Raw genomic sequence first — 144,179 nt, forward strand, 5'->3', positions numbered from 1 at the left:
GGGGGAGGGATTGCACTGGGAGTTTTACCTGATGTAAATGACGAGTTGATGGGTGCTGACGAGTTGCTGGGTGCTGATGAGTTGATGGGTGCAGCACACCAACATGGCACAAGTACACATATGTAACAAACCTGCACGTTATGCACATGTACCCTAGAACTTAAAGTATAATAATAATAAAATAAAATAAAACTTTTATTTTTCCTGCAAAAATAACAATAAAAACGGAAATTTGACTATCAGCTATTTGTTCTCCCATAAAAGGCTGTCATTGCATATATCTCTAAAGCTAAACTGGAATTTTAAATTTTGTTTGCCTCCCTCTTTAACTATAACCCTTTATATTCAGAGGAGCCAAGAGTGTAGCATCTATGTCTCTGAAATACACAGACACACACACACACACACACACACACACACACACACACACTGCTTCCAGACAGCAGGTGATTAAAAGATATTTACTACATGCATTTTTCTTTAAGTGGTTTACTTGGATGATTGTATAAATCAGTTAACAATTTGAAGTTTTCATAGTAACTTATGTTGATACTACTCTCCTAGACAGGCCTTTACTAATGGATTAAGATGTGGAATGCTGTTAAATGCATAATAGTCTTAATTTTTAAAAATATTTTTAATGCTATAATAACTATTTACAACAAATGCCTGGATTGGCCTACATAATAAACTGTGAGTTAATTATACATAAAATAGATTGACCAGATTTGAACACTGAAGTTCTAAAATTTAAAAAATAGGCTGTGAATTTTATAACTACTATAGTATAATACGAGTATTTCAAACATGTTTTGGTGGTCATATTTTTTTAAATAGGAATCTACATAGCACACAGGGAAAAAAAAGGTAGTAAGAAAACCAATGATTTGCATAATCTACTTTTGCCTGAATAGTCCATCCTCTGCCAACTAAACGTATTCAATTTTTCTGTATCTTGGAACCAATCATTAAAATGATGATAATATTTACTAGGCACTTACATGCCAGGTACTATGTTAGTTCACTGAATCCTTAAAACAACATTATGAAGTAGACATTACTAAAGCCATTTTACAAATGAGAAACCTGAGGCCTAGGAAAAGGTTAAATAATTTGCCCAGGGTCACGGAGGTAGTGATTCAAATCTAGCTGCTCTGGCTTTACAGCTGAGATTCAAATCTAGCTGCTCTAGCTTTATAGTCTATGCCCTTAGCTCCTGTACCATTGCTTCAAAAATATGTATGGAGCATGCACAATGTGTCAGGTACCCTGCTGGATGCTGAGGAAAACATAGCTGAATATTTTCTGACCTCAGTGTAGCCTAGTAGGAGAGACAGACAGCAAAAAATAAGACAAATGACTAAAATAATTACAGATTTGTGTGTATGGCTACAGCACAGGCATACAGTTCCTAGGCTTGGGGTGGCACTGAGTCAGATGGTTCTTCCTGACATCACTGTGTCATCTAATTCCTGCAACAGCATCTCTTTGATGTTCTTTGTCCTACACTGTCTCAGTTCTCAAGGACGTTAAAGTACCAGAATACAGGAAAGCATTTGATTTGTGTTATTGACAAATCTATCAGCTGAATTGTTCCTCTAACCCATAACAGAAGCTACAGGGAGTTATGTCAGAAGGGATGATTCCAGTTCCATTACAGAAATTTGCTGCCTCCCTCAGGAGTCAAACTACTACCCCTCAAAATGGGTCTCAGGCCCACCTGGCATGTAAGGCCATGTGTGTTTGGTACAGATGGCTTTCAGTTGATATAGACTAACTGATCATTATCTTATTTATGACTCATTTTATGGTTTTATGGAGGCATCATTTTGGAATAAGGTCCAATTGCATCTTCTGGCAAGAGTTACGCCTCTGAGGACATTGTCAATCAGATTCATAGCTCCATTTAAGTGCAGGGCTGTTTCCACCATTGAAGTATGTACATGATTATTTAAATGATACACAGGATTGCCTTTAATTGCTTGACTTGAACAAGTTCCTTGCACAGTCATGTACCGCATAATGACATTTCAGTCAATGATGGACTGCATGTATGACAGTGACCCCATAAGATCATAATGGAGCTGAAAAATTCCTACTGCCTAGTGATATTGTAGCTATAGTAACATCATAGTGCAACACATTACTCAAGTGTTTGTGGTGATACTGATGCAAACAAACCTATTGTGCTATCAGTCTTATAAAAGTATAATACATGCAATCATGTACAGTTCATAATTCTTGATAATAAATGAGTATGTTACTGGGTTGTATATTTACTATGCTATACTTTTTATTGTTATTTTAGTGTTTACTCCCTCTACTTATTACAAAAAAAAAGAAGTTAACTGTAAAGCAGCCCCAGGCAGGTCATTTAGGAGGTATTTCAGAAGGAGGCATGTTATCATGGGAGAGGACAGCTCCGTGTGTGTAATTGCCTCTGAAGACCTTCCAGTGAGACAAGATGTGGAGGTGGAAGATAGTAATATTGATGATCCTGACCCTGTGTAGGCCTAGACTAATGTGTGTGTTTATGTTTCAGTTTTTTTTTTAAAGCTTTAAAATTTAAAAAAATTTAAATAGAAAAATGTTTATGGAATAAAAATATAAAGAAATAAAACTTTTCGTACAGCCTGTATAATATATTTGCATTTTAAGCCAACTATTACAGAGTCAAAAGCTTAAAAAAACTTTATAAATTAAAAAAAAAACACAGTAAGCTAAGGCTACATTATTGAAGAATTTTTAAATAAACAGTGTAGCCTAAGTATACAGTATTTACAAAACCGATAGTAGTGTCCAGTAATGTCCTAGGCCTTCACATTCACTCACCACTCACTGACTCACCCAGAGCAACTTCAAGTCCTGCAAATTCCATTCATGGTAAGTGCCCTAAATAGGTATGCCAATTTTCTCTTTTATACTATATTTTTACTGCACCTTTTTCTATGATTAGATATGTTTATATACACACATATTTACTATTATGTTACAATTGCCTACAGCATTCAGTACAGTACATGCTGCATAGATGTATAGGCTAGGAGCAACAGACTATACCATATAGTCTGGGTGTGTAGTAGTCTGTACCATTTAGGTTTGTGTAAGTGCACTCTCTGATGTTTGCACAATGATGAACTTGCCTAACGATGCACTTCTCAGAATGTATCCTGTCATTAAACAAGGCACAGGTACTCACTGGCTGTCTCCCCACACATGCTTTCCACCAGGAATCTTAAAAATCCCCATACCAGCAAAGAAACAAATCCAAATGGTCTCCACATGTGCTCTAGGCCTTAATGCCTCTGTAATACTTCAGGAAGCAAGTCAAAGCACTTATACAAAACCTGTGTCTTCTGAATGTTGTTCCACTTGAGAAATGTGTTGGTTTTCCAGGGCTGCCATCAGAAAGTACCATAGAATGGGTGACTTAAATAACAGAAATGCATTTTCTCACAATTCTGGAGATGAGGGCTAAGATCAAGGTGTCAGCAAGGCTGGTTTCTCCTGAGGCCTCTTGGCTTGCAGATGGTTGTCATCTCCTGTGTCTTCACATGTCTCTCCTCTTTGTCCTAATCTTTATTTACAGGGACGCCAGTCATAGGGCCCACCCTATAAAATAGGCCTACCTATTTTAACTTAATTACTTCATCAAAGGCCCTATCTTCGAACACGGTCACATTCTGAGTTTCTGGAGGTTACGACTTCAACAGATGAATTCTGGAGGGACACAAGCCAGCCTGTATCAGGAGAGTTCATCAGATGGGAGAGCATTCCCTGATCAACATGTCATTCAGTTGTAGAGTGTAGGGGTTCATGGTAACTCCTCAATTCCTGAACAGTTTCCAAGGCTGGCCTAGGGCAACATCCAGGTCTGCTCTTTAACGCTTTACACAGGGCAGCTTCCTCCAGCAAGTGTTTGCTAGAGAGGTGTGCACGCTGGAAAGGAAGTGAGGTTGTAAAAATAATACCGAATCATATAGAGAAAGTGACTCAATGTGCTTGCAGTTCTTTTGAGGAAGTCCTTGAACAGTATCAGTTTGTTAATGCTTTTAACAGTTAGTAACTCCTCCTACCTACTTCCTAATCTTTTTTTTTTCTTTTCTTTTCCTAAACAAACAAAAATCAAGCCTCAGGCTCAATAGCCTTTGGCAAGCAACAGTAACTAGCCTTAACTAAATACTTTTTAAAATTGTTATCTGATTGTTTGCATTGAATTAATGAGGTTGCCTTGCATATCTTTGTGGTAAGTGATACTGTTTCTTAAAATTAAAATAATATGATTTTATTTAACAAATATTTATATTTTAAGAAGTGAATCATTTCCAAGAAAAATATTAATGATAGCACAGGTGGTAGGCAGATATGGAAAAATCATGAAGGTAGTCTACAAGGGATCTAAAGTCTTGGAAATGCCGCTGGACCATAAAAGCAGAAATACTGGTTTTAGTGACTCTCGAGTCGTCCACTAAGGGACACTCCTTAGAGCAATGGAACTTCCAGCTGCACCCTGAGCCACCATTCTTGGTATGGCAGTTAACATTTGTTTCCTGGGCCTGGCTGGTTTAAAGGCAATCTCAACTTCTGGCAACAATGACTGGGTTAAAAATTGGGCCTGAGCAAGTCAGCTGTGGCATTCCCCTAGCCACAGGACTAGTTCAGAAATGAGCATGAGGGCCAATGTGAGCCAGTGAGACTCCAGCTGCTTGGAAAGAAATGTTCTTGCTTTCAGGAGAAAACTCCTAGAAGAGACATCCCCTCTTTCTCTGGCAGTCTGGCATGCTGTTGCAATGCCCAGGACTGTTACAGCCTGGCTTCAGGGAGGGAAGCTGACCTGAGAATGAAACACCTTAGAGAAGATAGCACAAATGAAAACTCTGCACTAATCCTAAAACTCTTCATACTTCTAAAATATCAAAGACATACATTTTCTTATTCTATAAGCCAGTTGGGGTAAAGTTTTCCATGTCTGGCAGCTGAAGCACTCTAATACTGATACAGCATATAGAATATTGAAGAATTCTTCAAAATATATATGTATCATTTAACTTACCACACCATGGTTTTTGTGTGAATTGAGTTTCGCTTCATAGGTTGGAATGAATAAGAAAAAAGCAGTGGCTTTAGTCTCTCTAACTATTGATTGAAGTTAATTACCTAAAATAGCATCTTAAATATTAATTCTAAAAGTTTCTATTAAATACAGCATCATAACATGGTTAGGTTATAAGAGGTGAGGGCTTTTAGCAATCACAAAATGTCAATGATTTTCAGCAAATCTCAATAATAGGATTTATGCTTAAACTATGTTTTACCTGTATAATCCTTGGGATCTTATCTTAAAATATCAATGCTGATAAGCAATGATTAAAATAAATTTTTTGTGAATAATTTATGTATCACATCATCAAGCTGAAGAATTACGTTAAAGAGAGAGTTCAATAACTGTAGTAACACTGGAAAAATAATCCTTATGTTTTTTAAAATGGTGTCTTTTCAGATCGCTCATTCAGTCCTTTAAATTTATTGAAATATTTTAAAACAGCACATTAACACTACAAAATTTAAGGTGAGTTCTTTTTTCCCTCTTTAGTAAAATTATGTTATATTCTGTTTTGTAATTTGTATGTCTAGGAAGTCAGTACCTTTAGGGTATGGGGAGGAGAGGAGGTGATGAAAAACAGATGCAAGATAATCACATGATGATTTTCTAGGAGAAATGTAACTGCGTTGAAAGTATATGTTTTTGAAGATTAGTTAGGTGCCAAAATAATTGTGGCACACCTGTATTACATTTTGATAGAAAAATCATCTGCCCTTCAAACATGCTTATTTGGGGGTTTCCAATTTCTCTTCATTAAATTCAGCAGTATTTATTTTGCAGACTACAGATCCACAGGCATATTGCCATCCACCTTCCATTATTTACTTACATTTAATTTGCTAGATTCATACATTTCTACATATTATAATAGCATATGGCCACAGTGGAAATAAAGTATTCAAGCTGGCTGAATATTGATCGTCGAGATTTAAATTGATTTCCATTTTGCTGACATAAGAAAGTAGGAAAAAAGATTGCTACACCAAAAAAGAAAGCTCTTAAATTAAGGAAAAATGCATTAAATTGACTCTATTATTTTTGGGTGTGGAGCTCATGTTTGAGATTTTAGGAGGGAGGGCAGTATCTGAACTACCAACTAATTAGACAACTAATATGAGATGATTTGTAGGTTCTACTTCTAAAAATCTAAAACAGTTGAATCCAAGAAGACTTTGTTTAGGGGAAGAGGGCTTGTTAACAAAATATCTTAATGAGTGAAGTTTTGATTGAAATAAATGCCGTAGATGGATATATTATTAACTTTGAATAAAGTCATGGTCGACCTATTTGAGGGGGGTGGGGAGATGAAGAATGTACTGAATAATTTTTCTCTCATTACTGGATATCAAGTTAAAGCGTGTTTGATTTAAATAGATTTGAAGTTAATGAATAAGAAAAACTGCTAGGAAGTTCCATCTCTTTATATCAAAATGATAACATGAGGGACCCATACTCAGGAAAACCAGGTTGGGCAAGGAGAAAAGGTAAATTGATCTAGGCAGAAACACTTTAGGGGAAAGAACAAGAAAGGAAACATGACCACACGTGTAAGATGAGTGCTCCCTAAGCTCTACTCTTAGAAGTGGTAAGTTGACTGTTTGCATGGGATGACAATTGGATCTATTGAGCTGCATTTGTTATACCATTTAATGCTTTTTAAGTGTAAGCAAACTCAAGCCCTGGAATGTCTGCTCAGTTTTCCTAAAACTTAGAAGATTAATTTAATTAAAAAGAAAAAGAAAAAAGAAAAAGAAATCACTAGCAAACGCTACTGAAAATAGATATGTGATAAATTTATTCAATTCCCCTGTGTACATTCAAAGGTAAATTTTTCAAGATAGATAACAATGTGGATTGGGGTATTTGAAATTTGAAGAAACTCCTGGGAATCTTATGGTGCCTGATGGTTCTACTTTGGTCCAGTTAGGAAATAGGAGAAAGTCCTTGAAAACCTCTGATTTCCACATAAAAAAAAATTGAAGTTTAGAAGTTTGACAAATGAGAAAGCTACTAGTCAAATACAATAAAATATTATAACATTTTATTGTGAAGAAATGAATATTCCAAGGAAGTGTTTAATATTTTGATTCATTTACTTTACAAAAGAGGATATTACTTGAATATATCATGTCAGATTAGATTTAACAGTCAGTCCATCTACTGACTAAAATCTATTATGTATCATGTTGAGTGCTTATTGTACACCAAGCACTATTCTAGGCCCTGGGGATAGAGAGGTGAACAGGTGAACAAACAAGATACCTATCTCAAGTAACTTAATAGATTGTACTTCATTGGCACTTGTGCTAGCAATATAATGACACTAATTTAAACAAGGATTTAGCATGCACTATATCAAAACTCTTAAAATTCACAACAAAGAAATAATAACAAACACATAAATTTTTTTAGATGGAGTCTCGCTCTGTCACCCCAGGCTGTAGTGCAGTGGTGCGATCTGGGTTCACTGCAACCTCTGTCCCCAGGTTCAAGCGATTCTCCTGCCTCAGCCTCCCGAGCAGCTGGGACTATAGTCACCGGCCACCAGGCCCAGCTAATTTTTGTATTTTTAGCAGAGGTTTCACCATGTTGGCCAGAATGGTCTCAAACTCCTGACCTTGTGATCTGCTTGCCTTGGCCTCTCAAAGTGCTGGGATTACAGGCATGAGCCACCACGCCCGGCTAATAAAATATCTTTTTAACTTCACCCTGCTGAATAGACATCATTTTTGTGTGTTCATATTCCTTGATAGAGATAACAGAACCCAGTTTGTTAATAAATGCTTCCTGGATGGTGAACAAAACTATAATAGTCTATATCTTGATCCTTTGTAAATGTTATATAAATAAGAAGTAGTCGAAGTGGCTGACAAATACATATGTTTTCAAAAAACATTCAGAAAATACCACTCATTGTATCAGTGGGTATTGGTTTAAGTTCTTCAGATGTCTAGATTTTTAATCCCCCTCCCCTCCCACTCCCTTCCCTCTCTCCCTCTCCCTCTCCCCTCCCTTCCCCTCCCTTGCCCTCTCTTCATGCCTTCCTTCTCTCTTTCTTTCTCTTGTCCCCCTCTCACTCCCTAATGAAATATTCTCTGGTTGTCAGGCTTCTAGTGGTACTGCCAATGAAAATACTAATATAACATATAAACTTAATATTATATCCCTCCCTTTTCTTTCTTTTGTTCAATTTTTCTTCTTTCTCCTCTTAACACTTATAGATTAGACATATTTTCCAATGTTAACCTGCTTACTCTTATCCCTTACATCCCTCCAAAATTATCTGTTTACAGTCAGCTTAATATTTTAGCCTTTTCCCAAAGCATTACTGTAAATCTTTCTCTTCTCCTCCTGTGCAATAAATAATTTCCTTTCATGTTATCAAAAAGCTTCTGAAATCAAATAAATGCATCATAATGTTTTTCTTAATGTATCAAAGAATGGCTGGCAATTTTCTCAAATGCAATTTGAGTAAGACAATCTCTCACAGCCACATTTTTCTTTATCTGCACTTAATTATGTATTCATTATTTTCTTCTATACATATAAGAATTATATCTCTATTACTCTATCACTGGTGTAAAGATCTAACATTGTTATAAATTTAGCTTCATTTATTTATTAAATAGGAATTTATTGAGTCTTTACTATAAATTTATTCAAGACACTTCTAGGCACTAGGAATATGGTAATAAAAAAGACACATTTTATAAGTTACTATAATTTACATTTATCAACTTTTGGAAGATTATTATTTTTCTGGTTAATGTTAAGCCTGTAAATGTTGACGTTACAGATTCTTAGCCAGAAACTTTTTTTTAAAGAAATCACTATTTTGTATCTCTGATTTCACTAATCTGGGATATTAATCAATTTTATAATTAGCAAAAGTACTTTACATTTATAACCATTTATAGAGTACACTAACATTCTGTTTTCACACTCAGCAATTATAAGGGTACCTCTCAGTTAAACATTCAACCAAATGTATCTGGAGTAACTAGAATATCCAAGTGAAACTTCCTAATAATTTCATTCACTATATTGATGTTAACAATGATTTTAACATGTAATTGGAATAATAACTTTAATCTTCTTCTACCACATGGAGCATAATGTGGAAGTAGCATGTTACTTTCTCTTAAACATTAGGAAATGTTTCCCTTTCACTATTCCAAACAGCTTTCAATGTGAGTATGGCTCAAGAATGTAGGTAATGAGCTTCTCAAAGGTTCCCCAAGTTACTTCTTAAGTGCAGAAGAGGGTTAAAATAGACATGGTTTCTGTAGGTTACAGGCTGAAGATATAATCCAAAACAAATTTCTTTGAGGTATATTTTATATTTAAAAATTATGCAAGGCCATGTGTGATGGCCCATGTCTGTAATCCCAACACTTTGGGAAGCCAAGGCGGGTGGATTGCTTGAGCCCAGGAGTTTGAGACCAGCCTGGGTAAGATGGCTAAACACCGTCTCTACAAAAAATTAAAAAGTTAGCTGGTCATGGTAGTGCATGCCTGTAGTCCCAGCTACTCAGGAGGCTGAGGTGGGAGAATCATCTGAGCTCTGGAGAGTGAGGCTGCAGTGAGCCATGATCATGCCACTGAACTCTAGCCTGGCTGACAGAGTAAGACCCTATCTCCAAAAATAACAATAAATAAATCATGCAAATGTTTATTGTATCTACATTGTTTCTATTTTTTATTATAAATACAATGTTTTAATTTCTTACCATTGATGAACATTGTTGCTCTACAACGTGATATACTGTTTCTACTCCAGTTTCCTGGCACAGCTCCATGTTCTCAGGGTACTTTGAGAATAACTTGGGTAGCTTAACATAAGCACTCAGAAGACCTGAGCTCTTGATTGTTATCAAATTGCTCAGGTTATCAAACTTCAGATTTTCTCATCTGTTAAAACATGGTAAAACTCCTGCTTTTCCCTCCACAGTGTTGCTTAGGAGATCAAAAGTGGCAATATGTATGATTGGTTTATTCAACAATCTGAACTAGGGTCAAGTACAAATATGAAATAGTTCATTTTTTCTCCAAATACTGCTGTCAGCTATGTTCCACTGAGTCTTTTTCCCATCCCTTATTCACAACTTTGTCAGATCCCATAAGCTTTCTGATCACTTCCAGCTATTAAAATGTCAGTTCGTTCCATTTTGACCTAATTTAAAATTTAATCTCATATCTATTTGAAGTCTCATCTCCTCCTACCCCTTCAATTTCAGCAAAGTTGCTGTCTGAGAGACTTGGATTGGGGGGGGAGTGGAATCAATTTTTTTCACTCCTTTTTTTGGGAGCCTTTTCCTGGGGATCAGAGACAGACTACAGATATCCTTACCTTAGTGATGTGGCTGTGTTCCTCACTTGTCTCTTGCTCCTTTTCTGTTCAGGATCCATCAGTCGCTGATGCTAAGTGGATCCCAGCTAAATGTAGAGTCTCTCCTGGGACACAGGTGTTATTTCTTGGGTTGATGTTGCAGAGTGGTGGAGTGGGGGGTCCCAGTGCCATATATGGGTTGATGTTGCAGAGTGGTGGAGTGGGGGGTCCCAGTGCCAAATATGGGTTGATGTTGCAGAGTGGTGGAGTGGGGGGTCCCAGTGCCATATATCCTGTTCTGGGAGACCTGCATAACGCAATGACTTCTGACACCTGCTCAACTCTTCTGAAACCAAATCAGTTCTTATTTTGGATTCTATACCAGGTAACGTTATGCTGCTTCAATCTTCTCACTGGGTGGCCTGTCAACTTGGACACGAAAATAACTGAAAGTGACCTGCCATTATATTCTTTTCACCCACATGGATCTCACACATTTTTGCCACAACAAATTTGGACACAGGCTGCTAATCAATTAATCATCTCTCTCTCTCTCTCTCTCTCTCACACACACACACACACACACACATACACACACACACACAGTCTTTCTCTCTTTTCTTTCTACTCAAGCATTCATGGTGAACTGCTGATCAGCAGGTTTACCCATCTCTGTGAGAGGTTCCCTTTACCTACCCTCTTCTACCTGGCTTGGGGGTGAGAAAGGGAAGTGCTCCCACCTTCTAAATAGAAAGGGCCTCAGGCTTATCACTCAATACTCCTCTGCCCATCATCTAGGAATATAAAGTTAGGTGGTGCTAAACTGATGGCTGAAGGTAGCAAAGTCAGTGTCATCTCCTCTTACCGAGACTGGGAGTGGTATCTGTGCCTCAGTTTCCTCAGGTGTTCTTTAGAGAAGGGGGAAACAACACCTCTGTGTCACCTTTTGGGTCATAGGTGGTAACACTAAGGCAATAAATAAAAGTCACCATTCAACTTCCTGTTAACTGTTACACTTGCTAGATGCTTAGAAACGTACACATTTATGCAAATAGAAAGCATTATGTTGGCAGCAGAAACACATACCATAATTCAGAGAGAACAGTTTTGTGGCTGATGCAATAGTCAAGGGATAGAGCTTTGTTATACCCCTAGTGAAATGGGTGACTCAGCTTACTAGCTGCTGGCTGCGGAAGCTTCTTGTGCAGTTGCTTAATGTATGATGGAGGCTTTTCTCGTCTCTGAACCCAGGTTGTATGTTTAGAAACTTCCTCTGAATTCAGGCCGGGCGCGGTGGCTCAAGCCTGTAATCCCAGCACTTTGGGAGGCCGAGACGGGCGGATCACGAGGTCAGGAGATCGAGACCATCCTGGCGAACACGGTGAAACCCCGTCTCTACTAAAAATACAAAAAAAACTAGCCAGGCGAGGTGGCGGGCGCCTGTAGTCCCAGCTACTCGGGAGGCTGAGGCAGGAGAATGGCGTAAACCTGGGAGACGGAGCTTGCAGTGAGCTGAGATCCGCCACTGCACTCCAGTCCGGGCGACAGAGCGAGACTCCGCCTCAAAAAAAAAAAAAAAAAAAAAAAAAGAAACTTCCTCTGAATTCAAAGGGGAGGAGGGTTACTATTGACTGTTGTTATAATTTATTTGTTTATCTATTTTGTTCCTTGAAACACAGAGAAGTAGGGGATAGTCTTATAACCTTCAGGTGTACTTGTAGTGTTAGCATTAAATAGAACCCTTCTGCCAGAGATAGCTTGTAGTACAGAAGATTCTGTGTTGCCATTTACTGAGATCAGACTTTTATGGGCCAAAACACTGACCCAGAGCCTGGGGAATTTCTTCACCAGACAGCTGAGTAGGCCGGCACCAGCTCTTCCTCTGCCATTGGCTCCGGTGTGTCAAAAGAAAGATTTTTGGATGAAAAAAAATCCACACACATCAGACATTACACAATAAGTGAACCAAAGTCCCACAATGTCACGTAGTGTTTCTCAATGTCACAGTGTTACAGAGAGGTGTTCCAGCATCTACCATCTGTTCCAATCTCTACTCCTAAAATGAAACCTGCTCACAAGTCAGCTGTCTCTAGAATGTGGTCATTTTGCCAATGGTATAGTTTTTTCAAAGCAAACCTGAGCAGCATTTTTTGTTGGCCTGAAACCCTTTGCTACAGTTTCAGAATGTCCCTACCTCTGCCTTTCCTCCATGGAGTAGGGGCATTCTCCCACCCTCCACTCTATACCCTGCCTCAGGGAGAGCCACTGTGACACACATCACAACAGAGTGGCTCAACGCTCATCTCAGCCTAAAGCTATCCCATGAAGCTTAGAACACAAAGGAGAGTGTGCAAGAAATGTTGCTTTTCTTTATACTCAAATTCAACCCCAATCTCCTTCTGCCAATCGACAGGAAATTCAATCTCAGTAATCACTGGGGCTTCCCTCTCTACATACATAGTGTTGGGCAAAGGCGCTGGAGTTCTCACACAGAGCAAATATTGGGGGAGGCCTTGCTGGCTCTTGCCTTACTTGTCACTGATAAGCTGACTAATATCCAAGCCAACCTGCTGAGTCTGTCAAATTAGGGGCATAAGAATCTATGCCAAGGATGATAAACCAGGACCTAAGGTCTCACTTTCCTAGGGTTCCCACGGGGCCACTTTCTGTGTCTGTCCCCTCCCCAAGACTCTGCCAAGGAGTGGAATGTTGGTCTCCACTACACTTTCATTCATCCTGTTTCTTCCTAGCTGTAGGCTATCTCTTTTATTTACTGCTCTCTTTTCTCTGCCCCTGACACCTATCACAACCATCTCAGTGAATTTGGCTGAAGGTAACAAACCTGTGGCTGGCAGAAGTCTTCGGTTTGGCTCATGCAGTGTTTTTTGTTTTGTTTTGTTTTGTTTTGTTTTTGAGACAGAGCCTTGCTCTATCACCCAGGCTGAAATGCACTGATGCAATCTTGGCTCACTGCAACCTTGCCTCCCAGATTCAAGCAATTCTCATGCCTCAGCTTCCTAAGTAGCTAGGACTGGGCAGGTGTGTGCCACCATGCCCAGCTAATTTTTGTATTTTTCATAGAGATGGGGTTTGGCCATGTTGGCCAGGCTGGTCTTGAACTCCTGGCCTCAAGTGATCTGCTTGCCTTGGCTTCATAAAGTGCTGGGGTTATAGGTGTGAGCCACTGCACCTGGCCTGCTTTTTGTTTTTAAACTAAATTTCATTACTGGCATTTCACATAAAAATCTATAATTCTATCTCCTTATGAAACTTACAGTCTGTCTTATTGCATGGCAATGATCAGCTGGAGCAGAGCAGGGCTGCTTCTTGAGACAGCTGTGTGCCATACTTCTGCCCTCACCCCGCTTCACTACTTGACCACACCTGACCGGCAGGATGGTTTGACTTTGGCATGCTCTATTGTGGTCTTTCACAGAAGTCAGGGAGATATTATGCATTGCAGACCTGTATCAAAATATCTCACATAACCCATAAATATGTATACCTACTATGTGCCCACAAAAATTAAAAGAAGCCAGGGAGAGAGGAGCTGTTTTGGGGATATCACCAATAGAACATAAATATAGGCGAAGGTGAGGGAATATAAAGGGTCTGGTTAACTTTGTAGAACCAAAGAAAGGGAACAAATATCAGAATAATCCCACAACAAATTATCTCTCCATACTAACAATAAAACTAGCTACCACATTTGGAGATTTCATAGTGGCCTAGGTCCCTCACAGAAGCAATCCCATTTAATTCTGACAAAAACCATGTGAGGAAAGGACTAATACCCTGTTTTACAGATGGAAAAACTGAGGTTCAGAGATAAGTGAGTTGGCCAAGTCACAAAGCTAATAAGTCATGGAACTTGAAATTCAGAGACATATGGCTCTTTGATACTGGGTTATCCTGCCTCTCTTATGATAGATGATAGAGGCCCTACTTCCAGGGATCAAAGATGCCCAAATTAATTGCCAAGTTTAATTACAGTAAATCCTGAATTGAAAGGTTCTGTCTTCTTGACACTAAGCGATGAGGACGAGTTATCACTTTTACTCCCATTCCCTCTTTCTAATGGAGCAATTTTAGAAGCACCTCTTGAAGCTGGGTCTGTCACCAAGCTTTTACAAACTGCAGTTATTCAATAGATGTGCTAATTTTATTAGTCTTTGGGAGCTTGCCTAAAATTTTACACAGTGTGTGTGTATTTGTGTGTATACAGTGGAAGAGGCTGAGGAAGAGAACTATAGCTCATAACTCCTCCTGTGGTGGTCCACAGAAGTGGTTGAAGAGAAAAAATATAGATAACTACTACAAAGTAAAACATTTTTCCAAAAGGTGACATAGCTACAGCAAAGAAAGGCTTAAAATATGTCAAAATGCTTTGTTTTGTTCTTTTGTTGATAGAAAGTTATGGAACTAGAAAGCCACCTAATATGATTAGTTATTAGGTTGACAAACTAATGAATTCAGAATCAAGCCTTTAGTCAAACCTGTCAGTTTCACCCAGGTGCGGTGGCTCATGCCTGTAATCCCAACGCTTTGGGAGGCCAAAGCAGGAGAATCACCTGAGGTCAGGAGTTTGAGACCGGCCTGGACAACACGGTGAAACCACATCTCTACTAAAAATACAAAAATGAGATGGATGTGGTGGTGTGCACCTGTAATCCCAGTTACTCAGGATGCTGAGGCAGGAGAATCACTTGAACCCGGGAGGCGAAGGTTGCAGTGAGCTGTGAGCCAAGATCGTACCACTGCACTCCAGCCTGGGTGACAGAGCAAGACTCCATCTCAAAAAATAAATAAATAAAATAAAATAAACTGTCAGTTTAAATTTATAAGCTTATAGTGTAATAAATCTCATATTGTCTTATAGATAAAAATTACATGTTACTAGCATTTACTTTCATATTTTGAAGCAGTAATTGGTACTTTATAAACTTATAACTAGATTTTCCCTCATAAATCTACGCTTAAATGTGATGATTTATACTAGAACCTAAGTCACTACTGTTTAATATCACATATGAAAGGAAATTAGATTATAGAACAACAGATATAGATGATGATAGGATTATAATTCCATTTCTAGATGGGGAATTTCGTATCATTGATTTTGTACATTCTGTTAAAGAAAGCACCAGGCCAACTAAATTGGTGACTTTTCAGTAGCTGTGCTGAAGTGATTTTAGGAGTAATAATGTTGTTCACGAGGAAAATCCAAATAAAGGGAATCATGTGAAATCTACTACATGAAAAAGTTCGTTTCTTTAATGTTAATAATTGTCAGATTTTTTATGACCTAAAACTATTCTATGGCATACAGTAATGGTTTATAATCTAGGTTTGAAGCTCTGCTGAATATCCTAAAGCAAAACAACAATGTATGCTGATGGACAGTTCCTGGCTCTTTTCACAGCTACTACTTAAAGGTCTGAGATTGTTCACATAAAAAATAACAACTAGGTGGCATTTACTACATTTAAATCCTGTTCTAAAGAACCATGCATACTGTCATTTTATAGCTGAAACTGAGGCTCAAAGAGGTAAAGTGATTTGCTTAAGGTCACCTGGCATGCAAATAGCAGAGGTAGGTCCCAAACGCTGATCTTCTGGGGTATTCTTTCCATCAGAGGTACTTGGGCCTCTCTTTGTCTATAAGGCTGAGTACTGTCTTACACCACTGATAACATTATATTTGCTTGTTGTTAATTTGTTTCCTAATCTTTAAGTGTTGTTAATGTGTACGTATTTATTAGACCTCTCAACAGAGGATATGTTAAGCCACATCACTGGTATTATACAACAAAATTTAGACTGTGGTAAACTGCAGACATGACCAGTTTCTTCAATAAAGAATTTCAAGAAGGCCGGGGGAGGTGGCTCACGCCTGTAATCCCAGCACTTTGGGAGGCCGAGGTGGGCGGATCACAAGGTCAGGAGATCGAGACCATCCTGGCTAACACGGTGAAACCCCGTCTCTACTAAAAATAGAAAAATTAGCCGGGCGAGGTGGCGGACGCCTGTAGTCCCAGCTACTTGGGATGCTGAGGCAGGAGAATGGCGTGAACCCGGGAGGGGGAGCTTGCAAAGAGTGGAGATCGCGCCACTGGACTCCAGCCTGGGTAACAGAGCCACACTCCATCTCAAAAAAAAAAAAAAAAAAAGAATTTCAAGAAAAAAAAAGTAGGATTGGGTACCTGCGTTAGTCTGTTTTCATACTACTATAAAGAAGCCCAAGACTGAGTAATTTCAAAAGGAAAGAGGTTTAATTGACTCAGAGTTCAGCATGGCTGAGGAGGCCTCAGGAAACTTCCAGTCATGGCAGAAGACAAAGGGGAAGCAAGGCACCTTCCTCACAAGGCAGCAGGAAGAAGAGGGAGTGAGTAAAGGGAGAAGAGCACTGAATAAAACCATCAGATCAGCTGAGAACTCACTCACTCTCAGGAGAACAGCAGGGGGGAAACCACCCCATGATTCAATTACCTCCACCTGGTTCCTTCCTTGACGCATGGGGGTTGTGGGGATTACAATTTAAGATGAGGTTTGGGTCAGGGCACAAAGCCTAACCATATACATTAAAAAAGACCGGAGACACACCAATCATCGTATTTTGGAATTTGTTTGGATCCTGATTTGAAAAAAACAACGGCAAAAAAATTGTTAGACAATCAGAGAAATTTGAACAGTGTATATTTAATGGGATTAATACATTTTTGTTAATTATTAGGTGTAATAATGGGATTGTGGTTAAATATTTAATATTTTAAGATTCTTTAAAAAGTGTTTATCTTTTTTTTTTTTTTCCAGACTGAGTCTCTCTCTGTTGCCCAGGCTGGAGTGCCGGGGCATGATCTTGGCTCACTGCAACCTCTGCCTCCTGATTTCAAGAGATTTTTGTGCCTCAGTTTTCTGTTTCCTCAGTCTCCCAAGTAGCTGGGATTTCTGGCTTGCGCTAGCTACCATGCCTGGCTACTTTTTGTAGTTTTAGTAGAGACGGAGTTCTGCCATGTTGGCCAGGTTGGTCTCGAACTGCTGATGCAAGTGATCCGCCCACCTCGGCCTCCCAAAGTGCTGGGATTGCAGGCGTGAGCCACCACCACGTCTGGCCAAAAAGTCTTCATCTTTTAGAAGTACGTATCCAAAAAAATGAATTGATGTGATGTTGGGGATTTCCTTAAAAATAATATAACAGGTGAAGATGATTGATCTTAAGTTGGTAATTGTCGAAGCTGGGGTCTGGGTACCTGGGGGTTTATTAAATCATTCTGCTTTCTTTAAAGTATGTTTGACATCTTCCACAAAAATCATGCATTGTTCAATGATGAATGCAAAGTAGATCATTACTTTGATTTTACATTGAATAGTGCTTCATTTTAAGAATGCCTGTGACAGGACCTGAAAGGGCCTTAGAAGTAATTAGTCCAATCTCCACGTATTTCTCCTTTTCTTTTGGGCAGAAAGCAAAGAAGAAAGAAGAAGAGGAAGAAGAAAACAATAGTGATGTTGTATTATTTGCTCTCAAAATAACTTCTAAATTTACAAAACAAGAAAGCAATAGAAGAAAATAGCGAGATACATTTGCTCTGAAAACAACTTCTACATTTACAAAACAAGAAAGTAATAGAAGCCGGACTTATGTCCACTACCTAGTGCTATCTCTGCAGCTTTATTTTTCTATCTATTATGATTTACTTTTGTTTTCTGAAGCAGAATTTTCCCCAAACTTAATAGTGTCCACGATCGCTCCAACCAATTTGGTTATTTAGGTTTCAAGCTAGATAACCTCCAAAAGAATTTTGCCTTTGACTTGAATACATGCTTCATGCAATTTCAGTAGTATTTAGGAGGCCGTTCCCTTTACAAGTCGTGAACCATTTCTTAAGTCTGAATTTGGGAGACGTTAAGTGGAAAGGGTCAGCAGACAGCATCTCAATGCCTCGGTTTTGACTTTGCTAATAACTTTGTGATGGGGGGGCGGGGGGTGGAAGAACCTATACCTTTATATTTCATTGCCCACGTGACAATGTTTTTGTTTTAGGGGGAATTTCTAAGGGTCAGGAAATTCTCCGGGAGTTTACGTCAGCTCCAACAAGTACTGTGATTACCGTATTGACGCTACTTGTTTTCAAAGGTCGGAAATTTGAGGTGCCGCGTGAGCCCGATTTAGGGACTTTAGAGTTTAGATTTAAGTTATTATTTTTCTGTGATTTAATTTTTTAAGCAGTGTTGACACTGGGTACCTCAGCTAAGCTAGGTTTTTTTTTTTTTTTTTTTTTTTTTTTTTTTTTTTGAGGCGGAGTCTGGCTCTGTCACCCAGGCTGGAGTGCAGTGGCCGGATCTCCACTCACTGCAAGCTCCGCCTCCCGGGTTCACGCCATTCTCCTGCCTCAGCCTCCCGAGTAGCCGGACTACAGGCGCCAGCCACCTCACCCGGCTAGTTTTTTGTATTTTTTAGTAGAGACGGGGTTTCACGATGTTAGCCAGGATGGTCTCGATCTCCTGACCTCGTGATCCGCCCGTCTCGGCCTCCCAAAGTGCTGGGATTACAGGCTTGAGCCACCGCGCCCGGCCAAGCTAGGTTTTTTTGTTTTTTTAATTCCCACTAACACAACTCTCAGGTCGTGGCTGAGGTACAAAGCACGTAATACGCTCCTTAAAGCTACGCAGTTTCAGGAAGCGTTTACAGCAGTAGTGCGCCTGCGCAGCTGGTCCCACACCAAGTCGTCCGCCTCTCCCCGTCCGGCTAGCAGAGGGCGCTGTGAGGTAATGAAGGCGTCCCCCTTAGGGCTCTGGAACAGAGCGTAAAAGGGCGGGAGGCGAAGCTCGCTGACGGGCGTTCTAGCCTTGACTGCTCTGTCTCTATCACCCTTTGTCCTCCAACCTCCCCTGGGCACTGGGCCTGCGGGCCTGGTTGCTAGGCGGAAGCTGGGCGCGGCGGCTGCCGCTGCGGCCGCCGGGGCGTTTGAAAAGCGGCTACGCAGGCGGCAAAAGGTCCTCGGGCGGCGGGCTCGTCTCTGCCTGCAGACTGGCAGGGCTGCAGAGCGGCTTTTCCTTGAGTCGGGGCAGAGTTAGGGTCTGGGCTGGCGGCTCGGGGCCGAGGAGCCGGGCGCGCTGCAGCAGACGGCGGTGGGACCTGGCTGCGGAGCGGGGTCCGGGCATCAGGGACCGGGACCCGGGGCGGGAAGTGGGGGTCCCGAGTTACCCGCGACTCACCTGGACCTCACTTCCCCCCAGGCAACTTCGCCCCCAGACCGCCCACCGCAACCATGGTCTCCAAATCCGACCAGCTGCTCATCGTCGTGTCCATCCTAGAAGGTGAGCGGCCTGAGGCTTGCTTTTGCAACTGCTGCCTCCCGAGTTTTAAAAGATTAGTGTGGGACCGAGGCCTTGTTAACCTTAAGAACCCTGTCATCTGTGCTTTTATGGTCCCCACAGACTTGTTCAAAGTTGTGCGTAGTGAAGTCTGTTAGGCAATTGATTTAAAAATCTCTCCAGGGATATGAGCGCTATTAGGAGTAAGTGATATTTAGCGTGACTAGCCATAGCCCCAGAGAATCTAGAGAAAACGATTTTCATCCAAAGCAGCACGTCGATGGCTTTTATATATGAGCTGAACGTGGTCCTGAGAAGCGCATTCTGATCAGCGGTTCCCAATAATAGCACTTGTAAGAGCTTTGACTTGAATACAGGTTTCCTGCAATTCCAGAGTGTTACGGAGGCAATTCCCTTTACACGTCTTGGTGGAGGACTCAGGGGACTACAGTTCTTAAGAGGGTGTATTATACATTTCTTAAAAAGTGTGTTTTAGATGAATGACATTTGTTTATTGGGGACTCATTGAGTGTCAGACACTGTGCTGGGAATGTCGTAATAGTCCTGATTCTAAAAAGCTAAGGATGTAGCTTGGAGAGTGTGCCAGCAAATAATTCATCGGAATATGAAAGACCCTGATGAATGACCACCTCTGTCTGAGGAAACTGGGGAAGATTCACCAGAGGAGGTGGCATTTTTTTGGGTCCTACAGATGATTAGGAATTTGTCAGGTGAAAAAGGGAAGGACAGTCCAGGCAAAGGAAAGAGCAGAGAGCACTTCAAGTATGGAAAAGCGAGACACGTTTGCTTCGTTACATTCATTCAGTAAAGGTTGCTTACATTCCGTGTAGTTGGAGAACAGATTTGCAAGAAAGTAGAGAGCAGAGGAGATAACAGGTGAATTGAGGACACTTGACGAATAATATGTTAAGAAGGAGTCATCTTGAGCCAGAGCAGAGGACTGGCTGCATTCTTTCCCCCATGGGAGAGTATTTTATAAAGGCCTGGCGCTGTGTGAGGGATGAGAGCAAAGGAAACATTGTAATCCTAATCTTTGAATTTTGGGACAAGAGACTGACCAGAAGCCATAAAGATTTGGAGCACTATGAGCGGTTAGATTACTTATTGTTTAAAAACGCAGGACTGAAATAACCTTAAAATTTGGTTAACAACACTTTTTAGACTTAAAACTGACCATGCTATGAGAAAACAAATATCTACTTTCCCTCCAAGGATGTAGAGGTCTGTCCATGTGGGGAGATCACAGGACACAATATGTTGGGGTATAATATAATATTTAAAATATGTGATATGGATTGTAAATATAGGTTTGAGGGTAGGGTGGGTGGGATGGCTGAAGTTCTTTAAGTAATAAGTGAGCTTTAGATATGTGACAGTTGAATTCTATGGACAACCCAGGCCGATCTGACAACCCGGGACATACGTGCAATTCATTTGGGGAAGCTAGTTTTAGAGCAGCAGAAAATGACGTCCTGAGAGAGGCCTGTTAGTGCTAATTGGGAGAGCTGTGCGATGTGTGTTAGTATTCCTGATACAAAGTTTCAAGTGAGAGCCTCAGGCTTAAACTAAAAACGTTAGCAGTCAAGGTCTTTCTGACCAGCTTGATTCCCAACCGAGTAGCTTGTGCCAGGGTGAGCATGGTGGGTGGAACATTGAAAAGATCAGCAAGATGACCAGGGTGAATATTTAGAAATGTCATGGTAAGAAATGAGCTTGTACAACTAGAGCAAATAGGCCTTGAAAGCCAGTTTAGAATTAATGTTCTAAGAAATAGATTGGCAGCATGTATTCCTAAATAGAATGCTTTTCTCGGGTTCAGTTTGGTAGCAGTGTGCAAGGAAGAGAACCTGGAGTCAAGGATGTCAGTTAGGTTGTTACCACACACATACCCGAAACTAGCGTGTGGTCCTTCCTCCAAACTATTCTTCTCTTTTGTTTGTACTGGATTTCCATTCATCATAACCATGCTGTTGCCTCAAGCCAAGAACCTAGGAGTCATCCTCAGCCTGGATTCACTCTCCATTTGTAACTTCCAAATGGTCACCAAGTAAAATTGATTTTATTTCTTAATAATAATAGATTCTACATGTAAGTTTTTGAATGAATGAGTTTCCATTTTGAGTGCCTTGGTAAGGGGCGCTCATCATCCACCTAACTTATTGTAATAATCTTTTCAATAGTCTGATTCTTGAATGTTTTCTTCCTTTCCAGAAACATCTAGACTTCCTCCATTACTCACTGAGGATAATCTTTCTGAAATGCAAATCTGATTTTCTTAAAGTCCTTCAGTGTCGTAAAGGGTTATGTCTGTATTTCTCAGAATGGCATACATGGCCCTTTGTGGTAGACCTCTTGCCTACCTTTTCAGTCTCATTTCCCCTCATGTATTCCCAGTTCTTTGGCTTGGTGGAGGACTCGGGACTATAGCCCTTAAGAGTTACTTGCAATTTCTTGACTACACTTTTAGAAATGCCCTTTATTCAAAAGAAAATGGTTAAGCTTTTACCATGAACAAAATTTGGGCTATGTATTAGATTCCAAGGATGAAGAAGATGGTTTCTATTCTCTCTGTATCGTTGTCCGCTGCGAGGCAGGCACCTGTTTGTTCCACTTCATATCCTCTGTTCTCAAGCTTGTTGGAAGCTGTTGGTTCTAATAATATGGAAAATATAGGTTCTTTGACATATATGACATTTCATTTGGGGAAGCTGGGTATCTTTTGGAGCAGCAGAAATGAGGTCCTGAGGGGGCCTCTGTTAGTGCTAGTTGGGAGAGCTGTGTGATGTGTGTTAATACTCCTAATACAGAGTTTCAGTGAGAGCCTCAGGCTTAAACTCACAAGGTTAGCAGTCAAGATCTTTTTAACAGCTTAATTCCTACACTTCCCCCACAAGTAGCTTGCGCCAGGGTGAGTAGCAGCAGGGATTTCTAATCAGTGGATAAAATTCCCCTCACTAGGATCCACCTTACCAGATTTATAAACAGGAGGACTAGTTGACTCAGGGCAAGATTCTTAGTGTTTCTTTGTTGATGTTCTTTAGCTTCCTGTTTTCAATTTTTTTGGTTGTTTCTCTTAACTAGACCCTCAGGTTTTTTAGAGCAAGTACTCTATTTTACTCATTTTGCACTCCACCATCTGATATAATACCTGACTCTGAATGTCTTCAGTAAACACTGATGAAATGGGGTTTAGCAGTACAAATGAAAAGTGATGTGTATTGCTTGATAGTATACAGTGTTGTCCTTGAGAATAGAATGAAGGAATCCATGTGGCTGTTTTTCTTTAGCTAACTTGGAAAGTATTCTTTTTTTTTTGAGATGGAGTATTGCTCTGTTGCCCAGGCTGTAGTGCAGTGACACGATCTCGGCTCACTGTGATCTCTGCCGCCAGGGTTCAAGCTATTCTCCTGCCTCAGCCTCCAGAGTAGCTGGGACTACAGGTGCTTGCCACCACGCCCGGCTAATTTTTTGCATTTTTAGTAGAGACAGGATTTCACCAGGAAAGTATTCTTAACTGAGTTAATGGAAAAATTAAGATGCAAACAAGTTTGTTTTTAGTAATTTATCTCCCAGCTCTTCAGATGACTGTTCTCTATTAAGGACTGCTATAGTAATATCTAAAATTCATGTAATCACATTAAGTCTTTAATTCCAGATGTTGTTGAGATCATTCCTACTCAAAGTGTGAACCAAGGACAGCAGCATTCACATCACCTTAGATCTTGTTAGAAATGTGGAATCTTAGGCCCACCCTAAATCTACTGAGTCAGAATCTGCATTTTAACAGGGTCCCTAAGTGATTCATGTGCACACTAATGTTTGAGAAGCACATATTTGTAAATTATAGCTTTCCATTTGATTCATGTTTCTTATGAATTATGAAGGTGGGTGTATATGTCAGCCTGCATTAGTGAGGTAGCTTATGGAATGCATGTCAACCACACTTAACAGATACTAGTTTTAAAAAACACATGCTAGGCTGGGCGTGGTGGCTCATGCCTGTAATCCCAGCACTTTGGGAGGCTGAGGCGGGTAGATCACCTGAAGTCAGGAGGTCCAACGTGGCAAAACCCTGTCTCTACTAAAAATACAAAAATTAGCTGGGTTTGGTGGCGTGCGCCTGTAATCCCAGCTACTCGGGAGGCTGATGTAGGAGAAGAACCTGGGAGGCAGAGGTTGCAGTGAGCTGAGATTGCACCACTGCACTCCAGCCTGGGCAACAGAGTAAGACTCCATCTCAAAAAAAAAAACCACCAAACAAGAAAACACATGCTAAATGATCCTGTTTGATTTTTGTACACTTTTGATTAATCTGTATATTCTGTTTCTCCAGGTCGCCATTTCCCCAAACGTCCAAAGCATATGCTTGTAGTGGAAGCAAAGTTTGATGGAGAACAGTTGGCTACTGATCCTGTGAACCACACTGACCAGCCAGAATTTGCTACTGAGTTAGCCTGGGAAATTGACAGGAAGGCACTTCATCAGCATAGGTGATTATCATTTTCATTTTAAAGTAGCTTCTTTATTGGTTTCTTGTTTTTCAGGCTGTTATAAATAAATGCGGGTTGAGTATTTAATACTTGCGACCAGAAGTGTTTCAGATTTTTGGAATATCTGCATAATCAAATACCTCAGGGATGAGACCCAAGTCTAAACATGAAATTTATTTGTGTTTTACATTATACACATAGTCAAAGGTAGTTTTACATAATGTTTTAAGTAAATTTTTCATAAAATGAAGTATGTGTTAAATGCTTGTGTGTGGAATTTTCCATTTGTGGCATTACGTCAGCACTCAAAGTTTTAGAATTTGGAGCATTTCAAATCAGGAATGTTCAACCTATAAATTTTGTATCTCATGTTACAGTAATAATTACAGTTATTGAGTGTTTTTTTAATGTGACAGGAAATTTTTAAAGTGCTTTGCAACAAAAACAGTTAAACATCAGAAGAACACTATGAAGCTGGTATTTTTATTTTCCCTGTATTATAGGTGAGGAAACTGAGGCCTGATAGTAACTTGCTTTGAGTCTGTTAGCTTAGTAGTGGTAGAGCCCAGCCAATCCAGCTCCAAAGCCTGAACTTTTACACTACACTTACACTGAGCTGTTTGGGGTTTTTTTTCCTAATGTATGAGACAGTAGATATTCTAGAAATACCTTGATGATACCTACTCAGTGCTAAATAGGGTTGGAATTCATTAATTCTGTTAATTGTTGCATATTTACCTGGCTTGCCGAGGATATATAGAGGGTATCCAGTGAAAAGCTATGAAAGTAATTCTGTCAAGGTTTCTTTCTAATTAATTTATGTTTGATTTTAAACAAAACCACTTTATTAGTATATAAAATAGACTTAAAGTTATAGTATATATTTTTTGTGAACTCTGTGACTGGAAGCAGGCAACGACAAGAAAAGCAATACTCTTATTTATTAAAGGATTAAAAATATATTTTCTTCTGGGAAACATGTTATCACTTTAATACTTGCTTGTTCTCAGTACTAAATTAAATCAAAATAGAAAGTTAAAGGAAAGCAAGGAAAACTCAATTTACCTCTATTGCTAGAGTAGTCCATGGATTTATTTGAAGAATTATTGCATCTTTAGAGAATATCAACGTTGGATTTCCTTTTAGTGGTGTCTGTAATGGAGTCCTGCTATGAGCTGTTAGGACTTGCATTTTGTTAGTGCCAGGTTAGTACCACTCTGATTGTTGTAGGCTGAGAAAATACAGATAAATTGAATTTATAAGTGATGAGTTTGTGCTAAGCGCAGTTCTATAATAATTCCACTAGATAAAAGCAGTGGCAAAATCTATTCAGCTTAATGCACGAGCCAGTTTAGGGGTTCCCAACTAAAACAGAGCCCATGCTAAGCGAGCCAATATCATTCTTTCAGAATATTGTCTTGTGTTAAATTATTAATTTAAATTTTAATTTATTTTATATTCCTATTTGTTTTTTTAGCTACAAAGAGCTATAAGCATGTATTTCTAATTTTATATATGTTACAGTATAAGAAAAATAAAATAGGTCCTGAAAATTCATGGTAATTTTTTACTTTCAGAAAGTTTTACACGTTACAGAAGCTTGAGAAACATTGACCTACATGATGGCTCCCAGGTTCATGTGATTCCCCTGCCTCAGACTCCTGAGTAGCTGGGATTACAGGCACGTGGCACTACACCCAGCTAACTTTTTTTTTTTTTTGTATTTTAGTAGAGATGGGGTTTCACCATGTTTGTCGGGATGGTCTCGATTTCCTGACCTTGCGATCTGCCTGCCTTGGCCTCCCAAAGTGCTGGGATTACAGGTGTGAGCCATTGCACGTGGCCTAGTTCTTGCCTGTTGAAGAGTTTTTTAGACAATATAAAATAGATACAGTTTTATCCATCAAAATTATAAGTATCTTGATAATAGGTAATATTTTCAAGGCTAACAGAAAGTTTATTAAGCAAAAACCATTTTATTTATCACATGTTTTGTTATAGGCTACAACGTACTCCTATCAAACTCCAATGTTTTGCCTTGGATCCTATAACTTCAGCCAAGGAAACCATAGGTTACATCGTTCTCGATTTAAGAACCGCTCAAGAAACAAAGCAGGTATTGCCCTTTTGATGTTTTGCTAATGATTACGTTAGACAGTTGATTATTTTCAGTAGATAACAGATTGATGAAAAGGTCATGAAATACTAGACCTGATCAATCATAGGCTTGAGCCAATATGGCAGTTCTTTTTTTTTTTGAGATGGAGTCTCTGTCACCCAGGCTGGAGTGCAGTAGCACAATCTTGGCTCACAGCAACCTCCACTTCCCAAGTTCAAGTAATTCTCCCTGCCTCAGCCTCCTGAGTAGCTGGGATTACAGGCAGTCATCACCAGGCCCGGCTAATTTTTGTCTTTTTAGTGATGGAGTTTTGCCATGTTGGCCAGGCTGGTTTCAAACTCCTCACCTCAGGTGATCTGCCTGTCTCAGCCTCCCAAAGTGCTGGGATTGCAGGCGTGAACCACTGCACCCAGTCAGTATGGCAGTTCTTATGTTTTAGTTTATGAATTAGATTTAGAAAATCTCAACATTTTAATCATTTCCTTGGCCAAGAACTGTCTTTCTCAAAAAACGTCTCTGAACTCACTTGTATCCAAGTTGCTATTTTCAGAAACTTAACATGCCTAGCCCCTGAGCTTTCCTTTTGAAGGTGGTTCATCCTCTTCCAATGTTTCCTGCTTCAGTGAATTGTCGACACTCCCCTTTCAGTTATACAAGTTAGAAATACAGAAGTCTTCCTTGACATTTTTCCTTTTCCTTCCCCTATAACCACCTATTCCAGTTTTTTCCCTCCTGATCTCTCTGCTATTCTGCTTTTCGCTGCTGCCTCTCCAAATTCAGCTGCTATTGTTAATTGCCTTGGCTATTATAATAGCCTCCCTGCTTCCTGCTCTTGCATTCCTTACATAGCAGTCAGAGCAAGTGAACTTACTGAAACACACTTGATGTTATCCAACCAGTACCCCTCTCTCTGCCCAACTACTCCCAAGAAAAGGAACTCAGAATCGTCCTGATTCCTGTGATAATAGTGACTTTTATTATTTAACATGGTGCTGTTTAGGGCTTTTTTTTTTTTTTTTTTTGAGATGGAGTCTTCCCAGGCTGGAGTGTAGTGGCGCGATCTCAGCTCACTGCAAGCTCTGAGTCCTGGGTTCACGCCATACTTCCGCCTTAGCCTCCTGAGTTGCTGGGACTACAGGTGCCTGCCACCACGCCCGGCTAATTTTTATTTTTTTAATTTTTTTTTATTTTTAGTAGAGATGGGGTTTCACCATGTTAGCCAGGATGGTTTCGAACTCCTGACCTCATTATCTGCCTGCCTGGGCCTCCCAAAGTGCTGGGATTCCAGGCGTGAGCCACCGCGCCCAGCCGCTGCTTAGGGCTTTGAGTCTCTTCTGCCCTTTTCGTATGTGACTGCCTTTAGAAACCTCCCTTGCAATGTTTCTGCTTGTCTTGGGTCATAATTTTCTTAAGGGGGAAAAAAAGTTAAAAAATTAAAATAATATCTTCTCTTTTATTTAAAACTCCTTTCTTGATTTGAATCTTAAATTGGTATTCTGTGAAGAAAAATTTATCTCTTACTAACGTTTTTGCTGCTGATAGCAATGATATTTGCATATGATCAGTCAGCCTAGCCCAAGGTTGGAATAATTTAAAAGAAACTACAATTTTAAAATGCTTTAAAAGAGGACTTGTTTTCCTCCCATCCTTGGTACTCATTACCTCTCTGCCCCTAAATCCTATCCTGAAAAGGTTTTTCCTTCTTTAGTTTTAGACCCTGGGCCTTGACGGGGCTCTTGATGTTTCTCTTAACCACCTTCTCTCATGTAATGTGTAAGTGTCTAGAAGACACTTCTGCAGTCAGTTTAGTTGCAGAGAAGGTAAATCCTCTTAGGAGGGTATCTGAGGGATGAGGTCATGCCTCTAAATACTCTTGGCATTCCTTGTCCCCTTGCCCTTTAGGACAGTTTGTCAACGTATTTGTAATCAAAGTTAGGGAGAAATGGCTCAGTTATTTAAACCAAATGTTGTATTGCTTATTCTCTCCTGTTTGTCAGCATAAATATTAGAAATTGGATGGTACAATATTTGAAGTTCAAAATAAATTGATTCTCTGTAAATAAATATAAACAGAAAAAAATCCAGATTTATTTTTCTGAGTTATGTAACAGAAAAAGTCATCAATTCTCTGAGTAGCTGGAAATCTTTCTTTCAGGCTTATATTCAAAATTATAACATATTTGTCATAAGAAATACATCAACTGTATTATGCGTTTTTATCTTTAAAAAATAGGTTGTTGATTTTTATTTAAACCTATGGCCTATTTAATTCTGTTTTACTTATCAAACATGACTGGAATATAAAATAGCAGTATAGGCACCATTTATTAATGTCTTTATATAACAAAGACAATATAAGCATCATCTACTATATCTTTTTTTTTTTTTTTTTTTTTTTGAGACGGAGTCTCGCTCGGTCAGCCAAGCTGGAGTGCACTGGCCAGATCTCAGCTCACTGCAAGCTCCGCCTCCCGGGTTCATGCCATTCTCCTGCCTCAGCCTCCGGAGTAGCTGGGACTACAGGCGCCCGCCACCTCGCCCGGCTAGTTTTTTGTATTTTTTAGTAGAGACGGGGTTTCACCGTGTTCGCCAGGATGGTCTCGATCTCCTGACCTTGTGATCCGCCCGCCTCGGCCTCCCAAAGTGCTGGGATTACAGGCTTGAGCCACCGCGCCCGGCCTACTATATCTTTATATAACAAATTATCAGAGTAAAAAATGCTGTTTCCAAGTATTGAGATGGTGTTCCCACTGACCAGTGATTCCTGCACTAATAATATATGTAGGCATGATATTTTTCAGGTGGTCTTGAGTACTAGAATTTCTGAGGTTGGTCTAGTGGGGATATTCAAATAATTTAGGATGCTTTATTCTGTAAGAAGGGTTTTGTTTCAATATCAGTCAAGTACCTGGTTCATAATCCACCACTCTTCCATCAGGCCTTGACTTTAGTATTTTGTTAATGCTTTTTATTAACACTAATAAGATTTTCTTTTTTCTTTTTCTTATTTATTTTTTTTGCGACAGGGTCTCTCTCCTGTTGCTCAGTCTGGAGTGCAGTGGTGCGATCATGGCTCATTGCAGCTTCAATTTATCACGCTCAAGCAATCCTCCCATCTCAGCCTCCCAGGTGTGCACTACCATGCCTGGCTAATTTTTCGTATTTTTAGTAGAGACAGACGGGATTTCACCATGTTGCCCAGGCTGGTCTTGAACTCCTGGACTCAAGTGATGTACCCACCTCGGCCTTCCAAAGTGTTGGGATTACAGGCATGAGCCATCCATCCAAGATTTTCCTTTGCTTATTGATATAAGCAGAACGAAGCAGGTCTATGGCAGAAAGAAAAGGTATACTTTTAAAATGTGAGAAGATAGAGGTTAAGGAATTAGAAAACTGGTAGTTTTTTGTGTTGCTTAAAGGATGGAGTGAGATTGGGGATATAAGGTGAAAGGTAGAAAGAAATATATTATGCTTTCTTCCTTTTAATATTTTACCTCTTGAAGCATAGAAGACAAGCAAAGAAAACAATTTAAACTTATACATAGTTTTTCCAGAGGAAAATTCAGTTGATGGCTTCCTAAGGAGGATTAATTTGTTTTGAGAAAAATGTGAAAAAACATTGTTTATAGAGGATAAAGTACTGAAAAGCTATAAGAAATTTATTTAGAACCATATAGCATTTCCCAATATTTTTTTTCCCTTATTAACTAGTAGGTGTTTTGTTATTTTGTTATTCTCTAGGCACCGAAATGGTACCAGTTGCTGAGTAATAAATACACCCAATTCAAGTCTGAGATACAGATAAGTATTGCTTTGGAAACCGATACAAAGGCACCAGTGGATAGCTTTAAAGCAAAGGGGGCTCCCCCTCGAGATGGAAAAGGTTTGTGCATCATCTCTAAAAACATTCTCTGAGAAGTTCCATCTTTGGACTAGAGCTTTAGGAAGGGGGAGTGTCATAGGGAGATATATGCAGGGTGTAAACTGTTCGTCAGACAAGTGTTGTGACATTGTTACACATGCAGCACTTGTTGCTCTTAGCTCTTGTTTACAAATCTTAGGACATTTTTTTCTTTATTTGTTACGTAATAGAACAAAGCACAATGTTGTATAGTTTTAAAAATTTGCTACTTAGGACAATTTTCTTCCTAGGATGAGTACAGGAAAGCCCAAAATGGTCATGCTGTTCTCTATTTATTAACTCAACTGTAGTTTAACAAAACCTTTATATTTTTTCTTTTTTAATTAATACACTTTATTTTTTAGAGCAGTTTTAGTTTCACAGTAAAATTAAGCAGAGAGAAATGAGAGTTCTCCTATATACTCCCTGTCCCCACGTATTTGCAGCCTGCTTGCTGTCAACATGCCACACCAGAGTAGTGATGCTACAGTGCATGAACATATATCATTCATATCAGTGTCACCCAGGGTCCATAGTTTTACATTGGGTTTCTCTCTTGGTGTTGTACATTCTATGGTTTTTGACAAATGTAAATGACTCGTAGTATCCACTATTGTAGTATCATACAGAGTAGTTTCACTACCCTAAAAATCATCTGTGCTCCTCCTCTTCATTCCTCCCTCCTCCCAGCCCCCTTGGCAACTATTGATCTTTTTTACTGTCTCCATAGTTTTGCCTTTTCCCGAATGTCATATTGTTGGAATAATTTCGTATATAGCCTTTTCCAGATTGGTTTCTTTCCCTTAGTCATAAGTGCATGTAAGGTTACTTCATGTCTTTGCATGGCTTGATAGCCCATTTCTTTTGAGTGCTGAGTAACAGTCAATTGTCTGGATGTATCACAGTTTATTTTTTCACTCAGCTCCTAAGGGACGTCTTGGTCGCTTCTAACTTTTGGCAATTATAAATAAAGCTACTGTAAACTGCTGTAAACATCTGTGTGCAGGTTCTTATGTGGACAGAAGTTTTCAGTTCATTTGGGTAAATTTCCAGGATTTCAGTCATTGGATCATGTGGTAAGAATATGTTTAGTTCTGTAAGAAATATCCACACTACTTTCCAAAGTGGCTGTGCTATTTGGCATTCCCACCAGCAATGAGTGAGAATTTTTGTTGCTCCATATTCTTGCCAGAATTTAGTGGTGTTAGTGTTTTGAATTTTGGCCATTCTACTAGGTATATCATAGTATCTCGTTGTTTTAATTTGCAGTTCCTCAATGACATAGGAGGTTGAGCATGTTTGCATATGCTTACCTACTGTGTGTATATCTTCTCTGAGGTGTCTGCTCAGGTCTTTGGCCCATTTTTAAATTGGGTTGTTCATTTTCTTGTTGAATTGTAAGAGTTCTTTGTATATTTTGGATAATAGTTCTTTATCAGATATATATTTTACATATGTGTTTTCCCAGTATGTGGCTTAACTTCTCATTCTGTTGACATTGTCTTTCCCAGAGCAGAAGTTTTAAATTTTAATGAAGTCTAGCTTATGAGTTGTTGCATTCACGGATTGTGCCTTTGTAGTTGTATCTGAAAAATCGTTGCCACCACCGAAGGCCATCTAGGTTTCTCCTTTGTTATCTTCTAGGACTTTTATAGTTTTGCAGTTCACATTTAGGTCTGTAATCCTTTCTGAGTTAATTTTTGGAAAGGTCGTAAGGTCTGTGTCTAGATTCACTTTTTGCATATAGATGTCCAATTGTTCCAGCACCATTTGTTGAAAAGACTTTCTTTGCTTCATTGCATTGTCTTTCTCCTTTGTCAAAGATCAGTTGACTTTACTTATGTGAGTCTATTTCTGGTCTCTTTATTATGTTCCATTGATCTATTTGTCTATTTGTTTGTCAATGCAACACTGTCTTGATTACTGTAGCTTCAAGTAGGACTTGAAGTCAGTGCCAGTCCTCTGACTCTATTCTTTGTCTTCAATATTGAATTGGCTGTTCTGGTTCTTTTGCGTCTCCATATAAACTTAAGAATCAGTTTGTCAGTATCTACAAAATAATTTGCTGGGATTTTTATTGGGATTGTGTTGAATCTGTAGATCAAGTTGGGAAGAACTGACATCTTGACAATATTGAGTCTTCCTGTCTGTGAACATGCACTCCATTTATTTAGTTCTTTGATTTCTTTTATCAGAGTTTTATAGTTTTCTTCATATAGATCTTACATATTTTGTTAGATTTATATCTGAGTTCTTTATTTTTGGGGGTGTTCATGTAAGTTTTCTTTGTTCATTACTGGCATATAAGAAAACTGTTGACTTGTGTATTTGTATCTTGTAACCTTGCTATAATCTCGTGTGTGTGTGTGTGTGTTTTGCTTGTTTTTTTTTTTTTTGAGACAGGGTCTCGCTCTGTCACCCAGGCTGGAGTGCAGTGGTGTGATCTTGGCTTACCATATCCCTGTCTCCCGGGTTCAAGCGATTCTCCTGCCTTAGCTTCCTAGGTAGCTGGGACTACAGGTGTATGCCACCATGCCCAACTAATTTTTGTATTTTAGTAGAGAGAGGGTTTCACTACATTGGCCAGGCTGGTCTCAAACTACTGACCTCAGGTGATCTGCCTACCTCAGGTGATCTGCCTGCCTCAGCCTCCCAAAGTCCTGGGATTACAGGCATAAGCCACCACACCTGGCCTTTTTTAAAATTCTTTTCGTCGTCGTCGTTGATTCTTTCCACAGACTTTTTTATGTAATCATGTCCTCTGTGAACAAAGACAATTATATCTTTTCTTTCCTAATCTGTATACTTTTTCCTTTTCTTTTGTATTAGTAAGTTTCAAAGTATGATGTTGAAAAGGTGTGGTGAGAGGGGACATCCTTGTCTTGTACCTGATCTTGAATGCTTCAGGTTTTTCACCATTAAGTATAATGTTAGCTGCAGGTTTTTAAATATGCTTTATTAATTGAGGAAGTTTCCTTCTAATTCTGGTTTACTGAGAGTTTTTATCATTAATAGATAATGGATTTTGTCAAATACTTTTTCTGCCTCTATTGATAAGATTATGTGATTTTGTTTTTCTTCATTAGGCTGTTGATGTGATGGATTACATTAATTGATTTTCGAATGTTGAATCAGTCTTGCATATCTGGGATAAATCCCACTTGATCATGTGTATATTTTTCTTTCTAAAAACCTTTTGTAGAGATCGAATCTCACTATGTTGCCAAGACTGGTCTCGAACTCCTGGGCTCAAGTGACCCTCCCACCCCAGCCTCCCAAAGTGCTGGAATGACAGGTGTGAGCCACCATGCCCGGCCTATAATTCTTTTTATACACTGATGGATTTGATTTGCTAATATTTTGTTGAAGATTTTTGCATTTGTGTTCATGAGAGATATTGGTCTGTATTTTTTGTTTTCTTTATTGTAATGTTTTTGATTTTGGTATTAGGATGATGCTGGCCTCATAGAATGAGTTAGGAAGTATTCTCTATGTTTCTATCTTCTGAAAGAGCTTATAGAGAATTGGTATAATTTCTTCCCTAAATGTTCGGTGGAATTCATCAGTGATTTCTAGACCTGGTGCTTTCTGTTTGGGAAGGTTACTGATTATTGACTCAATTTCTTTAATAGATATAGGCCTATTCAGATTGTCTGTTAACTCTTGTATGAGTTTTGGCATATTGTTTCTTTCAAGGAATTGGTCTATTTCATCTAGATTATCAAATTTGTGGGCCCAGATATCTTCGTAGTATTCCTTTATTATTATTTTAATACCCATAGGCGCTATAGTGATCCCATCTTTCATTTCTGATATTGGTAATTTGTATCCTTTCTCTTCCTTTTTTTTTTTTTTTTTTCTTATTGAGCCTGGCTAGAGGCTTATTAATTTTATTTATCTTTTCAGAGAACCAGCTTTTGATTTTGTTAATTTTTCTCTATTGATTTCCTGTCTTCAGTTCCACTGATTTGCTCTAATTTTTATTATTATCTTCTGCTTACTTGGACCCAATTTGCTCTTCTTTTTCTGGTTTCCTAAGGTGGAAGCTTAGATGTTTGATTTTAGATCTTCTCTTCTAACAAACGTATGCATTTAATACTGTAAATCTTCCTCTAAGTACTGCTTTCATTGCATGTCACAATTTCTGTGCCCAGCGAAATTATCCTTCAAAAGTGGAGAAATAAAAACTCTCAAATAAAAATTGTGTCTCACAATTTTTGTTGTGTTTTCATTTTCATTTAGTTCAAGATATTTTAAATTTATCTTGAGATTTTTTTTTTTAACCCATGTTTTATTTAGAAGTATGTTGTTTAATCTCCAAGTATTTTGGGATTTTCCAGCTATCTCTATTACTGATTTCTAGTTTATGTAGCCTGACAGCAGACATGATTACTATTCTTAAATTTGTTCATATGTGTTTTATGGCCCAGAATTGCTCTGTCTTGGTGAACTTTCTATGTAAGCTTGAGAAGAATATGTATTCTGCTGCTGTTGTTTGAAGTGGTCTATAGATATCCATTGCATCCAGTTGATTGATAATGTTGAGTTCAACTATGTCAATGATTTTCTGCCTGCTGGATCTGTCCATTTTTGATAGTGTGTGTTAAAGTCTCCAAGTTGGATTCAACTGTTTCTCCTTGCAGTTCTGTTAGTTTTTGCTGCGTGTATTTTGATACTCTGTTAAGTGCATTCACATTAAAAATTATTTTGTCTCTTTGGAGAATTGACTCCTTTATGATCATGAAATATTCTTCTTTCCCTGTTAACTTTCTTTGGTCTGAAGTCTGTTCTATCTGAAATTGATATAACTCCTACCATTTTCTTTTGATTAGTATAGTTTTTAATCTATATTTGTTTTTATATTTAAAGTGGGTTTCTTGTAGATAACATATAGTTGGATCTTGTTTTTTGATCCACTCTGACAATCTGTTTTTTAACTAGTACATTTAAACTATTGATGTTCAAGGTGATTATTCATATGTTGTGTGAATAACCTTATTTGTTAGTGTTTTGTATTTGTTTCTCTTGTTCCTTAGTCCTGTTTTTGTCTGTTACTCTTTTCCCACATTTGTGGTTTTAATTTTATTTTCTCTTTCTTGCATATCAGTTATACTTTTTTGTTTTTGTTCTTTTTTTACTTTTTTAGTGGTTGCCCTAGAGTTTGCACTATACATTTACAAATTTCAAATAACAGTATACTGCTTTTACTTTGAAGGTCCAGCTTCAGATAGCACTATTCTGCTTCACAGGTTGTTTTAGGTATTTTAAAATAAAATATTACAAATCCCTCCTTTTTGTCCCTTGTATCATTGCTTTCATTTCGGTTACACATCAGCATACACATGCACATGCGTGCACACACACATAATTGAAGAACCTTTTATCTGTTAGATCAATTAAGAATAAAAAACAAAAGTTTTTATTTTACTTTCATTTATTCTCTGATGATGTTCATTTCTTTGTGTAGATCTGAGCTTCTTACCCATGCCATTTTTCTTGTCTGTGAAGAGCTTTTTAATATTTCTTTTTTTGTTGTTGTTGTTGTTGAGACGGAGTCTCGCTCTGTCGCCCAGGCTGGAGTGCAGTGGCCGGATCTCAGCTCACTGCAAGCTCCGCCTCCCGGGTTTACGCCATTCTCCTGCCTCAGCCTCCCGAGAAGCTGGGACTACAGGCGCCCGCCACCTCGCCCGGCTAGTTTTTTGTATTTTTAGTAGAGACGGGGTTTCACTGTGTTCGCCAGGATGGTCTCGATCTCCTGACCTCATGATCCGCCCGTCTCGGCCTCCCAAAGTGCTGGGATTACAGGCTTGAGCCCCCGCGCCCGGCCGCTTTTTAATATTTCTTGCACACAGGTCTACTGGCAACGAATGCCCTCAATTTTTATTTGAGAGTTTTTATTTCTTCACTTTTGAAGGATAATTTAACTGGGCACAGAATTCTAGGGTGGTGGTTTTTTTTTTTTCTCTCAACATTGTAAATACTTCACTCTACCCTTCTTGCTTGCATGGCTTCTGAGAAATTGGATGTAATTCTTATCTTTGGTCTCCTAGAAGTAAGATTTTTTTTTTCCTGTTTGACTTCTTTCAATATTTTCTCTTTAGCTTTAATTTTCTGATGATGTTTTTATATGGGATGCCTAGCAGCAAGTTTTGTTTTGGCATTGATCCTGCTCAGTGTTGTCTGAGCTTCCTGAATCAGTGGTTTGGTGTGTCATTAATTGGGGGAAATTCTCCGTAATTATTGCTTCAAATATTTCTTCTGTTCCTTTCTCTCTTTTTTCTGCTGGTATTCCCAGTCTGTGTTTATTACCCCGTTTTTAGTTATCTCAGTTCTGAGATGTTCTGTTCTGTGTTCCCCCCCGCCCCCCCAGTCTTTTTTCTCTTGATGTTCCTGTTTTGGAAATTCCTTTTGTCATATCAAGCTAAGAGATTCTTTCCTCAGCCTGTGTCCCATCTACTAATGAGCCAACTCTCATAGTCATTCATTTCTGTTACAGTATTTTTTTGTCTCTAGCATTTCTTTTTTATTCTTTCTTACACTTTACCATCTTTCTGCTCCCATTGTCTCTCTGTTCTTGTATGCTGTCTACTTTTTTTGTTAAATCCTTATAAGGCATATTAATCATAGTTTAAAAAATTTTTTCTGTTTTGATGATTCCAACATTCCTGCCATATGCTTGTATCGTCTCTTCAAAACTGTGTTTTTTCTTTCTGGTTTTTTTTTTTTTTTCCTTTTAGTATGCCTTGCAATTTTTTGTTGCAAGCCAGACATGATGTATGGGGCAAAAGGAACTGCTATAAATAGACCTTAGTAATGTAGTGGTCAGGCGTGGGGAAGGGGAAGCATTCTATAGACTTATGGTTAGGTCTCAGTCTTTTACTGAGCCTGTGCCCCTTGGGTCTGAACTTCACCATTGCTTCTCAGTTTTTTCTCCCCTTAGATGAGGCAGAGTGTCTGGAGGGGCTAGAGTTGTGTATTCCCTTCCCTTGCGTGGAAGACCAGAGGCAGCTGGAGTTGGGTATTTCTCTTCTCCCAGGTCAGTTAAGCTCTGATAGAACCTCAACAGGTTAGGTTTTGGCAAATAGTTTCTCCCGAGGGCAGGTCTTGTTAACAAAAGCAGAATTGTCTTTTCTCTTACCTATGCCAGAAGAATGAGGGAACTTTTCTCTGATATTCACTGTGAGGACCTGGTAGAGCTCCTGGAGGTAAAAGTCACAAAAGTGTGAGGCTCCCTTGTGACTGGGTCCCCCTAGAGTTTTTATCTCTCAGGCTGGTCCACACCAAGCTAGTAGCAGTTCCTCCCAGTTCAGGTTTTCCTACTTCCTGCATTGGCTCTTTCTGTTCCAAAATTGTGATTCTCTGTAGCTCCCTGTCTGTTTCCTTACTTTTTGGGGAGCAGCAGTTTTCCGAGACCTCACTTCTCTGACAGATCTATGGAGAGTTGTTAATTTTTAGTTTGTCCAGCTTTTTATTTGCTATTAGGGCTAAGTGAAGATTTCTAAGCTCTGTGTGCCAGACTGTATTCTTTCTTCTTCAATGTTTTACAGTCCCCATTTTCTTTTTGGTAAAATGATGGAATTGAATGAGATAGTCTCTAAAGTTCTTTCCTACTCTAATATCTTGTGATTCCATCTCTTGTGTAAACTTTTTCTATAGAGGAAGAAGTTGTCTTCTGGAAGTGAGAGAAACGAATAGTGAAATTGAAATCATACAATTGGTATTCTATGCTTCAGTCATGTTGCATGCAATGTCCTAGACTTATCTGGAAAAAAACGTTAATAGTGCTCTTTGTATTGGCACATATATTCTTAGTTCAGTGAATTTATAAATAGTCTTGTCCTAAAAGTTTAATTCTGAGTTGAGAATTACCTTTTGAATTGAGAAGATAATTATAATTCAGTATTTTAACAATAACTTTTCCTCAGTTTCTTCTCTTACCAGTACTTCTTAACTTCCTTTTAGCCTTTTCATCCTCTTCCCAACCTTTGTATATTAAAGAAATCTCTTCTCATTCTGTATACACTCTTCCAATGCAATCTTATTTATTTATACCAGGCATCAATCATACTCTTCTGTGCCAAAGACCCCCCACTTAGGCCTTTGGACCCAAATATCACTTGCCTCCTGGACATCTTCTTTTGGATGACCTCTAGGCACCATGAACCCAATAGATGGTTAAATTGAATTTCAGTGATGTGTTTGCCAAAATGGCATATGTCATAAGTAGTGAAATCAGGATATGAACTTGGAAGTCAGATTCTAGAGCCTTTATTATTTTTTCTCTCAGTGAAAAAATATTTTTAAGAATTTGTTTTCTGTTGTGAAATAATCTTCCCCAAAAGTTGGAAGTATGTTATGAAGAAGAATATTTTTCCCTAGACTATTTGAGAGGAATTTACTACCTAATGCACCTGAATATTTGGAGTATTTATTAGAGCATTCGCCTTCATAATCATGGTATATCCATCAGAACTGGGAAATTTACATCAATATATGAACGCATGTAACCTTATTATGTTAATGAAATATTGATACATTATTACCACCTAATTTCATTTGAGTTTTGTTTTGCCAGTTGTCTTTTCCCAATAATTTCTGTTATAGGTAAAGGATTTAGTTTAGAATTAGATGTTTACATTGAATTGTTATATCTGGCTATTCTGAAATAGTTCCTTAATCTTTCCATGACCTTGAAATTTTGAAAATTGCAGGCCAGTTAATTTGTAGATTGTTTCATGACTTGAGTTTGTCTGATGTTAGATTTAGCTTATGCATCTTTGGCAGGAATATCACCGAAGAGATGCCACGTTCTTCCCATTGCATCTTATCAGGTGGTGCACAATTTTGATTTGTCCTATTACTGATGCTAACTTTGATGACTTGATTAAAGTGTTGTGTGTTAGTGTTCTCAACTGTAAACTTGTTCTTTTTTCCTTTGTAATTAATAACTTTTGTGGGGCAGAATTGTGAAATTATGAATATATTCAATTTCTTATTAGACCTTCAATTCATTTATTTATATCAGTCTGAATTTACACTTTTCTCTTTTTGTTTAGTGTTTTATAATATTTAACTACCCTTGAATATTTGTCCCAGATTTGGGCAGCCCTTTCAAGTTGCTTTTGTTTGCTTTTGAATGTCTCCATGATTCCTTGAACTTATCAACAAATATTTTCAGGCACACCAAATGTTCCCACCTCATCTTGTACTTTCCCTCTCTCAGCTCTGGATTCAGCCATTTCTCTAAGGAGCCCTGCTTCCTTTTAGTAAAGAATGATTTTTAGAAGCCAAGATCTAGGTGCTAGGTATGTTAGCTGATATCGAGGTGTCACTGCTCCCAGGCCCTTTGAGTAGACAGAGCAAGGGAATTTGTGCATATATGTGTACACACACATATAAATACATACACACATTTGTATATATACATATGGTCTTACCTGTTTTGTGCTGCTATGATAGAATACTACAGACTGAGTAATTTATAAAGAACAGAAGTTTATTTCTCGCAGTGCTGGAGGCCGGGAAGTTCAAAATCAAGGTACTGGCATCTGGTGAGGGACTTTGTCCTGCATCCTCACATATTGGAAGGCTGAAGAGCAAGAGAGGAACTCTCTCCACCAAGCCCTTTTATAAGAGCGCCTGATCTCATTCATTAGGGAGGAGCTCTCATGGCCTAATGACCTGTTTAAGACCTTATCTCGTAATATCATCACATTGGCCATTAAGTTTCAACACCTGAGTTTTGGAGGGGACACGTTGAAACCATAGCACATATACACCATTTTGCTTATGTTTATCAATATACATTGAACAGGCCCAGGTGCGGTGGTTCACGCCTGTTCCAGCACTTTGGGAGGCTGAGGCAGGTGGATCACTTGAGGCCAGGAGTTTGAGACTGGCCTGGCCAACATGGCGAAACCCCTTTTATACTAAAAATACAAAAAGTTAGTCTGGCTTGGTGGCACAAGCCTGTAATCTCGGCTACTCAGGAGGCTGAGGTGGCAGAATTGCTTGAACCCCGGGGAGGCAGAGGTTGCAGTTAGCCGAGATCCACTTAAGCCTGGGTGACAGAGCGAGACTCTGTCTCAATAAAAAACAAAAACAAAAAACACCATATATATGTGTATGTATATGTATGTATATACATGATATCTGCATTGATGCTGTTCTATATATATTGAATTCAGATTCAATATCAGAATTGATGCTCTTCTGTATATGTATATAGATTGACGCTTCAGTATATATATTATCAATTCAGATTGACACCTTCAATTCCATTCCAACACCACAAGATTTATTCTAGTTTTCACCTTCACCCTATTTGTAACACACTTCCCTGTCAGTGAGAACATGTCATAGTTATTTTAGCTTCTAAGCTCTGTCGGCCTTACTATGTAATGGCTACCTTTATTAAAGTGCTTAATGGGTCAGAGGCTGTACTAAATGCTTTGCTTTCATTATTTAATTTGATCTTTCAACAACTCTATAAAAGCTTTCTAGAAAAAAAAAAGGGGACTAAAAGAGATGGATATAGTTTCCCTAGGCAACAAGTGAAGGACAGAACTGAGATTGGAACCTTGGTCTATGTGACTTAGATATCTGTGCTCTTAATCATTATACTGTTTTCAGCCACTGCTACTGTGAGCACAACTCTTTAGGATTAACTCCTAGAAGAAGGATTGCTTGTTTATAGGGTATGCACATGTAACATTTTGATAGGCCCTGATACATCACCCTCTAATAAGTTATTCTAGTGTATACCTGCCAACATTGAGAGCACTCACTTTCCTGCATTCTCCTCAACATTGGATATTATCACTTATTTTCGTTGTGTATATTTGTTGTTTTTTAAATCAGTTTGAAAAACCCTGTCCCTCTTCAGTCTTCTCATACTAAAGCCTATTTGATTATGTCAGTTTTCTTCTCAAAACTTGTTTCATGATTTTCTCTTATTCTTAGAAAATGATCCAAAAATGTGTCTGGATAGCATAAGAAAGAATGCATGATATGGCCTCTGCTTCTCCAGCCCCACCTCCCTCTGTGTGTCAGTCCTCACTCTGTGATCTGGCACCCTATGCCTGTGTCGGTTTTCTCACACATGCTTTCTCTTGCTTGCTTCTGTGTTTTTGTACATACTGTCCCTTCTGTCTAGAGCACTCTTTTTTTTACTCCCCCATTCCCTGTTCAGCTACCCTTTTCTTCTTAGCCAAATCTAGTTTATTCACTTTCCCGTTTAGATTCACTATAAAACCTATGTTAGATGCCTTTTCTATGTGGTTTATTACCTTAAGGTTTTAAAAGGTTACTTCAGAATTTTATATACAGAAAGAATATGGTGGTTAAGTAAGGTTTCTTTGGTGAGTATGTAAGAGTGTATGTAAGAGAGTAAAGGAAACCTTACTAGATATTAACTGTATTCATGAAAATTACCAAGCAAATTAAAAAATATCAGTTTTAAAAATCTTATAATGGTTTATAACAAACTGCAATGTAGTTTAATCGTGTTTTTCTCTGTAAAGTACCTGCCATCCTGGCTGGACTTGACCCCAGGGACATTGTGGCTGTGCTGAATGAAGAGGGAGGCTACCATCAGATTGGACCAGCAGAATATTGTACTGACTCCTTCATTATGTCAGTGACCATAGCATTTGCCACCCAGTTGGAACAGGTGAGACTTTCCATGAGATTGGTGACTTATGAATAATTTGAAAACATCATGTAAAACATTTTAGCTTTCAGCTATTAAAAAGACTTGCAAGTAGACTTTTTTTTACTTTTGAAAAATGAGTACAAAACGTGTTTTCTTTCATACTAGAAAGAAAACTTTTTAATTTAGAAAAAAGAATAGATTTTGATGGTCTTGATTGTAAGAGAATAAATCTTCAGGATTTAGGAGAGTGACCATCAGTTAACATTTTTTTCCATTGTGCTGTGTGGCATTGTAAGGACTGACATGAAAGGATTTTTAAATTTGTGAATAATTTACTTTTTGGAGAAACTTAAAATGTCAGGAATACTTTCTGCCAGTAATACTTAATGCATATACAGTTTTGGGTTCTATTTTACCTTGTTTATAAACTAACAAATTAAGCTGTTACTATCATGGATGCTAGCAGAAGACACAGGTTCTTGGATCAGATGAAGGAATTTATTACCCTTAGCACAGCAAGAACATGAATATTGGTATATTTCCTTCAGTTGCCCTTACCCCAAGTCCCATGGGGACTACACAGAGGGGCCCAGGTGGTTGCTCTGCACATAGTGGGTTTTATCACAGCTGAGGAAACTGAATTTGGGGAACCTGCCACTTTTATTGTAAACAGTAAGCAGGCCTGGTGTTTGTCCAGGAAGACACATTACCTTATCTCTCAAGCTGCTTAAATGACCCTGGGAAATGGGCTGAGTAAAAGAGTGGTCTGGGCCTTGCAGTCTTGTCATACTCTACAAGAATGTGTAGGAATGATCAGGGCTCATGGTAGATTGCTTTCCTCCCAACAGCAGCTCAACACAAAACTAGCTGTTGTTCCACTGTCCTTCTCAAGTCTACTTCTTTTTTTTTTTCCGTCCTCTGCCATCAACTTGGTTTTACAGGTCTACTTTTCTTGACATTATGTTGTTCTGTAGTAGCTGAAATGAATTAATACTTACAAAAATAGATGATATGGCTAAAACTGTACAATTTTTATCAGATGATTTCCCCTTCCCCTTTTTTCTCCTAAGAGACAGGTCTTTCTTTGTTGCCCAGGCTGGAGTGCCTTGGCATGATCATAGCTCACTGTAGCCTCAAGCTCCGAGAGTCAATTGATCCTTCTGCCTCAGCCTCCTGAGTAGCTGGGATTATAGGCATGTGCCACCACACCCAGCTAATTTTTAAATTTTTTGTAGAGACAGGATTTCACTATGCTGCTCAGGCTGGTCTCGAAATCCTGGCCTCAAATGATCCTCGCACCTGAGCCTCACAAGATGCTGGGATTACAGGTGTGAGCCACCATGCCCAGCCTTATTTACTTTCTTAGAGGAACAGAATATCCATGTAATCCACATTCACAAATGAAATACGCAATTAGTGACCACATTTTTATTTTACTTGCAAGGTACATCAGGTAAAGATTTTTGTCGGGAAATGTATTTACTTTGTCACACTGAATTCATGCCCACTATATAAAGAACTTGGTGTTCTTTGAGTATTTACTCTTTCTCTCCTAATTTGGTACTGTGAATTTCCTTGTTGATACATACATACTTTTGCGTTTATATCGGTTTCCGTATTTTTCTTCTCTTCTTAAAGCTCTGCTTCTGGATTTGTTATAGTTTAATATGCCACTCTAGTTGCAAGGAAAGACAGATACCTGTTGACTTTTTATTTATTAACCACATCAGAAAACTCTTGTCCATGTGTCAGATAATTAGGAATGTACTGTATTTTTACTGTGTTGTTACCATATTTTCTAAGCTTTTTATTTTTTATTTTTATTTTTTTGAGATGGAGTCTTGCTCTTGTCGCCCAGGCTGGAGTGCAATGGTGCGATCTCAGCTCACTGCAACCTCTGATTTCCCAGTTCAAGAGATTCTCCTGCCTCACTCTCCCAAGTAGCTGGGATTACAGGCGCCTGCCATCACGCCTGGCCAGTTTTTATATTTTTGATAGAGATGGGGTTTCACCGTGTTGGCCAGTTTGGTCTCAAACTCCTGACCTCAGGTGATCCTCCTGCCTTGGCCTCCTAAAAGTGCTGGGATTACAGGCGTGAGCCACCATGCCCAGCTGAATTTTAAATCACTGTCTTAACAATTTTATCCTCCTTAGGGAGGCATAATTGTTCATATTTATTGATTACTGACTGTGTAATGCTTTGTATAATAGACATTGTGCCACCCACTCTGCGTATTTTGCATTTAATCCTACCACAATCTTAGAGTTGATCATTTTCAGTTTAGAGATAAGGAGACCAAGTTTTAAGAGATCTTATGCCTAGTTAATGGCCCAAGTATTTCTGACCATGTGGTCGTTTTTAATATTCTCTTGGTCCCATATAATGCTCTCTTGCCTCTTAATGAGTTTGGAATAAAATAGATTAGAGTTGTAATCTCATTCTATTTTCTAGCTCCTTCAACGTAGGCAAATTACATAACCTTTTTGAGGCTTGATTTTATAGTTATACGGTGGTGATATTTACCATCTTTTCAGTTGTGCATGAGGAATGAGGTAATATTAGTAAGTTGCCTACCATGTTGTTTGTGAGAAAGTACATTTGTATGGTAAAGTTTCCTGTGGGTAATTGACCTATTGAGTCCGTAACTTTTAAAAACCAGTATAATACAGTTCTTGGTAATACAGGTGAATTACTGGGACAAATTACTATTTCAGTTTAGTTTAAAAAAAAAAACAAAACACACATACAGGTTGATGTCTGGCAAACTGTTTACTGTCTCTATAAAAAAGTAAGCCAGATAGATTCCTCACAATGTTAAACAGAATTACGACATGTTCAGCAATACTACTCCTAGGTATATACGCAAAAGTATTGGAAACAGGTGTTCAAATAAAAATTTGTATGTTAGTGTTTATAGCAATACTATACACGATAGCCAAAAGGTGAAAACTACCCAGATGCCCATCAATAGATGAATGGATAAACAAACTTTGGTATATGTACACAATTAAATACAATTTAGCTATCAAAGTACTGCCTGTGGGTGGTGTGGCACACAGCTGTAATCTCAGCTCCTCAGGAGCCTGAGGCAAGGAGGATCCCTTAAGTCCCAGCAGTCCAAGACCAACTGGGGCAACATAGCGAGACCTCCATCTTTATAGTAAAAAAAAAAAAAAAAAAAAGGAATGAAGTACTGATACATGCCATAACATAAAGGAATGTTGGAAACATGCTAAGTGAAAGAAGCCAGACACAAAAGGCCACATACTGTGTGGTTCCATTTATATGAATCATCTACAATAGGCAAAAGTTCCTTCAAGCAGATTTGTGATTTCCAGGGACTAGGGGCAGGAGAGTATGAGTGGTGGGGTGTTGCTGCTTAATGAATGTATTGTTTATGTTTGGGATGAAACTAGCTGTTTAGTTTTTTCCTCTCAACTTAGTCAAAGGCAATGTGAGAAAGCATCTAGCAATAAACAAATTTACAAACCTTTTCAGATGCAAATCAGTGACTTAGCACATGTTACTATAAAGTTTTAATAGAATGGAGGATTGAGTTTGGAGCAGGAACACTGGCTAGTGACGATCTTGCTTCCTTCTTTTCTTAAATATTGAAAGTTAAGAGTAGGAAAAAAATACAGTCTCTAAATATCAGGATAATAAAGAATTTTTAAATAATTTCTTCCCATAATGGGAATAATTTAGAATTAAATATACTGTGAAATAGTTAAGGGTTTTTATTTCTTAGTATTTTTATTGCTTTATGATTATCAAAGAAAGTAAAAGAAAATGAAAATCTTCTCTAAACTCCTCCAGAATAGTTACTGTAACGGATAGTATGTTTTTCCCCAGGATTTTCCATTCTCACATAACAACAGCTAACTGTGTGCTATGCATTGTTGTAGCAGCAACTATGTATCTCTTTTAATCCTTCCAACCCTAAAACAAGTGGATACACACAGTGATTACGCAATTTTTCTAAAATTTCACAGTAAGTTACTGATGGAACTAGAGTTAGGGTTTGGGATCTGACTCCAGAATTTGTGACTGTAACAATTATAAGTGCATAGGTGCTCCTCTCAATGTGTGTAAGTCCACATGATTAAAATCTCCTCACTTAAACATGAATACATTTTAAAGTAGGATTAAAATAGCTTACATTTATTATGTGACTGGTACTGTGCTGTTGTAATCTAAGTGATTAGTACTTTTATTTTCACAAACTATACAAACTATCCTGTAATTTTTTTAAACCAACAGTGTATCTTAGAGAGGGCTCCTCAACCCTCAGGCTGTGGACTGGTACAGGTTTGTGGCCTGTTAGGAACCGGGCTATATAGCAGGAGGTGAGCAGCAGGCAAGTGAACATGACGGCCTGAGCTCTGCCTCCTGTCAGATCAGTGGTGGCATTAGATTTTAATAGGAGCATGAACCTTATTGTGAACTACACATGCAAGGGATCTAGGTTGCATGCTCCTTATGAGAATCTAATGCCTAATGATTTGAGGTAGAAGTTTCCTCCTGTAATAGGGGAACCCTATGCCCTCCTGTTTATGGAAAAATTGTCTTCCATGAAACCAGTCCCTGGTGCCAAAATGGTTGGGGACCGCTGTCTTAGATAACTTTCAAGTTAGTATGTTATTATTTAGCAGCCATGGTGTATGATAATTATATTTAAGCCATCCCCTATTGATGAACACATTGAATGTTTATAGCTTATTGTTGAACAATATGCTAGTGAACATTAAAGGTCTGTTAGAAAATATTTTATATTATTGTAGGACAGGAATCCCATCTCTTGGTCATATGTGGCCATGAAGCTAGTGACTCTGAAAAGTAACACTCATAGTACAAAAGGTATTTTTTTGGTGTTAATTCATAGGCCTCTAAATTTTGACAGAATAGCTAAAAACTTTATCGGAGACCTCAACTAAGATGTTATATATTAAATAGCCTGGATTAAATTTTTTACAAACCTTTTCTCATTCATAACATAGAGCCTCTGATGGCTGAGGAAGTATAAGATGAAATAAAATATGTGAAAATAAGGAAAGCTCAGTTTGAAATACTTAATCTCTTTCTTCTAAGTAGAACTTTCACATATTCATGGACCAGTTGAATGCAATGAAAACTTTAAAACAACATAAATCTATAAAGTCTTTTAGACTCTGCTTTTCTAAGACAACCCTTTTTTAAAACAGTAATTTGGTAGCAGTTTGGCAGAAATTCAGAAATTTCATTTGAGGGTTAAGACATCAAATTAAAAAATCAACATTTTAGCAAATATTTTTGGAATGCAATAGATACACTAAGCATGTTTAGTGGTTTAGAAAGTAATACTGTTTTCTTTTTCCTGAAATGTTTAGTTAATTCCATGTACCATGAAACTTCCAGAAAGACAGCCTGAGTTTTTCTTCTACTACTCTTTACTGGGAAATGATGTTACAAATGAACCCTTCAATGATTTGATCAACCCAAACTTTGAGCCAGAGAGAGCATCAGTTCGCATCCGTAGCAGTGTAGAAGTTCTTCGTGTTTACCTGGCTCTTCAGTCTAAACTACAGGTGAGTACTGCAGCAAATCGTTTTTAACTGGAGATGGTCTTTTAAGCGTTAATTTAGTACCTAAACTAAATGAGAGTTTAGTACCTAAACTTAGTCCTATTTCAGTAGTAGAGGTTATCTTTCTGCCACATCTTCTAATTTTTTTTAGGTACTATCCTGAGTCATGACGTTGTTGGCATTACAGTTACTTCAGAATTTTATGAGATAGCACCTCTTTTCCCCATAATTGAGAAAAGAGGTATATCAATTACCAGTCCTTTGCAATAAAAACAATTATACCTGGAGCCTAGAGCAGTGGGCATGGGCAGGGTTTGATTATTGTTAGTGGAGATATTATGTGTAGTCACACAGATCACTCTTGATTTCAAAATATATATGCCTTACTGCTATTAAAAGCAATGAGGTAAGACAGCTTTCTAAAATCTGCCCTTGATTTGAGTATTTTTTATGAACTCTTTTTGAATTGGACTCCATTTAAAAGCAAACATTGGCTGAGCATGGGAGCTCACGCCTAGAATTCCAGCACTTTGAGAGGCTAAGATGGGAGGATCACTTGAGGCCAGGAGTTCAAGAATAGCCTGGGCAACATAGCAAGACCCTGTCTCTACAAAAAATAAAAAGTTACTTAGACGTGGTGGTGTGTGCCTGTAATCTTAGCTACTCGGGAGGGTGAGGCGGAAGGATTGCTTGAGCCCAGGAGTTGGAGACTGTAGTCAGCTGTGATCACACCACGGTACTCCAGCCTGGGCAGCAGAGCAACACTCTATCTCAAAAAAAAGATAAGTTAACCTTACCTAGTAAACATTACTCTTCTGTCTTTTATGACACTTCCTTTTGATCAAACTGAAATAGGGTGGTGTTGTATATGGTTAGATATTCATTTGTTTAAAATAAAGTAATGGACAGGAGGTGAGAAGAAGCATTGGGAAATTTTAGTAGAACTGAATTTTAGAGATGGTTCTACTAAACCCAAGATATTTAGAAAACTGAAGACTATATAAAATGATGACATGCAGGAAAAAGCAGTTTGAATTTTATTCTGTATCTGACGTATCAGTCCTTACCAAAAGTATTGATTTGTTTATTAGTTTCTAATGGAGGACATTTACATCATATAAATACTTTTTTTTCCAGCCCGTAAAAATATTACACCTTAATATAATAACTTTGAGACTAAGTTACAGGTCTCTCTTAACTCTTTCACTGATGATATTAGAGCTAAATATATTTTATAGCATGATTGCTTGTTGATTATTCATTAAAATACTAAGTTTGCTAAGGCTTCAATATAGTAAGGGAAAATAAGTTATAATTTTCTGGAGCAGTCTTTTTTTTTTTTTAACTTGTCAAAAGGTGGTAATATTGAAGTTTTAATTAGCTATCAGTGATTAACAGTATATTCCACTCCAGAGATATTCTTTTACTTACTGTTAAGTACTCTTTTTAATATGAGGTCTGAAAAGCAAGAAAAGAGAAATGCTCAAGATATCTTATGAGTGAAAAAAACAAAACTATTTGAGGTTTTTAAATTCCAAATCAGGATTGATCCACTGACTTAGTTTTTGAAACCATGTTTAAATTAATGGTAAAATGGAAATAGAAAAATGTTGAGGTATTTTTTTGTTTAAATTCATGCATTAGTTATTTTCTTACACACTTTGCATAGTAAAATATTAAAGTAGTTCATCAAAGAGGCAGAAAAAGGGGCAATAACATATGATTATATAATACCAAAAGAAATGAAAAGGGTAATAGCTATTATTGAGTTTCTAGTAAACTGTGTTTTATCACCAGTTTTAACAGTTATGTGTGAGAATTCATTACTTAGTCACTTCAGGTCAATGAGATGCATTATATTTTCTTTCCGTGAATCATTTTACAGCTTCTTATTAAGTTTATGATGTTTCGGAAAAAGGAGAAAGTATAAAGCCCTGTTTTGATTTTTCCCTTTCATATTAGATTCATCTCTGCTGTGGAGACCAGTCACTTGGAAGTACAGAAATACCTTTAACTGGATTACTTAAAAAGGGCAGTACAGAAATCAACCAGCACCCAGTCACAGTCGAAGGTGCTTTTACCCTTGACCCTCCAAACAGAGCCAAACAGAAGCTTGCACCGATTCCTGTGGAGCTAGCCCCAACTGTGGGAGTGTCTGTGGCTCTTCAGAGAGAAGGCATAGACTCCCAGGCAAGTAGTTGCCCTCCTTCATTCCCCCACCTTCACTAGTCCCACTCATGATTACTTATAAAAGTTGAATTTCGGAAGAATTACCTTCATAAGGATGTATTTATTAATCTTAGTTAGTGGCCTGTGTTATATGATACCCCCTTTCTGAAAAGACCTTTCTGAAAAGTGTTGTGACTTCTGTTGTGGTTTATAAGTGATCCTACCCAGAGCCCTCTTAGCCTTTGGGACAGTCTTCTTATGTAGTGGTAACCCACTTATGGTCTCCCCCACCCCCAACTCAGTTAATGACTAAGGCAGAAAAGGAACTCCAGTGAAAGAGAACATTTTTAGATCTAGTTTCTGAGAATCTGCATTACTGGTATCTTTTTGGTGAATGCAACCGAAGCCAAAATAAAATCCTTGGTTCCTTAGTGCTTTGTAGTCCTCATACTCTCTTTAGTATACATAATACAGATGATCATTTATTTGGCCGTGTATTTTTTTTATTGTATCTATTCCCAGAATCAACTTTATCTTGTTCTTTCAAAAAGCTGATCTTTATACAGGTTGTGAATTAAAGATAGGAAAACCGAAATGAGTGTTTAAAAGATATATATACATCTATTTTTAGTGGGGAGTGGAATAAAGGAGAGACAGAAAGTCATACTAGACATCTGTTTTTTTCTCTTTAGGAGTCTAGTTCTCCATTATACTGCCTTGGTAGGTAGGAATAACCATTCCCAGGGACACCTATGCCTGACTTCTTTTCTGAAATATCCTTTCTTACCCATTAGGATGCATTTTGGTATTCAGCTCTGGATATCATATTTCCTCTGTTCATCTTCCTTTTTCTGGTCCTAGATGCTATAAAGAAATTTGCAAATTATGAAGAAAAATAGACTAGGAATATCCAAACTGGGAAAGGAAGCTTATACTTTTAAAAAACAACGCCAAGTTTTTTGCTTAATTATGAAGGAAAGTTCTTTGCAAATTATACTTTATTTAAAAATTGTTTTTAGTCTTTAATTGAATTAAAGACCCAGAATGAACATGAGCCAGAGCATTCAAAGAAGAAAGTTTTAACCCCCATAAAGGAGAAGACACTTACTGGGCCAAAATCACCAAGAGTGTCCCCTGTTCCATCTCACAACCAGTCACCTCCAACAAAAGATGATGCAACAGAAAGTGAAGTGGAAAGTTTACAGTATGATAAGGACACCAAACCAAATCCAAAAGGTAAGGTTTTTTTGTTTGTTTGTTTACAGATCTTTGAGGTATTGCATTTTGCAGCCATCTAAAAAATGACTATGAGAACTTAAATGAGTTTTAAGTAAAAACTATGGGTTTGTTAAGAACCAATAAGGCTGGTTGCGGTGGCTCACGCCTGTGATCCCAGCACTTTGGGAGGCTGAGGCAGTCGGATCACCTGAGATTGGGCATTTGAGACGAGCCTGACCAACATAGAGAAATCCTGTCTCTACTAAAAATGCAAAATTAGCCGGCCATGGTGGCTCATGCCTGTAATCCCAGCTACTCAGGAGGCTGAGGCAGGAGAATTGCTTGAACCCAGGAGGCAGAGGTTGTGGTGAGCCAAGATCGAGCCATTGCACTCCAGCCTGGGCAACAAGAGTGGAACTCCGTCTCAAAAAAAAAAAAAGTAAAGAAAAAAAAACACCAATAATGTGTGGAAATATAAAAAATTTCAATGCAAAGTCATTGCAATCTATCTAACTTCAAAATAGAATTCGCTAAATTTAGGTAAGGGATTTTTTATTTTACTTGTACACTGGAAATATCCTATTCAATAGACATTAAATAATATAGTTTTTGCAAATAGATTTTTTAAATGATTAGATTCTTAAATATCTTGAATTTTGGAGAGAACAGTTATTAACTGCCTCTTATAGTAAACTCATAATAACCATTTTTGATCCTAAAGTTAAGGGAAAGTCTGATAATGCATGATTATCTGATTTAATAAAAAATTTCCTTCCATTGCAGTTATAGTTAGTAGTGTAAATAACTAGTAGTGGATTAGGAGTTAGATCTCTTTGCTGTAAGTTACATCTCTGTCATTGATTAGCTGTGTGACTTAGGCCACTCACCAAGTATCTCTGATCTATAATAGGGTTGGACTAGATATCTGTCTTTCTAAGTTTTAGCCTTCTGTTATTTTAAATATGCCTAAAATAAGCGAAACTACTTTAAAAAGGTGATGTCATTATATCAGTAAGTCTCATATACAGCCCTTCAAATGTTAAGTTATGTGCCTCTTGGAAATAAGTTAGTGCCTACTAGGCTGCAGTCATACATATTTCTCTGTTCTGTACATTTTCTATTATGTGTTGAGAGTAAGCTCTTTTTTCACATAATTCTAGAATGGAAATTAAAACCTGGGTTATTTTATGTGAGTTACTTTTAAGATACTTATACTTCAATTCGTATGTTTATGAGACAAAATAGCCCAATTCCTGCTTAAAGGTAAATGAGATGATAGCCTTAAACTGTGATTGTTTTATTTTATGTTCATTTTAGCCAGTTCTTCTGTACCTGCTTCACTGGCCCAGCCAGTGACTACATCCAATGCTTCAGAAGTAGCTTCAGGACAGAAGATTGCTGTTCCAGCAACATCACATCATTTTTGCTTTTCAATAGACTTAAGGAGTATACATACCTTGGAGATTGGTTTTCCAATCAACTGTATATTAAGGTGTGATTTGATTTTGTTTCAAAGTATTATTTTCTGAAGAGAAAGGACTTTCCTGTGTTTGGGGAATTGCAAAGAGAAATGTCACCAAAGAAGTTATAACATTTGTTAAATCAGTGGACTAAAAGGGGGTAAGGCTATATCCTAATGATTTTGAATTCAAACAAGGGTAGCATTAGTAGAGGAGAGGTAACTGTCTTATCTATTCTGTTATAATAATTGTAGGCATTTATAATAATTTATTCTAAGTAATATAACTATTATATGTATTTTTATATACATAATATGCCATTTAAAGTACAGTGCCTCTTAAACTTCCGAAGTGGTTTTTTTCTGGAAAAAGGTATTACCGGTCAAAATAATGGTAGTGTATTATCTGATTTTTCTATATAACTGTATTATAATGGGAGCTCATATTCCTAATACCCACATTTCATAGCTATGAATCTAAACACCATACTTAATCAGCTGTAAGTGGAATGTGTCTACATTGTTCTATATTAAGAATTTTATATAATATGTCAAGTAGTTTTACACAATTTGTTTTTAATGATGTTACATTTTTATAGTCTTTTGTGCCTGAGATATAAATTAAATATAATACAATTATGTGTTTAGTTTGGGGTAGTTAGCATCTCCTCATAAATTTCTTTGGAACAAGCATTAGCATTTACAAAAGTTGAGGAAATAAATTGTTAAATCCATGTAACACTCTTCATAGAATTCACTTGATACAGACTAATAGTTCTGTCTTTGAATCATTTTAAGGCACTTTAAAAATGCTGATCATTTAACTTTTTCTGTTTGATAAATTTTCATACAATGCTCTCTATTGGTATGGAATTGTAGTTTGCAACTGTGTCATGGAATTTCTTAGGTAACACTGGTATTTGAAAAGTTTCTCATCTGCATGACTTCCTTTATGTATTTATTTTTCTTTTAATCACTAAATCCTGTAGTGTGGTGGTAAGCATAGGGAGTTGAAACTCTAGGGTAACTTTCTCAGAGATAACTTGATTTAAATGGATATGTAATTATATAGGAATTGGGTGACTACATAGAATTCTTGTTGGAAAGCAGTTTTTACTATTAGTGTTTAAATTTTAGTTCTCATATATGAATAACAAGATGCAAGATTAAATTTAAATGAGCATTATAATATCTTTATGTTTGGCTTTAAATACAAAGTAAGTTCAGCAGTAGTCAGGCATTCTTCCATTTAATCTAGCGTGGGTTTGTGATGAAAGGGAGAAACAGTGTTGTTATGTCACTCTCTGATTCATCCATAATACATTCAAATTGCTTGCATCCTTGCGAGATTACCATAATTACCAGATTACCCTGAATGCATCCTTTTGGAGTTGACTAAGGGCTTTTTATCCCATAAAAAATCAGGACACTATTGTATAAAAGAAACTAGGTTGACAAATAAAATTAGGAAACATTTCTTGAACATTATATATGGCAGAAACTGCCTGTGTCCCTGGGAGTGCAGAGATAAAAAAGGTAGGACATGTGCCCTCAAGAAACTTCTTATACAGATGGCAGATTGGTATTTCTACCATGTTTCTATTAAAAAGTTATATTTGCTCGTAATATTCATATTGTACTTTTTTCCTAAGAAACAGACTATATCTCGTCTGTACACCATATCGTAAGATTTTTTTTTAATTCTAGGTACTCATACCCATTCTTTGGAAGTGCAGCTCCTATTATGACGAATCCTCCTGTAGAAGTTCGGAAAAACATGGAAGTTTTTCTTCCCCAATCTTACTGTGCATTTGATTTTGCAACTATGCCTCATCAGCTGCAAGACACCTTCTTCAGGTAATGCATACAGTGTATGTATGATATTAATTATTTTAAGTCAATTCTTGAAAATTTGTATTTTATTAAAAGGGAATTCCTGTAGGTTTAAATCCATAGCAGTTTATGCATTTGAGGATCAAGAAACAAATTTACTAACGATGTGTATGAAATTTGTGCATCTGCTACAGGGTTTTGCATGGTTTATTATAAAGGTTCTTTTTAGATTTTCCTATCTTATTTACCTGAATTTAGATATTTTAACTTTGTTAAAACAAACTATATGTAATGAGGGACCTTTGAAAAGTGGTCTTGTCTTTTCCTAATATAATATGGGAAGATAAAAAGCTAAGAACTAAATATTTTTGTTGATTCACCAAATGAAAAAAATTGCTTTTTCTATTCTGAACATATAACTAGAGATGTTAATCTGACTATCTGAAATGGATTCATGAAAAAATCTGAGATCTGCGAAACACCTTTACTTTCTCCAAGTATCACAATTCAAATTTATACATTATTTAGAAAAGAATGAAGGATAACTTTAACCATTTGTGGGAATTACAGCATTTGAAGGTTTTGATTACATAGAAAATGGTACAAAAAATGTAATAGTAGGCCTGGCATGGTGGCTTACACCTGTAATCGCAGCACTTTGGGAGGCCAATGTGAGCAGATTGCTTTGAGCCCAGGAATTTGAGACTAGCCTGGGCAAAATGGCGAAACCCTGTCTGTACAAAAAATGCAAAAATTAGCCAGCATGGTGGTACGCACCTGCAGTCCCAGCTACTCAGGGGGCTAAAACGGGAGGATCACTTGAGCCCAGGAGGTTGAGGCTGTCGTGAGTTGTGATTATGCCACTGCACAGCAGTCTGAGTGGCAGAGCAAGACTCTGTCTCAAAAAAAAAAAAAGTATAGTCATGAATTACTTAAAGATAGGGATACATTATTAAAAATACATTATTAGATAATTCTATTGTTGTGAACATTGTAGAATGTATGTACTTAGACAAACTTAGACAGTATAACCTACTGTGCACCTAAGCTAGATAGTATAGCCCATTGCTTCTAGACTGCGAACCTGCACAGCATGTGACTGTACTGAGTACTGTAGGCAGTTGGATAAAGGTAAGTATTTGTGTATCTAAACAGAAAAGATACAGTAAAATATGATATCATTTTATGGGACCACCATTGTATACGAGGCTCATCATTGATGGAAACATCATTTCATACTTGCTGCCTGTGGAATTTAGTGTTCAGACTAACAATTGTGTTAGATGACATTCCAGGTAACAAAAACATCTTTGACTCCATTAAGGGAATTCAAAGAATTTAGTTCAGAAAAGACTTTAGGTCAGAGTTGATAGGTATGAACACATGTTTCTCTCTTCCTTAGGATTCCATTACTGGTTGAACTATGGCACAAGGATAAAATGAGTAAAGATTTACTTCTGGGAATTGCGAGAATCCAGCTTTCTAATGTCTTGTCTTCAGAAAAAACTCGTTTTTTAGGTTCTAATGGTGAACAGTGTTGGCGTCAAACTTACAGTGAAAGTGTGCCTGTTATAGCAGCACAAGGGTAATGCATTTCACAGAATTGGTCGTTGCTTTTTCTTTTTAATTCATTGAATGATTTTGATTAGCCAGCTACCATTTCACACTTTCATAACCTCTTTTTTCTGATCCACCACTTCACCCTTTCATAACCTCTTTTTTCTGGTCTTCTCTGACCTGTGGCAGTTATACCCCACTTTGCCCTTTCGCTTTCTGATACGCATTTCACCTCACAAAAGTCAAGAGTCTGTGCTACCACAGTATTGTAATAGTCAGATGGCTAATTATTTTCCTTCCCCTCTCTAGCTTTAGAATTTTAAATGTAAGACCTATTTTTTTTTATTTTGTGATTTGAGATTAAACTTTATAATGTGTTTTATATTATTTTGCATTGGGAATGTCTGAGACTGTTTTCCCACTTAAAATATTTTACTCCTACCCCAAATCAAAAGTCTGAGGACATTATAGATATTTGGCAGTCAGAGGCAGTTTTTAAAATAATTATTGGTTTTTTGCCCTGAACTTCATTGCCACAAAGAAAAACTTGAGTTTTTTAAAATGTATTTTAAATACAGTAAAATACTTGTTGAATTATCTTTTTAAAATTAACAATAAAAGTTTAAAATTTAATTTAACATTATATATCATATGCCCTTTATCGTTCAAGATAAGACTAAAAAAAGATAGAAATAAGGCTCAGTAAAATTTTAGATCTAAAAGTATTATTGAAATGTCTTTCCTTATTCCTCACCATTCGTAACCATTTTGTTTCAACTCCTATTATTGAAGAATCTTCCTTAAAAATTAGTTTTTTTCTGTCATCATAAGAAGATAATAAAATCATTAATAATGAAAGCTATTTTAATGTTGCCTGTTTGTTATGAATATTTACTTTTATTGCCCTACTTTGTAGACAGAAGTTTTAGGAGATTTACTTAAGTGAGAACCTTAGATACTCTCAGGAGTTTCTGTCAGATACAGTCATGTTTCATTTAACCTTATTCACTTCTTCTGAAATCTGAGATTACAAGAGGAAAATGTAAAAGTTGGTTAATTAAGATTTCTAATTGTGTGAGAACCATTCGTTCAAGTTTTGTTTGACCAGAGCATATTTGATTTAGACAAAATCATGGTTTTGTATTGCTAATATTTTATTTTCTTCTAATATTTTCTCTTGTTTTCATTTGGCTAATGGCAAATGCCGCATGCAGTTCTATGATGCAAAGAGGTGCTCATTATGATAATACTAACATATAATTATCCTAGAAGCATTGCTTATGTGCCAATTATGCCTAGAGGCATTGCTTATATCTAGTAAAATATTTATGAGTGTGTACATCCCAGGAAAAGTGGAAAAAAGAATTCAGAATAACCAATATAATCAAGAGTAGGGGAATTGTTAAGTATATTTTACTACATAAATTCATTTGTGTATTTTACAGGCAATAAAAAAAAATCACATTTTTAAATTAATATTATGATGTGAGAAAATGCCCCTGATGTAAATAGGAAAACAAGACAAAACTATATGAAGTCAACATGGATGTGTGCATGTATATTTATATGTAAATAAAACAGGAAGGAAATAAACTACATATTAGCAATAATTACCTGTGGGCAGTAAGATTTTAAATTTCACCTTTATACCTTTTACAGGTCTTAAATGGGTCATTTTGTAGTAAACGTATGCATGTATTTAGCAGGGTGTTTGTGATGATCAGTTTATATATGTGGAAGGTGTTGAAGCCTACAGAAGCTACTGCAGTTTCAAAAACAATAGAGTTAGGTGCAGAAAATATTGCTTACTCCCCATTGCTAAAGCACTGTGGAAATAAAAGGAAAAATAATATAAAAGTATTTCTGTGAATTTTAAGGTATTTCTTATTTTATTTGTAGATCAAATAACAGGATAGCAGATCTTTCTTACACAGTGACTCTAGAAGATTACGGACTAGTAAAAATGCGTGAGATTTTTGTTTCTGATTCATCTCAGGTAAATATAATTGAATGTTATCAAATTATTTTTTAAAAGGAATCTAATGTGCGTATGTGTGTGAGTGTTTAAATGTACTTTTTGGTTCATCTCTTAGGGTGTGTCTGCCATACAACAAAAGCCATCTTCTCTTCCTCCAGCACCTTGTCCTTCAGAGATCCAGACAGAGCCTCGTGAAACCTTAGAATACAAAGCAGCACTTGAACTAGAAATGTGGAAGGAGATGCAAGAAGATATATTTGAAAATCAGGTTACTTTTTAAATGTTACTTTAAAAATTCTGTTTTGTCTACTTTGTGTATTTTTCCTTCTCCATAGCAAGGTTCAATCTCTAAGTTCTGTAGGTACTTTATCTAATTTCTTTGAATGTCAACAATGCCTTAAAAAAAAAAATTGAGAATCAAAAAATACCTGAAATGTGGCAACTTGGCAGAAGCCACTCAGAATTCTGTCAACTTTCTTCATGATTATTGGGTAAAATTAGGAAGTTACTCTTTAAATTTCATGTCCTCATTTGGCATACGCTCCTGGAACTTGCATCATTAGTCTACAAACAAGAGTTAGAAAGCACAACTCACTGTTAACTTTATACTTTCCTGAAGTGAACTCAAACGGATATTATTTGCCTCAGGCATCCTTTTTTTTTTTTTTTAAGAATGAAAAAGAATGCGTGAAAAAATCCTATTAGTGACAACTGATTCATTTATTTGACATATTTGGGGTTTTTTGGCGACTTTATTTTTCTTTCTTTTGTAGCTGAAGCAGAAAGAACTGGCTCATATGCAAGCTCTTGCAGAGGAATGGAAGAAAAGGGACCGAGAAAGAGAATCACTAGTACAGAAAAAGGTAGTAACTTGTGTAAAAGTGAGGAAGAAAAGGAAGAATATTAATGATAGTATCTTCTATTTGCATTAAAGATAGTCTCTGGAAGGAATAACTAATTATAGTGGTGATATGTTGGCATGGAAGAAGTGGATGGTGGCTCTGGATAGAAGGGAGGCATTTCACTGTAAAGTATTTTGTGCTTTTGGAGTATGCAAATGTATTACCTATTCAAAAAATATATAAATATAGGCCAGGTATGGTGGCTCACACCTGTAATCCCAGCACTTTGGGAGGCTGAGGGAGGATTGCTTGAGGCCATGAGGTTGAGACCAGCCTGGACAACATAGTGAGACCCCCATCTCTTAAAAAAAAGTGTGTGTGTGTATGAATATACAAAAATGAATAGAGAAAAACCCTGCTGATGTATAAAAAAGAAAAAGATAGCACATTTCAATATATATATAACTACATATTATAATCTGTAAGTTAGTAAGATGTCTCAAATGTTTAAGCTATTTTTAAGAATTATGAAATAAATCACATTTTAAAAAATGATAACATGAGACCATCTGATTTTATTCCTGAAGCAAGAGCTTAATATTTGTCCATTTACACTCAAGTTATTAAATAAAACAACCCTAACAGTTAGACTTTCTTCAAATATTCTATTAATAATTTTAGGACGTTAGAAATACTCTTAGTGGTTAGTCAGTATTCAGCTTCAGGTTTGAGGGGATGGCTCTACAGGTCTCCAGTGCTCCTTCTCTCTGTAACCCCCTCCTCTCATCAACTCTAGTTGCCTCAGCCTCTCTAGTCTCCATTCCATTTTCTCGGCTCAGCAAGATTGCTAGTGTCTGTTTGGGTTCCCCTTGCTTGCGCTACAGTCTTCAGGCAGTAAGCTAGATATATTGTAGGGGTTGCCTCATTTATTTCCCACCTTTTAGGGATCATCGTCCTGTGCTGCCAGTTGCCCAATGGCTGAAAACAGTTGTTTCATAAATGTTGTTTAATTTGTGTTTATACTCACTCATAGGTGGAAACTGAACAATGACATCACTTGGACTCGGGAAGGGGAACATCACACATCGGGGCCTATCATGGGGAGGAGGGAGGGATTGCATTGGGAGTTATACCTGATATAAATGACGAATTGATGGGTGCTGACGAGTTGATGGGTGCAGCACACCAACGTGGCACAAGTATACATATGTAACAAACCTGCACGTTATGCACATGTACCCTAGAACTTAAAGTATAATTAAAAAAAAAAAAAAATTTGTGTTTATAGAGGAGGGCCATTTGTCTTTTATGGGTGGAAACAGAAGTACACAGGCCTTTGATTTTAAAATAACCATATCAGCTTTTTCTAACTTAATTCTCACCATTAAAAACTTGAATAACCAGTGAACTTTTAAAAAAGCTGAAAGACAAAAATAAGAGTACATCAAAGTCTCTATTCTTTAGAAAAGTTCAGATAATCCATATTACAATAATTTGAAGCCCTGACATACATTTTAACATTATACTAGTTATCTTGTTATTTAAGAGTGAGTTTTATATTAAGTAGTATTTATAGACCTCACCTATTAGATATTCATTGAATCTGGGGAAGCTGGAAAATATCATTTTAATTTTTAAACTTTTTAGCCTAGCCTTTTAGACAAGATGAGTTTATCCTTGAACCATTTTTCTTCATTGCTGTTAAAGAGTATTTTAGTATTGAGGTCTGCAAAATTCAAATCAGGAAATACTTGAAAAGTTAATAAAATTAATAGAACCGTGACAAAAATTCAATTTGTGCCATAATTAAACTTTCTGTGAAAACTCACCAAGTAATTTTTGGTTTATTGTCATTTTGGTAATAATGATCTTTTCAGCTGAAATTTGTAATTGGTTTCCATTTATACAGCTTCTACTCTTTCAGCCTGAAATGATGAGTTCCTGGCTAGTTAATAACTCCAGTCAGAAAACAATGTGATGCCTACCTAATAAGTGATTGTGCTGTTTACTCAAATTAATCATATAGTAAAGGTAGATTTGAGATTGAGATTTGTCATTTTCTTTCAACCTAAGTGCATTTTTGAGACCAAATACTTTAATTCATTTGTCTTAAAGTATCCTGTCTTGCATGGGATCAGTTTTTCTTTTAAATTTTTTCAACCACTGCAAAATCAAGTCAGTAGTGAGAAAAAAAAAAAGTTGCTTTTCGATATGATCAATTATTTTAAAGCTAAATACTCAGACTCTCACTGTAGTATTTTTTAAATGTCAATTTTATGTGAGCCTTTTCTGTTTATTTTTGTTTTGTTTACCTAATTTTTTTTTTTTTTAAAACGATGTATAACTTCTTTCATACTTTGAAATTTTACCTGAAGGAGTAAATCTATACATGGTTCATGTTCTGCCCTCTGGAGCAACTGAGATATACTCTGTCTAACATATGACTGTCCATCAGATAGCTGAAGATAGTCATTACCCACATAGAAGGAAGACCTCAGTTCTACATAAGGGAGCATGAGGAAGTGTTCTGTAGATAAGATCATGCTTTCCCTTTGGTGAAGATTGGTGAATATTGCCAGGTACACTCAAAAGGTATTCCAGACACAGCCCCTATAGCAAAGGGCAAAGAAGTTTGAAATAGACTCTGCATTAAGAAAATTATAAGTGTTTGATGTTGGAAGAGGGGAAGAGGGGAAGAAAGAGTGTGCCTCAAGAAATAAGAGAAGTTGATGCCCTGGAGAATAAATGATCTCATAATCCATTATGTAGAGTTTAGACTAGATACTGTAGGGTTTTTTTAACCAGGCCTTCCTGAGAGAATGAAGCCCTTAATACCCTAAGGGATCCATTCTTGGTAATAAATTCACTTTATCCTATGCATCTAAAATGGTAGTTATGTACCATTTTAGGAGAGGATGGAGAAAATAATTAAATCATTTTCTGTGTTTTGTGGTTCAGATGATAAACCCTCGTTGAGAAAGGTAGAAATACCAGAATTTTTTTAAATGGAGATTTTTATATAAAATAAGATCATTAGGTTTTCATTCTGTAACAATAATTCTGATGGAAGTATAGTGGATAGAATAGAGGAATGTGAAACTAACGTCCAGGAGACCAGGACAGCAATATGTCTGAAAGAAAACGAAAGCCAAAAACTTACAGTAGCGAAAGGTTATGGAGAAAAGGTGGGTGTTGTAGAGATGATTTTAAGGAGGTTTAGGACCTCAAGCACTAAGACGTCCTCATGGCTGCTCACAATCCTACTGCTTTCCCTAGTCAATTCATTTTCTCACTCACCAAAACAGTTAGTTTTTGTCTTAACAGACAGTCCTTCCTCATCCTTACTCAGTTTATCTCTGTCTTTGAAACACTTCCTCTACTTGGCTTCTTTGACTATACGTTTGTTTTGGGCTATACTTTACTACTGTTGTATTCCGCTGTGTTCACTGGTCTCTCTTTCCTAATTTTCATGCTAGATTCTCCTCATGTTGGCTTTATTGGCTTGTCCCAGAGCCCTGTCCTCAAATACCATCTTTTCTTCTCTCGGTATGCTCACTCCTTTGATGATTTCATTCACTCTCTTGGCATTATATACACCAAGACACCCACCACACACACACCCCCATCCCCTTACTTCTTCCCTGGACTCTGCACTTGGCTATTTAGTTGCTTACACTACATACGTGTTTCAAATTTAACAGTCTTTTGTTTTCATCCTCTGTAAATTTAGATTAAGTCTAATATATTAGAGGATGTGGAAATCATAATATATGAATAACAGTTAAAATTTGTGTTTATCTTGGAGAAGAAAAAAGACCAGGAGGAGGAAATATGGCCATCACCACTCTCAAATTCATAAAAACACATTTTTTCTTTGAATTGGAGGATGTAAGTTGTGACTTTCCTATTCTCAGGTCCTGTGTTTCAGTGAAATGATACATATTTTTGAATTTGTGTGTGTTTTAAGTTTGGGAGAAGGTAGGTAACTTTTTTTTTTTTAATACTATATTTTAGGTGGCTGAATATACTATTCTAGAAGGAAAACTTCAAAAAACTCTAATTGACTTGGAGAAGAGAGAACAGCAGCTTGCTAGTGCGGAATCAGAGGTATTTCATTCATCTATCATATTTTTTTTTTTTTTCCAGCATAGAGGGATTTCTTGCAAAGTAGAAATACTATTTTGAAAGTTAGGTGCAAAATAGTCCCAAGAGAGAAGGGATTCAGGATGGGCTGCTTATAAGAATGAGACAGCAAAGACTGGAACTAGAGGGATTCCATTTATGGGAGTCTTACATAATTATTTACAAAGAGGTGGAAAGTGGTGTTATTAGTAAACATGTCATCTATCATATATCTTTATTTCACAGTCTATATATGAAATTCTTACTGTTTATTACTTTGTGCTCTATATATTTCATGAAAATTGTCTTTTAGACATGCAGAAAACTGCTGTTCAAACCGATGTTCAGCATATCTTACATATTAGAATAGGTAGAAAAGTATGTCAGAGTGTTTAAACTTAATAGTGTAGATATGTTCCTAATATGAAGGCTCTATTCTGTGTGATTAGGCAAGAATCAGACGTTTCTAAAAGAGAAACTTGGGCAAATTTGCTTACACAATTAAAAAGGTTTTATTCAAATGGAAATGTTAAGTGGTTAGGGTTTTGAAGTGAATTTATACAAATTGTTGATGGATTTTTATATGTGTGTATAATAGTATTAAACAGTGATTGAAAATTTATAATGGTACACTTGAACATTAACTTTCTAATAACTGAAAAATATGTGAAAATAAATTTGTCAATATCCTGAACATTTGAGTGTATAGAAAGATATTGGAATGTTGAATAGTATAATACAGCTAGTAATAAACCAACCTCTTAAAGATGCCTTTGTTTTAAGCTTCAAAGAGAAAAAAAGGAACTGCAATCAGAACGTCAACGGAACCTGCAAGAACTGCAGGACTCTATCCGTAGGGCCAAAGAGGACTGTATTCACCAAGTAGAACTAGAAAGGTTAAAAATCAAACAACTTGAAGAGGATAAACACCGCCTTCAGCAACAGGTTGGATAACGTACTTGTCATCTTTTTATACTTAGTTTATTTGCATTCTAGTAATAAGAGAAATAGTTCACTACTAAAAAGTGGTAAAATTCACAGTACTTTAGACTATTAATCATATTTATTGCACTGAGATTCAAATATACTTTAAGTTGGATCTTCTAACTATTTTGTGTGAAATTGTGCATATTTCAGGTCATTTCCAACTTAAATCTTTTTCTGATAAGTCTTCTTTAAGCAAACAGATATTCTTCATGTAGCACTAAACCAAATTCATTTAAGGACCAAATTTAGTTAAGATCCAAATTTCATGAGAGAATTGTCAGTGTTCCTGTTTCCTCCCCTCATACTCAGTAAAGCTGATTGATATGATCAACACTGTTGTCCTTGTTTTTGTATTTTCTCAACTTCCACATCACCACTCTCCTTGTTTTTCTCTATCTTTCTGGCCACCCTCAGGCTCTTTTGCAGGCTTGTCTTCCTTTAACCATTGCATATTGGACTTCCTCCAAGCTCAGGACTTACTTTCTGCAAAAATAATCTTATTCATGATTTCATGCCCATGATTTCAGAGACAATCTGTACATCTGGGGACTCTCACATCATATCCAAGACCTTACTTTGCCCTCTAGACCCATATATCTGATTGCATTTTTGTCATCTCTATTCAGATGTCTTAAAGGCATTTAAAACCCAATGTGGCCCTTGTCTCCATACTTGACCTTCTACCTGTAAATGTTCTTTGTTTGAGTGATGGGCCCCTCTAATCTACTCCTCATGTTGTAGCCAGAATGATATTTTTGAAATTTGGGAATCTTGATACTCTCCTCTTTAAAATCTTTCAGCATTGTCTCGTTGCTCATAGGACAAAGATGAGAATCATTGCCTTGTCCTGCAGCCCTCTGCATAGATCAGAGCCTGTCTCTCTGACTTCATCCCACACTCTCGTGCCTGTGCTGTATACTCTCTGGCCATGCTTGTCTTCCATCAGTTCCTCAGGCATGCCATGCTCACTTCACCCACAGGATCTTCATGTTTGCTGCATTATCTGGGCCTGATGTACTCTGTTCCTCTTTCGGTTTTAAGCTAAAGCATCACCTACTCCTAGAAATCTTCCCTATTTCATGCTCCCCAAGTCTAGGTCAGGTTTTTATTTTATGGTCTCATAGGACATTATTCTCCTATTCTTTTTCTAAATTTATGATATGTCATATCAGTTTGTTTTTATTTTCATTAGCATGATAATTTAATCAGTATCAGATTGTTTGCTCCATAAAAACTGTTCTGGTTTATAGCTGTATCCCAGGAGTCCAGGCCAGTTGTCAACACATAATAGGGGCTCAATAAATATTTGCTAAAAAAAAAGAATCAAGCTGTTAAAAATTAAACTTATCTTTCTTGAAAAATTCCAGTGTAGATTAGATATGTATGATGAATGCCTCCCAAGTCTTCAGTAAATTTTCTCATGAACAGTTTCCACAGCAGCACAGGGCCATTATTTAGGTGGTTGTAAAAATATGAATTTGATTGTTACCAAGTAGAGTAGATTCGTTTAAAATACAAAAGATAAAGTTGTAAAAGTGAGCCCTTGTGGGATTCACCAGTAATGCTTCTCTTCTTCCACTTAGCAGGAGGATTCAACCATCTAGAACAAAGGCTCTTAACACGTATTAGAGTCACCAGGAGAGCTCTTGAGAGATATGCATGTTTGTACCTTGTCTAAGACTGGTATAAGCAAGGCATGGTGGTTCACACTTGTAATCTCAACACTTTCAGAGGCCAAGGTGGGAGGATTGCTTGAGCCCAGGAGTTCGAGACCAGCCTGGGCAACATGGCAAAACTGCACCTCTGCAACACATATGAAAATGAGCCAAGCATGGTGGTGCACACCTGTGGTTCCAGTACTCAGGAGTCTGAGGTGGAAGCATCTCTGGAGCCCAGAGGTCAAGGCTCCAGTGAGCCGTCATCGCACTCCAGCCTGAGCAACAGAACGAGACACTTTCTCAAAAAAAGAAAAAAGACTTGCAGATAGTGTTGTATATTGTGTAGTTTACTTCTTTGTAGGAATAACTAACTTTGGTGGGAAGAACTGGTATTTTGGAAAAATTACCTGGAGCACACTTCTATTCTTGAACTACTGTTCTAAAACCTGGGGGAAAAAGGGGAGGTAAGAAGGACAGGAGACGTTACCAAGATGCCCAGATTGCTAAGTCCATGACTGTAGACGTATCACATTTTAGGTATGGAAAAGCTCTTTGGGCCCTTACCTTGACCATGTTATGTGTATTATACACACAATTCTAACTAGACTGGCAGAAGGGACAGTTAAACACACTGTCAGTGAGAGCTGATGAAGGTAAAGTATCTGTACTCAAATAGATTATAGCAGGCACCGGAACTCAAATCACTATATTTATGGATCACTTAGCAAAGGAAAAAGAGCCCAACATGCCTTGATAGCTTACTGCTTTATAACCCTATTATAACAAGAATTGTTTATGATAAGGATCTGGAATTGTGAAGAAACTACCAAATTTAATGGTTTCTTAGCTTTTGTTTAAAACAGAAAAGTGAGAGACTTTAGAAAGGTTTCTATTCAACTTTGGATGTTAAAAAATAGGTAAACTTCTGTCATATGGAAAATTCTCATGTATGGAACACCACATTACCTAAAGATGCTAGATAAATCCTAATTATTACTGATGATTTCCATTTTTGCCACATATTTTCTTAGTTTTAATATTTCAGATTTAGGTAAGTCCAACGCCTTAGGGAAGAGATAATTGGTTTATCTAATGATGGATAGTCATAGCAGTACATGTTTTTGGAAAACATCTTCAGCAGTCTTTGTTCGCATTTCGAAAAAATCTCATTCAAGAACATCTTCATACCTTTTTTTAGAAAAAATTTGAAACTGTTCTAAGAGAAATTTTAATGTTCAGTCAAGGCTGACTGTCGTATCATTTTGTTTTTCAGGAAGTATTGACTGCTTTAATGAAAGCATTATTCAAGGGGATAAAAAAGTCTAAAGTCGCTTTTTGCCCCTGCTACTGACTTAGCTCACTAGGTCTTTGACACTACCTCAATTATTTAGCTTCTTTGACTTTCAGTTTTTTTTTTTTTTTTAACCTTTTAGTATGAAGGAATTGAACCAAATAATCTTTAAATTACCTTAACTTGTAATAGTATCTGAATTTGTAAAATTCATACGGTACCAAACTATAGAAACAAGAAATGCTACATTAAAATTGAGCTTATTTTTATTTACATGGATACTTATCTGGCATATCTGTAATGCTCAGTCTTTTTTTGGCAGGGGGTCAGGATTATTCATTTTTTTCACATTTTATTTTCATTACATTGGGCCAGGCAGAGTCATGCACCAGAGTATTGATGATTATGTTATTCTTTTGCTTTCAAACAGAATTGGGATCCAGGTTGTAACTGTCTCTAAATTCAAGATCTGGAGCAGAATCAGAAGAGGTTGACCACTGCTGCTAGGGGCCAGGGGTCTCTGGGAAAAAGGAGTCAGCGTGGAGCTGACAGTGGAGGCCGTATGTTCCAGCGTGGAGCTGACAATGGAGGCCGCATGTTCCAGGGCTCCACTGGGGTACCCGAGGACCTTCCATGTGGCTCAGAGGAGCTCCCCAAAACACAGGCCTGGATTAGAACTTAGGAATTGGAAGGACGACCACATTTGTAAAGACAGAACCTGAAAAGATGTCGTCCTTCCATCTGTATCCCAGAATCCTGTGTAGGCCTTCTCCTTCAGTAGAGGGCCGGGGTTGGGTTGTTGGCATCAGAGTAGTCCGGTAAAAGTCTGGAAACTTGTCACCGTCTCTTCTTTATGCTCCTGTGCTTTGGACACTGGGCAGTTGCTTTAGACTATTCCTGATTGTTCGTCCTCAACTCTTCAAATTCAAGAAATTTCCATTCTTTTATAAACTGAATCTCCCGGTCACTCCTTGATTTACTTAACTGGGCTGATGGTTTTTCTGGTTTCTTTTTCCTTCTTTGTTTTCTGAGGATTTCTAGTAATTTTAGCCTGAAATCTTTTTCTCTGTTTTTATTCCTGAGTCTTCTCCTGAGATTCTTTTCCACTGTAGCTGTAGGGCCTAATCCTGGGTTGGCAGAGAACTTGCACTTACTCTGCTCTAATGGAATCCAGGAGAGACAGAGTTGCCTTAGTGTTGAAATGTGTTAGCTCATCTCTGCTTCTGTTGGTCTCTTGCTGAATTTTTTCTTACATGCGACATCTTAAGAAAAGTGTAAAAAAAGTATATTTCTGAAGGTAACTTTTAAATTTGACAGTTGAGCTTTACCAAAAACATTTTCATGATACTATTTGATAAGAAATTTCATATTCTTCAAAAGTTTTTGTATCATCAGTTGATTTACTGAATTTTTAATTACTAAGGATCTTTATTTTCCTCATTATACCCTAGCAGTTTTCCAGATTTTCTACTATGAGCATGCTTTAGAATAAAAAAAAAAAAAAAGACTCTGTTGAATTGAATTCTTTATTGTTAAACTTTGCATATCATTGTTTTGAAATGGCTAAACTTTTTTTAATACAGCTTAATGATGCTGAAAATAAGTATAAGATTTTGGAAAAGGAGTTCCAACAGTTCAAGGACCAGCAAAACAACAAACCAGAAATCCGTCTACAGTCTGAAATAAATCTTCTCGCCTTGGAAAAGGTACACATGTTAATTTTGCACAGTTTAACTAGTCCCAGTGATCAGTTTCTAAAATCAGTAAATAATGTGTATACAGTGTAATAATGTTTTGCTGTAGTGTTCTGATGTCAAATAAGAACGCATCAGAGAATTAAAGGCACATGATATTATTAGTACTTGAATTTCTTGGCTTATGTCAGTTGTAGCTTATACAAATTAGAGTCCTTGGTTGCAGACGTCTCAGAATTGACTAACTCTAGTAAGGAAGGAATTGACAAAACTTTCAGGAGGCTAAAGAACTATGGGCAGGATAGGGGAAGCAAGGCATAGCCAAGATCCTGTCAGAAAACAGTCTACTTTGGATGCTCCTGTTGGTGCTGTCACTGGATTCCCTGCCCTCTGATTCTAGTGTCATGCTGTTGAACTGTTGTGTGGTAGCCATTGTGAGTATTCTCTCCATGTATCACCCTTGTAGATTCGATGTCCTAGGTAGGAGTATTCATTTGAACCACAGACTTGCACTCTGTCTGTCAGCTAGAAAGAAGGGATGGTTCTCTTATTTTGTTTTCTATTGTTGGAAGCCATGTTCTTCTCATTTAAATTGAGATTCCTCCACAAACAGAATGTTCAGGTGCTAGGCATTAAAAATAATGTCCATTAGACAATCTAAGTTTGACAATATGTGTTCTTGCATTTTGTGATTTGATAACTTTTAGGCATGATTTTAAAAATATAGCATTCAGAGGAAAATAACACAGGTAATACATAGGAAAATTACCTTCAAAGTTTAAGGATTTGATTGTGCCAGCCATTCCCTGTCTTTTCCTACTCAGCTTTGTGTTGAAGACTTCCTTGCCCTCATAGACTCGCCACCAGGGGGCACTAGCAGAAGACTGGTGGGTGGGAGTTGGATCTATGCTGCAGTAGTTTTTTCCATCTCTCTACTTCCTTTATTTTCACCGGCAGTAGTAGAATCTTTTTATGGTTCCATGTCCCATCAAAGAGCCCTTCTCTCCAGCTTCCTTCCTCACTGTCATTCTAGTTCACTGGACAACAGAGCTCTGGTGAGCATTTCCTTTGGGCATTTCTATAGTTTGGCTCTGTGTCCCCACCCAAATCTCATCTTGTATCTCCCATAATTCCCAGATGTTGTGGGAGGGACCCGGTGGAAGATAATTGAATCATGGGGGCAAGTCTTTTCTTGTGCTGTTCTCCTGATAGTGAATGAGTCTCACAACATCTTATGGCTTTAACAAATGGGAGTTTGCCTGCGCCAGCTCTCTCTGTGCTTGCCGCCATCCACATAAAATGTGACTTGCTCCTCCTTGCCTTCTACCATGATTGTGAGGCTTCCCCAGCCACGTAGAACTGTGAGTTCTCCATTAAACCCGTTTCCTTTGTAAATTGCCCAGTCTCAGGTTTGTCTTTATCAGCAGCGTGAAAACAAACTAATATAGGCATCATGTTGACATTCAAAAAGTTTCAAATGTTGGAGCATTTTAGATTTTTGGATTAGAGATGCTGAACCTGTAGTAGTAGTTTACAAAATAGGGCTGATACGAGAATGCTGGAAGTAAAGGTAATTTTTGGCCATATGGGGGAAGGTCTTAGATGCTAAGTGAAAGAATTCAAATTTTATCTGGTAAGAAAAGTCAGATGTTACTCCCAAGTTTGTAAGATTGTTGTAATGGATGTTAATATAAATGAGTTTTGATGAATCGTAATCAGAAAGCAACACTGGGGGCTGCGTGCAGTGTCTCATGCCTGTAATCCCAGCACTTTGGGAGGCCACGGTGGGCAGATTGCTTGAGCTCAGGAGTTCAAGGCCAGCCTGAGCAACATGGAGAAACCCTGTCTCTACAGAAGAAAAAAAAAAAAATATATATATATATAATGTATGTGTATATATACACACATACATGTATATATGTATATATATAAAGTACATACACACTAGCTGGATGTGGTGGCATGTACCTGTTGTCCCAGCTACTCAGGAGGCTGAGGTGGGAGGAGCACTTGAGCCCAAAAGAGACTACAGTGAGCCATGATCCCACCACTGCACTTCAGCCTGGGCGACAGCAAGAACTTATCTCAAAAAAAGAAAAAAAAAACAACAAAGCATTGGAGAGTGAGAGATAGACTTCCATGTTTGGGAAAATGGACTAAAGAATAACAATCACAGCCAAGAGTACTTTGAGAGAAGTAGTGTCTGGTGCCTGCTAAAGTGTGGCAGGGAGAGAAGGACTGTGGAATAGCTTCAAAATCTTTTACTTAATAAATCCAGCACTCAGATCCTTAAAGCTTACGTTGAGATACTATAATCTGATAGTAGGCTGTGGAATAGATTCCTTTAGGAACTTTTAATACTTATTGTGTACTTTCTCTACTTATTTCAGAACTACCATAATCCAAACTAAATTCTAAACCTTCCAAGGCAGAAACCATGTGATAGCTATTTTCATATTACCTGTTCTTAGGACAGCACACTGTACCTTATAGCACCGAGTAAACATTTTGTTAATCATGATGATGAACCAGCACCATCTTTGCTACTCAGAATTTTCATTTATTCATTTATTCAGCAAAAATTAATGGAGGGCATGTTGTCATCTTGTTACAAAACTGTTTTGAGATGTTAAGTTGCTGCTAATCATTCCACCAGCTATTTATTGAGTACCTTCTGTGTTACTAGGATTATAGTTAGTCTTGCATTGAACAAGACAGATTCCTCAGGGAGATCCATTATAGAGGAGAGAGTAAAAAAATAGCGAGGTCATTTTTGTTTATGTCAAACATAAAAGTAATAAAAAAGGTGATGTCATATTGAATGTGGCAATGTAGGTGGCCTGTCAGGATAGATACTACCCCACATGAGGTGTTTAAGGAAGGCCTTTTTGAGGAGGTAACTAACATTTTAATTGGGACCTATGAGAAGAGAAGGAGCTAGCAATGTGAAAAGCTGTGGAAAGTGTCCAGGGAACAGCTGCAAAGGAACTGAAGTGGGACTAAGCCTGGATTGTTTGAGGTTGAGGACGAAGGCCATCCTAGAGCTTGAGGGAAGGAGAATATACAAGATGAGGTTCAAAGTATGGGCCATTAAAGCCATGACAAGGAGTTTAGGTTTTTATTCTAATAGAGTTATAGTATAATAGTCGTTAACAGTATGAAAATGAGCCACATCACTTTGGTTCAAATCCTAGCTCTGCCACTTGGTTTACTTCTCTGTACTTATTTCCATATCTTTTAAATGGAGGTAGTAAAGTAATAAGGTTGATGACAGATTTAAATGACTCAGTATTTGTAAAATGCTAAGCACAGAACCTAGGACATTGGTTTACTTAAATCCTGTGTTTGTAAATATAAGAGTTAAGTAAATAGTGAGATACCATTGAAGGGTTTTAAGTAGGAGAGTAACTTGATCTTTACATTAAGGAAAAAAATTATTCATCTAGTGTGTAGAAAATGTGTGTTAGAGGACAAAACCTGTCTCTCTGGCTTATGACCCATATATTCAACTGCCTACCCAACATCTTTTCTTGAATGCCTTAGAACAGTAGTTCTCAAACTTTTGGACTCAGGGTCCCTTTACTGATGATCACTGTATTAGAAACGGGAAAAAATACCTAGATAACATTTTTATGAAAAATATTTTCTAAAACAAAAAATTGAGAAGAGTAACATTGTTTTACTATTTTACAAATCTCTTTAGTGTCTGGATAATAGACATCTGAATTCTTATATCTGATTTTGAATTCACTCTGTTGTGATACTATACATCATGTAGCCTCTGGAAAACTCCAGTGCACATTCATAGAAGAATGAAAGTGGAAAAGACAAATAATCTTTTGGTATTATGAAAATAGTGTCCATCTCCTGGACCCTTGGAAGGTCAGTCTTCAAGATATCCCTGAATGTCCAAAACTAAACTCAGTCATCTCCCTGAAATACATTTTTCATCTAGTGTTTCTGAACTCAGTAAATGTTTCTGTAGCCTGTTAACTGCCAAGCTATCTTGGGGTACTCTTATGCCCACATTGATTTAATTGCAAGTCTTAATTGATTCTTTTTCTTACCTGTTTGGACAGTCTCTTCATTTTTCTGCCAGTGAACTTGAATCCAGCTGCACATTTCCCACTTCTAAAGTATTTCTGTGTTTATAAATACAAATTCTGTTGTACCTACCAGAAATATTTAAAGCACTCATTGGATAATATCACATCGATTCTCACAAGATCTATTACGTAGGTGTCTAAGAGTATTTCGCTTTTACCCTGGGGAAATTTAAAGACCAGAAATCAAAATAGTAACAGAGATATTATCTTATTCATCCCTGAATATAGACTGGTTGACTATCCACGTAATATCCACGATAAAAATAAATTTTAAATGACTTTTAAAATTTCTTCCAACTACGCTTTTATCAAAAGGATAAAAATCATTAAACGTATTAAAGGTATAAGCAGTACCATGAGCTTGCATTGAGAGAGAAGTACATAATTGATTTGCCTCTATTTTAGACTTAATACATTCATCCAGCGTGTTGAAGTGCCTGGTGAAACAAGGCTTTTCAGCTCTTCTGAAAATTCCTTGTAAATCTTTTTGGAGCCAGAAGAGGGCAGAATCTTATTTCTTAAAATAGTGACAAAGAGATAATTGCACAAAAAGAAAGACCCAAGTTTAAAAGTATCTGATTTAATTTGTAAGCTCTGGTTATGTCTGACTGAGAGCTTTTTTCTTTTCTCATTACCTATTCTTTTCAGTGTAATATGCATATTCCTATTTCTTACTGAAATTGTCTAAAAATAAGTTAACATATAGTTTTAGCAAATGGAATTGTTGATTCTTTTTACAGGTTGCGTATCCCTTATCCAAAATGCTTGGGACCAGAGGTGTTTCCAGTTTTAGATTTTTTTGAATTTTGGGATGTTTGCATTGTATTTACCTGTTCAGCATCCCTGATCTGAAAATCTGAAGTCTGAGATGCATTTCTTATGTGTCATGTCAGTGCTGAAAAAGTATTGGATTTTGGAACACTTTGGATTTTTGGATTAGGGATACCCAACTTGTATTGTGTAAGAAGTGAGTATTAGTTTATGGTTTTCTTTTAGTTAGGAAATTTTTAAATATATATATAGCTTAAATAATGGGGACTTTAAAAATGAAAGGTGGAAGGCATGTAATTTAGTAGGGCCTACAGAGGTTGAAAAGACCGAAGATATATTGAAAGAACATAGATATTTTTAATTAAGCTAAAATTTATGTACGTAAGAATATTTGGCGAGTATCTACTATATGCCACCCCTGACTTGGAGCAAATGGGAAAGTAAGAGAAAAATCAAAGATAGGAAGAGAAAACTTACATTATCCTTTTGGGACTTCCTTTTGTGACTTCACTTAAAGAGTTCGTAAAGTAATTGGGAGATACTCAGAGAGCAGTAAATGACCTTGAATAATCAAACTGCAAGGAATGTGATAGAAACCATTTGGTGTTCGGAATCTAGTAGTTTTAAGACAGCTTCATGTAGAGGTAGAATCTGAATTGAGCCTTAAGATTTAGGTAAGCAGAGGAAAAAGAATTGGCAGTCTCAGAAAGTAACTTGGGCAAGGAGTGGGGAAGACACAGGGGACACAAACCTGGTTGGAGTAGATTTCCTGTTGAGGAAAGCAGGTTGAGCAGGTAGGACAGATACTATATTTTGCAGTGCCTTCAATCCTAGGTCAAGTAGTTTAGGTTTAATACTGTGGATAAATAGTAGCTACTATAGATTTATTTAATAGTGGTTTTTACAAGATTTGTAGATAGAATAGATTTGAGGCTGGGGAGGCTGGAGAGACAAGAGACCCTCTTATAGTCAAGATGAGTTGAGAAGAACCTGGGCTAAGGAAGGTAGTGGTAGGAATATAAAGGAATAGAATTTGAAAATATTTCAAGAGAGAAATGCAGAGTTCCTTGTGACAGAATTGATCTGGGAATAGCAGATTAAGAGACAAAGACAATGCCATATTTCTAGTAAAGAACTAGAATTGTAGGTGTATCAAGGGTAGAACTAGGGAGATTGGAAACCAGTGAATTTTCATCTATGCTTTGAGTTTTACCAGCCTCTGAATGGACTGTAGGTCCTGAGCTGAGTTTTTCTTTCAGGAGTATATAACTTGGCTTATGGTCTATTACCTCAGTCATGACCAAGAAAACCTAAGGAAAAATATAAGTACAAAGGATTCCAGAAGTTTAAATCTACTTACAGTAAGGGCTCTTAAGAACCCAAGGTCTTTGAATGTCTTGAAATTATAAAATTTTAGTTGTGTACATTGTTTCTAGGAATTGGGTCCATATATTTCTTTAGAATCACAGAGACATCTATATCTTAAAAAATAAGTTAGGAATCGTTGATTTGGGTGTAGGAATAAATTAGAAGAATGAGGTTTGTGTCTCAGATTTACTAGCTACAAGATTTTATTAAGAATAAAGAAATTACATCTATAACTATACCTGTGTTTTAAATTAGTGTGACTATGCAAATACAAATTATTTTAATAATTATGGCAGAACAGATATAACCTATCCACAATTTTTTCTGATGGTGCATTGAGTATAAATAATCGCTCTAGGTTCATCTCTGGCCTAACTCTCATTCTTGGGCTCATCTAGTATACTAGACCTTCTCCAAGACCCATGGACATGATTGCTTATATAATTGAATACTATCCTCTTATCCCACAGGTATAAAAATATTTTTTTCTTTTCTTCTGAGGTATGGCCTCTTGTTAAATTAACAAGTAGTAGGTATACATCTTTGGGGCATAAGTAGAAGAGATCATCTTCAATAATCTCAGCAGTATTATTCAGCTTAAGATGCTTGAGTCTAGTTGTGAAATGTCAACACATTTAAATCCAAGCACTAGGGATTTGTAAAGCAGAAAAGACCTTGACTCCATGTAGTCATATATTACTGCAGAAAATGTTCTGCACTTTTGTGAAGGGAATTTGGCCATCTGCTTTTCCTTTCATTTTATTTTCATATGAGTTTTCTGAAGTTGGAAATTTTGGACAGTATCTTCATTTTTGTTTTCCTGTAAAATACTACAAGCTATATGTACAGGAAAAACTAGACTTGATATAAAAATTAGACTGGTTCAGAGTAACAGTGTTTTACTGTAATTCAGGCAGATTATTACATTATCACTTAATAGTAAAACTATCTGTTGGCTACATGAATTTGTTTGGTGCTTGGTTTGAAACACTGAGTACATTCCAAAACATAGCCAAGTTGGCTTCAGTTCATGTACAACAGATTGCCTGCTGCAAGTATAAATAATCATATTCTTAATTGAATCACTTTAATGTTTTTCTTTATATATTTGAGGAAAAATAGAAAATAGAATGTGTGTTATTAAGGAACATTATTTTTCTTACTCTTGGCTTTATGTTAACATTCTTAAAATATTTTTGACTTTGTACTCTTTCTTAGTAAACTGCTTTCTGATAAAACATTTCACTGTTTTCAGAGTTTCACAATTTTGCCAAAATACAGTTATAAAAGCATCTCTGCTGGCTGTCTTCATAAGACAAAATTCCATATGAAGATAGGCCTCCAAAAAGAAAATTTGGCTTCTAAGATTTAGAGTGCCAGCTAAATTGGAATGTTAACAGTTAGAACTGTTTTTTGTAAAAAATGAATGTATTTCTCACTCCATGATCTTTATATAATATATATGTTTAAATACATTTATAGTAACTGTCTGGAGGTTAAGACTAATTCAGTTCTTTTTAGGATAGACTGTTAGGCAATAAAAATAAGACTATATTTTAAACAAGAAAATGTTCATGTGCCATAATATTTATAGTAAATTATATAACAGTTTTAGATGATGTCGTATGTTACACTGTATAAACTCTTTTCTTAAGCCAGACTCTTTGTATATATTATCTTTCAGTGGTTGTACACAGTGGTATAGTGTTTCACTTGATATGATTTTAATCACTGTTAGGTTGAACTTGAAAGAAAGTTGGAATCTGCAACTAAGTCTAAACTGCATTACAAGCAGCAGTGGGGACGAGCTTTGAAAGAACTTGCCAGACTTAAACAGGTATGTAGTTTATATAGCTTATTCTTTTTATATCTTTTTCCCTTGTTTCTTTGCAAATTCGCATGTTTGGCAATATCTGTTACATTCAGATGTCTGCATTTGAATATTGCTATTTTTTGAGATTAGAGGTTTTTATAAAAATATGTTATAAAGGCAAGATCTTTCTTTTTTATAGTTAGAAACTGAAACAATTGTGTCTTTTAAAAAAAAAATGCCAGCTATCCCTTTCCCCAGAAGAAACTGGGAATAATTTATTTTACTTTCACTTATAAAACAACCACTCTTTTCTTTCTTAGGATTAAACTTTCCACTGGGAGTGCCTTTTAGGACGAAATTTAAGGATAACTTGAACATTTTGTCAAGTTTAAGAATATATTTCAAATGTTATTCTTAAGACACAGTAATTCAGTCAAGAAAAGGAATTACAGGGAATTTTTGCATGATTTTTAAAGAGTTTAAAAACCTCGATAGAAGTTTTCTGAATTGTTACATATTTTTTTCTTTCCTGCTACTAATCAACAAATGCTGCATGTTTCAGAAGAAATTAGTCTTAATTTTGAACATATTTGATCTGAATCATTTGAAGAAATTATGAATAAGATTTTTATTTTGAATCTAACCCTAACTGACCTTAAATCTTTTAGAGAGTAATAATGGTTCGTTTATTCCAAGTGCACTTTTACTTAATGTGTCAGTTTTATTCTGAATGAAATTTCACACATAGGGTCTTTCAGGTTTGTATATTTCTTAATGTGTCTCCATAACCGTCAAATACTATTAAAAATCATTATGCTATTATACTAAATGCTTACCACTTTCATAGAGTACTACCAGTCTACATGAGAATTAAAAACTAGGGTAGATAGTTTACCCTAACATAGATGACAGAGGAGTTGGGATTGTAAGCATTACAAATGAAGACAGGTATATATAGATATAAAATAATGTGCCATGTGACTATGTTAATACTGACAGGACTAAGGATAGACATTATGTGTAGTACTAAGAGTCTCCTATATTGAAAGCAGTGTCTTACATGTATAATAAGTATAAAATAGTATTATACCAGGTGTAAATCTATGCAAGACATTGGCCTTTCCATCACAGAGCTGGCAATTTAGTAGTAAGGAAGAAACAACCATAAATATAAAATTCACTGCCTAACAGTAAGAGCCTTGACGCAGACCATATAGAGTACTCGGGAGTTGGCAAGGTGTCATGGGAGAGGAGGTGTTCGTGATAGGCCTCTGGAGATAGATACTTAAGATTTTAATAGAGGAATTGGTTGTGATTTAGGAAAGTAGTGGGGGAAATGTGAATATAATGAATAGAATGATCATAGCAAAGAGGCATGAAGTGGGAAAGCATAGGCTGTTCTTATAAAACAGAGGAGGACCCGTTTTCTAAGTCATTTCTGGTGATAAGGGCTGGAACTTTAGTAGCAGTAGGAATGCAACAAGAAGATTCTTGTCAAAGGTGATGCCAAGGGCCCAAGCTTCAGTGTCTGGTCCAGTTTTGGAAATATAGTTACGAAAAAGCTGTTTGGAGGGTGGGAAGGAGATGGGATTTGCAAATTTGGAAGTTTTAATTTTTACAGAATGAAATTCGGCTACCAGTTAGAAAGAATGATTGGGCTTAAAAATAGACATAAAGGAGTCCTTTGCAGAGGTAGTGTTTAAAGTTGTGCCAGCTAGAACTTGGAATTCTTGTGTTTAAGAAAGAAAAAAGAAAGCTAATGAAGGAAATAACAACTAGAGAAAATGTGAAGATCATTATGATGATACTGGTAGAGCAATTAGCGTGTATTGAAGGCTTACTTTGTGCCAGGTGTAGCACTAAGCCCTTCAGAATTTATCATTTAATCCTGACAAAGATCCCTATATAGCAGGTAATATTCCCGTTTTATTAGGTTGGTGCAAAAGTAAAACGGTAGAGGTGCAAAAGTGAAAGTGGCAAAAACTGCAATTACTTTTGCACCAGCCTAATAGATGAAGAAACTGAGACTTAAAGAAGTTAAGTTTCATGTGATCACATAGGTACTAAGTGATAGACCTAGCATTGAAAGCTTTTGAGGAATCCAGCCTCAGGCTTCGTTCCCTTTTATGATATTATGGTCTTAGTCCATTGATGTCAAGGAATGAAAGAATTTCTAGAAGAAAATTAGCCACTCTGACAAGAGTACTGAGCTAGGCGAGTTGGTATATCCTAAGAAGGAAAATGGCATCATTGACCACAAGAGAGACCAGGTCTGGTAATGAGAATTAAAGTGATTTTGAGAGAGAAGCAGCTAATATATGGTCCTGCTGCCAAGATATTTAAGTTGCATATAGTATAATAGAGAGGAGTCCCTGTGGAATTGGGGCCAAGGAAATATGATGAGAATGGCTGTTAAAGGTAACAAGATATAAACTTCATCAAAAGCAGCATAAATAGTAATTAAGAACATGGCCCTGGAGTCAAGAGAGCTAGGTTGAATTTTGGTTCTACCTCTCTGACTTTGGTAATTTAACTTCTCTGATTAGTCTCTTCATTTAAACAATGAGAAATTTTCTTCCACAGATTATTCTGAGAATTAAACGAGTGGTTTTAAAGTGTGTATTTAATATGGTGTTTGATACATAGTATGTGCTCAGTAAATGGTACATAACTTATTAAAAAGAGATGAGCCATAAAGCCATTCTGTAGTGGTGGTGCGTTCAGTCAGTGGGGACCTAATTGGACAGTAGCTTTGGATATTGATGAACAGAACAAATACTAGAGGGCTGTGTGACTGAGAGTCAGAATTCTTAAGTGTGTATAATTGAGGGATGTTGTTATGCAGTGATAGTTAGACGTTCTGTAGAAAACCGTAAAGAAGGAAAAAGTATGTAAGGGCTAAATGTGCAGATGTGCAAGAGTGTCAGTAGGCAAAATTCCCAAGTTTGAGTATAAAGGAATGTGAGTACGTTGAGATGAAGAAACATCTGTAGTTAGTTCATTCTTTCATTCATTCAGCAAGTGCTTATTGAGAGCCTGCTATGCACCTTGCACAGTGGGATGCTATAGATATAGCAGTTGCTCCCATGTGGAACTTAAAGTTCACCTAGGAGGACTGATACTTAGAATATAGCAGGGTGGTAAGAAATGTAAATGAAGTCAGCAAGTATTAGAAAAACAATGGGACCACTAGGGGCTATCACCACATATGTCACTCAAAGCTAAGGGAGAAATATTTCCAAGAGAAAATGCTTCAAATAACACTAATAGATAGGAAATCATTTCAAGTTTTTAAATGGAGAGTAGATGGGGAAGAAGTGGAAGATAGTGCTTCCGTTGAAGAAGCTGAGTAGTGAACAGTCATTACACATTACCCAAATCAGCTGAAAAGGGAGAAAACTGTTAGCTGTTGGTTAGGGCATTTTCTGTGCAGAACTGAATAATCATTAATTATTTGAAACTTCATCTCATTATAATTGACATGTTTTTTTATTGAGAAGTATCTATGCAAGAACTTTTTACTTTGTCATGTTCATGTGTGTATATTATAGATTACATTCTTTAAGTTTTTCACCATTTGAGGTAGTTTCAAAAAATATAAGTAAACAAACAGTGTTCTGAATAGAATCCCCCAAATTCCTGGCTTTTGATTAGTTTTACACTGGGGTATTGAAGGAGTCTCCTTTAAAAGAAGATTCAGTGTGAAAGGCTCCAATGTAAGAATTCCTCCTTCCTAACACACGCATCCTCATACACTTTTGTTATCTTCTGGATCTTTTTTCCATTTAATCCATTTTTTATTTAACCTTCTTCCTGTGTATTTCCTACCCTCTTGCCCAAAAAGCATTGCAAAGTAATTTTAGCTATTTTATTCAAATAAGGGGGATATCACAAACATTCAGATACCTTTTGTAAAGAAAAGGAAAAAAAAAGTTTTAAATTAGTGGTTCAATTCTGAAAGTTATACTTCATGAAAGAAAAGTTCTTTGAGTGCAGAGATGCTCATTGCTTTTTCATTGCAAACCAATTTAATCCTTATCCCACAAACTTTCTGCTTTAGAGGCACCTCTGTAAACACATTTTGAGGTCACTAGGAATCATTGATGTTCTGCAGACTACACTGAGATGCAACAGTTTAAGAAGAAAAGTAATAGACCTTGGGGTTACCATAGTGAGTTGTGCTCTGCCCCTAACTGTTTTAGTAAGATTAAAATTAATAACTTCATCAAATAGGAACATTTCATGTGTGTGAAAATTACTCAGTTTTTTTTCCTTAAATTTTTTTATTAAAAACACATTTATTGTGCTTGAATATAATTTTGGAATCATCTATCTGGTTTTGTTCAGAAGATTGTTTGTGCAACTTCTTGTTTAAATTGGATTAGTACCATGTTAATTTTACATTGCCTCTGGTGAATAACCACGGGGCGGTAATCTCTGCCAGTAATTTGTCACATCAAAACCCTCTGGAGGGCCATACAAAACATTTGTGTAGTACGGATTAGATGGTGAAAGCCGTATCTTAGATTGTTAATAAACGTTAATGACAAAACCCAGCTGGTAAAGCTTGGAAATAAGACCTAATGCTTGGTGCCCATTGCCAGAAGAATGTTTAAACAGAGATTTCCATTACTCGAAGGTGACCCAGAATAGTAAATTTGTGAATTAAAAAATATAACCTTCTAATTATTTAGAAAAAAATCTTTTCTTTTGATTTGCAACTGTAAAAGCCTGTTTCCCAGTAGAAAGCTTTTTTGTTCTTTGGTAACTGGGAAGGCAACAGCTGTAAAATATAAATAAGCATAACATAAAATGAGTCCTGATTTAGAAAACAAGGAAGTGATACCCTTAAGTTTGATATCATGGGACAAAGTTAAAAGTTCTACTTGTTAGACTTGTAGGAGGTAATTTAGTTTCCTTTTTTCTTCCTCAAGATATACTATAGAAATATTTTAAAACCAAAAGAAATACTTGAATTGCATTGGTCTACAAATACTCAAGTGAAGTTGTCTGCTTTCCTACTTGTGCTCTAAATAACCTATTTGCATATTTACTTAAAAACATTTCTTGACACCTTAGAATATCATTAAGTAGAATAAAGCCTACTTTTTAAAAAAAATAAATGAAGCATTGTTATGAAGTATGAGTTTGTTGTAGACAATTTAACATTTTTATGTCAGATGTATTCAAAGTAGGTATGTATGTTCCCAGGACAAGAAAGAGAAGTAATATTTTGGGAAGGATTGTGGGTCTGTTACCATATTTGTGCACAGTAGATCTGTTTAAAACTGAGCTGATATATTTAGTTAAAACAACACAGACTTCATTGGCTGACATCAGCACTATCTTGTCCAGCCTCCTGCTTATCCACTCTGAGTAATTAATTTGATTAATTTATAAGCAATTTAGCCAAGGATGGGATGTAAATCTTTGTTTAAGAAAACAGTTGGAGGTCCAAGTCTTGGTTAAAAACTGTGTCTTGAAACCATCCAGGCCCTCCTACTGACTTGTCAGCTCTGGGTTATTTTCAGAAAACTTTACTTGAGTTCCTTAGTTTAGTTGTAAGTTTTTTCCCACAGACTTACATGGTATGTGTGAGTGGGAGAGTAAGTAGTGGCCACTTTTTAGCCGCTGTTTAGTCTAGTGTATGTATGTTTACATCTCCTCTCTGGATTTATAGGCAGCCAAGGCAAAATAAAGATTATACTCACTTGATTGAGGAGCCTTTAACCCAGAGCACCTGGCACTGGAGAGGACTTCTTTCACTAACCTCTAATTTGTGTGTGTGTGTGATTATTATTAATGCCCTATTCTTGATTCAAAATTCCAAGCATTTAAAGAGTTTTCTTATGTTTTAGAAAATGTTAAATTTTATCAAAAACTTAGTTTTACAGGGTAAAGCTAATAATCAACTTTTATTACTTACTTCCTACTTGCAGTCATACTTACTCGATTTGCAGCACCATGTAACATGGACACTACAGATCACCAGTCATCCTCTCCTTAGCCAAAGAAGACAGTTTGGTGCATTTTTGTCCAGATATGTTTTTCTTTTTAAATACCTTTAAATTGAAATACACATTTCAAAGGAGGTTCTTCTCCTCTTTCCACCTGCCTCCTGGTTTAAGAAACAGAGCATTAGGAATGCTTTAGAAGCCCTCTGTGTCCCTTTCTCAACTGTGTCTTCTGTTTCCAGAGGTAATTACTATCCTGAATTTGATATTTATTATTCCTTTGCTTTTTTTCATAATTTCGTGACATAAGATACATTAAAAGTCTACTGTTTGCAAACAACGTTGCTTAGTTTTGTGTGTTTTGAACCTTCATATACATACAATCATTCTCTATAAATATTGCACAATTTTATCCAGGATACGAGAACCCTGAATGTGTTAGTGCCTATAAGAGTTTCTCTAGTATTTATATCTAAAAGTGGGATTTCTGGTACTAGGGGACATTCATTTCTTCAGTTTCACTAAATATTACATAATTATCTTTAAAGTGGTTGTACTAATTTGCAATTCCCAAGAGTAGCGTATAATCGTTCCTGTCCTTCACATTTTTGCAAACAGTTGGCTATTGTCAGATGTCTTAAATTTTTCAGTTTGGTTGGCCCCAAGTAGTGTCACATTGGGGCTTAAATTTTCATTCCTGTAGTTACTAATAACTAACTTTGAGCATCTTTTCCTATGTTTGTTTTTGAAACGAGGTCTCACTCTGTCACCCAGATTGGAGTGCAGTGGTGCATTCACAGTTCACTGCAGCCTCAACCTCCTAGGCTCAGGTCATCCACCTCAGCCTCCCAAGTATCTGGGACTCCAGGTGCACGTCACCATGCCTGGCTAATTTTTGTAATTTTTTTTTTTTTTTTTTTGTGGAGACAGGGTTTTGCCACGCTGCTTACATTTCTTCATCTGTGGAGTGCCTGTTTATGTCTTGTGCTCAGTAGAAATTAATCAACAAGTGTAATTCAGATTCTGGAATATCAGACAAGAAGTTTGAAATACTACCATCATTATACTGTAGAAAATAGGTGATATGATGAATAAATGGATTAGAGAAGTGGTATATTTTGAGACTGTCTTATGTGTAATTGGAGAAAGAATGGGGAGAAAGCAATATTTAAAGAGATACTGGCTAAGAATTTTCCAAAGTAAAACAGATATCAGTTCATAGATTCAAAAATATGAACTGCAAGCAGGATAAATACAAAGTAAACCTACCTAGATGCATCACAGCAAAATTGACAAAAAGCAAAGAAAAACCTTAAAAGCTGTTGGGAGCAGGGGTGGACAGATACATTGCCTCCAAAGGAGCAATGATAAGACTGACAGATGACTTTTTAACAACAGTAAAGGAATTTGTAAGACAGTAAAATAGCATCCCTAAAGTACCAAAGAAAACAATTGCTGAACTAAAATTCTGTTACCCAGTAAAAGCATTATTTATAAAGGAAAGACTTCAGACCAACAAAAATTGGCAGAATTTGTCATGGCAAATCTGAAGCAAAAGAAATACTTGGGTTCTTCAGGCAGAAGAAGAAGAATGATCCCAAATGAAAGCTTTGAAATGCAGAAGAGTAAAGAACAATGGAAATAAATATCAGGCTAACTGTAAATGGATATTGGTTGTAGGAAAACAATAACAGTATTTGTTGACTTTAAAATATACATAGAATTAAAAGTTATGACAAAAATAGTGCAAAAATATGAAGAGAGTGAAATGTTTAAAGTATGTTAAATTATCTGAAGAGGTAAAAGTCCTAATTCTGTTAAGGGAGGGATACATATTTCTAAAAGAAGAGTTAAAAATGATTTAGTAACAAGATAGAGGATGAAAATTGAATGACAAATTATTTCATTAAAGGGAGAGAGAAGGAATATAAAATAGATGGAATGAATAGAAAATCATAAGATGGAAAGATTTAAATCTATATATATCACCAATTGCTTTAAATATAAGTGGACCAAATGCTCCCATTAAAGACAGATATTTAAAAGCTGAATTTTAAAAAGTTAACAATATGCTTTGTAAGAGATAAACCTTAAATATAAGAACATAAGATGGTTGAATTCTAACAGAAGGAAAATATATACTATAGTAATACTAAGAGAAAGCTGGTATAGTAATACTTCATATTAGGCAAACCAGACTTCAGGGTGAGAGACATTTTACTGTAGGTAAAGGGAGTTTTCATAGTTATAAAAGGGGGTTAACCCACCTGGAAGATGACAACAATTCTACATTTGTACCTGGTAACATAGCAACAAACTAGATAAATTAATAGAGCTTAAAAGAGAAATAGGTAAATCTATAATGATAGAAGATTTTACCATAACTCTCCTGAGAACTGATGGTGCAAACAGACCGAAAATAAGTAACAATGTAGAAGATTTGGGCAACACAAACTAACCGTTGGTATATTCTAGAACACTTCATCCAAAAAGTCCAGAATATACACTATTTTCTAGTGCACATGGAACATTTAACCAAGTTGCTTATATGCTGGATTAAACTACAATTCTCAACACATTCCAGAAGATTGTAATTTAGAATATGTTATCTGACCACAGTGATATTAAACTAGAAGTAAAAAGATAATACGAAATGTGCCCAAATGGGTGAATATTAAGTAGTATACGTCTCGTAACCCATGGTAAACTAGAGACCACAGTAAAATTAGAAAATATTTTGAACTGAAAAATAGTGCACATAAAACACATCAAAGTGTGGGATTTAGTGAAAGCTGTGCTTAGAGGGAAATGTATAACCGCAGTTGTGTTTAGAAAATAAGACAAGAATAAATCTGTTCTCTAAATATTCCTTTCAAAAACTCAGTAGAAGAACAAGAAAGTAAAGTGGAAGCAAGGAAATAAGATGAATAGAAATTAATGAAATGAGGGGAAAAGTACAATAAAAATCAACAAAGCCAAAAGTCATGTCTTTGAAAGGACCCCTCTACTCCCCCTTAGCAAGTATTCAAGGACAAAAAGAATAGACAGTAACTATCCATATCAGGAATTGAAAAAAGAGACAAGACTACAGATCTCAGACATTTACAGAGATAAGAGGATAGTATGAACAATTTCATGTGAATTTGAAAAAAGAACTTCCAAAACGGATACACCAAGAAACAGAAAATAGAAATAGTCTTATAGCTATTAGAGAAATTGAATCTGTAATAAAAAACCTGCCCACAAAGAAGGCTCCAGACCCATATGTCTTCACACTTGAATTTCAGTGAATATTTTAGGAAGAAATAACACTAATCTTACACAAAGATTTTAGAAAATGGGAAGTGAAAACGCTTCTCACCTTTTTAAAATGAGACTAGCATAACCTTGCTCCTAAAAGCCTACAAGGACAAAATTAATTGGCCAGTCTTTTAAAACATTAAAGATAACAAGTTTAAGATATTAAACTTGTAAGCATTACAGTGAAGTTTATTTATTAGGCAAATGCAAGGTTGGTTATTTACCACATTCAAAGAGTAAAGGAGAAAAAAATACCAATAGCTGCAGAAAAAGTCATATTCCTTAACAAACTAAGACTAGACAGTAAATTTGTTAATCTAGTAGAGTTTTTACATAAAGCCTACAAAAAACATTCTTAAAATAATGAAACTTTCCTCAGATCAGAAATGAGAGAAACATTCCCTCTATTACCATTTCTTTTCAACATTGTATCAGGGGTGTTCTAGCCAGTGTAATAGAGCAAGAAAAAGAAATAGTGTGTCATTTGGAAGGGAGAAAGTAAAATTACCTGTATTTGCAGATAACACAGATGTATTTAGAAAGCTAAAAAGTATCTAAAATGACCTATTAGGAATAAGTGAGTTTAGCAGGTTTGCTGGAAACAAAGTCAATATGTAAAAATCAATGTTATTTGTCTACTAGAGTAATTAGGAAATGAAAATTGTAAAGCTCTACCATTTACAGTAGCATCTAAAATCAAATATCTAGCAGTACAATCAAAGAAATATGTTAGTCTTAGCATATAGAGGACTGTAAACTATTATTAAAAGTTAAGACCTACATCATTAGGTAAACCATTTCATTGATTAAAAATCAATATTTTAAAGACACTGGTTTTGGCCAAATTGATCTGTGGATTCAATATAATCATAATAAAATCTCAGCAGGTTTTTTTTAGCCTTAGAAATTGAAATGTATATGAAAATATAAGAGCCAAGAATAGCTAAAATCATTTTGAAGAATAGCCAAAGGTAGAAGAACTTACACTATCATATATTAACACATTGTTACAAGAGTTGAAGTAGTTAAAACAGTGTAGTGTTAATGCAAGAATAAATAGAGCATCCGGAAACAAAAACATACATATATGGATGGAGGTGATATGTGACAAGTAGTAGTAACTGCCAAGCAACAAGAGAAGAGGTGTTTTTCAGCAAATGTTGCTAGGTCAGTTTGAGCTCTATATGGGGAAAAAGTGAAACTTCAGGAGGGTAACATAAAAGAATATCTAACAGACGGAGACAGGCAAAAAATGTGTTAAACAGGAAAGAGCACTAACCAAAAAGGAATAAACAGAAAAATCTGAACTATGTTAAAATCAAGGACTTCTCTTTATTAAAAACAACATTAAAGGAGTGAAAAGACAGGCCAAAGACTACTGGGAAATAGTTGTAATTTATATAATTGACAAAGGACTTATCCAATATTTATAAGCATCAATAACAGAAGATGGACAACCAGGTAAAGTACCAAAAACTTAAATAGGAACTTTATAAACAAAGATACAGGCCGGGCGCGGTGGCTCAAGCCTGTAATCCCAGCACTTTGGGAGGCCGAGACGGGCGGATCACGAGGTCAGGAGATCGAGACCATCCTGGCTAACACGGTGAAACCCTGTCTCTACTAAAAATACAAAAACTAGCCGGGCGAGGTGGCGGGCGCCTGTAGTCCCAGCTACTCGGGAGGCTGAGGCAGGAGAATGGTGTAAACCCGGGAGGCGGAGCTTGCCGTGAGCTGAGATCCGGCCACTGCACTCCAGTCCGGGCGACAGAGCGAGACTCCGCCTCAAAAAAAAAAAAAAAAAAAAACAAAGATACCTAAATGTCATAAAACTGTTAAAATGTGTTCAACCTCACTGGTCTTTAAATAGTGCAAGATAAAATCACAATGATATTCTGCTACGTAACCTATCAAATGGCTAAAATGAAAAAAAAAAAATGACACCACCAAGGGCTGGCAAGAATATAAAGCACTGGAATGCTCAAGTGGAAGTATGAATTGATATGACTACTTGCAAACTGTTTGGAAATACAGGTTGAACATCCCTAATCCGAAATGCTTCAAAATCTGAACTTCTTGAGCCCTGACAGGATGCCACAAGTGGAAAATTCTACGCCTGACCTTATGTGACATTTAACACAGATTTAAAACATTGTGTAAAACATTGTGTAAAATTACTTTCAGGCTGTGTATACAAGGTGTATGTGAAACATAAATGAATTTCATGTTTAGACAGTCCCATCCCCAAGATATCTCATTATGTATATGCAAATATTTCAAAATCAAAACTCTTATGGCCCCAAGCATTTCAGATAAGGGATACTAAAACCTGTATTTACTAAGGCTGTTCTAATTCTTACATCCTCTGACCACACAATTTGAAGCCTATGTATATATCCAGTAGGAATGCATACAAGCGTGTTCCAAAAGACATGTATAAAATCTTCACGTCAGCATTATTTATCATTCAAAACTGGAAACTGCCCAGTGTCTTTCAGCAGTGAATGAATAAATTGTATATTCATTCAGTGGAATGCTGTATAATAATGTAAATGATTAACTACATAGAACAATGAGTCTCAAAAACAATGTTAAATGAAAGAACCCTGACACAAATACGTACTGTACAGATTCTGTATTAAGTTCAAAACTTATTTGTGTTGTTAAAATTAGGGTAGTAGTTATCATTGGGAAAGGGTGAGTGGTTAGTGACTGGGAGGAGACACAGATTTCTGGGATTCTGGCAGTCTGATCTCCGGATGGTGAGTATGTGAGTGGTCTACTTTGTGAAAATATATCAAAATGTATCGTGTCATTTGGCAGTTTTCTGTTTCGTTACAATTCAATAAATACTTTAAAAAATAGTTAACAGAAACCTATTGACCCAGCTTTCCCACTTTGGGATTTTGTCCTAAACAAAAGAAAATGACTTAAGGATTCCTGAGCTAACCTGTGTGATAGATAGGGTGTCCTATTACAGCATTGTTTGTAGTAACAAAAGTGTCTGTTATTAAGAAAGTGGTTGAATAAGTCATGGAATATGCATTATGTGGAATGTTACTCATTTATTTTAAGACTTTATCTATTGACCTGAAGAATTGTTAAACTTTTTTCAAAATGCAAACTAGAATGTATTGTTTGTTTTCATTTTTGTTTAAAAACATATGTGCATAGGTTTTTGTATGAGTCTGGAGAAGAGTGGAAAGGCATATTTACTGAAGTAGGAGTGGAATTAGTGATTTGTACAGGGACAGTTACTGAATTTTTCTAGGTGCATCTTTGTATAATGGTTTTCTCAGATGCTGCTCTTACCACCAGTCTTTTGGCAGTTCATTGTGTTGACAGTTCATTGTATTGACAGCTGCCTCTTTCTTGCCTTCAACATCTATTGTCCTGTGATAGTCAGCTAATATCAATCACTGATTGAAGGATTATGACTTATAGTAAAAGAGAAGTAATAGAGTGTTTAGAGAAAACTTACCTGGGTATTTTCTGGATAATATATAACTCATAAAATTAGCAGTGCAAGGGTGGGCACACACCTTGGGCCCAGGTACTCCTACTTGGGCCCAGAGGCCGAAGCAGGAGGATTGCTTGAACCTAGTAGTCTGTGGCTTTAGTGTGCTTCATTGCTCCTGTGACTAGCCAGTGCACTCCAGCCTGGGCAACACAGTGAGATTCTGTTCTTAAAAAAAAGAATTGGCAGTGTGTGGCTATATCATGTTGTCAAATAGGGTTATAATCACAAGTCAAAGTCATATGAAATATTTGTTCCTAATATTAAGGATATGGCTTGTTTCTTTGTTTCTTTCAAGAGGGAACAAGAAAGTCAAATGGCTCGTCTTAAAAAGCAGCAGGAAGAATTGGAACAGATGAGACTACGTTACCTGGCTGCTGAGGAAAAAGATACAGTAAAAACTGAGCGACAAGAATTGCTGGATATAAGAAATGAATTGAACAGGTATAATAACTAAAAGTGTTTCTTTCAAAAACCAAAGTTTGGTTCAGGGAAGGTACAACTTCAGGTCTCTCAAGGGTAAAGTAGATCATATATAAAAATACAGAAAATGTAACAGACATATACAATAGAAAATCCATGCCAGCTGAGTACTGTGGCTCATTCCTGTAATCCTGGCACTTTGAGTGGATGGTGGGAGGATCGTTTGAGCCCAGGAGTTCTGGGCTGCAGTGAGCTGTGATCATGCCACACTGCACTCCAGCTTGAGTGACAGAGTGAGGCCTTGTGTCAAATTTAAAAAGAAAAGAAAATCTATGCCAAAGACTATTAAACTTTTTTTTTTTTTTTTTTTTTTTTGCTATGAATACAGCTGTGGAAGTCCATTCAGCTCTTGTGTTTCCATTTATAGCATTACTACTTTAAAATTTATTTTTGTGTGGTGATTTCAGGATTATTGCTACTATTGAACTGAGTCTTGACTTACATAAAGTATAAGAAATTTCTAATTTAGTTATATTATTAATATCTGTAACAATAGCTCTTAGTGAGCCCTTACTTTGTGCCAGGAACCGTTTTAAATGTCTTGTATTGCCCAGCTCTTTTTTTAAAAAAAATCTTCAAAGCTACTTTGTGAGGAAGATATTTTCACCATTTTCGAGGTGAAGAGATTGAAGATTAAAGACAGAGCTTAAACACATTATTCAAGGTCATGTAGCTAGTAAATCATGGAGCCAGAGTTCAAATCTGATTCCAGAGATTGCATTTTTAACTACTATGCTACACTGGGCTTCTCTGTAGTGCTGTGTTCATCTTAATCACAACTTCAGTGGTGTTTCATGTTAGAAAAGTAATCACTAGGAAGCAGCATAAAAATGAATTCTAGTTTTTTTGGAGGATAGTTTTGGGGGAAGACTTTTTGGCTTAGTCTATCAAGGGTCTAGTATATTTTTGTTTGAGCAAAGTGCAGTTTTAGTTAACTTGGACTGGTTAAAAAATATACCATACACTGGGTAGATTAAACAGAAGTTTATTTTCTCACAGTGCTAGAGGCTAGAAGTCAAAGATCATGGTGCCAGTGTGGTTGGTTTTAGAGGGCCACCTTCTCGCTGTGTCCTCTCTCTGGTGTCTCTTCTTAGGAGAGCACTAATCCTATGATGAGAGTTCACCCTCATGGCCTCATCTAAACCTGATTATCTCCCAAAGGTCCATCTCCAAATACCATCACATTGGAGGTTAGGGGTTCAACATCTGAATTTGGCAGGGACACAGTTCAGAGCATACACATCACATTTAACATAGTATCTTATTATATCTCCATGTATGAAGTGGAGAAAAATGTGGTCACTATATTAAGTGGGTTCCTAGCTGAATTAAATAACGGTATTTAAAAGGTAATTGAAGAAATACCAGTTGTAAAAGGTCAGCTCCAAGTACCATGCCTAACAGGGTTCAATCTGTGGTACTTTTATTCTCATTTATTCAGGAAATATTTATTTGGTATCTACCATGTTGTAGACTTGGAAGATATTACAACTTAACGAATTATAATATCCTTGCCTTCCAAAATTTTGCTGTCATATAGCACTTTCTTGGTTCCAGTTTAGCAAATATATGTTTAGCTCCTGCTGTTTGCTAAGCACTGATTTGGTGGGTTAAAGATATCCATGTTGCCTATCAAATCTGTAGATCATACACGATCTTACTAATGCCTTAATAAATTAGGATTCTGAGAAAACTGAAACCAATAAGATTAAATATATTAGAGACAAAAACAGAGTCTTCTGTATAAGCTATAAGAAAAATCAGTTAAGTGATAGATAAGACATAAAACAGTTGATATGTAGAAGCCTAGGAGAACTTCTGTGGCCACTAATAATGGTGTGATTTGGCTACCGAAGAGTCAGTACAGTTAGGGTCATTCATAGAAGTAGTGTTCATTATTCAGTACTGGTAAATCACCTCTGGGGTGTTCTTACCACTATGCAGCACACTTTAAGGGCAATTAGCTACCTAGAGAGCTTCCAGTGGAATGTGACCAGGACAATAAGGGGCAATATATCATGCCATCCAAGAAGTGGTTAAGAGAGTGAGGGATATTGAACTTGGAGAACTCTTGGGCAAAGTGGTAGGTAACTGTTTTCACATATCTGGAGAGCTACCATATTAAGAAGAAGTAAGTAGGCTTCTCCTCTTAGGCAATATCATAGCCAATTATTGAAAATATAAAGAGGCATACCGAGTTCAATATAAGAAGGAACTTTCTAAGAGCAGTTCTACGAAGTAATATGTTCCTAGTGGCAGGGAGTGTGCTTGTAGAGTCCAGAATAGCAGCTGTCAGGAATGTTCTAAAAGTTTGCTTTATGAGTTTCTTCAGCCATCAGGTTCTAAAATTCTATTGTGATCATGACTGATAATTGCATTTTAGCAAAGATTTGGTAGAGATGATCTATCAGTTGTGCAGAAATTGCATTTGTCCCATATGCGTAGACAGATGATGCACAGAAGGGAAATGGTTAAATTTTCTGGTACATAGTTTGGCATTGTGTGCATTAATTAACCTAGAGGACCCTATCCTCCAAGGCAGCTATAAGAGTTAGCGTGGGGGAAACAACGATTCAGAAATCTGCCCTTCCTTATCCACATGAATCACTCAAATTCCATGGAAAGACTTGGTACCAGTGTCTCACTAACCACTCCATTGCCCACCCAGGTCCCAGAGTAGAGTGCCCTGCACTGTTTAGGCTTTTTGTTTTAGAATAGATAAAGACATTTGGTATCCTTCTTGGACTGTAGTTTCCTTTTTTGTGTGAGGAGTTATAGGAGTTTCATGGTTCAGAGGGTCATCTGAACAAATGAAAGTGTGTTCTGCCAACAGTCATGTACCCTCTGGGGCCATCCTGGTCTGTGAGAGCAGGACTTGTTCCTCACTGCTTTCTCCCTCTCCCTCATCCTGTGTGTAAATTTAGAAATGGACTTAGTCTTCAGAGGAAATAAGCCACGGAAAAGCCAGTCTCAAAGGGAGGAACTTAGGCAACTGCTTTGTCTTACAATCAAGACACAATATCCGAATCGTTGCAAATTAAAATGCTTTTGTAGCCACTAATATAGAAAAATATAAAATTGTATCTTTCTTTTTTTTTTGAGACAGAGTTTTACTCTTGTTGCCCTGGCTGGAGTGCAATGGCCGATCTTGGCTCACTGTAACCTCGGTCTCCCGGGTTCAAGTGATTCTCCTGCCTCAGCCTCCCAAGTAGCTGGGATTACAGGCATGTACCACCACGCCCGGCTAATTTTGTATTTTTAGTAGAGATGGAGTTTCTCCATGTTAGTCAGGCTGGTCTTGAACTCCCGACCTCAGGTGATCCGCTTGCCTCGGCCTCCCAAAGTGCTGGGATTACAGGCATGAGCCGCCGTGCCCAGCCAAAATTATATCTTAATTGTACGTTCTAAATTAAACATACTCCATATCCAAATCTAGTGTTATTATCACTTAGTAAGTAGGCCAGGTACAGTGGCTCACACCTGTAATCCCAGCACTTTGGGAGGCCGAGGCAAGTGGATTACTTGAGCCCAGGAGTTTGAGACTAGCCTGGAAAACATACTGAAATGCCGTCTCTACAAAACTATATATATATATATATATATCACACACACAGATTAGCTGGGCGTGGTGGCATGGCCTATAGTCCCAGCTACTCGGGAGGCTGAGGTGGGCAGATCCATTGAGCCCAGGAGGTTGAGGCTGCAGTGAGCTGTGATCGCACCGCTGCACTCCAGCCTGGGCGACAGAGTAAGACCTTGTCTCAAACAAACAAAATATACTAAGTATTATTATTACTGCTCCATTTTCAAGACAGTTTGACCAACAGTGTTCTTCTGTTGGAAATACCCAAATCGCAGGTCAGCATCTACTCTCCTTTTCTCATCCCCAAATGAGATTATAACAAACATAACTTGAAGATATCCATACAAAACCTTAACATGCATATGCCCTTTGAACCACACATACATATAGAATTTCACTTTCTACAAATAATTAGAGGTACAACTCCATAATAGTAGGGAATTTTCTTGGTTCACTTCTGTATCCCCAAAACTTGTTTGGCACAAATAAATGTTTGTTGAATGAATTTTTAAAAATATGTTCAAAACAGCAACAACAAAGGTTTAAAAACGAGCAACCTAAAGATCAATAATAAAGGATGACTAAATGATGATACCCCAAATGATGGAATATTATAAAACAATTTAGAAGAACATTTAATGATATAAAAAAAATCACTATATAAATGAGAAAAGTAGTATACAGAATTGCATATGTAGTATCATTAAGTTTTTCAAGACATACATATTTTAAGTACATATATGCATTTTTTAAACTTGAAAATACAGAAAAATGTTACTCAAATTGGGATCACATTACAGATGATATTTTTTTTTCTTTACATAGCTCCAAAATATCTAGTTTTCATGTATTTTGTAATTAGAAAAGCAAGTATTGTTTTTAAAGTTGCCTTTTATAAATGTGCAGACTGTTGACTAGCCAAGTGGAACATTGTTTTTGTTTTCTTCCTGAAAATATTACTGAAACCTTATTTTACCATTGAATCATTTTGTTTTTAAATAGTGATGTTAAGAAAACCAACACAGTTGCTAGAGTAGCATTTGTTCTTGACTTCTCAGGTTAAGGCAACAAGAGCAAAAACAATACCAGGATTCCAGAGAGATTGCAAGTGGAAAAAAGGATGGTCCCCATGGCAGTGTGTTGGAAGAAGGCTTGGATGATTATTTGACTCGCCTAATAGAAGAAAGGGATACTTTGATGAGAACGGGTGTGTATAATCACGAGGATCGAATAATAAGTGAACTCGACCGACAGATCAGAGAGATTTTGGCAAAAAGCAATGCCAGTAATTAATAACATTTGGAAAAGCTTTATAGAGACTCTAAGTCTGAATTTTAATTTCTTTGTAAAACCTTCAAAAGTGAGGAAAATGGATGTTTTAAAATGGTATTTTCAATTTTTTATAAGCACAATTTTGTATGTTATTGTATAGTATTTATTTGATCTTATTTACTTTATGCTACCTCTCCCACACTGGTTTTATTTGTAATTTGCATTTTATATACTCATTTTAAATGACTTTTCAGTGTTTTTCATAGTTTATAATCTGATGGCTAACTTTCAAAACAGCTTTTCACTAAGTTAATTGTAGGAGAAATGACTGCGGTAATTTCCAGTTCTATAATATTTCATGTTGAGCCAAAAGAGTATATCTTGCACTTTAAAAATGCTGCGTCCTATTCCATTTGAATGTAAATTCTTAAAAGTTGAAACCAGTTGTAACCAGTTTAACTCATTTTAGATGACCTTTTTTTCTTAACTTATAATATTTGCAAGTGACAAGTTTGCAAACAAAGCAAGATCAGTGCAGAGAAGCCATATGACATGTTGGGTGACAAATTGGTCATTTATTTAAATAAAGTTAATACAGATTAAATTTGTTTCAAGAGCTATTGAATTTTCAAATTCTCAGTGTACTTATAACTTTTAAGAACATAAAGTATTAGCTTAATATAGTTTTCTCTGTTGGTTTCTTCCTCAAGTTTGCATTGTTTTATTTTGTTAAAATTAGAGATTTGTTTTTATTTTCCAGTTATAGTGATACTAGCTGTCAGCTTAAACCCTCTGTAATAGAACATGGAAACAGACACATAAAGACATTAGCTGAAAAAATAGAATGAAAATCAACCATTTTTTACTCCCCCTAATTTCAATCAATCTTTTTCAAAGTGCACGAGTTTCAGTCATTGAATTTATTCAGTGCCATGTCTGTATAAACTCTAAGAGTTCCTTTATATCATATTCTTCAGAGCCAACATTTGTCCTCAAAGCAACGCTTCCCACCTCCTTTTACAGAGTACTGAAAAAGTTTTAGCCAAGTCACAGATTAGGTTGAATTTCAAAATATATGTACTTTAAAAAGTTCTGATTTCCAAATGTAATTAAGTATATACTTTAGGAAGTTACCAATAACTTCCATCAAAGCAGAGTAGGATATATGGTAACATTAATTTTCTGTCATTTTAAATGAGATATATTTCTTACTAGGGAAATTAAAGTCCCTATGCTTTTATTTTTTTCCTTATTAACAGAGCATTAATCTTCTAAAAAATAACCCAGCAGTAAATAATAAATTACTGAATGAGAGGATAATGAATCTGTGAATCATAGCAGGAATTTGCAATATTAATTATGATTAGCTATTTTTCTCTCATTGATTTTTGTGCCACTTGAATGGAACAGAAGTATGCCTTTTGTTTTGAAAGGTCTGGGGTAAAATGCTGTGACTGTTTGCTGCAATTGCATTGTGTGTTGCCTGAGACTGCTTTCAAACACTAGAGGGGGCCTCTGATTTAGAGAAACAAAAAGGACTTTTCTAAAATGGATGTGTAGTTTATTTTGCCTTCTGTAAAGCTCTTTTGGCTATTGTAATTTAACAAATAAAATTATAATTGTGTGCATCTCTGAGTTCTTGAGCAGCTTGAGTTCTTTTTTTTCTAAACAGAGTTGGCAAAGTGTTCGAGTTTTCCTATTTCAAATGACTGTCTTTTTTTCTCAAGTGTTTACATACTATTTTTTGTCTTACAACTAGGGGAGTCTGAAATCTTAACTCTCTTTTGTAGTCCTTTTAGCAATAACCATTCCATTTGTAAGTGGCATCGAATGTTTTTACACTGATTTTGCCTAGGAGTTAATGAGTATGACCACAGTAGATAAATCAGTGAGTGGGTGCAGGCATGGGTTGGGTGAATGTTTCCAATAACAGGAAAATATCAAATATTTTAAGGTGAAATCAGATTTACCTTTAAAATTTCTGTGTTTTTTTCATGGAAAAAGTCTAGTTTCCATGTTTAATGCAGGCATGTACTGCATAGGAGGGGTGTTTAATGTCTACCAGGTATATCTAATACCATATCTGTATAAACATAGGAGTTCCCTTGCAGATAAATCCTAGTAATTTCTATCTGTACCTGAATTCCTGTTGCTTCAAGCATATGTGGGAGTTTGAATGTGGTTTAAGGATGTATTAGGGCCTCTGCTGATGGGGAGACAGTCTCATCTGACCAGATAATTTTCTCCTCTACTTCCTGTCCAGATGCTGCCCAACCTGAATCTGAGTTCACAGATTGTCCCAGCATGTATTGCCTGTTTGCAGCCACTGCAGAATGGACCGACCTGTTTTTTACAGTCTGTAGGAAGGGCCCTCTGGTAGCTATTTATGGACTTAAAAGATGTGTTCTCACTACCTTTTTGTCTAACTTGATTGAATATCTAAAGTTTTTATTTTTTAAATTGATATAATTCACACACCATAAAATCACCATTTTAAAGTATACAGTTCAATGTTTGATATAGTCACAAGGTTGTACAACTGTCACCACTATTTTATACATTTTTATCACCCCAAAAAGAAACCCCTGTACCCATTAGCAGTCACTCCTCATTCCCTTCTATCCCAGCCCCTAACAACCACTAATCTTTTGGTCTCTTTGGATTTGCCTATTCTGGACATTTCATATAATGGAATCCCAAATTGGATATTGAAAATAGAAAATATTAGAAAACCTAAACTATCACTAGTTTCTGTATGTTTTATCGGATGTTGAATTAAATGATACAGAGATTCAGAAGACCAACATAAGGGCATAATATTCATCATCATATTCATCCATTGGGAAAAGAGTTCAACTTTTCTTCTATCTATCACCTCTAAAGCACTGACCAAATACAACAGTGAAAAGTGGATAATGTTCTAGCAATTCTGATACTGAAAATGGGGTTATTGACACATATCATCGGTATCTCATCAAAATTGCACACTCTTCCATGCTTTTCAGAGTTTGGAGATAAATGAAGCAGTGTCAACCAGAATGTGAGGTCTGCGAGGGCAGCGACCAGGTCTGTCTTAGTTTCTTCCGGAACTAAAAGAGTGCCGGCCATATGTAGGCACTCAGATAATATTTGCTAAATTCATAAAGAAATAAAAAGATTGTGTATGGTCTACCTGTCAAAATAGATGTAAAAAAATTTGACGGCTGAAATGCAGGGGAAAATAGGACCCCATGGCCTCACTGACAGGTTTATGAACTTGTGGTCTGACTGCCTAGGCCCTGTAGAAGTGGAGGAGTTCTGTTTGTTGGATTGTTTTTTGCTTAAAAAAAAAAAAAAGTTTGCTTTAAATTCATAGATGTAGAAAGTAGACTAGTGGTTACCAGGGGCTGAAAGGAACTAGGGGAAAAGAGGAAACGGGAATTACTGTTCAATAGGATCAGAGTTTCTGTTTGGGATGGTGAAAAAGCTCTGGATTATGGATAATGGAAATAGTTGCACACATTGTGAATAATTCCACTGAGTAGTACACTTAAAAATAATTAAGATGGTACATTTTATGTTCTATATAGTTTACCACAATTTAAAAGTTTGCTTCAAACTGTGCCTCAAATCTACCTACCCAGTGTTCTCATGCTGAAAGTTTTCTGCACAAGAGTCGCTTGTCAAGTCACTTCTGAAGATAACATCTTGTCATTCTTTGATTGTAGAAATGGATCAAAGATGCTTCCCTGAATGTTTATAGCACCTTTACCAAAATCTGAAATGAGTGAAAACTAATGGCTACATTTAAATCCTGAGTTCTAAAGATAAGTTGGAGACTCCTCGAAACTTAGAATTGTAATGCCTTCATGTTTTATAAAATTATGTCTTGTTATCTTTAATGACAATTTAGAAAAAAAAAATGGTTTTTAAAATTTAACAGATAGTCCAGACAATGGATGTAAATTGGAGCGAGAATTAAAAACAAAAAAACAAACCCCAAAACATATTACTAGCACCCTAAAGTAGGCTTAGTGTCTTTTTGGTGGTAGGTTGTCTTACTGTTGGTTAGTGGTCTTACTAACCAATACCATGGTTTGTGTAAGTCTGTTAAAGTCTGGCTGAGTAATTTTAAATTATGACTTGAAAATTTAAATCTGTCTTAGACATTTGTGTTTTGGCAATTGTATTAACAGCATATCCCTTGGAGCCTAGACGTTTCATCGTACCCTTCTTCTGCCACTTGCTCTAGTGTACAATCATGCTTCTTCCTAGCTAATGTGCCCTCTGCTTCCAGGTCTTGGAGACACGTAATCCATCCATATTGGCATAAATGGGGAAATAGAGACAGAACTGCCGAAGTACCTAAATGTTCTACTGAAACTAAAAGAACTAGATTGCTCACTGATTTTGTTATATAACCTCTGTTTGGCATCAAATTAGAAGCTGCTATTGTTAGGAATGTAACTGTAGAAAGGCTGCTATATACTTAATTCCCATTTTATTTGCTTCTCTGGGGGTTGTCTTAGTGTTTTCATTTGAAATGTTTTTACAGATGTAGGCTCTTCAGATATGAAGTTGCTGAAGTGGAGACTCAGAAGTTTAGCTTTCAAATTGAAGAGGGGTGGAAATCTGTTTAGGAAGATTAATTTTTAGATAAATAATTTACTGACTGATATATTAATGTACAATAATCCCTAGAGGCTTTTAAAGATGTTATTATATTCTTAAGGTTTCTAAGAATGTTAAACCTGTCATTCGTAATAGGAGAGAACTAAAATAGAGTCCATTTATAATTTCTTCTTGGAAACATTTCACTCACACATTCGTCGACAAATTTCTTTTCTTTTCCAAATAACTTATTTAATAGTTGGACAGCATAGCTCTTTTCTTGATTAACATGTTAACTAGTCAAAAGCATGCAGATGTACTGGATGAGTGCAGAATTTTCCCCAATAGTTTAGATTAAAATTTGGCTAGAGCAAATAAAACTTTACTATAAAATCTTACTTTGACATAGTTGTAAATTTTAGTGAATGTCAACCCAATAGTGAGAGTCTATGTCTAGTAGGTTACAGTATACTGCTCAATTCTTCAGCAAGTTCTCATATTAGTGAATAGATTGAGCAGGATTAAAAACATTATTAAAGCACTAGTTTCATTTCTATGACTAATTTGCAAAGAAGGATTTAGTTACTAAAATTTCAGTCTGTTTTCTTGAAATTTGGAATCTCAAGACTATTATCACATTACTTGAATTCAGTTCATATTGTCAGCAAAATGCGATGCCCTGCAGATGGTAAGTCAAATCAAGAATCTGAGGTGTTACTATTAGTACACATCTTCAATTATTCTGTTTAGATCAGAGAAGATAGTGTAGCAGTCTGCTTGGTGTATTCACTTAATTGTTGCCTTGAGGAAGGAGATTTCAGTTCCTGATTTAGCTTCATTGTTGGCAGATGAGATTAATGGTCTTCTCTTGGTTTCTGGCAGAAGTTTATTTAGGTAACTAACTGAAATTTGTAAAATTTGCACAGAGAATAAAAGTATCAAATAGGAAAAAGATGTGTAAATAGTTTTCAGAAGTAATTTAGCCCACAGACTTTTTTTCCTTTTGCCAGTAAAAATTGCATTTGCAAGTTCACATTTAGCCTACCTCTTCTCCTCTATTACCAATCCTCATTTTTTTTCTCTTCCATCTCCTTATCAATGTATAATATTTGCCAGGAACAATGACACTCCAAATTTGTCTTAAAAAGATTATTTAGAAAACTCAGAGCGAGAGAGATATGCTGAGAGAGAGAGGGATAGACAGACATAAAGAAAGAGAAAGAGATGGAGAAGAGACAGAGCTTGGAGCCCAATTTTCATTTGGGCTATGTTTTCTTTTTCTTTCTAAGGTCTATAAAATTGTCATATGGTTCCACTGCTTCTACTATTATTTTTTGCCTCATATTGTCACTTGAACCGCAGTGTCATTATCACATCTATCTGAGCATCTCTATGATCCCAGCAGTGCAAATATGAAGAGATGCAATTGTCAACCTAGTATGTTTTGGCATGACTCCAGAATTTAAAATTTCCTCTATATGTGCAGTAGGCATTTTAATGCTACCCTCAGTGCATATACACATTTAGTATAATTCCCAATGGTGTGCCCTTCTACTAGATAAAAGAGAATAATCTATTTACTGTGATCAAATAAATTGAGGAATTCATTCAACTAAAATGTATATATTTAGCAACTATATGGAAGCTTTTTAGTCTAAAACTTTACATAGTTGTGTATAAAGTATTACTATTGTTCTTCCATTATGGTATCTTGGAAAGAGATTTACACATTTCTTTGTTATTAAGAAATTATGAAAGTGTCAGGGGGCCTCCAATGCCTTCATGTAATCAATAGCAAAGACAGAATAAAACATGTATAGACAGACAGATAGATTTCTTCTCGTTTATCTACACTTACTGCTCTCCTAATGATGGCTTCAGTTGCTATGATGCACAGTACACAAAAGTTTCTAATCACAGCATTATTACTAAAAGCTCTAATTATACATGTTAATTTTTTTTTTTTTTTGAGACGGAGTCTCGCTGTGTCGCCCAGGCTGGAGTGCAGTGGCGCCATCTCGGCTCACTGCAAGCTCCGCCTCCTGGGTTCACGCCATTCTCCAGGCTCAGCCTCTGAGTAGCTGGGACTACAGGCGCCCGCCACCTCTCCCGGCTAGTTTTTTGTATTTTTAGTAGAGACGGGGTTTCATCATGTTAGTCAGGATGGTCTTGATCTCCTGACCTCGTGATCCACCCGCCTTGGCCTCCCAAAGTGCTGGGATTACAGGCTTGAGCCACCGCGCCCGGCCTACATGTTAATTATTTTATGTCAAGAACCTTTTTCTCAGATTCAGTAAGAGGAGATACTAAATTTGAAACTACACGTATTATCAAACCCATTTGAACCAGAGAAGCAATTTGTCATAAATTACATTAGATTAGCTGCTAGTCATAAGGGAACTTCAGAGGTTATTGAGGAGACTAGAACACCCCAATCTATTTCTAGGCCTGTACTCCAAGAAAGTTGGCTAGCAAAGGATGAGGGAATGAGTATATGCAAACTCAGATGGACTCTAAGGTACCCTTAAAATCCATAGGGTCCAATGCACTCTATAGAACATAACATTTTTGACATTTGGGGTACAAGTGATGCTGTTGTCTGAATGCTTGTGTCCCTCGAAGTTCATCTGTTGAAACCTAATTACCAATGTGATGATATTAGGAGGTGGGGCCTTTGGGAGGTGATTAGATAATAAAGGTGGAGTCCTCATGAATGGGATTTGTGACCTTATAAAAGAGGACCCAGAAAGCTGCCTTCATTCCTCTACCACATGAGGACACAGCTATCAGGGACATCTATGCATCAGCAGTGGACCTTCACCAGATATTGATACTGGATTTCTTAGCCTCTAGAACTGTAAGAAATAAATTTCTGTTATTTATAAGCTACTCGGCCTTTTGTATTTTGTTATATCAGGCCAAACAGACTAAGACAAGTGATAGTAATGGTCAAAGAAAAGAAAAGAAAAGAAAAAAACTCCCCAGCAAACTTAGAGGAACTTTCTCAACCTGATAAAGGACATCTATGAAAAACTTACAGCTAATGTCTCGCTTAATGGTGAAAGGGAGATGCTTTCCTTCCAAGATCAGGAACAGAAACAAGAACATCTGCTCTATTCAATAGTGTATTGGAAGTTCATAACCATTGAAATAAGGAAGAAAAGAGAAACTAAAGTCATCTAGATCGCAAAGGTAGGAGCAAAACTATCCTTGTTCACAGATTACATGATTGACTATCTCAAAAAATCCAATGGAATCTACAAAGTTTCTAGAACTAATAAGTACATTTAGCAAGGTTGCAGAATACAAGGTCAATATGAATAATAACCAAAAATCAGTCACATTTCTATATATTAGTCACACACAGTACCAATACCATAAAAATATGCAATATTTAGGAATAAACATAACAAAAATGTGAAAGACGTATGCACTGAAAACTATAAAATATTATTGAGAGAAATTAAAGAAAACTGAAGTAACTAGAGAGACATGACGTGTTTATATATCAGAACAGTCAGTGTTGTGAAGGTGTCATTTTGTAATCCCTATCAAAATCCCAGCATACTTTTTCGTAAAACTTGAGAAACTGATTCTAAAATTTCTGTTGAAACACAAAGCACCTAGAATATCTTTATAAATCTTGAAGTCAGGTAGTGTTACTCTTCCCATTTTGTTTTTCTTTCAGAAAGAAAAAGTGGGAAGACTAATATTACCTGATTTCAAGATTTTTAAAGCTACAGTAATCAAGACTGCACATACATAGACAGCTGATTTTCAACAAAAGTGCAAAGGCAATTCAGTGGAGAAAAGATGGTCTTTTTGACAAATACTTCTGGAAAAACTGGATGTCCATAAGTAAAAAACTAAACTTTGATCCCAAGTACTAGACACAAGTTAATTCAAAATAGTTCATAGGTATAAATGTAAAAGCTAAAGTTATAAAACTTCCAGAAGAAAGCACAGGAGAAAGCCTTTGTGGCTTTAGGTTAGACAAAGATGTCTTTCATGTGACACCAAATGCACAATCCATAAAGGAACAAACTGATAAATAGAACTTCATCAAAATTAAGAACTCTGCACTTCAAAGACACTGATTAGAGAATGAAAAACAAGCCATGCTTAGAAGAAAATATTTGCAAGTCATGTATCTGATTACAGGATTTATATCCAGAATACATAAAGAATTTTTGAGCATCAGTAAGAAAACAGCTCAGTCTTTAAAAAGATAAATCATTTAAATAAATGCTTCACTACAAAACATATACGGATAGCCAGTCAGTACAGGAAAAGAAGCTCAACATCCTTACTAATTAGGAAAATGCAACTTAAAACCATAACGAGACACTGCTACACAACTATTAAAATGGCTAAAATTAAATGGACTACATAGACTGACCATGGACTCCTAGGTATTTACTCAGGAAATAAAGCATACATCCATACAAAGAATTGTACATGACTGTTCATAAAAGCTTTGTAGCTAAAAAAGAAATGTTCTTCAGCAGATGAATGGGTAAACTATGACATATCCATACAATTAAATATTACTCTTCAATAAAAATGAGTTACGGATAACATGCAACAATATAGAGGAATTTCAGGATAATTACACAGGATGAAAGAAGCCCAACGAAAAGTACATTATGTATACTTCCATTTATAGAACGTTCTAGAAAGTGAAAAATCTATAGTGATAAGCAGATCAGTGGTTGTTTCCTGTGGGGATGCTGAGTAAGGAAATGAACAGGATGGAGAAATTATAAAGCGGCATGAGGAAACTTTAGGGGTAATGGATAGGTTTATTATTTTGATTCAGGTGATAGCTTTACAGGTTTATACATGTCAACATTTTCAAAATGTATACTTTCAATATGTGCCACATATTATTTTTTGGCACATATTTATCTTATGGCAATTAAACCTAAATAAAGATGTTGAATTTTTTTAAAATACCGGTACTAAAATAACAGCTGCCAATCCACCCTTGGTTGTCTTTTTGTATTGATTGATTGATTGATTGATTGAGATGGAGTCTCAGTCTGTCACCCAGGCTGGAGTGCAGTGACGGGATCTCCGCTGACTGCAAGCTCCGCCTCCCGGGTTCACGCCACTTTCCTGCCTCAGCCTCCCTGGGACTACAGGCGCCTGCCACCACGCCCAGCATGTACTTTTCCACATAAGTAGATTTTCCAGATAACTGAGGCTTAGCATTTACTCCATTGGAAACTGCTTATTTTAACCATTTTAAAAGTAAACCTTCAAAAAATGTATCACAGCCTCCTTTGAATGTTGAATCACAGACTACAGAAACTGAGTTACCTTTTCTGTATATCACAGACTACCATGACGGGCTGCTGCAGCAGAGGGGAAAAAGTACTATACTTGGAGTTATTTGATATTATGTTCAGGTTTATAGCTTGCTTCCTTTCACAGGGAATTTGAGGCACTTTGCAAAATTATATTTAATTCAAAAGGAAAAGAATAAATTATTGAAGGAAAGAGAAAATACAGACTAGCAAGTACTAAAGCTAGGGAAAATATTAGTGAACTGGAATATTGTCATAATCAATGCTCTTATTGTAAGTGACAGAAATTCATTCTGAAATTGCTAAGCACCAAATAGAAAATAATTACCCTGTAAAAATGATGGCGGTAATGAAGAATGGTGGAAATGGCATTGAGATTAACACCAAGAGGACCCTCTCTGTATGTTCTTGCTTCTGATTCTGTGTTTGCAGACTTCTTTCCTTCACTGCATTAAGGGAGTGAGAAAAAAAATAAGAACATAGAAGACCTAAATATTAATATTATTATTATTATTTTGAGATCGAGTCTTGCTCTGTCACCCAGGCTGGAGTGCAATGGCACGATCTCAGCTCACTGCAACCGCCGCCTCCTGGGTTCAAATGATTCTCCTGCCTCAACCTCCCAAGTAGCTGGGATTACGGACACCCACCATCATGCCTGGCTAATTTTTGTATTCTTTAGTTGATATGGGGTTTCAACATATTGGTCAGGCTGGTCTTGAACTCCTGACCTCAGGTGATCCACCCACCTCGGCCTCCCAAAGTGCTGGGATTACAGGTGTGAGCCACCACACCTAGCACTAAATATAATTAAAAGGTATAATTTGTTGTAGATATGCGTTCTATATTCAGAGAACAGAAAATCAACCTTTACAAGTTTACTTGAAATATTCAGAAACAATGAGCATATATTAGTCCACAGAAAATATTAAATTGTAAAAATATTGAGTAGGGGGTGGCTGGCTAGATGGCCAAATAGAGACAGCTCCAGTCTGCAGCTCCCAGCAAGATCAATGCAGAAGGCGGGTGATTTCTGCATTTCCAACTGAGGTACCTGGCTCATCTCATTGGGACTGGTTAGACAGTGACTGCAGCCCACAGAGGGCGAACAGAAGCAGGGTGGGACATTGCCTCACCTAGGAAATGCAAGGGGTTGGGAAACTCCCTCCTCTAGCCAAAGGAAGCCATAAGGGACCGTGCTGTGATGAACAGTGCATTCCAGCCCAGATACTATGCTTTTTCCATGGTCTTCACAACCCTCAGACCAGGAGATTCTCTCTGGTGCCTATGCCACCAGGGCCCTGGGTTTCAAGCACAAAACTGGGCGGCCATTTGGACAGACACCGAGCTAGCTGCAGGAGTTCCTCTTCATACCCCAGTAGTGCCTGGAATGCCAACGAGACAGAACCGTTCACACCCCTGGAAAGGGGGCTGAAGCTAGGGAGTTAAGTGGTCTAGCTCAGTGGATCCCACCCACACAGAACCCAGCAAGCTAAGATCCACTGGTTTGAAATTCTCGCTGCCAGCACAGCAGTCTGAAGTTGAGCACGACCTGACCATGCTCCAGCTTGGTGCGGAAAGGGGCGTCCACCATTGCTGAGACTTGAATAGATGGTTTTCTCCTCACATCATAAATAAAGCCACCAGGAAGTTCAAACTGGGTGGAGCCCATCACAGCTTGGCAAAGCCACTGTAGCCAGACTGCCTCTCTACATTCCTCCTCTCTGGCAGGGCACCTCTGAAAGAAAAGTAGCAGCCCCCGTCAGGGCCTTATAGATCAAACTCCCATCTCCCTGGAACAGAGCACCTGGGGGAAGGGGCGGCTGTGGGCGCAGTTCAGCAGACTTAAATATTCCTGCCTGACAGCTCTGAAGAGAGCAGCGGAGCTCCCAGCACCGTGCTTGGGCTTTCCTAAGGGACAGACTGCCTCCTCAAGTTGGTCCCTGATGCCCATGCCTCTTCACTGGGAGACACCTCCCTGCAGGGATCAACAAACACCTCATACAGGAGAGTTCTGGCTGGCATCTGGCAGGTGCCCCTCTGGGTTGAAGCTTCAAGAGGAAGGAACAGGCAGCAATCTTTGCTGTTCTGCAGCCTATGCTGGTGATACCCAGGCAAATGGTCTGGAGTGGACCTCTAGCAAACTCCAACAGACATGCATCAGAGGGGCCTGACTGGTAGAAGGAAAACTAACAAACAGAAGGGAATAGCATCAACATCAACAAAAAGGACATTCACAACAAAACCCAATCTGAAGGTTGCCAACATCAAAGACTTTGGTCTTTGATAAATCTTTGGAGATAAATCCATGAAGATGGGGAGAAACCAGTGCAAAAATGCTAAAAATTCCAAAAACCAGAATGTCTCTTCTCCTCCAAAGGATCATAACTCCTTGCCAGGAAGGGAACAAAACTGGATGGAGAATGAGTTTGATGAAGTGACAGAGTATGCTTCAGAAGGTGGGTAATAACAAACTCCTCCAAGCTAAAGGAGTATGTTCTACCCCAAAGCAAGGAAGCTAAGAAACTTAAAAAAAGGTTACATGAATTGCTAACTAGAAAACCAGTTTAGAGAAGAATATAAATGACTTGATAGAGCTGAAAAAAACAGCATAAGAACTTCGAGAAGCATACACAAGTTTCAACAGCCAAATCGATCAAGAGGAAGAAAGAATATCAGAGATTGAAGATCAGCTCAATGAAATAAAGTGTGAAGTCAAGATTAAAGAAAAAAGTGAAAAGAAATGAACAAAGCCTCCAAGAAATATGGGACTATGTGAAAAGACCAAATCTATGTTTGATTGATATACCTGAAAGTGACGAGGAGAATGGAACCAAGTTGAAAAACACTCTTCAGGATATTATCCAGGAGAACTTCCCCAACCTAGCAAGACAGGCCAACATTCAAATTCAGGAAATACAGAAAACAACACAAAGATACTCCTCGAGAAGAACAACCCCAAGACACATAATTGTCAGATGCACCAAGGCTGAAATGAAGGAAAAAATGTTAAGGGCAGCCAGAGAGAAAGGTCAGGTTACCCATAAAGGGAAGCCCATTAGACTAACATGGATCTCTCTACAGAAACCCTGCAAGCCAGAAGAGAGTGGGGGCCAATATTCAACATTCTTAAAGGAAGAATTTACCCAGAATTTCATATCTAGCCAATCTTCATAAGTGAAGGAGAAATAAAATCCTTTACAGACAGGCAAATGCTGAGAGATTTTGTCACCACCTGGCCTGCCTTACAAGAGCTCCTGAAGGAAGCACTAAACATGGAAAGGAACAACTGGTACCAACAACTGCAAAATCACACCAAATTGTGAAGACCATCGACACTATGAAAAAACTGCATCAACTAAAGGGCAGAATACCCAGAATACCCAGCTAACATCATAATGACAGGATCAAATCCACACGTAACAATATTAACCTTCAATGTACACGGGCTAAATGCCTCCAATTAAAAGACATAGACTGGCAAATTGGATAAAGAGTCAAGACCCATGGGTGTGCTGTATTCAGGAGACCCATCTCACGTGCAAAGCCACACATGGGCTCAAAATAAAGGGGTGGAGGAAAATTTACCAAGCAAAGCAGGTGTTGAAATCCTAGTCTCTGATAAAACAGACTTTAAACAAACAAAGATCAAAAGAGACAAAGAAGGGCATTACATAATGGTAAAGGGATCAATACAACAAGAGTAGCTAACTATCCTAAATATATATGCACCCATTACGGGAGAATCCAGATTCATAAAGCAAGTTCTTAGAGACCTACAAAGAGACTTAGACTCCCACACAATAATAGTGGGAGACTTTAACACCCCAATATTTCTGTCAATATTAGAAAATTAACAAGGATATCCAGGACTTGAACTCAGCTCTGGACCAAGCAGACCTAATAGACATCTACAGAACTCTCCACACCAAATCAACAGAATATACATTCTTCTCAACACCACATTGCACTTATTCTAAAATTGCCACATAACTGGAAATAAAACACTCCTCAGCAAATACAAAAGAAGAGAAATCATAACAAACAGTGTCTCAGACCACAGTGTAATCAAATTAGAACTCAGGATTAAGAAACTCACTCAAAATTGCACAACTAAATGGAAACTGAACAACCTGCTCCTGAATGCCTACTGGGTAAATAACAAAATGAAGACAGAAATAAAGATGTTCTTTGAAACCAATGAGAACAAAAACACAATATACCAGAAACTCTGGGACACATTTAAAGCAGTGTGTAGAGGGAAATTTATAGCAGTAAATGCCCACAAGAGAAAGCAGGAAAGATCTAAAATTGACACCTTAACATCACAATTAAAAGAACTAGACAAGCAAGAGCAAACAAATTCAAAAGCTAGCAGAAGACAAGAAATAACTAAGATCAGAGCAAAACTGAAGGAGATAGACACATGACAAACTATTCAAAAAATCAATAAATCCAGGAGCTGGGTTTTCTTTAAAGATTAACAAAATAGACCACTAGCCAGACTAATAAAGAGAGATGAATCAAATACATGCAAAAAAATGATAAAGGGGATATCACCACTGACCCCACAGAAATACAAACTACCATCAGAGAATACTATAAACACCTCTACACAAATAAACCAGAAAATCTAGAAGAAATGGATAAGTTCCTGGACACATACACCCTGCCAAGAATAAACCAGGAAGAAGTCAAATCCCTGAATGGACCAATAAGTTCTGAAATTGAGGCAATAATTAATAGCTTACCAATCAAAAAAGTCCAGGACCAGACAGATTCACAGCCAAATTCTACCAGAGGTACAAAGAAGAGCTGGTACCATTTCTTCTGAAACTATTCCAAACAATATAAAAAGAGGGAATCCTCCCTAACTCATTTTATGAGGCCAACATCATCCTGATACCAAAACCTGGCAGAGACACAACAAAAAAAGAAAATTTCAGGCCAATAATCCTGGTGAATATAAATGCAAAAATCCTCAATAAAATACTGGCAAACTGAATCCAGCAGCATATCAAAAAGCTTATCCACCACGATCAAGTCGGCTTCATCCCTGGGATGGAAGGCTGGTTCCACATATACAAATCAATAAACATAATCAATCACATAAACAGAACCAATGACAAAAACCACACAATTATCTCAATATATGCAGAAAAAGCTTTCAACAAAATTCAACACCCCATTCATGCTAAAAACCTCTCAGTAAAGGGCTAGATATTGATGGAACATTTCTCAAAATAATAAGAGCCATTTGTGACAAACCAGCAGCCAATATCATACTGAATGGGCAAAAACTGGAAGCATTCCCTTTGAAAACTAGCACAAGACAAGGATGCCCTCTCTCATTACTCCTATTCAGCATAGTATTGGAAGCTGTGGCCAGGGCAATCAGGCAAGAGAAAGAAATAAACAGTATTTGATTAGAAAAAGAAGAAATCAAATTGTCTCTGTTTGCAGAAGACATGATTGTATATTTAGAAAACCCTATTGTCTCAGCCCTAAATCTCCTTAAGCTGATAAGCAACTTCAGCAAAGCTTCAGGATACAAAATCAATGTAGAAAAATCACAAGTATTCCTATACACCAATAACAGACAAACAGAGAGCCAAATCATGAGTGAATTTCCATTCACAATTGCTAGAAAATGAATAAAATATCTAGGAATCCAACTTACAAGGGATGTGAAGGACCTCTTCAAGGAGAACTACAAACCACTGCTAAAGAAAATAAGAGAGGACACTAATGAATGGAAAAACACTCCATGCTCATGGATAGAAAGAATCAATATCATGAAAATGGTCATACTGCCCAAAGTAATTTATAGATTCATTGCTTTCCCCATCAAGCTACCATTGACTTTCTTCACAGAATTGGAAAAAACTATTTTAAATTTCATATTAAACCAAAAAAGAGCCTGTATAGCCTAGACACTCCTAAGTAAATAAATAAATAAATAAATAAACTTTTTTAAAAAAAGCAAAGCTGGAGGCATCACGCTACCTGACTTCAAACTATACCACAAGGCTGCACTAACCAAAACAGCATGGTACTGGTACCAAAACAGATATATAGACCAATGGAACAGAACAGAGGCCTCAGAAATAATACCACACATCTACAACCATCTGATCTTTGACAAACCTGACAAAAAGAAGCAATGGGAAAAGGATTCCTTATTTAATAAATGGTGTTTGGAAACCTGGCTAGCCATATGCAGAAAGCTGAAACTGGATTCGTTCCTTACACCTGATACAAAAATTAACTCAAGATGGATTAAAGACTTAAATGTAACACGTAAAACCATAAAAACCTTAGAAGAAAACCTAGGCAATACCATTCAGGACATAGGCATAGGCAAAGACTTCAGAACTAAAACACCAAAAGCAATGGCAACAAAAGCCAAAATTGGCAAATGGGATCTAGTTAAAATAAAGAGCTTCTGCACAGCAAAAGAAACTATCATCAGAGTGAACAGGCAACCTACAGAATGGGAGAATATTTTTGCAATCTATCCATCTGACCAAGAGCTAATATCCAGAATCTACAAGGAACTTAAACAAATTTACAAGAAGAAAACAACCCCACCAAAAAGTGGGCAAAAGACATGAACAGACACTTCTGAAAAGAAGACATTTATGCTGCCCAAAAACATGAAAAAAAGCTCATCATCACTGGTCATTAGAGAAATGCAAATCAAAACCACAATAAGATATCATCTCATGCCAGTTAGAATGGCAATTATTAAAATGTCAGGAAACAAAAGATGCTGAAGAGGATGTGGAGAAATAGGAATGCTTTTACACCATTGGTGAGAGTGTAAATTAGTTCAACCATTGTGGAAGACAGTGAGGCAATTCCTCAAGGATCTAGAACTAGAAATACTATTTCACCTAGCAATCCTGTTACTGGGTATATACCCAAAGGAGATTATAAATCATTCTACTATAAATACACATGCACAAATATGTTTATTGCAGCACTGTTCACAATAGCAATTACTTGGAGCCACCCCAAATGCCCATCAATGATAGACTGGATTAAGAAAACGTGGCACATATACACCATGGAATTCTATGCAGCCATAAAGAAGGATGAGTTCATGTCTTTTGCAGGGACATGGATGAAGCTGGAAACCATCATTCTCAACAAACTAATACAAGATCTGAAAACCAAACACTGCATGTTCTCACTCATAAGTGGGAACTGAACAATGAAAACACATGGACACAGGGAGAGGAACATCACATACTGGTGGGAGGGATAGCATTAGGAGAAATACCTAATGTAGACAACGAGTTGATGGGTATAGCAATCCACCATGGCACGTGTATACCTATGTAACAAATCTGCACATCCTGCACATATACCCCAGAATTTAAAGTATATTAAAAACAAAAAAGAAAAAATAATAATTGAACAAAGTCTCTAAGAAATTTGGAATTATGTTAAATAGTCAAACCTAAGAATAATTGGTGTTCCTGAGGAAGAAGGGAAGTCTAAAAGTTAGGAAAACTTATTTGCCAGAATAATTGAGGAAAACTTCCCTGGTATTGCTAGAAATCTAGATATCCAAATACAAGAAGCTCCAAGAACTCCTGTGAAATTCATTTCAAAAAGATCATCACCTAGGCACATAGTCATCATGTTATCGAAAATCAAGGTGAAGGAAAGAATCTCAAAAGCTGTGAGACAAAAGCATCAGGTATCTATAAAGGACAACCTATCAGATTTACAGAAGATTTGACAGCAGAAACCTTATCAGCAAGAATGATTGGGGTCCTATCTATAGCCTTCTTAAACAAAATAATTGTTAATCAAGAATTTTGTATCCAGTAAAACTAAGCTTTATAAATGAAGGAGAGATAGTCTTTTTATGACAAAAAGAAATGTTCAAACAATTTGTCACCACCAAGCCTGTGCTACAAGAAACACTAAAAAGAGTTCTAAATCTTGAAGCAAAATCTTGAAATACACCAAAACAAAAAATCATTAAAGCATAAATCTCACAGGGCCTAAGAAACAATAACACAACGAATAAAAAACAAGATACTTAAGTACCAACTAGCATGATTAATAGAACAGTACCTCATATCTCAATGCTAACATTGAATATAAATGGCCTAAAGGCTCCACTTAAAATGATACAGAAAAGCAGAATGGATAAAAATCCATCAACCAAGTATCTTCTGTCTCCAAGAGACTCACCTAACACATAAGGACTCACATAAATTTAAGGTAAAGGAGTGGAAAAAAATATTCCATGCAAATGGAAACTAAAAGTAAGCAGGGATAGCTATTCTTATATCAGAAACAAACAAACAAAAAAACAAAAAACCCAGACTCTAAAGCAACAATAGAAAAAAGAAAAAAAGAAAGACAAAGAGGAACATTATATAATTAGAAAAGGATTAGTTCAACAGGACAATATTACAATCCTAAATATATATGCACCTAACACCCAAATTCATAAAACAATTACTACTAGACCTAAGAAATGAGATAGACAGCAACACAATAACAGTGGAGGATTTCAATTTTCCACTGACAGCACTAGACAGGTCATCAAGGAAGGAAGTCAACAGAGAAACAATGGACTTAAACTATACCCTAGAAGAAATGGACTTAACAGATATTTACAGAACATTCTACCAACCACTGCAGAATATACATTCCAATTGTTAGCACATGGAACATTCTCCAAGATAGATCACATGATAGGCCACAAAACAAGTCTTGATAAATTTGAGAAAAATCAAAATTATATCAAATATCCTCTTAGACCACAGTGAAATAAAACTGGAAATTAACTCCAAAAGGATCCCTCAAAACTATGCAAATACATGAAAATTAAATAATCTGCCCTTGAATGATCTTAAGGTAAACAATGAAATCAAGATGAAAATTTAAAAATTCTTTGAACTGAATAACAGTGACACAACTTATCAAAGCCTCTGGGATACAGCAAAAGCATTGCTAAGATGAAGCTTCATAGCATTAAATGCCTACATCAAAAAGTCTGAAAGAGTACATTTATGCAGCCAACAGACACATGAAAAAATACTCATCATCACTAGCCATCAGAGAAATGCAAATCAAAACCACAATGAGATACCATCTCATACCAGTTAGAATGGCGATGATTAAAAAGTCAGGAAACAGGTTGTTGGAGAGGATGTGGAGAAACAGGAAAAATTTTACACTGTTGGTGGGACTGTAAACTAGTTCAACCATTGTGGAAGACAGTGTGGCGATTCCTCAAGGATCTAGAACTAGAAATACCATTTGACCCAGCAATCCCATTACTGGGTATATACCCAAAGGAGATTATAAATCATGCTGCTATGAAGACACATGCGCATGTATGTTTATTGCAGCACTATTCACAATAGCAAAGACTTGGAATCAACCCAAATGTCCATCAATGATAGACTGGATTAAGAAAATGTGGACATATACACCATGAAATACTATGCAGCCATAAAAAACTATGAGTTCATGTCCTTTGTAGTGACATGGATGCAGCTGGCAACCATCATTCTCAGCAAACTATCACAAGAACAGAAAACCAAACACCACATGTTCTCTCTCATAGCTGGGGACTGAACAATGAGAACACTTGGACACAGGAAGGGGAACATCACCCACCATGGCCTGTTATGGGGTGGAGGGAGGGGGGAGGGATAGCATTAGGAGATATACCTAATGTAAATGACGAGTTAATGAGTGTAGCACACCAACATGGCACATGTAGACATATGTAACAAGCCTGCACATTGTGCACATGTACCCTAGAACTTAAAGTATAATAATAAATAAATAAAGTTTTTAAAAAAGAGTACAAATTTACAATCTAAGGTCACACCACAATGAACCAGAGAAACAGGAATGAACTAAACCCAAACCCAGCAGGAAAAAAAAATAATAATAACAAAGACCATAGCAGAACTAAATGAAATTGAAACAAACAAACAAAAAAAAATGGAAAGGATAAATGACACAAAAAGCTGGTTCTTCAAAAAGGGAAATAAAACTGATAGACCACGGTAAAATTAAGCCAATTTCTAGAAGAGTTTTTCCAATGTTATCTTCTAGAGTTTTTATGGTTTCAGGTCTTAGACTTAAGCATTAGTAGATCACACATTAGGCCACAAACTAAATATTCATAATTTTTACAAAGTTGATATCATATGAAGTACTTTTTCCAATAGCAATGAAATGAAATAGAAATCAATAGCAGACTGAAAAATGAAAAATCCACAAGCATGTAAAAGTGAAACAATGAATATGTCAAAGAAGAAATCAAAAGAGAAATTCCAAAATGCCTTGACACAAATAAAAATGAAAATGCAATATACCAAAATTATGGGATATAGTGAAAGCAATGCTGAAAGAAAAATATATAGTTAAACGTGCTCAAATAAAAAAAGAATAATCTCTAATTGACAACCTAACTTTACCCCTTAACTAGAAAAAAGAACACTCTAAACCCAAATCTAGCATAAGAAAGGAAATAGAAATTAGAATATAGACAAAATAAAGAACAGAAAAACAACAGAAAAAATAAGTAAAATTAAGTGTTGACTTTTTGAAAAGATTAACAAAATTGTCAAATATTTAGCTAGTTGACTAAGCAAAAGAAACGAGACTTAAATAACTAAAATCAGAAATTAAAGAGAAGACATTACTATGGATTTTTACAGAAATAGAAAGCACTATAAAAGAATATTATAGACAATTGTAAACTAACAAATTAGATGACCTAGATGAAATAGACAAATTCCTAGAAACGCACAACCCACCAAGACAATAATAAAAGAATAGAAAATCTTTTTAAAAATCTATAACTAGTAAAAAGATTAAATTAGTAGTGAAAAATATCCCAACAAAGAAAAGCTCAGGACCAGATGGCTTCACTGGTGAACTCTATGATGTATATAAAGAATTAAAACCAATCCTCCTCAAGTTCTTCCAAAATATTAAAGAAGAGGGAAAACTTTCATTTGAGGTAGATTTCATTCTATTGGAAAACTTCCATTCTTTGAGGCAACATTAGCCTAATCACAAAGTCAGGAAAAAACAGTACAAGAAAAGAAAACTACAAACCAGTATCCTCGATGAATACTGATATGAGAATCTTCAACAAAATACTAACAAACAGAACTTAATAGTACATTGAAAGAATTATACACTCTGACCAAGGGAGATTAAATCTTGGAAAGCAAAGATGGTTCAACATACAGAACAAATAAAAATATTAGTTTAATACATCACATTAATGAAGAAAATCTTCATATTATCTCAATTGATTAGGAAAAATATTTGACAAAATTGAACACCCTTTCATGATTACAACATTTAAATTAGAAAAACTTCAGTAGTTCTTTTCTATTCCTAGTTTGAGTGTTTTAATCATAAAATGCCCACTCTTACCACTTCTATTCAACATAGTTCTGGAAGTCCTAGTCAGTGCAATTGGGCAAGAAAAATAAATAAAAGGTGTTTATATTAGAAATGAAGAAGTTAAATTGTCTCTGTTCACAGATAACATAATCTTATAAACAGAAAACCCTAAAGTTTCCAGGAAAAGCAATAAATTAATTTAGCAGGACCAGATGGCTTCACTGAATTCTACCAAATATTTTAAAAAGAATTTTAAAAAATCCTCCTCAAGCTCTTTCAAAATATTGAAGAGGAGGGAAAACTTCAACTAATAAATGAATTCAGCAAACTTTTGGAAAGCAAAATTGACAAGAAAAAAGTCAGTTGTGTTTCTATAAAATAACAATGAATGATCCAAAAGGAAATTAAGAAGACAATTCTATTTACAAATAACATCAAGAAAGTACTTAGGAATAAACTTAACCTTAACCTCCTTGGTTAAGTTTATTCCTAAGGACTAGTACACTGAAAACTACAAAATGATGTTGAAAGAAATTAAAGAAGAAACCAAAAAATGGAAAGACATCTCATGTTAATGGATTGAAAGATTTAATATTGTTAAGAGGTCAATACTACCAAGAGCATTCTACACATTCAGTGCAATCTCTATCAAAATCCCAATAACATTTTTTTCCAGAAATAGAAAATCCCATCCTAAAATTCATAGGGAATTTTAAGGAACTCTGTCTTAGTCCCTTTGTGCTGTTATATCAGAATGTTTAAGTTGGAATAATTTATAAAGAATAGAAACTTATTTCTTAGAGTAACGGAGGTTGGGAAGTCCAAGGTCAAGGTACTGGCAGGTTTGGGGTCGAGTGAGGGTTGCTGTTTGCCTCCAAGATGGCACCTTGCTGCTGCATCCTTCAGCAGGGGGGATGAACACTGTGTCTTCATATGGTGGAAGGGAAGGATGGACAACAGAGTACTTCCTCCAACCTTAAGCGTTTCTATAAGGGTACTGATCCCATTCATGAGAGCAGAGCCCCCCATGACTTTGTCACCTTCCAAAGGCTACATCTCTTAATACTGTTGCATTGGGGATTCAGTTTCAACATGAACTTTGGAGAGGACACCACCATTCAAACATCAGCAGACTCTGAATAACAAATATAATCCTGAAGAAAAAAAGTGAAGTTGGAGTTTGCACATTTCCTGATTTCAAAACTTACTACAAAGCTATATAATCAAAATAGAGTGGTACTGGCATAAAGTCAGACATATGGACCAATGGTCTAGAATTGAGAGCCCAGAAATAAACCCACACACATACAGTTAGATGATTTTTATAAAGGTGCCAAGACCATTCAATGGGGAAAGTACAGTCTTTTTGACAAATGGTGTTGGGGAAACTGGATATACACATGCATAAGAAAAAGTTTGACCTTTACCTTAAATCACATATAAAAATTAACTGAAACTGCATCAAAAACCTAAATTAAAACCTAAAATTATAAAACTCTTATAAGACAACATATGAGGAGATCCTTATGACATTGGATTTGGCAATAATTTCTTGGATATGACACCAAAACCGCAGACCACAAAGGAAAAAAATAAATTGGACTATATCAAAATGTAAAATTTCTCTGCAAAGGACATAATCAAAAGAGTGAAAAGCTAACCCATGGAATGGGAGAAAACAATTGCAAATCATATATCTAATAAGGGGTAAATATCTAGAATATATAAAGAACTCCTACAACAAAAAATGACAACAAAACAACTTGATTTAATAATGGCAAAGGACTTGAATAGGCATCTCTCCAAAGATATGCAAATGGCTAATAGGCCAACACACATGATTAGAAGACTGAGACTTTCAGCCTCACCCTCCCATCCTCTTGGGAGGGGAAATGGGCTAAAGGTTAGGCTGATAATCAATGGTCAACAATTTAATCAATCATGCCTACATAATGAAACTTCTGTAAAAACCCAAAAGGATTAGATTTGGAGAATTTCAAGACAGCTGAACATGTGCCAGCTCCTGGAGAGTGAGGCACCTGGAGAGGGCATGGAATCTCCATGCCCCTTCTCCCATACATCACACTATGCATCTCTTCCATCTGAGTATTCATCTATATTCCTTATAATATCCTTTATAATAATAAGTAAATGTAAGTAAAGTGTTGCCCTGAATTCTGTGAGCCACCTATCTGATTAATGCAACCCAAAGAGGGGTCTTGAAAACTCTGATTTATATGGTTGGTCAGAAGGCTAGGTGACAGCCTACTACACATGATTGATGTCTAAAGTGGGGGATGTTATACTACAGGTAGAATTAAATAAGGGGACACCTAACTGATATTTGCTGCACAATTGCTTGGTTGGTGTGTAGTTAAAAACAACAAGGGGATCTGGGTAGATGGCTGAATAAGAACAGCTCCAGTCTGCAGCTCCCAGTGAGATCAATGCAGAAGGCAGGTGATTTCTGCATTTGCAACTGAGGTACCCAGTTCATCTCACTGAGACTTGTTAGGTAGTGGGTGCAGCCCATAGAGGATGAGTAGAAGCAGTGTGAGGTGTCACCTCACTTGGGAAATGCAAGTAACCGGGGGACCTCCCTACCCCAGCCAAGGGAAGCCATGAAGGACTGCTACCTGGCCTGGATACTATGCTTTTTCCACAATTTTTGCAATCCTCAGACCAGGAGATTCTCTTGGGTGTTTACATCACCAGGGCCCTGGGTTTCCAACACAAAAGTGGGCAGCTGTTTGGGCAGAACCCGAGCTAGCTGCAGTTTTTTTTTTTTTTTTTTTTTTTTATCCTAGCTAGGGCTCCAGGGAGACAGAACCATTCACTTCCCTGGAAAGGGGGCTGAAGCCAGGGAGCCAAGTGGTCTCACTCAGCAGGTCCCACTCCTATGGAACCCAGCAGGCTAAGAACCACTGGCTTGAAATTCTAAATGACAGCACAGCAGCCTGAAGTCAACCTGGGACGATCAAGTATGGTTGGGGGAGGGGTGTCTGCCATTACTGAGGCTTGAGTAGGCGGTTTTCCTCTGACAGTGCTAAGGAGGCTGGGAGGTTTGGACTGGGTGGAATTCACAACAGTGTGGTGAAGCTTCTCTGGCCAGACTGCCACTCTAGATTCCTCCTCACTGGGCAGGGCATCTCTGAAAGAAAGGGAGCAGCCCCAGTCAGGGACTTGGAGATAAAACTCCCATCTCCTTGGGGACAGGCGTCTCTCCCCAGACGCCTAGGAGAAGGGGCGACTGTGGGTGCAGCTTCAGTGAACTTAAACTTTTTTGCCTGGTGGCTCTGAAGACAGCCACTAATCCTGACAAGGAGGACTCTCCCAACACAGTAGTTGAACTCTGCTAAGGGATAAATTGCCTTGTCAAGTGGGTCCCTGACCCCCATGCCTCCTGACTGGGAGAGACCTCCCAACAGGGGTCAACAGACGCCTCATACAGGAGAGCTCAGCTGGCATCAGGCTGGTGCTCCTCTGGGATGAAGCTTCCAGAGGAAGGAGCAGACAGCAATCTTGCTATTCTGCAGCATCCACTGGTGATACGCAGGTGAACAGAGTCTGGAGTGAACCTCCAGCAAACTCCAGTAGACCTTCAGTAGAGATGCCTGACGGTTAGAAGAAAAACTAACAAACAGAAAGCAGCAACATCAGCATCAACAAAAAGGACCCCCACACAAACACTCCATCCAAAGATCATCAGCCTAAAAGATCAAAGGTAGATAAATCCATGAAGATGAGGAAAAACCAGTGCAAAAATGCTGGAAATTCCAAAAACCAGAATGCATCTTCTCCTCCAAATTATCGCAACTCCTCTCCAGCAAGGGCACAAAACTGGACAGAGAATGAAATTGATGAATTGACAGAAGTAGGCTTCAGATGGGGTAATAACAAACTCCTCTGAGCTAAAGTAGCATGTCCTAACTTAATAAAGTAGCATCTCTTAACTCCATTCAAGGAAGCTAAGAACCTTGATAAAAGGTTACAGGAACTGCTAAATGGAATAGCCAGTTTATACAGGAAAATAAATGACCTGATGGAGCTGAGAAACACAGCCTGAGAACTTCGTGAGGCATATACAAGTATCAAGCATTGAATCAATTAAGTGAAAGAAAGTATATCAGAGACTGAAGATCAACTTACTGAAATAAGGCAGGAAGACAAAATTAGAGAAAAGAGAATGAAAATGAATGAACAAAGCCTCTAAGAAATATGGGAAACAAAGCCTCCAAGTGAAAAGATCAAACCTACAATTGATTGGTGTACCTGAAAGTAATGGGGAGAATGGAACCAACTTGGAAAACACACCTCAGGATATTATCCAGGAGAACTTTCCAAACTTAGCAAGACAGGCCAACATTTAAATTCAGGAAATACAGAGAACACCACTAAGATACTCCTCGAGAAGAGCACCCCAAGACGCATAATCATCAGATTCTCCAAGGTTGAAACAAAGGAAAAATATGTTAAGGGTAGCCCGAGAGAGAGGTCAGGTTACCTAAAAAGGGAAGCCCATCAGACTAACATCAGATCTCTCTGCAGAAACCCTAGAAGCCAGAAGAGTGTGGTGATAAATATTTAACATTCTTAAAGAAAAGAATTTTCAGCACAGAATTTCATATCCTGCCAAACTAAGCTTCATAAGCAAAGGAGAAATAAAATCCTTTACAGACCAGGAAATGCTGAGGGATTTTGTCACCACCAGGCCCACCTGACAAGAGCTCCTGAAGGAAGCACTAAATATGGAAAGGAAAAATTGGTACCAGCCACTGCAGAATATAAAGACCAATGACACTGTGAAGAAACTGCATCAACTAACGGGCAAAGTAACCAGCTAGCATCATGATGATAGGATCAAATTCACACATAACAATATTAACCTTAAATGTACATGGGCTAAATGCCCCAATTAAAAGACACAGACTGGCAAATTGGATAACGAGTCAAGACCCATCGATACGTTGTATTTAGGAGACCCATCTCATATGCAAAGATACACATGGGATCAAAATAAAGGGATGGAGGAAAATTTACCAAGCAAATGGAAAGCAAAAAAAAAAAAAAAAGCAGGAGTTGCAATCCTAGTCACTGATAAAAACTGACTTTAAACCAACAAAGATCAAAAAAGACAATGAAGGGCATTACATAATAGTAAAGGGATCAATTCAACAAGAGGAGGTAACTATCCTAAATATATATACATCCACTACAGGAGCACCCAGATTCATTAAACAAGTTCTTAGAGAACTACAAAGAGACTTAGACTCCCACACAATAATAGTGGGAGACTTTAACACCCCACTGTCAATATTAGATCAGTGAGGCAGAAACTTAATAAGGATATTCAGGGCTTGAACTCAGCTCTGGACCAAGCAGACCTAATAGACATCTACAGAACTCTCCACCCCAAATCAACAGAATATACATTCTTCTCAACACCACAAAGCATGTATTCTAAAATTGACCACATAATTGGAAGTAAAACACTCCTAGCAAAATGCAAAAGAACAGAGATAATAACAAACTGTCTCTCAGACCACAGTGCAATCAAATTAGAACTCAGGATTAAGAAACTCACTCAAAACCACACAACTACATGGAAATTGAACAACCTGCTCCTGAAAGACTACTGGGTAAATAATGAAATTAAGGCAGAAATAAAGAAGTTCTTTGAAATCAACAAGAACAAAGAGATAATGTACCAGAATCTCTGAGATATAGCTAAAGCAGTGTTAAGAGGGAAATTTATAGCCCTAAATGCCCACATCAGAACGCTGGAAAGATCTGAAATTGACACTCAAATGTCAAAATTAAAAGAACTAGAGAAGTAAGAGTAAACAAATTCAAAAACTAGCAGAAGACAAGAAATAACTAAGATCAGAACAGAAATGGAAAAGATAGAGACATGAAACACCATTCAAAAAATCATTAAATCCAGGAGCTGGCTAACAAAATAGACTGCTAGCTAGACTAATAAAGAAGAAAAGAGAGAAGAATCAAATAGAGACAGTAAAAAATGATAACGGGGATATCACCACTCATCCCACAGAAATACAAACTACCATCAGAGAATGTTATAAACACCTCTACACAAATAAACTAGAAAATCTAGAAGAAATGGATAAATTCCTGGACATATACACACCCCGAAGACTAAACCAGGAAGAAGTCAAATCCCTGAATAGACCAATCACGAGCTCTGAAATTGAGGCAGTAATTAATACCCTACCAACCAAAAAAAGCCCAGGACCAGACAGATTCACAACTAAATTCGACCAGAGGTACGAAGAGGAGCTGGAACCATTCCTTCTGAAATTATTCTAAACAATAGAAATGGAGGGACTTCTTTCTAACTTATTTTATGAGGCCAGCATTATCCTGATACCAAAACCTGGCAGAGACACAACAAAAAAGGGAAATTTCAGCCCAATATCCCTGATGAACATCGATGTGAAAATCCTCTATAAAATACTGGCAAACCAAATCCAGCAGCACATCAAAAAGCTTATCCACCATGACTAAGTCAACTTCATCCCTGGGATATAAAGTTGGTTCAACATATGCAAATCAATAAACATAATCCATAACATAAACAGAACCAATGACAAAAACTACATGATTATCTCAATAGATGGGAAAAAGGCCTTCAATAAAATTCAACACCTCTTCATGTTAAAAACTCTCAATAAACTATTGATGGAACATATCTCAAAATAATAAGAGCTCTTTATGACAAACCCACAGCCAACATCATATGCATGGGCAAAAGCTGGAAGCATTCCTTTTGAAAACCAGCACGAGATAAGGATGCCCTCTCTCACCACTACTATTCAACATAGTATTGGAAGTTCTGGCTAGCGCAATCAGGCAAGAGAGAGAAATAAAGGGTATTCAAATAGTAAGAGAGGAAGTCAAATAGTCTCTGTTTGCAGATGACATGATTATATATTTAGAAAACCCCATCATCTCAGGCCCGAAACTCCTTAAGATGATAAGCAACTTCAGTAAAGTCTCAGGATACAAAATCTATGTGCAAAACTCACAAGCATTCCTATACACCAATAACAGGCAGAGAGCCAAATCATGAGCGAACTCCCATTCACAACTGCTAGAAAGAAAATAAAATACCTAGGAATACAAGTTACAAGGGACATGAAGGACCTCTTCAAGGAGAACTACAAACCACTACTCAAGGAAATAAGAGAGGACACAAACGGAATAACATTCCATGCTGATGGACAGGAAGAATCAATATTATGAAAATGGCCATACTGCCCAAAGTAATTTATAGATTCAATGCTATTCCCATCAAGCTACCAGTGACTTTCTTTGCAGAATTAGAAAAAACTATTTTAAATTTCATATTAAACCAAAAATGAGCCCATATAGCCAAGACAATTCTAAGCAACAAAGAAAAAACAAAGCTGGAGGCATCACGCTACCTGACTTCAAACTATACTACAAGTCTACAGTAACCAAACAGCATAGTACTGGCACCAAAACAAATATATACACCAATGGAACAGAACAGAGGCATCAGAAATAACACCACACATCTACAATCATCTGATCTTTGACAAACCTGACAAATTAAGCAATGGGGAAAGGATTCCCTATTTAATAAAAGGTGCTGGGAAAACTGGCTAGCCATATGTAGAAAACAGAGGCCGGGTGTGGTGGCTCATACCTGTAATCCCAGCACTTTGGGAGGCCGAGGCAGGTGGATCATGAGGTCAGAAGATCAAGATCATCCTGACTAACACGGTGAAACCCCGTCTCTACTAAAAATACAAAAAATTAGCCAGGCGTGGTGGCATGTGCCTGTAGTCCCAGCTACTCAGGAGGCTGCGGCAGGAGAATCACTTGAACCCAGGAGGCAGAGGTGGCAGTGAGTCGAGATTGCGCCACTGCACTCCAACCTGGGTGACAGAGCAAGACTCCATCTCAATAAATTAAAAAAAAAAAAAAAGAAAAGAAAAGGAAAGAAAAGAAAACTCAAACTAGACCCCTTCCTTACACCTTACACAAATTTTAACTCAAGATGGATTAAAGACTTAAATGTAAAACCTAAAACCATAAAAACCGTAGGAGAAAACCCAGGCAATACCATTCAGGACATAGGCATGGAAAAGACTTCATGACTAAAACACCAAAAGCAATGGCAACAAAAGCCAAAATTGACAAATGGGATCTAATTAAACTAAAGAGCTTCTGCACAGCAAAAGAAACTATCATCAGAGTGAACAGGCAACCTACAGAATGGGAGAATATTTTTGCAATCTATCCATCTGACAAAGGGCTAATATCCAGAGTCTACAAGGAACTTAAACAAATTTACAAGAAAAAAGCAAACAACCTCATCAAAAAGTGGGCAAAGGATATGAACAACAGATACTTCTCAAAAGAAGACATTTATGTGGTCAAAAGACATGTGAAAAAAGCTCACCATCACTAGTCATTAGAGATATGTAAATCAAAAGCACAATGAGACACCATCTCATGCCAGTTAGAATGGCGATTATTAAAAAGTCAGGAAACAACAGATGCTGGTGAGGCTGTGGAGAAATAGGAACACTTTTACATTGTTGGTGGGAATGTAAATTAGTTCAACCATTGTGGAAGATAGTATGGCAATTCCTTAAGGATCTAGAACCAGAAATATCATTTGACCCAGCAATCCCATTACTGGTATATACCCAAAGGATTATAAATCATTCTACTGTAAAGACACATGCACACATATGTTTACTGCAGCACTGTTCACAATAGCAAAGACTTGGAACCAACCCAAATGCCCATTAATGATAGACTGGATAAAGAAATATGTTAAATATACACCATGGAATACTACATAGCCATAAAAAATGAGTTAATATCCTTTGCAGGGACATGGATGAAGCTGGAAACCATCATTCTCAGCAAACTAACACAGGAACAGAAAACCAAACACTGCATGTTCTCATTCATAAATGGGAGTTGAACAATGAGAGCACATGGATACAGGGAGGAGAACATCATACACCAGGGCCTCTCAGGGTTGGGGACAAGGGGAGAGAGAGAGCATTAGGACAAATACCTATTGCACGTGGGGCTTAAAACCTAGATGATGGGTTGATAGGTGCAGCAAACCACCATGGCATATGTATACCTATGTAACAAACCTGCACATTCTGCACATGTATTCCAGAATTTAAAGGTAAAAAAAAAACCTAAAAGACATACTATATGAGAAAGTGATTTGCATCCTGCAATGTATTACATGCATTAGCAACTATTTTAAAAAATCAGCAAGAAAACCAGGCAAAACCAACCCACACATCTGTGTCAGAAGTGTTGTATTGAGCAACTGAGAATAGGAAAAATGCTGTTCTTTTTTTTTTCTATCTTTTTAATATTCAAGAGAATTGAAAGCAGGAACTCAAAGAGATATTTGGACACTCATGTTCACAGCAGCATTATTCACAAGAGCCAAAAGGTAGAAGCAACCCAAGTGTCCACTGACATATGAATGGATAAACCAAATGCAGTGTGTATATACAATGGAATAGTACTTAGTCTAAAAACAGAGGCAGGGGTTTAGGCCAAGATGCACCTAGAAGTAGCTACAGTGTGTGGTTCTCATGGAGAGGAACAAAAGGGGGAGTAAATATAGAACTTTCAACGGAAACATCCAGGTATTTGACCCATGGAGACAAATCAAGGAAATAACTGGACCCGTGGAGAATGAAGAAATGCAAGGCAAAATGATGGCCCACCTGGGAGCAAAATGGAACCAAGGGAATCTTCCCCACTCAAAGAAGCAGTGAGTGAATGTGTGACCCTGGGAAACCATACTTCTCCCTTGGACCTTTGCAACCCTTGGGTCAGGAGATCCCCTTGTGAATTCACTCCACCAGGGCCTTCAGTCTGACATACATTTCTACATGGAGTCTCAGCAGAGCAGCCACTCAGGCATGCACATTGGCCCAGGAGCTTTACCTACTCCAGCTCTTGGCTTCCCAGCAAAAGTGACTGCAACTCCAGCAAGGCAGGAGGTTGGACCTCCATACATGCCCCAAGGAAGGGGGCTGAATCCAGGGTACTGAGCAGCAACACTTGGCAGGCCCCACTTCCACAGTGCCTCACAGGATAAGACCCACTGGCTTGGAATTCCAGCCAACCACTGGCAACAATATTGACCTAGCACAGCACAGCTGCTCTACCATGTGGCCAGACTGTTTCTTTTTTTTTTTTTTTTTTTTTTTTTTTTTTTTTTTTTTTTTTTTTTGAGGCGGAGTCTCGCTGGTCGCCCGACTGGAGTGCAGTGGCCAGATCTCAGCTCACTGCAAGCTCCGCCTCCCGGGTTTACGCCATTCTCCTGCCTCAGCCTCCCGAGTAGCTGGGACTACAGGCGCCCGCCATCGCCCAGCTAGTTTTTGTATTTTTAGTAGAGACGGGGTTTCACCGTGTTAGCCAGGATGTCTCGATCTCCTGACCTCGTGATCCGCCGTCTCGGCCTCCAAAGTGCTGGGATTACAGCTTGAGCCACCACGCCCGGCCCAGACTGTTTCTTTAAGGGGTCCCCAATCCATTCTTCCTTACTGGGTGTGACCCCCATCCAGGGCCTACAGTCACTCCTGCTGGTGTTGTCTCACCGACAGAGTTTTTGTTTTTGTTTTTGTTTTTTTTTATATGTTTTATTTATTTATTTATTTATTATACTTTAAGTTCTAGGGTACATGTGCATAACGTGCAGGTTTGTTACATATGTATACTTGTGCCATGTTGGTGTGCTGCACCCATCAACTCGTCAGCACCCATCAACTCGTCATTTACATCAGGTATAACTCCCAATGCATTCCCTCCCCCCCCCGCTCCCCATGATAGGCCCCGGTGTGTGATGTTCCCCTTCCTGAGTCCAAGTGATCTCATTGTTCAGTTCCACCTATGAGTGAGAACATGCGGTGTTTGGTTTTCTGTTCTTGTGGTAGTTTGCTAAGAATGATGGTTTCCAGCTGCATCCATGTCCCTACAAAAGACAAACAAACCATCCTTTTTATGGTTGTGATAGTATTCCATGTGTATATGTGCCACATTTTCTTAATCCAGTCTGTCACTGATGGACATTTGGGTTGATTCCAAGTCTTTGCTATTGTGAATAGTGCCACAATAAACATACGTGTGCATGTGTCTTTATAGCAGCATGATTTATAATCCTTTGGTATATACCAGTAATGGGATGGCTGGGTCACATGGTACATCTAGTTCTAGATCCTTGAGAATCGCCATACTTTTTCCATAATGGTTGAACTAGTTTACAGTCCCACCAACAGTGTAAAAGTGTCCTATTTCTCCACATCCTCTCCAGCACCTGTTGTTTCCTGACTTTTTAATGATTGCCATTCTAACTGGTGTGAGATGGTATCTCATTGTGGTTTTGATTTGCATTTCTCTGATGGCCAGTGATGATGAGCATTTTTTCATGTGTCTGTTGGCTGTATGAATGTCTTCTTTTGAGAAATGTCTGTTCATATCCTTTGCCCACTTTTTGATGGGGTTGCTTTTTTCTTGTAAATTTGTTTGAGTTCTTTGTAGGTTCTGGATACTAGCCCTTTGTCAGATGAGTAGATTGCAAAAATTTTCTCCCATTCTGTAGGTTGCCTGTTCACTCTGATGGTAGTTTCTTTTGCTGTGCAGAAACTCTTTAGTTTAATTAGATCCCATTTGTCAATTTGGCTTTTGCTGCCGTTGCTTTTGGTGTTTTAGACATGAAGTCCTTGCCCATGCCTATGTCCTGAATGGTACTACCTAGGTTTTCTTCTAGGGTTTTTATGGTATAGGTCTAACATTTAAGTCTCTAATCCATCTTGAATTAATTTTTGTATAAGAAGTAAGGAAAGGATCCAGTTTCAGCTTTCTACTTATGGCTAGCCAATTTTCCCAGCACCATTTATTAAATAGGGAATCCTTTCCCCATTCTTGTTTCTCTCAGATTTGTCAAAGATCAGATGGCTGTAGATGTGTGGTATTATTTCTGAGGACTCTGTTCTGTTCATTGGTCTATAGCTCTGTTTTGGTACCAGTACCATGCTGTTTTGGTTACTGAGCCTTGTAGTAGAGTTTGAAGTCAGGTAGCGTGATGCCTCCAGCTTTGTTCTTTTGACTTAGGATTGTCTTGGCAATGCGGGCTCTTTTTTGGTTCCATATGAACTTTAAAGCAGTTTTTTCCAATTCTGTGAAGAAAGTCATTGGTAGCTTGATGGGGATGGCACTGAATCTATAAATAACCTTGGGCAGTATGGCCATTTTCACGATATTGATTCTTCCTATCCATGAGCATGGTATGTTCTTCCATTTGTTTGTGTCCTCTTTTATTTGACTGAGCAGTGGTTTGTAGTTCTCCTTGAAGAGGTCCTTTATATCCCTTGTAAGTTGGATTCCTAGGTATTTTACTCTCTTTGAAGCAATTGTGAATGGAAGTTCATTCCTGATTTGGCTCTCTGTTTGTCTGTTACTGGTGTATAAGAATGCTTGTGATTTTTGCACATTAATTTTGTATCCTGAGACTTTGCTGAAGTTGCTTATCAGCTTAAGTAGATTTTGGGCTGAGACAATGGGGTTTTCTAAATATACAATCATGTCATCTGCAAACAGGGACAATTTGACTTCTTCTTTTCCTAACTGGATACCCTTGATTTCTTTCTCTTGCCTGATTGCCCTAGCCAGAACTTCCAACACTATGTTGAATAGGAGTGGTGAGAGAGGGCATCCCTGTCTTGTGCCAGTTTTCAAAGGGAATTTTTCCAGCTTTTGCCCATTCAATATGATATTGGCTGTGGGTTTGTCATAAATAACTCTTATTATTTTGAGGTACGTTTCATCAATACCGAATTTATTGAGCGTTTTTAGCATGAAGGGCTGTTGAATTTTGTCAAAGGCCTTTTCTGCATCTATTGAGATAATCATGTGGTTCTTGTCTTTGGTTCTGTTTATATGCTGGATTACATTTATTGATTTGCGAATGTTGAAGCAGCCTTGCATCCCAGGGATGAAGCCCACTTGATCATGGTGGATAAGCTTTTTGATGTGCTGCTGGATCCGGTTTGCAGTATTTTATTGAGGATTTTTGCATCGATGTTCATCAGGGATATTGGTCTAAAATTTTCTTTTTTTGTTGTGTCTCTGCCAGGCTTTGGTATCAGGATGATGTTGGCCTCATAAAATGAGTTAGGAGGATTCCCTCTTTTTCATAGATTGGAATAGTTTCAGAAGGAATGGTACCAGCTCCTCCTTGTACCTCTGGTAGAATTCAGCTGTGAATCCACCTGGTCCTGGACTTTTTTTGGTTGGTAGGCTATTAATTATTGCCTCAATTTCAGAGCCTGCTATTGGTCTATTAGGGATTCAACTTCTTCCTGGTTTAGTCTTGGAAGAGTGTAAGTGTCCAGGAAATTATCCATTTCTTCTAGATTTTCTAGTTGATTTGCGTAGAGGCGTTTATAGTATTCTCTGATGGTTGTTGTATTTCTGTGGGGTCGGTGGTGATATCCCCTTTATCATTTTTTATTGCGTCTATTTGATTCTTCTCTCTTTTCTTCTTTATTAGTCTTGCTAGCGGTCTGTCAATTTTGTTGATCTTTTCAAAAAACCAACTCCTGGATTCATTGATTTTTTGGAGGGTTTTTGTGTCTCTATCTCCTTCAGTTCTGCTCTGATCTTAGTTCTTTCTTGCCTTCTGCTAGCTTTTGAATGTGTTTGCTCTTGCCTCTCTAGTTCTTTTAATTGTGATGTTAGAGTGTCCATTTTAGATCTTTCCAGCTTTCTCTTGTGGGCATTTAGTGCTATAAATTTCCCTCTACACACTGCTTTAAAGTGTCCCAGAGATTCTGGTATGTTGTATCTTTGTTCTCATTGGTTTCAAACAACATCTTTATTTCTGCCTTCATTTTGTTATGTACCCAGTAGTCATTCTGGAGCTGATTGTTCTGTTTCCATGTAGTTGAGTGGTTTTGATTGAGTTTCTTAGCCTTGAGTTCTAGTTTGATTGCACTGTGGTCTGAGAGACAGTTTGTTATAATTTCTGTTCTTGTACATTTGCTGAGGAGTGCTTTACTTCCAATTATGTGGTCAATTTTGGAATAAGTGTGATGTGGTGCTGAGAAGAATGTAGATTCTGTTGATTTGGGGTGGAGAGTTCTATAGATGTCTATTAGGTCTGCTTGCTCTAAAGCTGAGTTCAATTCCTGGATATCCTTGTTAACTTTCTGTCTCGTTGATCTGTCTAATGTTGACAGTGGGGTGTTGAAGTCTCCCATTATTATTGTATGGGAGTCTAAGTCTCTTTGTAAGTCTCTACAGACTTGCTTTATGAATCTGGGTGCTCCTGTATTGGGTGCATATATATTTAGGATAGTTAGCTCTTCCTCTTGAATTGATCCCTTTATCATTATGTAATGGCCTTCTTTGTCTCTTTTGATCTTTGATGGTTTAAAGTCTGTTTTATCAGAGACTAGAATTGCAACCCCTGCTTTTTTTTGTTCTCCATTTGCTTGGTGGATCTTCCTCCATCCCTTTATTTTGAGCCTCTGTATGTCTCTGCATGTGAGATGGGTCTCCTGAATACAGCAGACTGATGGGTCTTGACTCTTTATCCAGTTTGCCAGTCTGTGTCTTTTAATTGGACCATTTAGTCCATTTACATTTAAGGTTAATATTGTTATGTGTGAACTTGATCCTGCCATTATGATATTAATTGGTTATTTTGCTCGTTAGATGATGCAGTTTCTTCCTAGCCTCGATGGTCTTTACATTTTGGCATGTTTTTGCAATGGCTGGTACGATTGTTCCTTTCCATGTTTAGTGCTTCCTTCAGGGTCTCTTGTAAGGCAGGCCTGGTGGTGACAAAATCTCTAAGCATTTGCTTATCTATAAAGGATTTTATTTCTCCTTCACTTATGAAACTTAGTTTGGCTGGATATGAAATTCTGGGTTGAAAATTCTTCTCTTTAAGAATGTTGAATATTGGCCCCCACTCTCTTCTGACTTGTAGAGTTTCTGCTGAAAGAGCTGCTGTTAGTTTGATGGGCTTCCCTTTGTGGGTAACCTGACCTTTCTCTCTGGCTGCCCTTCAGATTTTTTCCTTCATTTCAACTTTGGTGAATCTGGCAATTATGTGTCTTGGAGTTGCTCTTCTCGAGGAGTATCTTTGTGGCGTTCTCTGTATTTCCTGAATTTGAATGTTGGCCTACTAGGTTGGGGAAGTTCTCCTGGATGATATCCTGAAGAGTGTTTTCCAACTTGGGTCCATTTGCCCCCTCACTTTCAGGCACCCCAATCAGATGTAGATTTGGTCTTTTTACATAATCCCATACTTTTTGCAGGCTTTGTTCATTTCTTTTTCTTCTTTTTTCTTTTGGTTTCTCTTCTCACTTCATTTCATTCATTTGATCCTCAATCGCTGATACTCTTTCTTCCAGTTGATCGAGTCGGTTACTGAAGCTTGTGCATTTGTCACGTATTTCTCGTGTCATGGTTTTCATCTCTGTCATTTCGTTTATGACCTTCTCTGCCTTAATTATTCTAGTTATCAATTCTTCCGCTCTTTTTTCAAGATTTTTAGTTTCTTTGCGCTGGGTACGTAATTCCTCCTTTAGCTCTGAGAAGTTTGATGGACTGAAGCCTTCTTCTCTCATCTCGTCAAAGTCATTCTCCGTCCAGCTTTGATCCGTTGCTGGCGATGAGCTGCACTTCTTTGCACGGGGAGATGCGCTCTTATTTTTTGAATTTCCAGCTTTTCTGCCCTGCTTTTTCCCCATCTTTGTGGTTTTATCTGCCTCAGGTCGTTGATGGTGGTGACATACTGATGGGGTTTTGGTGTAGGTGTCTTTCCTGTTTGATAGTTTTCCTTCTAACAGTCAGGACCCTCAGCTGTAGGTCTGTTGGAGATTGCTTGAGGTCCACTCCAGACCCTGTTTGCCTGGGTATCAGCAGCAGAGGCTGCAGAAGATAGAATATTGATGAACAGCAAGTGTACCTGTCTGATTCTTACTTTGGAAGCTTCCTCTCAGGGGTGTACTCCACCGTGTGAGGTGTGGGGTGTCAGATTGCCCCTAGTGGGGGATGTCTGCCAGCTAGGCTACTCAGGGGTCAGGGACCCACTTGAGCAGGCAGTCTGTCCCTTCTCAGATCTCAACCTCCCTGTTGGGAGATCCACTGCTCTCTTCTAAGCTGTCAGATAGAGTCGTTTGGGTCTGCAGAGGTTTTTGCTGCTTTTGTTGTTGTTGTTGTTGTTTAGCTGTGCCCTGTCCCCAGAGGTGGAGTCTACAGAGACAGGCAGGCTTCCTTGAGCTGCTGTGAGCTCCACCCAGTTCGAGCTTCCCAGCGGCTTTGTTTACCTACTTAAGCATCAGCAATGGCAGGTGCCCATCCCCCAGCCTCTCTGCTGCCTTGCGGTTAGATGGCAGACTGCTGTGCTAGCAACAAGGGAGGCTCCGTGGGCGTGGGACCCTCCCAGCCAGGTGTGGGATATAATCTCCTGGTGTGCCCATTTTGTTTTTTTTTTTTTTTTTTTTTGAGACGGAGTCTTGCTCTGCCGCCCAGGCTGGAGTGCAGTGGCCGGCTCTCAGCTCACTGCAAGCTCCGCCTCCCGGGTTCACGCCATTCTCCTGTCTCAGCCTCCCGAGTAGCTGGGACTACAGGCGCCCGCCTCGTCGCCCGGCTAGTTTTTTGTATTTTTTAGTAGAGACGGGGTTTCGCTGTATTAGCCAGGATGGTCTCGATCTCCTGACCTCGTGATCCGCCCGTCTCGGCCTCCCAAAGTGCTGGGATTACAGGCGGTGTGCCCATTTTCTTAAAGTGCAGTATTGGGGTGGGAGTTACCCAATTTTCCAGGTGTTGTGTCTCAGTTCCCCTGGCTAGAAAAAGGGATTCCCTTCCCCCTTGCTCTTCCCAGGTGAGGCGATGCCTCGCCCTGCTTCAGCTCTCGCTGGTCGGGCTGCAGCAGCTGACCAGCACGGATTGTCCGGCACTCGCTAGTGAGATGAACCCAGTACCTCAGTTGAAAATGCAGAAATCACCGGTCTTCTGTGTCGCTCACTCGTGCTGGGAGTTGGAAACTGGAGCTGTTCCTATTCGGCTATCTTGCTCTGCCCACCGACAGAGATTTTAATTCTTCCTGGGATGCAGTTCCCAGAGGGAGGGACAGACCACCATTTTTACTGTTTTGGCGACTAAGCCAATCCAGTCTGTGGGCTTTGGGGAGCCTATGCTGACCGGGGCAGAAGCAATACTCCAGCGTAGTGTGGCTACTCTATGAAAATGTGGCCAGACTGTGTCTTTAAAAAGGTTCCTAATCCCATTTCTCCTCCAACTGGGTGAAACCTCCCAGCTGGGGCCTCCACATACCCTTACTGGTATCTTCCAGCTGACAGAGATTTGAATTACCCTCAGGACAGAATTCCCAGTTGGAGGGGTGGACCACCACCTTAGCTGTTTGGGCAACCACCATTCCAGCTTGTGGGCTTTTGAGAGTTCAAACTGACCCCAGGTGGAAGAGATCCCCCAGCACAGCACAACTGCTCTACCAAAACACGGCCAGAGTGCTTCTTTAAGCGGGTCCCTGATTCATTCCTCATCACTGGATAGGACCTCCCACCTGGGCCCTCCAGCCACCCCTGCCAGTGTTCTCTGGCCAACAGAGATTTGAAAACTTCCCGGGACAGAGCTTTGAGAAGGAGGGGTGTGCTGCCATCTTTGCTGTTTGGGCAACTTAGCTGTTCCAGCCTCCAGACTTTGGAGAGCCCAAACCAAGTAGGGGTGGAAGCAGTATCCCAGCACAGCACAGTTATTCTATGAAAGCATACTGTGACTTTAAGCAGGTCTCTGATCCCATTCCTCCTGACTGGGTGAGACCTCCCCACTGGGGTCTCTAGCCACCTCCTACAGATGTGTTCAGGTTGGCAACAGGTCCGTACCTCCCTGAGACAGAGCTCACAGAGGAAGGGGCAGGCTGCCCTCTGCTGTTTTGCAGCCTTCACTGATGATACCTCCAGGTACTGGAAAATCTGAGGTAACTAGGGATTGCAGCAGACCCCAGCAAACCACAGCAGCCCTATGGAAAAGTGGCCAGACAGTTAAAAGAAAATGAAAATCCCATCCGAAGGTCAGCAACCTCAAAGATTGTTGGTAGATAAGTCCACAAAGATGAGAAAGATTCAGCGCAAGCATTCTGAAAACTCAAAAACCTAGAGTGCCCTATTTCCTCCAAATGACCACGTCACCTCTCCAGCAAGGGTTTAAAACTGGGCTGAGGCTGAGATAGCTAAAATGACAGAAGTAGAATTCAGAATGTGGATAATAATGAACTTTTCTGAGTTAAAGGAATGCGTTGTAACCTAATACAAGGAAGCTAAAAGTTATGATAAAATATTTCAGCTGACAGACAAAATAGCCAGTATAAAGAAGAATGTAAGTGAACTTCTAGAACTGAAAAACACAATAAAATAATTTCATTATACAGTTACAAGTATAAATAGCAGAATAAACCAAGCAGAATAAAGAATCTCCGAGCTTGAAAACTGTCTTTCTGAAATAAGACAGGTAGGCAAGCCATGGTCGTTCACACCTGTAATCCCAGCACTTTGGGAGGCTGAGGTGGGTGGATCACTTGAGGTCAGGAGTTCAAGACCAGCCTGTTCAACATGATGAAACCCTGTCTCTACTAAGAACACAAAAATTAGCTGGGCATGGTGGTATGCACCTGTAATGACAGCTACTTAGAAAGCTGAGGCAAGAGAATTGCTTGAACCCAGAAGGTGGAGGTTGCAGTGAGTTGAAATCATGCCACTGCACTCCAGCCTGGGCAACAGAGTAAGACTCTGTTGCAAAATAAAAAAAAAAAAGAAAGAAGAAGAAGAAGAAGAAGAAGAAGAAGAAGAAGAGAAAGAAAGAAGAAGAAAAAGAAAAAAAGAAAGAGACAGGCAAGCAAGAAAACAGATAAAAGAATAAAAAAGAATTAACAAAATATCCAAGAATTATGAGATTATATAAAGAGACTGAATCTATGACTGATTGGTGACCTCAAAGAGATGGGGAGAATGGAACCAATTTGGAAAACATATTTCAGGGTATCATCCATGAGAACTTCCTGAACCTAGCTAGACAAGCCAACATTCAAATTCAGCAAATGCAGAGAATCCCAGTAAGCTACTCCATGAGAAGATCCCTAAGACACATAATCATCAAATTCTCCAAGGTCGAAATAGAAGAAATAATGTTAAAGGCAGATAGAAAGGACAGATCACTTACAAGGTATTCCATAGTATTGCTCATCAGACAAACAGCACACATCTCAGTGGAAACCTTACAAGTCAGAAGAGATTGGTTCCCAAAATTTAACATTCTTAAAGAAAAGACATTCCAACCCAGAAATTTATATCTGGCAAAATCTTCATAAGTGAAAGAGGAATAAGAATCTTTTCAGACAAACAAATGCTGAGGGAATTTATTACTACCAGACCTGCCTTGGACACACTTTACCTATGTAACAAACCTGCGTATGTACTCATAAACTTACTTTAAAAAAAAAAAAAAAAAAGGATGGGAATTCTGACACATGCTACAACATAGACGAAGCTCAAGGTCATTATAGTAAGTGAAGTAAGCCAATCATAAAAAGGCAAATACTGAATGATTCCGCTTATATGAAGTACCTAGAATAGTCAAATTCATAGAGACAGAAAACAAGATGATGGTTGCCAGGGGCTGTGAAGGGAGAAATGGGGAGTTAGTGTTTATTAGTACAGAGTTTGCAAGATTAAAAAATTTCTGTGAATGGATAATGGTGACAGTCGCACAACAGTGTGAATACTTAAGTCTGCTGAATTATACTTAAAAATGGTTAAAAATGGTAAATTTTATATTATGTGTATTTTACCAGCATTTAAAAATTTTGCAGAGAACTGTACATAAACACACACTCCAGAGTACATGTAACGCTGTGAAATCTAAATAAGCTTGGAAGATTATATCAATGTCAGTTTCTTGGTGGTGATATTATACTATGGTTATGCAGAATGTTATTATTAGGTGAAATTGGGTGAAGGGTATTCAGAATTTCTCTGTATTATTTCTCACAGTTGTGTATATGAATATACAGCTATCTCAAAATAGAAAGTAAGAAAAACAAAAAAAAGATGAAGAACACACATACATTTCTATCTGTGTAAAAGGGATGGAGGATTCCAGGAGAGGTGAGTTTCTATACCTCAGTTTTCTCACTTTTAAAATGGGCTAGTATCACCATTCTGTGGAAGTGTAAGAGAATATTTATTATGAGGACATGCCTATGGAAGTAAAAGGATTACAAGGGCATTATGTATGCTACCTACTTTAAAAAGGTGCACACACACACAAATTCTATTTATCTATACATGGAAAAAGGGAATGATAAAGCAAATATGACACAATTTTAACATTCTTGGTAATCCCAATTATTTTCAACTTTTCTATAAGTTTGGAATTATTTCAAAATAAAAAGTAAAAAATAAAGGTTGTAAAACAGATGGAAATCTTATATCAAAATTAATAAAATTATATTTCTTTAAGGATACAAAATATAAATATTAAATTATGCTAAAAATTTATATTACCAAACTTACATAATACTCAGAGAAAAAGTCATAATATTGATTGGTATTACCAAAAAAAAGACATTAAGTAAATATTTAAAAAGTTAATACACTCAAATAATATAAGAGCAGAACTAGAGGGCTGGGTGTGGTGGCTCACACCTGCAATCCCAGCACTTTAGGAGGCCGAGGCAGGAGGACCACCTGAGGTCAGGAGTTTGAGACCAGCCTGGCCAATATGGCGAAACCACACCTCTACTAAAAATACAAAAATTAGTTGGGTGTGGTGACGGGCACCTGTAGTCCCAGCTACTCAGGAGGCTTAGGCAGGAGAATTGCTTGAACCCAGGAGGCAGAGGTTGCAGTGAGCCGAGATTACACCACTGAACTCCAGCCTGGGTGACAGAGTGAGACTCCGTCTCAAAAAAAAAAAAAAAAGAAAAGAAAAAGAAAGAAGTATAAACACAGAAAATAAATTATCATGAAGGGGGAAAATAGATTCATAGCAAGTTATTAAAATCATTTTGGTGTATTCCTTGAAAGTAAATTTTAAAACTTTGATGAAAGGCTTAAGGGACCAATTTTAATGATAGAAATTGAGCAAATTGTCAAATATCTAAACTCTACAAATTGGTCTAAACCCAAGTGGTTTCACAGGGGATTTCTACCAAACCTTAGGAAATAGATTATTTAAATGTCACTTAAATTACCCTAAAATATAAAAATATAAGAAAACCTTCCCAAAAAACTTTTTGTGAAATAAGCATAATATTTACACCAAAGCTTGGCAAAGTAATGAGAGAAAGAAAATGTGCCTGTGAGTGTACTATAGAAAGCTAAAGCTTGATCTCACTTGTTTGAATATCAACGCAAAATTCTTAAATGTTCCAAATAGTAGCTAAGAGAATCCATCAGCACAACCAAATTATAACGTACCATGACCAAATTTATACCAGGTATGCAAGGATCTTTCACCACTAGAAAACTGGTACTTCACCATATTAATAAATCTAATGCAAAAAATAATTTTATTATGATATAATCATGTTTAAATGCCAGAAAGGCATTAATAAAATTCAACATCCATTATTGATTTTTGAAAGTGTGTCCGGAGTTGAAAGTGTGTTCCATTGGGTTCTTGGTCTCACTGACTTCCAGAATGCACCTTCAGGATGAGTGTTACAGCTCTTAAAGTTGGCACAGACAGAAAGAGTGAGCAGCAGCAACATTTATTGTGAAGAGTGAAAGAACAAAGCTTCCACAGAGTAGAAAGGGACCTGAGCAGGTTGCAGCTGTTGGCTAGGGTGGCAGTTTTTATTCCCTTATTTGTCCCCGCCCACATCTGCTGATTGGTCCATTTTACAGAGTGCTGATTGGCGTGTTTTTCCAGAGTGCTGACTGGTGCATTTACAATCCTTAACTAGACACAGAGCACTGATTGGTGAGTTGACAATCCTCTAACTAGACAGAAAAGTTCTCCAAGTCCCCATTAGACCCAGGAAGTCCAGCTGGCTTCACCTCTCATAAGTATTAACAAAATAAGGACAGATGGTGTGGTAGGCTGAGATGGCTTACCCAAGATGTCCACTTCCTAACTCCTGGACCCTATGAATATGTTAATTTACATAGCAAAAGATATTTTGAAGGTGTTATTCAGGATTATGAGGTAGAGAGATAAACCTCTTATAGATTATTGGATGGGCCTATTGGTGTAATCATGAATTTCTTTGTAAGACACAGGCAGAGGGAGAGGGTTGATAGTACTGAGGAGGAGAGGTGATATGAGAAAGGAAGCAGAGATCAAAGTGCTGCTGCTGCTGTGAACTAAGACACCCAGAAATTGCAGCATTGCAGCAGCCTCCAGATGCTGGAAGAAGCAAGGAATGAACAATTTTTCCCTGGAGACTTTAGAAGGAACCAGACCTGCTGAAACCTTTAGTCCCTCAGGTTCATTTGCACTTCTGTCGTCCTGTAATTTTTTTTTTGAAATGGAGTCTCACTCTGTCGCCCAGGCTGGAGTGCAGTGGCACAATCTCGGCTCACTGCAAGCTCCACCTCCCAGGTTCACACTATTCTCCTGCCTCAGCCTCCCAGCTACTTGACATTAGTACTGTTATAAAGAAACTCCAGAGAGCTCCCTTGTCCCTTCTACTATGTGAGAAAGGTGCCTTCTATGAACCAGAAAGTGAGTCCTCACCAGACACAGAATCTGCTGGTGTCTTGATGTCAGACTTCCCAGCCCCAAGAACTGTGAGAAATAAATGTGTTTATAAGCCACCCAGTGGATGGCATATAGAACATTTTGTTACAGCAGCCTGAATGAATGAAGACATACGCCTTCTCCCCACTCAGAATATCCCAACTCATATGCCCTGTCTAAGCTAGGAGCAGGTCGGAGGTTCACGACCCAGTGAGTAATTGAGTGATTTAGAAAATAACTTTATTTTGTTTTTTTCAATAAGTAAGATAATAACAACATGGTTCAATAGTCAAAAGTAACTAATGATTTCAGGGTGAAGAGTCTACCTCCATCACATGTGTCCCAGTGAAATAGGGTCTCACCAGAGGAAAACCAGCATGTTTAGATCTTTGTGCAGCCTTTTAAAGATATTACGATCATGTCACTGCACTCCAGTCTGGGCAACAGAGCAAAACTATCTCAAAACAAAACAAAACAAAACAAAAAGATATTCCGGGCATGTACAAGCAACAATCACTATTAACCATTTTTAGTTTTTCATTTGAAAGTATAGGAAATGACCACAATATGAGACTACTTCCCACCTGGCAGAATGGATAAAATAAGAAAGATTGACTCTGCCAAACATTGACTTGAATGTGGTAATGGAAATTCCCATATATTACTGGTCAAGAGTGTTAAAGGTCCTTATAGAACGAGTTTGGAAGTATTCTCTCCTCTTCAGTTTTCTGAAAGAGTTTGAGAAAATTTAGTACTAGTTCTTTAAATGTTTGGTAGAATTTAGCAGAAAGTCTACCAAATATTTAAAGCAAATCGATCAGATCCTGGGCTTTTCTTTGATGGGAGAGTCTTTATTACTGCTTCAATCTCATTACTTGTTATTGTTCTCTTCAAGTTTTCTATTTCTTCTTGATTCAATTTTGTTAGATTCTATGTGTCCAGAAACCCATCAATTTCTCCTAGATTTTCCAGGTTGTTGGCATATAATTACTCATAATGGTCTCCTGTGATCCTTTATATTTCTGTGGTAGCAATGGCAATGTCTCCTTTTTCATTTCTGGTTTTATTTGAGTACTCTCCTTTCTTTCTTAGTCTAGCTAAATGCTTGTCAATTTTATCTTTTCAAAAACACAACTATTTGGTTAATTTTTGTATTTAAAATCTCTTTCATTTATTTATCTTCTGATCTTTTTTAGTTCTTTCCTTCTACTAATTTTGGGTTTTGTGTATTCTTGTTTTTCTAGTTCCATGAGGTATGAAGTTATGTTATTTATTTAAGATCTTTCTACTTTTTTGATGTAGGCATTAATTGGTATAAACTGCCCTTTTAGAGCTATTTTTGCTGTGTCCCATATGTTTTGGTATGCTGTGTTTTCATTTTCATTTGTCTCAAGAATTTTTAAATTTCCTTTTTAATTTTTTCATTGACCTATTTTTTGTTTAGGAGCATGATGTTTAATTTCCACACATTTGTATAGTTGCTAATGTTTTATCTGTTATAAATTTCTAGTTTTATTCCATTGTGGTCAGAAAAGATACTTGACATTATTTCCACTTTTAAAAGTTTGTTAAAACTTATTTAGATCTCACACATGGTCTGTCCTAGAGAACATTCCATGTGTTGTTGAGAAGAATGTATATTCTGCAGCTGTTGCATGGAATGCTCTGTAAATGTCTGTAAGTTTCCTTTGGTCTAGATTGCAGTTTAACTCCAATGTTTGTTGATTTTCTGTCTGGATGTTCTATTGTTGAAAGTGGGGTTCTGAAGTCCCTTACTATTATTTATTGTACTATAGCCTATCTATCCCTTTAGGTCTATTCATATTTGTTTAATATATTTTGGTGCTCCAATGTTGGGTACATATACATATACACCCACCCGCTACCCTCTGATAGGCCCCAGTATGTATTATTCCCCTCTGTGTGTCCACGCATTCTTACCATTTAGCTCCCTCTTATAAGCGAGAACATGTAATATTTGGTTTTCTGTTCCTGCATTAGTTTGCTAAGGATAATGGTCCCCAGCTCCATCCATGTCCCTGCAAAGGACATGATCTCATTCTTTTCTATGGCTATGTAGTATTTCATGGTGTATATGTACTACATTTTCTTTATCCAGTCTATCACTGATGGGCATTTGGGTTGATTCCATGTCTTTGCTATTGTGAACAGTGCTGTAGTGAACATATACGTGCATGTGTTTTTATAATAGAAAGATTGATATGCCTTTGGGTATATACCCAGTAAAGGGATTACTGGGTTGAATGGCATTTTTGTCTTTAGGTCTTTTAGGAATCACTCCACCATTTTCCACAACGGTTGAACTAATTTACATTCCTGCCAGCATACTACTGTATTTTTTTAAATGCATTATCTGGTTGTTTTGACGATCATGTTTTATTCTTTTCTTCAGTTACCCTTCCTTTGTGTTCATGTGGTTTTCTTTAGTAGTGTCTTTTGGTGTCATGCTATTTGTTTTCAGGGTATGTATTATAGGTATTTGGTTTGCAGTTACTGTGAGACTTATGAAAAATATTTCATAATAAATTGTTTAAAACTGATAACTTTGAGCACGAAGAAATAAAAAACCTCTACACTTTAACACCATTCCCCACCCCCACATTTTGAATTTCTGATTGCTTTTTTTTTACATATTTTTACATTGTCTATTTCTTAACCAGTTGTTACAGTTACTATTATATTTGATAGTTTTGTTCAGTCTTCACACTAAAAATAGAAGTGGTTTACATGCCACAATTACTGTGTTATTCTGAATTTGTCTATATACTTTTATGAGTGATTTTTTTTTTTTTTTTGAGATGGAGTCTCGCTCTGTCGCCCGGACTGGAGTGCAGTGGCCGGATCTCTGCTCACTGCAAGCTCCGCCTCCCGGGTTTATGCCGTTCTCCAGGTTCAGCCTCCGAGTAGCTGGGACTACAGGCGCCCACACCTCACCCGGCTAGTTTTTTGTATTTTTTTCAGTAGAGACGGGGTTTCACCGTGTTAGCCAGGATGATCTCGATCTCCTGACCTCGTGATCCGCCCATCTCGGCCTCCCAAAGTGCTGGGATTACAGGCTTGAGCCACGGCCCCCGGCCATGAATAATTTTTTTATACGTTCAGATATTTCCTTGCTGCCCATTAGTATTCTTTTGTTTCAGAATTGCCTTTAGTATTTCTTATAAGGCAGAGCTGGTATTGATGAACTCCCTCAGCTTTTGTTCATCTGGGAAAGTCTGTATCACTCCTTCATGTTTAAAAGATATTTTTGGGGGGTACAGTATCCTTGGCTGTCAGATTTTTTTTCTTTTAGCACTTTGAATATATCATCCCACTCTCTCCTGCCCGGCAAGGATTCTGCTGAGAAATCTGGAAAAGCTGCACTGGGGCTTTGTTGAAATGATGTTTCTTTTGTCTTGATGCTTTCAGTATTCTTTGTCTTTGTTAGTTTAAAAACCAATTTGGTTTAGGGACAGGTTTTTACTATGCTGCTCAGGCTGAAATCAAGCTTCCAGGCTCAGGGAATGTTTTCCCTTCAGCCTTCTAAGTAGCTGGGACTACAGGCATTCACCACCATGCCTGGCTCGTTGTCTTTGATTTTTGATAATTTGGTCTTATATTCTTTCTACAGATTCGGGGAATTTTCAGCTGTTATTTTCTTGAATATGCTTTCTATCCATTTTTCTCTCTCATCCCCTTTGAGAATTTCTATTATGCAAATGTTAGTTCACTCAATGATGTCATCTAATTTTTTTCCCCCTCTCATTGGGAAATTTCATATCCTCTACCTTTGAGTTCATTGATTCTTTCTCCTGTTTGGTTAAGCCTGCTGCTTAGGCTTTCCAATGAGTTTTTCAGTTCAGTTATTATATTCCTTATTTCTAGAATTTCTATTTGGTTTTTAAAATTGTTTCTATTTCTTTGTCAAATCTCTCACTTTGTTCCTATATTGTTTTCCAAATCTCATTTAATATTCTACCTGTATTTTCTTATGATCCCTGAAATTCCTTGAGAGGATTATTCTGAATTCGTTGTCAGACATTTAATAGGTTTTCAAATTTTCTGGTTCAATTACTGGAGCTTTGTTGGTTTCTTTTGGTGATGTCATATTTCCCTGAGTTTTCACATTCCTTGTGTCTTTACATTGGTACCTGCACATTTGAAGAGATGGCCACCTCTTCCAGCTTCTGCCCAAGCGTTATGTGGTACAGTTAGACTTTCACTACTTAGTGTTGAAACTTAATCTACAGGCTGCTGTTTCTTCCCATTTAGAGGAGGATGTATAGTGAGTATCAAAACTAAAACATGGTACTGGAACTAACTCACTGCCCTGCCATTGTTTCCTGGTCTGAGGAAGACTTCTAGTGAGTATCAAAACTTAACCTCAGCACCAAAACTTAAACACAGAACTGCAGTAGTTTCCAAGTCTGGAGAAGACTTCAGTACCAGATCTTAATTCTGTCCTTTTAGTTTTTCTGAGTCATGGGAAGGCTCCACATTAACACCTAGGAAGTGTGGAAAATCCGTCCAGGGATCTGAACTTACCCACAGATCATGCCCCCTACAGTGCTGTGGCGCTGGCCATTCTCCTCGGTGTGGTGTTCCCACTGATGGGAATGCAGAGAAGCTGCCAAGATTCCTGTGCCAGTCACTGCAATGGGCACCTCCATTCTTTATGTATAATTCACTCTGGTAATTTTATATCTTCTCAAGAGACATATTAAACAAGAAAAGTTCAAATTATATAACTCTTTCACTAAAATATGGATTAGATAAAACAGCACCTATAATAGTTCATATTCAATATGTGTAATAAAGTATCAGCTGGCTGAGATCATTACAGTAATAATTGAGAATACATCATGTTAGTTGCTAAAAAGAGATGGTCAGATAATGCCAGTAACAATAACAAGTCATGAGAGTCTGAGATTTGGATTATACAAATTTCAAAAGGGAAATACCCCAAACCTGCACTGTGGAACACTAGGGGAAGAACTGATGGCAGAATTAGAAGACGTGGTTTTAAGTCTCGGCTCCGCTACTTTACCTCTTAGTACCTCCTCTGCTTTCTCATCTATCCAAATGGCAGTGATTCAGACCATGCCTCCTTTAAAGGGTTATACTTTGACCATCAACTATGTTGGGTCAATGTGCTTTATAAACTACAAATCATTATCAAATATAGTTGTTACTAGTCAGGTATGACTTAAACTATAAGATGTATCCAACCAAGACTTTACCCCTATTCTTGTTTTCACTAGTGCACTGTATAAATTTTGCTGAGAAGAAGTTGAAAAGTCCTCTTCACAATAGTAAAGTTTTCTTCCACTCTGCTAAGCCTTTATTTCCTCATCTGGAAAAGCAGGATAGTAATAGTATTTCCCTTCTGGAGTATTGTGAGAATTAAATAAAATACCACATTTGAGGTGCTTGGCAAAATGCCTTTCTTGTGGTAAGTACCCATGAAATGACATGTCTTGTTATTATGTTGTTTGTATTATTATGAGCAATGAGCAAGCACTCATTAATATATTATGTAAGTGCTAATTGGAACACCAATGTTCCATAGTTTGTGAATCTAGTTTGTACA

At 37.4% G+C, this 144,179-nt stretch overlaps 1 protein-coding gene and 1 long non-coding RNA gene across 6 annotated transcripts; both read left to right on the forward strand.

Moving 5' to 3' along the window:
* Positions 1 to 4,030: 4,030 nt before the first annotated feature.
* Positions 4,031 to 10,613, forward strand: LOC117064621. Its single transcript, XR_004429558.1, has 3 exons — positions 4,031 to 4,246; positions 5,501 to 5,569; positions 10,507 to 10,613. It is a non-coding gene; the product is annotated as an uncharacterized LOC117064621 (long non-coding RNA).
* Positions 10,614 to 19,094: 8,481 nt separating this feature from the next.
* CEP120 (centrosomal protein 120) lies at positions 19,095 to 96,107 on the forward strand. Of its 5 annotated transcripts, none has more exons than XM_033181426.1 (21): positions 19,095 to 19,202; positions 19,674 to 19,754; positions 24,106 to 24,262; positions 26,264 to 26,378; positions 30,123 to 30,264; positions 41,805 to 41,953; positions 47,303 to 47,500; positions 49,460 to 49,687; positions 50,686 to 50,902; positions 52,202 to 52,376; positions 54,051 to 54,200; positions 55,579 to 55,761; positions 57,633 to 57,729; positions 57,827 to 57,979; positions 58,485 to 58,574; positions 62,568 to 62,660; positions 63,459 to 63,620; positions 68,195 to 68,317; positions 76,289 to 76,387; positions 89,433 to 89,578; positions 94,259 to 96,107. In XM_033181426.1, exons 2-21 carry the CDS (start codon positions 19,706 to 19,708, stop codon positions 94,491 to 94,493), a joined length of 2,961 nt encoding a protein of 986 aa, XP_033037317.1. In that variant the 5' UTR covers positions 19,095 to 19,202; positions 19,674 to 19,705; the 3' UTR covers positions 94,494 to 96,107. The 5 variants fall into 5 exon arrangements, 4 of the variants coding, with proteins under 4 accessions (XP_033037317.1, XP_033037316.1, XP_033037314.1 ...); XM_033181425.1 differs by lacking the exon at positions 19,095 to 19,202 and adding an exon at positions 19,309 to 19,430; XM_033181423.1 differs by lacking the exon at positions 19,095 to 19,202 and adding an exon at positions 19,321 to 19,588.
* Positions 96,108 to 144,179: the final 48,072 nt, after the last annotated feature.

This window comes from Trachypithecus francoisi, unplaced genomic scaffold, assembly GCF_009764315.1.
Source record: "Trachypithecus francoisi isolate TF-2019V2 unplaced genomic scaffold, Tfra_2.0 Lachesis_group2, whole genome shotgun sequence".
Taxonomy (NCBI): domain Eukaryota; kingdom Metazoa; phylum Chordata; class Mammalia; order Primates; family Cercopithecidae; genus Trachypithecus; species Trachypithecus francoisi.

Coding starts and splice junctions, on each gene's coding strand:
- CEP120 (XM_033181426.1), top strand. CDS start 19,706: ATGGTCTCCAAATCCGACCAGCTGCTCATCGTCGTGTCCATCCTAGAA. Junction 30,265..41,804: donor TCCCCCTCGAGATGGAAAAG/GTTTGTGCATCA, acceptor TTCTCTGTAAAG/TACCTGCCATCCTGGCTGGA. Junction 54,201..55,578: donor CTGCAAGACACCTTCTTCAG/GTAATGCATACA, acceptor TCTCTTCCTTAG/GATTCCATTACTGGTTGAAC.